This window comes from Mustelus asterias, chromosome 6 (assembly GCF_964213995.1).
Source record: "Mustelus asterias chromosome 6, sMusAst1.hap1.1, whole genome shotgun sequence".
Lineage (NCBI taxonomy): Eukaryota > Metazoa > Chordata > Chondrichthyes > Carcharhiniformes > Triakidae > Mustelus > Mustelus asterias.
This window is the reverse complement of record NC_135806.1, coordinates 130,835,379-130,977,054: the sequence shown is the minus strand read 5'-3', so window position 1 is coordinate 130,977,054 and position 141,676 is coordinate 130,835,379. Positions and strand designations below refer to the sequence as shown.

General features: G+C 44.7%; 3 protein-coding genes across 5 annotated transcripts in view; 1 reads left to right on the top strand and 2 right to left on the bottom strand.

Annotated features, from left to right (window-relative positions):
- sap30l (sap30-like) overlaps nt 1-9,696 on the top strand; it is a 25,168-nt gene extending 15,472 nt beyond the window's left edge. Inside the window, exon 4 of the mRNA XM_078215111.1 lies at nt 8,404-9,696. Coding sequence (XP_078071237.1) covers nt 8,404-8,526 — 123 coding nt within the window. The 3' untranslated portion in view covers nt 8,527-9,696. The remainder of the gene's footprint in view (nt 1-8,403) is intronic.
- Nucleotides 9,697-22,510: 12,814 nt separating this feature from the next.
- Nucleotides 22,511-65,115, bottom strand: LOC144494687 (uncharacterized). The gene is made up of 6 exons (XM_078213888.1): nt 65,005-65,115; nt 60,692-60,745; nt 36,076-36,218; nt 35,365-35,491; nt 34,344-34,588; nt 22,511-23,517 (listed from the first exon to the last, which is right to left on the bottom strand). Exons 1-6 carry the CDS (start codon nt 65,113-65,115, stop codon nt 23,463-23,465), a joined length of 735 nt encoding a protein of 244 aa, XP_078070014.1. The 3' UTR covers nt 22,511-23,462.
- On the bottom strand, nt 44,861-116,119 carry hand2 (heart and neural crest derivatives expressed 2). 3 transcript variants are annotated; one of them, XR_013498237.1, is made up of 3 exons: nt 115,463-116,119; nt 114,055-114,410; nt 44,861-44,986 (listed from the first exon to the last, which is right to left on the bottom strand). XR_013498237.1 is itself a non-coding variant. In XM_078215469.1 (2 exons), exons 1-2 carry the CDS (start codon nt 116,000-116,002, stop codon nt 114,315-114,317), a joined length of 636 nt encoding a protein of 211 aa, XP_078071595.1. In that variant the 5' UTR covers nt 116,003-116,119; the 3' UTR covers nt 113,610-114,314. The 3 variants fall into 3 exon arrangements, 1 of the variants encoding a protein (XP_078071595.1); XR_013498236.1 differs by lacking the exon at nt 44,861-44,986 and adding an exon at nt 91,808-92,110; XM_078215469.1 differs by lacking the exon at nt 44,861-44,986 and having other exon boundaries at nt 113,610-114,410.
- Between the last annotated feature and the right edge of the window lie 25,557 nt (nt 116,120-141,676).

Sequence of the window (141,676 nt, the reverse complement as noted above, 5' to 3'; positions counted from 1 at the left end):
TTTATCAATTCCCGGCTTGTGTCATTGTCTGTGCGGAGTCTGCATGTTTTCCCTGTGTTTGCGTGGGTTTCCTCCCACAGTCTGAAAGACGTACTGGTTAGGTGCATTGACCATGCTAAATTCTCCCTCAGTGTACCCAAACAGGCGTCGGAGTGTGGTGACTAGGGGATTTTCACAGTAACTTCATTGCAGTGTTAATCTAAGCCTACTTGTGACATTAATAAATAAACTTAGACTTTCAGACAAGGTCTCACATAACAGATTGCTATGTAAAGTTAAAGTGCATGGGATTGCGGATAGTATCTTGAGATGTTTTGAAAGCAGATTAGTGGACAGGAATCATAGAATCCCTACAGTGCAGAAGGAGGCCATTTGGCTCATCAAGTCTGCACTGACTCTGCAACAGAGCATCTAACCTAGGCCCACCTACCGCCCTATCCCTGTAACCCCATATTTTCCTTGTTAATTCCCCCTTATCTATACACCTTTGGATGCTAAGGGGAAATTTAGCTTGGCCAATCCACCTACTCCGCACATCTTTGAACTGTGGGAGAAAACCAGAGCGCTTGGAGGAAAACCACTCAGACACGGGGAGAACGTGCAAACTCCACGCAGCCACCCAAAGCCAGAATTGAACCTGGGTCCCTGATGCTGTGAGGCAACAGTGCTAACTGCTGTGCTACCATGGAATTAATGGGTCTTTTTCCAATTGGCAGGCAGTGACTAGTGGGGTACCACAGGGATCTGTGCTCGGACCCCAACTGTTATAAATGATTTGGATGAGGGATATCTCCAAATTTGCAGATGATAAAAGTTGGGTGGGAGGGTGAGCTGTGAGGTTGAGGCAGAGATGCTTCAGCATGATTGGGACAGGCTGAGTGTGTGGGCATCTGCATGGTAGATGCAAGTATAATGTGGATAAATGTGAGGTTATCCACTTTGGTAGCAATAATAGGAAGGCAGATTATTATGTGAATGGGTGTAAATTGAGAGAGGTGGATACTCAGCAAGACCTTAGTGTCCTCACGCATCAGTTCCTGAAAGTAAGCGCATAGGTACAGCAGGCAGCAAAGAAGGCAAATGGTATATTGGCCATCATAGTGAAAGGATTTGAGTATAGGGAAAGGGATGTTTTGCTGAAATTGTATAGGGCCTTGGTGAGGCCACACCTGGAGTATTGTGTGCAGTTTTGATGTCCTTGTCTGAGGAAGGATGTCCTTGCCATAGAGGGAGTACAGCGAAGGTTTACCAGGCTGATTCCTGGGAAGGCAGGACTGTTGTATGAGGAGAGACTAAGTCGGTTAGGATTATATTCACTGGAGTTTACAAGAGTGAGAGGGAATCTCATAGGAACTTATAAAATTCTAACAGGGTTAGACAGGGTAGATTTAGAATGTTCCCAATGGTGGGGGAATCCAGAACTGGGGGTCATAGTTTGAGGGTAAGGAGTAAACCCTTTAGGACTGAGGTGAGGAGAAATTTCTTCACTCAGTGGGTGGTGAATGTGTGGAATTCACTACCACAGTGTAGTTGAGGCCAAAATATTGTGCGATTTCAAGAAGAAATTAGATATAGCTCTTGGGGCTAAAGGGATCGAGGTATTGAATTTGATGATCAGCCATGATCAAAACGAATGATGGAGCAGGCTCGAATGGCCGACTTTTGCTTCTAGTTTCAATGTATGTTTCTTCGTAGACTCTTGACCTCCCCACAACTTAACTTTCCTGCTTATCTTTGCGTCATCAGCAAATTTAGCAATCATTGTTTCATGTGGCACTCTACTTGTCACATCTCGCTAACCTGAAAATGACTTGTTTGCCTCTATTCTCTATCTGCTTAATCAAACGTGGTTTCGCTTTTATATCTGTTGATTCGGCCTGATTGCATTAATATTTTCAAAGTGCCCTGCGATAACCCCTTTAATAGGGAAACTGCTAGGATTTATGACGCATTGAACTACCTGGCCTGCAGTTAGTTACATTTGATATTTTCCAATCTGCAATCCTTTGAGCCAAAGGTGGGATTTGAATGGATTTCACAAGGATGTGGTTTTAAAATCCAGGGTTCTCTCAGACCGGGAGCCAATGTAGGTCGCAAGCACAGTGACTGATAAACAGGACTTGCTGCGGCAGAGTTTGAGGAGTTCAAGTTTACTGAGATTTCAGTGTGAGAGGTCGACCAGGAGGGCATGGGATTAGTCCAGAGGTAATAAGGTCGCGAATGAGAGTTTCAGCAGCAGGTGACATGTAGTAAGTTGGAGACGGATGTGCTGGAGTTGGGTGTTCTTCACAATGAAGGTAGGGAAACTCATCATGGGGTCAGGTAGGACTTTTAAGATTGTGAATGGTCTTTTAAGAAAATAGCTTTTAGCACTCAGCCATTGCATTCCTAAAGTCAGCTACAGGCTTTGATTGTAGTCCAGGTTAACAGATTTATTTGATTTATTATTGTCACATGTATTAACATACAGCGAAAAGTATTGTTTCTTGCGCGCAAGACAGACAAAGCATACCGTTCATAGAGAAGGAATGTAGAGGGTGAAGAATGTAGTGTGAGTCATAGCTAGGGTGAGAAGAAAGATCAACTTAGTGCGAGGTAGGTCCATTCAAAAGTCTGACAGCAGCAGGGAAGAAGCTGTTCTTGAGTCGGTTGGTACGTGACCTCAGACTTTTGTATCTTTTTCCCGACGGAAGAAGGTGGAAGAGAGAATGTCCGGGGTGCGTGGGGTCCTTAATTATGCTGGCTGCTTTGCTGAGGCAGCGGGAAGTGCAGGCAGAGTTAATGCATGGGAGGCTGGTTTGAGTGATGGACTGGATTACATTCACGACCTTTTGTAGTTTCTTGCGGCTTTGGGCAGAGCGATATCTTTTTCCTGTCGGAAGAAGGGAGAACAGAGAATGTCCGTGTTTAAGTGAGGTGGGGTAGGGCACATAACTCCATTTTGATTTAAGGATTGTTTTTTTGATTTGCTTCATTATGGTTCACTAGTGTTCTTTAGGAAAGGAAATCTGCCGTCCTTACCTGGTCTGGCCGACATGTGACTCCAGAGCCACAGCAACGTGGCAGACTCTTTAAATGTGCTCTGAAACTGTCGAGCAAGCCACTCAGTTCACCAAGATCCCAAGGACAATTGGGGATGGGCAATAAATGCTGGTCCAGCCAGCGACGCCCATGTCCCATGGAAAAAATTACTTCAGTTTATATTAAATTTCAAGACACTGTCTCAGCCTGAGTGAAGAGAGAGAGAGTAATGAGCTAACTCTGTATGTCCAATGTAAGCACATTGCAAAGGTTTATTTATATATTAGTCACAAGTAGGCTTACATTAACACTGCAATGAAGTTACTGTGAAAATCCCCTAGTCGTCATACTCCGCCGCCTGTTCGGGTAACACTGAGGGAGAATTTAGCATAGCCAATGCACCTAACCAGCACATCTTTCAGACTGTGGGGGGAAACCGGAGCCCCCGGAGGAAACCCACGCAGACACGGGGAGAACGTGCAAACTCCACACAGACAGTGACCCAAGCCGGGAATCGAACCTGGGTCCCTGGTGCTGTGAGGCAGCAGTGTTAACCACTGTGCCACCTAGGGTGCATTAAACGTGTTGGTAACCCTTTTTGAACTGGCCACCTGCCCTGTATGTGTGGTTTGTGCCACCTGACCATTTGACACCCAAGTATCTCAATCTTACATTCAGAAAGAGGTGGAAATGTTTATTTTTAAAAAAGTTTTTCCTCAATGCTAATAAATCACTTTACAGAAAACTCCTGAAAAATTTGGCTTGAGGTTGCGGCATTTTTGTTGATAAAACACTTCTTCCGCCAGTATACAAACTGGTGCTTGTAAACTCACCTGGCAGCGATATGAGAGAAACTGCCCCTTTGACCTGTTTACCAGTGTCTGCACCAAAATCTTTATTATTTTCCATCAAATCACCAGGGGTAATACTTTTCCTCTATTCAAATGCCTCTTTTTTTAAGATTACGTTCTGCCTGAACATTTTATTGGGCACTTTGCTATTTCAAATTTAATTATTGCAAATGTTAAGAGGGCAAAGAATTAGTGGGAACCTGTGGAGCAACTTTTTTTTACACAGAGGGTGGTACGTATATGGAATGAACTGCCAGAGGAAGTGGTTGGGGCAGGGACATTGACAACATTTTAAAAGGTACTTGGACACATATATGGATAGGAAAGGTTTAGAGAGATATGAGCCAAATGCAGGCAAATGGGTTAGCTTAGATGGGCATTTTGGATGGCATGGGCTAGTTTGGGTCAAACGACCTGATTCTGTGCCGCAGATTCTCTGATTCTATGTTGTCTTGGGCAGTTGAAGTACAATTTTAAAGTCAAGTTTATTTATTAGTCACAAATAGGCTTACATTCACACTGCAATGAAGTAATATAGTGAATAATATTCAAGCTAATTTGTCACTATCAGAACTTAGTCAGTACTTAGCCTGATTCAGAAGGCTGTGGGCTCAAGTCCCATTCCAAAGACTTGGACACAAAAATCTAGGCTGACACTTTGCTAGAACCGAGGTAGCTCAGTTGACTGGACAGCTGATTAGTGATGCAGAGCGATGCCAACAGCATGGGTTCAATTCCCGTACCAGCTGATGTTATTCTGACCCTCGCCTGAGCTGTGGTAATCGTCAGGTTAAACCGCCACCAGTCAGCTCTCCTCAAAAGGGGAGAGAAGCCTCTGGTCATCTGCCTTTACTCAGGCAGTGCAGCACTGTTTAAGGTTCCATTTTCCAGATGAGATGATAAACTGAGGCCCCTTGAGGTGGATGTGCAAGGTCCCACAACAATTTTATTTTCAAGAAGAGCAGGAGAGTTATTTCCCCAGTGCCCTGGCTAATAATTATCCCTCCACCAGCTTCACTGATCACGATCACCTTTTTGATTGTGGTACCTTGGTGTTTTCCTGCGTTGCCAGAGTGACCGCACTTCAAAAATATTTAATTGGTTATAAAGGACTTGGGGACATCCTGTGGTTGTAAAAGGCATTATATAAAATGCAAGTCATTCTTTAAAATGCTCCCCTTTTATTCACCCTAAAACTAGAGGGCATAGGTTTAAGGGGAGAGATACAAAAGGGTGCAGAGGGACAATCTTTTCACAGAGGGCGGTGAGTGTGTGGAACAAGCTGCCAGAGGCAGTAGTAGAGGTGGGTACAATTTTGGCTTTTAAAAAGCATTTAGACATTGCATGGCTAAGATGGGTATAGAGGGATATGGGCCAAACGCAAGCAATTGGGAGTAGCTTAGTGATAAAAACGGGGCGGCATGGATAAGTTGGGCCGAAGGGCCTGTTTTCATGCTGTAAATCTTGATGACTCTATGACACCCCCTGCCTCACTTTCTGCCATTTTCTTGTCTGGAATTGACTCGAATGCCAACAGCCCCGGGAGCGTCCAACTTGCGCAATGAGTCTCGGTGGACCCTTTAACTTCTCCTTCAATCCATCTCTGTGTAACTGGGCATTTATTCTCCAATTCTCAATTGCTTTTGGTGCTGAAGCATCTTGAACTGTCGTAAGGTGGTACGTTGCAGCTGACTGACTCCGTCAGGCCCCTGCAGAGTCCAGTTCAGTGTCAGTCACTGGGTGGGACTTGGAGTCACGTGTGGGGCCAGACAAGGTAAGGATAATGGGTTTCTTTTCCGAAAGGATATTAATGAACCGGTTAGATTTTTTTGGAAATGGCACCCAATTTTGTTTTAAGACTGTCATGGTGTGATTAGCTCTTGTTTCCCTGGGTTACTGATCTGTCCAAGGGGAGATGGTGGATAGTAGTAATATCACCGGACCAGTAATCCAGAGGCCCAGAGTTATGGGGAAATGCGTTCAAATCCCAACAAGGCAGTTAGTGGAATTTCAATAGAATCAATCAACTCTGGGCGGCACGGTGGTACAGTGGTTAGCACTGTTGCATCTCAGTGCCAGGGACCTGGGTTCAATTCTGGCGTTGGGTTACTCTGTGTGGAATTTGCACGTTCTCCCTGTGTCTGCGTGGGTTTCCTCCGGGTGCTCCGGTTTCCTTCCACAGTCCAAAGATGTGCAGGTTAGTTGGATTGACCATGCTAAAATCCCCTTTAGTGTGCCAGGATGTGTAAGTTAGGGGGGTTAGCAGGTTAAATATTTGGGGTTGCGGGGATAGGGCCTGGATAAGATGCTCTGTCAGAGAGTGAGTGCAGACTCGATGGGCCTAATGGATTCTAAGTTCAATTAATGGAAAATATGAAATGCAAAACTACTCTGAGTAATGGTGACTATGAAACTATCATTGATTATCATAAAAACCAACTGATTTACTGATATCCCTCGGGGAAGGAAATCTGCCGTCCTTACCTGGTCTGACCTCTATGACTCCAGATCCACAGCAATGTGGTTGACTCTTATCTGCCCCTTGAAATCAGTTCAAAGATAATTAGGGATGAGCAACGAATGTTGGCCTTGCCAGCGATGCACCCATCCACGAAGGAATAGCAAAGCTATGGCTAGAACTATAGCTACTACACTGCTGGCTTCGGGGTTCAGAGGTGCAAATGCTCCCACCCTCATTGGATATCTATACCCATTACTATCCTGGGCCCTGGCTGACAGTTGGGTTTACAGTACGCTGACTATTCCCCCTCCCGAGCATCATGTTGCTGTGTTCTCGTGTCCTCGTGACCATCCTGAGCTTCCTTAACACGCACCAAGGTTCGAATGTGCGGAATCTCGTAGTTTGTGTGGTTCAGCATCGCACAGTTTAGTGAACTTAAGCTTGACAATGCCTGCTTATTTCATAACTTGAGGGATTTAGTTAGCCATGTGAAATTTATACAATTTTGTGGATATAAGGAGTGGGCTAGTTTTATTTTCTACTTCGGTGATGATCCATTGTGGCTCAGGAGTCTCTGTACATTAGCTTGCCCAATTTCTCAGTCCTGTAAATGAGTTGGCCCTTTCTTTGGACTTGTCCCGAAGGTGTGACCTTCTCGTCTGATTATCAGGGAGACTACTTTTGAACGCAACTTTTGACACTCCCCAAGATAAACCAAATAATCTAGACTGATAGCCTCGCCACGACTGTTTGACCGTCTCATCATGCTGCGGGGAGACCTGTCTTGTCTAAAACGCTTCCTCACAGATGTATGATCCAATTTATGTCAATTCCTCAAGACTTCAGTTGTTTTAAAAAGAGGTGCAGATGAGCCATGATATCACTAAATGAGGGAACAAGCTCGAGGGACTAAATGGTCTGCTCCTGTTCCTATGCTCCTGCTGAGGCATGGGTTTTAAACTTTCTTGCTGAGTAAGTTTGATTCCTACTCTTTCAGCGAGGTTCCATGATCTGTTGCTGTGTTATCTGCAGAGAGGTTTGGATAAATGGTGAGATCCCGTACTGCTTTCAGTGCATTTGTTAATGATTTAAAAGGAGTATTAGTTGTTGATGTTGCAGCCTTTATCTCGTGCTGTGGGTCACGGTTAGGTTCATGGGGAGCGTAGGTTTTGCCCATGGAACCAGCGAGGGGTTACGCCCAGGTGAAAAGTGTCTGAAATCAGCACTGCTGGTTAGCACTGCTGCCTCACAGCGCCAGGGACCCGGGTTAGGTGCATTGGCCATGCTAAGTTTTCCCTCTGTGTACCTGAACAGGTGCCAGAGTTTGGTGAGTAGGGGATTTTCACAGTAACTTCATTGCAGTGTGAATGTTAGCCTAGTTGTGACTAATACATTTTTACAATGTGCTTACATTGGGAAATACAGGACTTATTACTCTCTCTCTTCACTCAGGCTAAGACAGTGTCTTCAAATTTAATACAAACCAAAGTAGCTTTTTTTAAATTCATGAGACATGGGCGTCGCTGGCTGGGCCCATCCCCGATTGCCCTCGAGATGGTGGTGAACTCTCAGAATCTTACAGTGCAGAAGGAGACCATTCAGCCCATCGAGTCTGCATTGACCACAATCCCACCCAGGCCCCTATCCTGATAACCTCACATTTATACTAGCAAGTGTCCCTGACACCAAGGGGCAATTTAGCACAGCCAATCCACCTAACCCGTAGACCTTTGGACTGAGATATTCGCACATAATTGAGTGGGCTGATTCTCTTTGAGTATTGTTGCGAATCCCTGGTTTCGGATTTCACAAGGATCACAGAGAGACAGGGTGTTGGGAAGTTAAGAGATATTTAGTCAGCATTTCTGTTTTGAAACCCCCCCCACCAAATGCCCATCCAATTTCCTTTGTAATTGTTTATTGTCTCCACTTCCTCCGCCCTCGGAGGCAGCGAGTTCCAGGTCATTACCATTTGCTGCATCAGAATATTCTTCCGGCAATTTCGGAGGGCACTTAATAATATATAAACTAAACGAAATGTATTCTAATTTTAAAAATTTCTTTTTGCAGACAATCAGTCGTCATTTTAGGACCATTCCAGTGAATGAAAAGGAAACGCTAGCCTATTTTATCTACATGGTGAAAAACGATAAAATCAGACATGATCAGAAAGCTGACAGCAGTATTCACTGAAACAGACATTAACTCTGCTTTCATTGATCACACGGTGACGCAGTGACAAGAGGTCCACTTCTAAAGTCAGTCATACTTAAATCTTTTATTGTTTAAAAGCATCAGCTGAAATTGGCATGCGACTTTTTATTTTGTCTATTTTAAACATGAGATTTCAATTTGCAATTATGATTTTTTTGTTTCCCGGTCTCCAAATTTTAACGTCTAGGACATGTTAGTTAAACAAAGCCACAAACAAAAAGATTCCCTCTGTGTGTATTTTTTTTTGCTCTTGAATGACGTCGCATTCGGAAAGAGAAAATGGCGATTTTGGGGGGGGCAGCGCGGTGGTTAGCACTGCTGCTTCACAGCGCCAGGGACCCAGGTTCGATTCCCAGCTCGGGTCTGTGCGGAGTCTGCACGTTCTCCCCGTGTCTGCGTGGGTTTCCTCCGGGTGCTCCAATTTCCTCCCGCAGTCCAAAGGTTGTGCGGGTTAGGTTGATTGGCCGTGCTAAATTGACCCTAGTGTCAGGGGGGGCTAACTCGGGGCAAATATGTGGGGTTACGGAAATAGGGCCTGGGTGGGATTGTGGTCAGTGCGGACTCGATGGGCTGAATGGCCTCCTTCTGCACTGAAGGGATTTTACAAATACTTTAAAAACACTGCTTTTAGGAGGTGCTACAGGAACTTGAGACCTCTTTCCTATTTTATTTTTTTGTCCCTTCCTATTTGCAGTCATTTGCACATTTTGTGGGATTTTAAAAAAATATCTTGGCTGTCATGGCAAGCAAGAAAACTCGATCCGGGGGGGGGCGGGGGGGGGGGGGAAGAAGACCCGCGACCGGGAATGTTGTAGCGCTTGTTGATCTTTTTATTTGTGCTATAAAACGTTCATCATAGTTGGAAGTGAACCATTGTCCTATCTGCAACAGTGATCGATTTGTAAAGTTTGAACTTTCTTGTGCAGCGGGATTTTCAAGATTGATTACAGTGTTAATTTTTTTCCCTGTGTGCACAGACATACAATGTACTGTACAATGAGACTGTCAGAAACTTTTGTAATATTTACACTTGTCAGCTTCGGTGGGTTGGGGGTCTGGTTGCAGAGGTATCGGTCTGTTACTACTGTACCTTGTGGGCTACTTATGACACAATTGTCAATTTTGCATTAAACAGATGTGCACAAATGACTTGCTTTTTTGTTATTTGGTCAATTCAGAAAGCGGAGTTAATTGTCAAAAAGAAGACCAAGTATTTAGTCATCGTCTGTCTTCCTGTCTCTCTCTCTCTCTCTCTCTCTCTCCCTCCTGCCTCTCTCTCTCTCTCTCTCCCAGTCTCTCTCCCTCCTCCCTCCTGTCTCTCTCTCTCTCCCCTCGCTTCTGCCTCTCTCTCTCCTCCCTCCTGTCTCTCTCTCCTCCCTCCTGTCTCTCTCTCTCCCCTCGCTCCTGTGCCTCTCTCTCTCTCCCCTCACTCCTGCCTCTCTCTCTCTCCCCCCTCGCTCCTGCCTCTCTCTCTCTCTCTCCTCTCTGCTGCCTCTCTCTCCCCTCGCTCCTGCCTCACTCTCTCTCTCTCCCCTCGCTCCTGCCTCTCTCTCTCTCTCTCTGTCTCTCCCCTCGCTCCTGCCTCTCTCTCTCCCCTTGCTCCTCCCTCTCTCCCCTCGCTCCTGCCTCTCTCTCTCGCTCTCTCTCCCCTCGCTCCTCTCTCTCTCTCTCGCGCTCTCTCTCTCCTCCCTCCGGAACCCCCCTCTCTCTCCTCCCTCCGGCCCCCCCCCCCTCTCTCCTCCCTCCGGCCCCCCCCCTCTCTCTCTCTTCCCTCCGCCCCCCCCCCCCCTCTCTCTCCTCCCTCCGGCTCCTCCCTCCGGCCTCCCCCTCTCTCTCCTCCCTCCGCCCCCCCCCCTCTCTCTCCTCCCTCCGCCCCCCCCCTCTCTCTCCTCCCTCTGCCCCCCCCCTCTCTCCTCCCTCCGCCCCCCCCCCCCTCTCTCCTCCCTCCGCCCCCCCCTCTCTCTCCTCCCTCCGGCCCCACCCTCTATCTCCTCCCTCCGGCCCCCCCTTCTCTCTCCTCCCTCCGGCCCCCCCTCTGTCCCATCTCACTGCGTCTCCCCAAAAGCAATAGGCCTGAGGACTGGGAGCAGTTTAACATTCAGCAAAGGAGGTCCAAAGGATTGATTAAGATGGGAAAATAGAGTATGAAAGTAAACTAGTGGGAACATAACTGAGTGTAAACGTTTCTATAGGTATGTGAAGAGAAAAAGATTGACAAAAACGAATGTAGGCCCTCTAGTGTCGAACAGGGGAATTCATAACGGGGAATAAAGAAATGGCTGAGGGATTAAATTTGTACTTTGCTTCAGTCTTCACAAAGGAAGACATGAAGACAGAGAAACATATTTTAGTGAGGAGCTGAAGAAAATCAGCATTAGAAGAGGAATAGTTTTGGGGAAATTGGTGGGATTGAAGGTGGATAAATCTCCAGGTCCTGATCATCTTCATCGCAGAGTATTTAAGGAAGTGGCCCTGGAAATAATAAATCCATTGGTGGTTATTTTCCAAAATTCTTTGGACTCTGGAACAGTCCCTACAGATTGGAGGGTAGCTAATGTAGGCCCACTGTTCAAAAAAGGAGGTAGAGAGAAAACAGGGAACTGTAGACCAGTGACCAGTACTAGGGAAGTTGCTAGAGTTTATTATCAAGGATTTCATAACTCGGCATTTGGAAGGCAGTGGTATAATCGGACAAAGTCAGCATGGATTTACAAAAGGGAAATGATGCTCGACGAATCTACTGGAATTTTTTGAGGATGTAACTCATAGAATTGACAAAGCAGAACCAGTGGATGTGGTTTATTTAGACTTTCAGAAGGCTTTCGACAAGGTCTCACATAACAGACTACTATGTACCGTTAAAGCACATGGGATTGCAGATAATGTCTTGAAATGGATAGAAAGCTGGTCAGCAGATAGGAAGCAAAGAGTTGGCATAAATGTGTCTTTTTCTGATTGGCAGTCAGTGACTAGTGGGGTTCTGCAGGGATCTGTGCTAGGACCCCAACTGTTCACATTATATATTAATGGTTTGGAAGAGGGAACTGAATGTATTATCTCCAAATTTGCAGATGATACACAGAATCCCTACAGTGGAAAAGGAGGCCATTTGGCCAATTGAGATTACACCAACCTTAATCCCACCCAGGATCTATTCCTGTAACCCCACATATTTACTCTGCTAATCCCCTGACACTAAAGGGAAATTTAGCACAGCCAATCAACCTAACCCACACATCTTTGGACTGTGGGAGGAAACTGGAGCACGTGGAGGAACCCCACGCAGACACGGGGAGAATGTGCAAACTCCACACACACACTGACCTGAAGCCAGAATTGAACCCGGGTCCCTGGCGCTGTGAGGCAGCAGTGCTAACCACTGTGACACCGTGCTGCCCCAATACAAAGTTGGCCGGGAGGGTGAGCTGTGAGGAGGATGCAGAGATGCTTCAGCGTGATGTGGACAGATGCTTGGCAGATGCAGCATAATGTGGATGAATGTCAGGTTATCCACTTTGGTAGCAATGATATGAAGACAGATTATTACTTGAATGGGTGTAAATTGAGAGAGGTGGATACTCGAGACCTTGAAGTCCTCGTGCATCAGTTGCTGAAAGTAAGCGCGCAGGTACAGCAGGCAGTAAAGAAGGCAAATGGTGTGTTGGCCTTCATAGCGAGAGGATTTGAGTACAGGGATGTTTTGCTGCACTTGTATAGGACATTGGTGAGGCCACACCTGGAGTATTGTGGGCAGTTTTGGTGTCCTTATCTGAGGAAAGGTGTCTTGCTATAGAGGCAGTAGAGTGAGGGTTTGCCAGGCTGATTCCTGGGACGGCAGGTCTGTCATATGAGGAGAGACTAAGTCGATTAGGATTATATTCGCTGGAGTTTAGAAGAGTGAGAGGGGATCTCATAGAAACTTGTAAAATTCTAACAGGGTTAGACGGTCGATTTAGAAAGAATGTTTCCAATGGTGGGGAATCTAGAACTTGGGGTCATACTTTGAGGATAAGGGGTAAACCTTTTAGAACTGAGATTCTAGTTAAGAGAAAACTGAGGGTTGACCTGATAGATGTCTTTATGTACACTCTGTTAAATTGTTTCATAAGCTCAAAGAACTTGCTTCCTCTTGCCATTAATGTCACAACAAGGGCCAAAGATAACTTATTCACCAATAAATTCAGGAGAAACTTCTGTACCTGCAGCATGGTCAGAATGTGGAACTTGCCACCACAAGAAGTAATTGAAGCAAGTAGCCAGATGCATTTACGACACTGCTGGAATAGCTTAAGGGAGGAAGAAATAGAGGGATACTTTGAGATTAGATGAAGACCTTACTTAATACACAAACCATTTGGTTCAGCATATCCAAGCCAGTGTCTAGGCTCCACACAAGCCATGACCCATCCCTCTTTATTCATTCATCGGCTAGTACTCCAGGCTAAAGCAATACTTAACTCGAGTGTGTGCATTACAGAAATACTCCTGCATTAAATTGTACGATGTAGGGGTGGAGAATTCAGGCTTTGATTTAAAAATAAAAATCCATTCTTCAGGTTAACCAAAACCTAAACTCAGCTGTTATAACAGCTGGGCAAAGGTCCAAGCAGCAATATTTCTTTATTTGGCTTCATGGTTTAACTGGAATGTGAGAATGTAAGAGTACAACTAACTGCACTTGAGCTGTACATCCACTCCACTGCTACCCTGGTCCTCACTGGAGTATTGAGACGTGCAGATTACTCTGCCAAGGAAAGAATCATCAGTCTCCTTAGAGTAGAATCCTCTATCATTGGGATAGGATGCTCTTTATCTGTTCATTTGTAAATTATTTGGGAAAAATAATGTTAGCTGTTTCAACGTTCATCAAGCTCTCAATTTTTAAAACATCTGCCAATGTTGATGTTGTCACAACTTTACCTATTTCCTAATTACTGTGTTTAGGCTGACAGAGAAGAATAATGGACCCAGCACTGAGTACTGGAGAATGCCACTGTTTATATCTTTATGTTTTGATTTACAAGGGAGCAATAAGATCCTTCCGAACAGTAGTGTGGATGTACCTACACCACATGGACTACAGTTATTTGGCCCATTGAGTCTGCACTGACTCTCTGACAGAGCATCTCACCCAGACCCTATCCCCATAACCCCATGTATTTACCCTGCTAATCACCCCTAACCTCCACATCTTTTAAGCATAACCAATCAACCTAACCCGCACATCTTTGGAGTGTGGGAGGAAACCAGAGGAAACCCATGCAGACACGAGGAGAAGCTGCAAACTCCACACACAGTCGACTCACCTCCATCTTTTCAAGAGCAATTAGGGATGGGCAATAAATGCTGGTCTAACCAGCAACACCCGCATCCTGTGAACGAATAAAAAAAGAAATAGGAGAAGTAAGCCATTTGGCCCATTGAGCATGCTCTGTCATTCGAGTAAATCATGGTTAATCTGATTGTGGCTTTTAACTTCACTAACTGCCTGTCCTTCACTTCCTTTCATACAACCATAGGGTGCACCGATTCACGGGCTCCCAAGAGACGTGCCCTTTTTGCACTCTTGTGGAGTCCATCGACCATGTCTATGTTAAATGTTTTAGACCGCACAACCTTTTTAGTTTTCTAAAAAGCCTTTTATTGAATTGGGAGCATGCGATGCCCCCAAGGGCACTGTGGAAGCCTTCCATGCCCGCTGGGCACCACAGGGATTGGGGTGTATTATCGACCCCTTTAACCACATTTTAATTTGATAAAGTTTCCTTTCCTATATGTTTTTTGCTTTGGGTGGTTTCTCTCCTTTTGGGAGCTGCCCCTTCTAATTTGTCCCTGAGTTAATTTGATTTAGTCTATTCAGTTAGCCAAAAGGATTGACTCCCTTTGTCGATCATAAATCTGTGTAATTCACCCTTGAATATATTCAATAGGCCAGCTGAATATTGGCCAAGACACTGGGAGAACTGTCCTACCCTTGTTGAGGTGGAAACTTTCCTGCTTCTTGACTGTGAAAGATAGACTCTACCAAATTTGTTCTGTCAATATAACAAGCATTTATTTACGAATAACTGCATGCAGTATATGGCTGAAACTTGGGGTCAGAGAGCAGTTGATATAGCTGCTGATTCTTCCACAAGTCCACAATTACACAAAGAAACAGTTCAGTATTTATACATAATCATTATCAGTTTGCGTGACCAGAGCATATTCAGGAATTGGATTAGTAATAGAATCATAAGCAATGTCATTAATCATGTCATAACTTGCTGACCTCCGAGAACTCTTTGTCTCATTATTCATATCCTTATCTTGTCCTTTGATGGAATAGAAGAAGGTCGGTGACTCCTTCCTCCCTGACCTTATCTTGTTTTATTTACTCATACAGCCTTATTAACTCTTACAGGGGTCTGGCATTTTGCAATAGCTTGGTCAGCGTTCTTACATTATACCAGAGAGTTGGCCAATTTTCCCAGCATGCTACTGCTTAGTTCGTACAATTCCACACCCTGTCAAATAGTGCCATGGAATCTTTTATGTCTGTCTACCAAATTCCAAAGACCATCTAAGGAGAAATTCCTTTCCATCTCCACATTAAGTGGATCACCCCTTATTTTGAAATTGTGGTCCCCCCCAGTTCTAGATTCCCCCAGAAGAGAAACTATCTTCCCCGCAACTTCCCTGTCAAGCCCGCTCAATATTATGTGCTTCATGAAGGATCACCTTTCATCCTTCTCAACACCAGATGCGGGGCGGGACTTTCCTGCCCCTCTGCGGTGTGTTTCACGGTGGCGGGAGATGGCATGTCGCCAATGGAATCTTATGGTCCCACCATAAGATGCACCCCTCACTACTGGGAAACTGTGGTGGGGGTACACTGTCAGCGAGACTTTAAGATCCTGCTGGCGTAAACAGCAGCAAGATTTCAGAGGTGGTCTCATCAATGCCCTGTACAACTGTAGCAAAGCTTCCCCAGTCTTCCGAGGGAGGTGTTGACCCGTTAGAGAAAATCTCCATTACGAGAGAGGAAGTGTTAGGTTTTTTAGGGAACATTAAAACTGACAAAGCCCCAGGGCCTGATGGCATCTATCCTCGACTGCTCAGGGAGACGAGAGAGGAAATTGCTGGGCCTCTGACGGAAATCTTTGTCGCTTCTTTGGACACGGGTGAGGTCCCTGAGGATTGGAGGATAGCGAATGTGGTCCCGTTGTTTAAGAAGGGTAGCAGGGATAACCCAGGAAATTATAGGCCGGTGAGCTTGACGTCCGTGGTAGGGAAGTTGTTGGAGAGGATTCTTAGAGACAGGATGTATGTGCATTTAGAACGGAACAATCTCATTAGTGACAGACAGCATGGTTTTGTAAGAGGGAGGTCGTGCCTTACAAATTTGGTGGAGTTTTTTGAGGAAGTGACAAAAACGGTTGATGAAGGAAGGGCCGTGGATGTCGTCTATATGGATTTCAGTAAGGCATTTGACAAAGTCCCACATGGCAGGTTGGTTAAGAAGGTTAAGGCTCATGGGATACAAGGAGAAGTGGCTCGATGGGTGGAGAACTGGCTTGGCCATAGGAGACAGAGGGTAGTGGTCGAAGGGTCTTTTTCCGGCTGGAGGTCTGTGACCAGTGGTGTTCCGCAGGGCTCTGTACTGGGACCTCTGCTATTTGTGATATATATAAATGATTTGGAAGAAGGTGTAACTGGTGTAATCAGCAAGTTTGCGGATGACACAAAGATGGCTGGAATTGCGGATAGCGAAGAGCATTGTCGGGCAATACAGCAGGATATAGATAGGCTGGAAAATTGGGCGGAGAGGTGGCAGATGGAATTTAATCCGGATAAATGCGAAGTGATGCATTTTGGAAGAAATAATGTAGGGAGGAGTTATGCAATAAATGGCAGAGTCATCAGGAGTATAGAAACACAGAGGGACCTAGGTGTGCAAGTCCACAAATCCTTGAAGGTGGCAACACAGGTGGAGAAGGTGGTGAAGAAGGCATATGGTATGCTTGCCTTTATAGGACGGGGTATAGAGTATAAAAGCTGGAGTCTGATGATGCAGCTGTATAGAACGCTGGTTAGGCCGCATTTGGAGTACTGCGTCCAGTTCTGGTCGCCGCACTACCAGAAGGACGTGGAGGCATTGGAGAGAGTGCAGAGAAGGTTTACCAGGATGTTGCCTGGTATGGAGGGTCTTAGCTATGAGGAGAGATTGGGTAGACTGGGGTTGTTCTCCTTGGAAAGACGGAGAATGAGGGGAGATCTAATAGAGGTATACAAGATTATGAAGGGTATAGATAGGGTGAACAGTGGGAAGCTTTTTCCCAGGTCGGAGGTGACGATCACGAGGGGTCACGGGCTCAAGCTGAGAGGGGCGAAGTATAACTCAGACATCAGAGGGACGTTTTTTACACAGAGGGTGGTGGGGGCCTGGAATGCGCTGCCAAGTAGGGTGGTGGAGGCAGGCACGCTGACATCGTTTAAGACTTACCTGGATAGTCACATGAGCAGCCTGGGAATGGAGGGATACAAACGATTGGTCTAGTTGGACCAAGGAGCGGCACAGGCTTGGAGGGCCGAAGGCCTGTTTCCTGTGCTGTACTGTTCTTTGTTCTTTGTTCTTTGAAGGGGGGGAGGTTTAACACAGATATCAGAAGGACATATTTCACACAGAGGGTCGTGGGGGCCTGGAATGTGTTGCCGGGCAAGGTGGTGGAGGCGGACACACTGGGAACGTTTAAGACTTATCTAGACAGCTATATGACCGGAGTGGGAATGGAGGGATACAAAAGAGTGGTCTAGTTTGGACCAGGGAGCGGCGCGGGCTAATTGTTCCTTGTTTCTCGTTTCAAGGCTTCATTCTATGATCATCTTGCTGGTGCCAGTACAGAGCGAGACTGCGGATAGTTGGGAACCTGTCTCGGGGGCAGGGAATTCATATGGTGTTCATGGAAGTGGAAATGACTAGGGTTGGGAAGCATTTTCCGATCAGGGCCATTGTGATCTCCTGGACTCGTTTCGATCGCCTCAGGGGGTCGGAGAGGAATTTCCCAGATTTTTTTTTTCCCCATATTGGCCCTGGGGTTTTTCACTCTGGGTTTTCGCCTCTCCCTGGGGATCACATGGTCTGGAATAGGGGGGTGGGGGTGAGTTAATAGGTTGTAATGAACAAAGCATCGTAGCTGTGAGGGACAGCTCGGTGGATAGGATATTGGTATGTAGATAGGCTGGAAAATTGGGCGGGGATCCTGGATTCAGGATTCAATCCTGGACCGGGGAGCGGCGCGGGCTTGGAGGGCCGAAGGGCCTGTTCCTGTGCTGTATTGTTCTTTGTTCTTTGTTCTTTGTTCCCCACATTCCCCTTGTAATAAAGGCCTACATTACTAATTACTTGCTGTAACTGCATGTGAATTTTTAGTGATTCATATATCTGGGCACCCAGATCCCTCAGTATGACAGCATTCTGCAGTCTCTCCATTTCAACAATATTCTGCTTATTAATTCCTCCTGCCAAAGTGGACAATATTTTCCCACATTGTTCTCCCATCTGATGATTTTTTTTTTGCCCATTCTCTTGATCTATATCCCTTTGCAAACTGTATCCTTCTCACAACTTGCTTTGCTAGCTATCTTTGTACCATCAGCAAATTTCACAGAATTCAGAATCCTACAGTGCAGAAGAGGCCCTTCGGCCCATCGAGTCTGCACCGATGAATGAAAGACCCTGACCTGCCCACCTAATCCCATTTGCCAGCACTCGGCCCATGGCCTTGAATGTTATGGTGTGCCAAAAGTACTCATCCAGGTACTTTTTAAAGGACGTGAGGCATCCCGCCTCCAACACCCTCCCCGGCAGCACATTCCAGACCCTCACCACCCTCTGAGTAAAAATGTTTTTCCTCAAATCCCCCCGAAACCTCCCGCCAGTTTGACTGCAATAGTCTGTCCCTTCATCCAAGTAATTCATATTGTTCATAAATAGTTGAGGCTTCAGGACCGATCTCTGTTACACTCCAGTTTTCCAACCTGAAAATGATCAATTTATCCCAGCTCTCTGTTCCATGTCAGTTTGTCAATCCACTATTCATGCTAATATATCAAACCCAACACCTTAAACTATTAAACCTTTTTTGTTCAAACACCTTTCGGAAATCCAAATACACTACATTGAAACATTGAATCATAGAATTCTTACAGTACAGAAGGAGGCCATTCAGCCCATCAAGACTGCTACTGGTTCCCTTTTATCCATCCTGCTGTTACATACTCAAAACTAAATTTGTCAAACATGATTTCCCTTTCGCAGGCCATGTTGACGCGGCCTGATTGTGCTGTGATTTTCTAAATGTATTGCCATTACTTCCTTAAGGTTGGATTCTAGCTTTTTCCCAATGACAGATGTTAGATTAATTGGCTTATAGTTTCCTGTTTCTCGTCTTCTTGAACAGTGATGTTGATTTTCCCATCACTGGGACCTTTCCAGGATCTAAGGAACTTTGGAAGATTACAACCACTACCTCTGCAACCTCTTCCTTTAAGATGCAGACCATCAAGTCGGGACAACTTGTCAGCCTTTATCATAGAATCCCTAAGTGCAGAAGGAGGCCATTCGGCCCATTGAATCTGCACCACCTCTAAGGCAGAGCATCCCATTCTGGCCCTATCCCCATTAGCCCACGTATTTACCCTACTAATCCCCCTAATCTATGCATCTCAGGACACTAAGGGACAATTTAGTATGGTCAATCCACCTAATCTGCACATCTTTGGACTATGGGTGGAAACTGGAGGATCTGAAGGAAACCCATACAGACATGGGGAGAACATGCAAACTCCACACAAACAGTGACCCAAGACCGGAATTGAACTCGGGTCCCTGGCGCTGTGAGGCAGCAATGCTAACCACTGTGCCACCATGCTAGCCCAAATTAGTCCCATTAATTATTTCAGTACTTTTTCTCTGGCAATCATGACTGTTTTAAGCTCCTTTATGCCTCTCAAGTTTCTCTTTGTGTCTTCTGTGAATATAGATACAAAATTTATCTTCAATGTATCTGTCCTTTCTTTATTTCCCATTATTAATTCTTAAGTCTCATCCTCTAAGGGAATAACATTTATTTTACCTCCCTTTTTATATACACATAGGAGCTTTTACTATCTGTTTTTATTTTTCTATCTAGTTTTCTTTCACACCCTAATTTCTCCCTCATTTTTAAAAAAAGTTATCTTTTTCTCATTTCGAAAGTTTTCCCAATCCTTTGGCCTATTACTAATCTTTGCAGCACTGAACCTCTTTTCATTCAATTTGATACCATCCTTCACTTCATTAGTTGGCCACAGATGGTGCATCGTTTGCATAGTGTCTTTCATTCACAGTGGAGTATATATACTATTGTGAATTATGAAATACTTCCTTAAATAGCTGCCACTGCTTCTCTTCCCATTTAACCAATTTTCCTCAGCCAACTCTGACTTTATATCCTTGTAATTGCCATTATTTAAGTTTAAGGGGTGAATGTATGCCTGTATCATGATTGGGAGCAGGGGAGAAAGAGGGAGAGGGGGTCGTGTCAGACAACCATCGGGGCCAGGGAGTGATGGGGGCTACGTACAAGTGGGTCCAGGGGATATGGGGATCAGTCATGTTGTGGGGGGGGTTGTGGGGTGGGGGTGGGGGGGGGGGGTCCAATGTCCGTGGGGGCCAGAGGGAGTCTGTATTTGGCCCAGGAGGGATCCAACAGGGGAGCTGATTTATTTTAGTTTTTTTTCTGCGCATGCGCAGTTTGAGGCTCCGATCGGAGCTGCAGGTTTTTGGGCATGTTAAGCCCTGCCCACTGCCTTCTGTAGCGAAAAACAGACTCGCCCAAAATTTTGCAGACGGAGTGTTTAAGATTGGGCCTAAAAACACGACCAAAAAACGGATCTGGAACTCTCCCGGTTTCATGCCTGCCCGAGACTTAGAAAAAAATCTAATAAAATCCACCCTCTTAGTGCAGGTGCAGTTGCTCTGGGTCACATCGGTGTCCATCAACTCCCACATGCTTCAGCTGCAGCACAGCACCCGTCTTGCCACATATATTAAGTTTCATTTGACTAACTTGTTTTCACGTTTAGAAATTTTACTCAACAATTGCCTGTAATTATGTCAAGTTGTTTAACTATAAATTTAACGCAATACTTACACCACCCCGTTACCAGTTTAAAACTACTGCCCTTGTTTAGAGAGATAAAATCTTTAAAAAAAAAACTCACTAAACAGTCACCTTCTCACCTAATTAAAGCCCTGAACAATCGCTAGCTACTGGAGGTTGAAAAAAAGATATTAAAAGACTTCCTTTTCTGCAATGAGTTCACACCAGGTTAGTGCATGTATCTCATTGCACTCAGGCCTTATGTGATCATAGAACCCCTACAGTGCAGAAGGAGGCCATTTGGCCCATCAAGTCTGCACTGACTCTCTGACAGAGCATCTTACCCAGGCTGACCCCTCCCCAGCCCACCGCCCCATTCCCTTAACCCCATGCATTTACCCTGCAAATCACACTAATTTGCACATCTTTCATACTAAGGGTCAATTTAGCATGGTCAATCGCACATCTTTGGACTGTGGGAGGAAACCGGAGCACCCGGAGGAAACCCCCACACAGACATGGGGAGAACGTGCAAACTCCACACAGACAGTGACCCAAGGCCGGAGCCAAACCCGGGTTCCTGGCGCTGTAAGGCAGCAGTGGTAAGCACTGTGCCACCATGTGCCCTATGGGCACTGTGCGATGGGAACATCCCCTCTAAGCCACTCACCATCCTGACTTGGAAATATATTGCCCGCTCCTTCACTGTCGCTGGCTCAAAATCCTAGAACTCACTCCCTAACCGCACTGTGGGCGTACCTACACTACATGGACTGCAACGGTTCAAGAAGGCAGCTCACCACCATCTTCTCAAGGGCAATTAGGGATGGGCAATAAATGCTGGCCCTTGCCAGGGTTGCCCGCACTCATTGAATCAATAAAAAGAAGCATAACCTGTCTATCGTTGTAGATAGCTGAGTGAAGCATTATGCGCAGTTCTGGGGGGTGGATGATGAAGGCAGGGAGAGGGGGAGTTGGAGGTGATGCAAATTGAACCTGGGGCCACATTCAGATCAGCCACGATCTTATTGAATGGAGGAGCAGCTTCAAGGGGACGAATAGCTCACTGCTGCTCCGCATTCTGATGTTCTTATGATCCTTTCAATCCCAACTCATTTATTAACCATGACTCAACTTCATGTCATTTTAACCAACTTCTTGTGATCATGGAACAGTCCCCTATGTTTCCAGTAGAGGTCACACAACAGCAGTCCAGAGCAGGGAGCCCGGACAAATTCTCCCCGAGAAATGAAGGTTAATTGTATTCCAGTTTCGGCACGGTGGCATAGTGCCAGCAGATTTATCACAGCGCCAAGTACCCAGGTTCGATTCCCGGCTTGGGTCACTGTCTGTGCGGAGTCTGCATGCTCTCCCTATGTCTGCCTGGGTTTCCTCCGGGTGCTCCTGTTTCCTCCCACAGTTGAAAGATGTGCGGGTTAGGTTGATTGGCCATGCTAAATTGCCCCTTAGTGTCAGGGGGATTAGCAGGGTAAATACACGGAGTTGCAGGGATAGGGTGGGATTGTTGTCGGTGAAGGCTCAATGGGCCGAACGGCCTCCTTCTGCACTGTAGGGATTCTATGATCTGATTGCTACTCTACTGCTCTCCAAGATGCTGAAAGCCCTCAATCATCCCCATCCCTGCTCTCCACATTTAGCCACATTTAGCGCAATTTGCTTAAACCCATCCTTACCCCAGAGGGAATGGTCTGGGGAATCATTAAAAGAATTTGCTTCTAATTAGGACTCAGGCAAGTAGTGTACAGACGGAGAAAAAAACTACAATCAGAGTCGGAATGTTCTTGAAATAAAAAAGCTTTTGACCAGCTGAAACTGTTTAAGTATTTTTATTATATCTTGCAAAACAATGACAATATAACAATAAAATTGCTTTGATATATCGTAAGAGAATCTATAAAATGGGGCACTAAATGGTTTTTATATTAAGTTTTAAGATGTCACAAATAATAACAGCACTGATAAGTGTTACTTGAATGTACATTTTGGAACAGGTAAGTTCATAGTTGCTGGGAAGACAAGCTGTGCAGGATCAAGACAGAATTACAGAATTAGTTCGGATAAATATCAGTAATTTATGTGCATTTGAGCTTGTTCTTTTAGCAGCAAGAAATTAAAAGTATGCCTGTTAAAAATGACTGCTGCTAAATAACAATATACGACCATCTTGTGAGAAGGGCAACAGAAGCTGTTGATTCAAAGGCTACATTGAAGCATGTGTACAACTGAGTGTATTTTAGTGCTGACATTATCTAACAGGGTTAGACAGGGTAGATTCAGAAAGAATGTCCCCGATGGTGGGGGAGTTCAGAACTAGGGGTCATAGTTTGAGGAGAAGGGACCTTTTAGGACTGAGGAGAAATTTCTTCACCCAGAATCTGTGGAATTCACGACCACAGAAAGTAGTTGAGGCCAAAATGTTGTCTGATTTCAAGAAGAAATTGGATATAGCTCTTGGGGCTAATGGGATCAAGGGGGAATGGAGGATCAGGATATTGAATTCGATGATCAGCCATGATCAAAATGAATGGCGGAGCAGGCTCAAAGGGCTGAATGGCCTAATCCTGCTTCTAGTTTCTATTCGTTTGGGTCTACAAACATAGAACATTATTTTACAATTGCTCATAGGACATTACAACTCTTGTACAGTGAGTCACAACCTATATAGGTTTCTAAACAAAAGTTAGAAGTGTTCTGTACACAGGGAAGCACTTAATCCTTCATTTGATTCCAGATGGTAAAAGGCTTTCCTGCTGTTGTTAGATTTCCTTCTTATTGAGAATTGCAAGGAATCACAAAAGAAATCTTTGGTCCAAAGAAAATGTCCCTGAAACAGAACAAGATTGGTGGTCAGGTGAAATGCTGTTAAATGTCAACAGTTCCTTTAAGGTGACATGTCAGCTTTGACAAATACTGTCGGCAATAATTGAGTGGCGATGGTTAACAAGTGGCACCAGTTAATGGTTGGTGCTAATCACTGATGATCAATGAATGGAGCTAGTTAATGAGTGGTGTTAGTTAATTTTAACAGACTTCTCCAACTCTGGAAGGCATAGCACCCGACTGCAGTCCTATCTTCATGCTGCATCCACACAAGCACACACAAATGATTCCAGTTGTGGATTTGCTGTATTGCGATTGTGGGGACTGCTTCCTCCCTTGTCTTGCACAGGGACACAACAACTCAATGTTCTACCCAAGGTTAGTGTAATAAGTTCACATAGGCAGAAGTCCCTTCACCAGAATCCCTTTATATACAATTCCAACAGCAGTACACAGAGTGCTATCAGTCAGCAGTCTGCCTTCAGGAGTGCCAGAGGAACTGACACTCCCGGTTATACACAAAGTAGAGTCTCCCTGATTGGCCCATCAATTGGTCTCTTAATCAAGGACCTCTTTTATGGTCCAACCAATTAAACAAAATCAAATTAACTCAGGGACAACTCAAAAGGGGCAGCTCCTTAAAAGGAAGGGAACCGCCCGAAACAAAAGGCCTTTTCCTCGGCGGTGGGAGGTGTGGGTGGAGTTGGTGGATGGGAGGCTGGTTTGTGTGGTGGACTGGGCTTCGTTCACTATCCTTTGTCTGCTCAGCAGTGATGTGGATTATAGAGACTGCACTATAAAGATAGTCAGAAGCTTTTTCCTAGGGTGGAAGAGTCAATTACCATCTATGTTAAAGACTTAGACAAAGAGACAGAGATCTTAAGTTTTTAAACATTCTTTCACAGGATGAGGGCATCACTGGTTAGGCCAGCCCTTGTTGCCCATCTCTAGTTGCCCTTGAGAAGGATGGTGGTGAGCTGCCTTCTTGAACTGCTGCAGTCCATGTGGTGTAGGTACACCCACAGTGCTGTTAGGGAGGGAGTTCCAGGTTTGCTGTCAATACAAAGCTAGGTAGAAATGTAAGTTGTGAGGGGAACACAAAGCAAAACAGACAGGTTAAGTGAAGGGGCAATAAGGTGGCAGATGGAGTGTAATGTGGGCGAACGTGAGGTTATTCACTTAGGTTTGAATGAAAAAGTAGCATTTCTTTCAAAAGACATGAAACTTATAAATTATAATGCTCAAATATTCATGTTAAAAAATACAATTTAACAGAATTCAATGAAACCGGATTAAATTTGTAATCTCTTATTTAATCTCTTTGTAATTGCTTAGCTAAAATCTGTACATATACATGACATGGCTGCAAGCTGTGAGTGACCACACAATGACATGCTCGGCTTCGTATCAATGAGTTATGAGAATGGGTGGCATGGTGGCACAGTGGTTAGCACTGCCGCCTCACAGCGCCAGGGACCCGAGTTCAATTCTGGCCTCGGGTCACTGACTGTGTGGAGTTTGCACATTCTCCCTGTGTCTGCGTGGGTTTCCTCCGGGTGCTCCGGGTTCCTCCCACACTTCAAAGATGTGCGTGTTAGGTTGATTGGCCATTGCTAAATTTCCCCTCAGTGTCAGGTTAAATAGGTAGGGTAATGGGGAAAGGGTCTAGGTGGGATTGCGGTCAGTGCAAACTCGATGGGTCGAATGGACTGTAGGGATTCTATGAGTTAATAAATAGAATTCACTGAACTTTGAATTAATTTCAGGAACTGTTGCTGTGCCAGAGATCTCATAGAGCATTTAATCTAATTGCTGTGAAGTGTGTCGACTTAGGACATTCAGATTTCCATAACTTTCAGGCTTAAGATGAAACTCAAACGTTTGCGTGATTTAACAGGTTCCTTGCCATTTTCTCTATGCATTGGTGAAGGATATAATAGACAGTTAAATGGGTAAGATGGGTATAGAGGGACATGGGCCAAACACGGGCAATTGGAACTAGCTTCGTGGTTAAAAAAAGGGCGGCACGGACAAGTTGGGCCGAATGGCCTGTTTCCGTGCTGCAAACCTTTATGACTCTATAAATACACAGTAGTTATTCATTGCAGGATTGGTTAGGGCGGTAGACTTCACCAACATACTCATTTCCATAAAATTAGTGCTCATCTCTTCCGACACAAATGCAATTCTGTGATTCCTGACCACTGGTCTTCTCCTGGAGAATAGTGAGCCCCTGAGATAGGCTAGCAGTTCATCCAGTGGCTACCGATTTACTGAAATACTTCGAGAGAGAGAGCTGGATCTGATTCTAGCCGGTGCTGAGATCACCTCATACTAAAAGTGGTGCTGCGGAGCATGATGAGGACCAGCGATCTCCTGGACTGGATTTGATTGCTTAAAGTGTTTGGGGAAGAACTTCCCAGATTTCTTATCTAAAATTAGGTGGAATTTTGAATTTTTCTTTGCCTCCCAGGTTTTCAATAGGGATCCAGATAAAGTAATGCACTTGGCATTGTGAATGTGTGTGTGACAGAATGTTTGATGTTGGACCTCTTCAGTCCCTTGTCATTCACTCCACCTCTCTCCTTGCCTATTCGCTGAGGCTAAAAGAGCCTGTTTCTGCCTTTCTGTTGTATTTGACCAAGGTGAACTGCTGACCACATATCCCCACTAAGGCCCCCTATTTCCAACTCCACCCCCGCCCCACTTCAGCTGGTGCTGAAATCCTCCTCCATTCCTTTGTTACCTCCAGACTTAACTATTCCAACACACTCCTGGATGACCCTCTGTCAACTTTAATTTGTTCAAATCTCTGCTGCCCATGTCCTAACCTACACCACGTTCTGTGCGCTTGTCAGGGATGTGTATCGGCTGACAGTCTGCCAATACCTCGATTTTAAAATTCTCATCTTTATTTTCCAAATCTCTCCATGGCCTATCTCTGTAATCTCCTCTGGCCCCACAAACCTCTGAGATCTCCACGTTTCATTCATTTTAGCCTCTTGCACATCCCTGGTTTTACTTACTCCACCCTTCGTGGCCGTGCCTTAAGCTCTTGAGGCTCCATCCTCTCGAATTCCCTCTCTATAACTCTCCTCCTCTCTAGCTCACTTTCCTCCTTTAGGCCACATTTACCTCTTCAGTCAAGCTTTTGCACATCGGCCCTTGAACCTCCTTGTATGATTTGGTGTCAAATTTTGTTTGATAATTCTTTGTGACAGGTTTTGGGTCCCTTAAAGAGTGCTACATGGATAGAAGTTATTGTTGTCCATTGCTGATTTTAACATAATCTATCTGTGTCACTAATTGTCTATCAATTACACAGTTAAAGAAAATAAAAGACTCTTACAATGTCACTCAAAAATGTCTCAAAATGCCTTGAATGCAGGTTGTTGCATACATGTAGCATGTTTGATGTTGAAAATGTCTCGGGGCACTTTACAAAGGGAACAGAAAGAAAGTAATTATAGCTAAACGAGCAGTTGTCTAGACATTGGGGGAAGGAATGAGTAGGCCACTAAAATCTTGGCAGAGAGGATAGATTTGGAGAAGGTTTTTAAAGGTGGAAAGACTTGGAGAGAGAGAGTTTGAGGGTGGTTGGTTGAAGGAATAAAGAAAGGAGAGGATGCATTGAAGGTGAGAATCAGAGAACTGAAGGATGCATGTGTATAGTGCCTGTCAAATCCAAGGCCCAGACTTTGCATGAAGAATAACAATGAGATTATTGGTCTTCACTCTTCTTATGGAGTAGATTGGATAGTGAGTCTGTACGTGTGCATTCAAACACAGAAACCAGGATGTTGTCCGCTTTTAAGAACGGACATAGGAGCAAGAGTAGACCAGATAGCCCATTAAATTTGAGGATTTGAGTTTAGAAATAGGGATGTTTAACTGCAATTGTACAGTGTATTGGTGAGGCCACACCTGGAGTATTGTATGCAGTTTTGGCGTTCTTATCTGAGGGAGTGCAGCGAAGGTTTACCAGGCTGATTCCTGGGATAGCAGGTCTGTCACATGAGGAAAGACTGGCTAGGATTATATTCATTGGAGTTTACAGAGTGAGAGGGGATCTCATAGAAATTTATAAAATTCTAACAGAATTAGACAGGGTAGATTCAGATATCTGGCACAGTCGGGACCATGCTGGAAACCGGCGGGAACAGCAGGTAAATCATTTAAATCTATTTTTAATCTTGGGGGTGTCTGTCGGGGGTGGGGGGGTGTCTGACTCCCATGGGGAGGATCTGCCGGGGGAGGAATCATCACTGCTGGGGTGGGGGGGTTGGGTGGGGGGCGGGGGGGGGGGGGGGTGGGTGGAGGGGTGTTGGAGATCAGGGCACTCCTGGATGGGGGGGATTGGGGGTCGGGGCTAGCCTGGAAATGCTCGTGGGGGCCGAGATCGGGCCATGGGGGAGGATGGCACTGTGGAAGGTCCCTTGCTGGCCAGTAATTGAAGTGGTCAGCAACGTGCAGGCTGACAGTTCAGGGCCAGTGTGTATGCGCAGAGTTCCGGAACTTTCAGACTCTGGCGTGAATAGGCCCCACACCCTGAGCTTATAATGAGTTTCTCGAGTGTGACCTCTGCATTGCACAGAGTGTGGGAGATTGCAGTCTGAACTCCCACTGAAAAAACAATCGTGATTTACACCAGTTTTCCTGCAAATTTAGCACTTAGAGGTTAAGCACTTGGAGATCTTTCTCTACACCCGAGCTATGACTGGAACACTACATTCTGCACTCTCTCCTTTCCTTGTCTATGAACGGTATGTTTTGTCTGTGTAGCGTGCAAGAAACAATACTTTTCACTGTATGTTAATACATGTGACAATAATAAATCAAATCAAATCAAATTGGGAGAATCGCCCCCCCCAAAAGTCTATCTATCTCAGTTTTAATTGTATTCAATGAAGGCACATCCACAATCCTCTGTAGATTCACAACCCTTTGAGTGAAGAAATATCTCAGACGTAAATTATTGGCCCCTTACCCTGAAACTTGACAGATGGAATATAACGTGAAGTCATGCACTTTGGTAGGAAGAATAAAGGAGCTGAATATTATTTAAATGGAGAAAGACTGAAGCACAGGGGGGTTTGTGGTCCTCATGCATGGATCACAAAAAGCTGGCATGAAAGTTCAGCAGGTAACAAGGAAGGCAAATGGAACATTGGCCTTTATTTCAAAGGGAAGGGAGTAGAAAAATGGGGAAGTCTTGCTAAAACTATATAAGGTACTAGTTGGACTGTAGGCAGTTTTGGTCCCTTTATTTAAAGAAAGATATATTGGTGTTGGAGGAAGTCCAGAGGAGGTTCACTCAGTTGATCCCGGAGGGATTTTCTTATGAGGAGAGATTGAGTAGGCTGGGCTTGTAGTCACTGGAGTTTAGAAGAATGAGAGGCGACTTTACTGAGATATATCGGATTATCAGGGGGCTTAACAGGGTCGATGCTGAGCGGCCATTTCCTCTTGTGACTGAACCGAGGATCAGAGGGCATAATCTCACTGTAAGGGGGTCACCCATTTATGAAGGCGATGAGGAGGAATTTCTTCTCTCAGAGGGTAGTGAATCAGTGGAATTCTTTACTGCAGAAGGCTGTAGAGGCTGGGTCGTTGAGTATGTTCAAGGCTGAGCTAGACAGATTTTTAATCAATCAGGGGATCAAGGGTTTATTTATTGTTTATTTATTATTCACAAGTAAGGCATTAACGCTGCAATGAAGTTACTGTGAAATTCCCCCAGTCGCCACACTCCAGCACCTGTTCGGGTCAATGCACCTAACCAGCACGTCTTTCAGACTGTGGGAGGAAACCGGAGCACCCGGAGGAAACCCACGCAGACACGGGGAGAACGTGCAAACTCCACACAGACAGTGACCCAAGCCGGGAATCGAACCTGGGTCCCTGGAGCTGTGAGGCAGCAGTGCTAACCACTGTGCCACCGTGCCGCCCACCATGGAGTTATGGGGATAAGGCAGGAAAGTGGAGTTGAGGATTATTCTGGACGATTCTCCCATCGCGACCTGCAACTTTTCTGGCGGGTCAGGCTGGGAGATGCGCGTCATCAACCTTTTTCTGGGATTTGGACATGTGCCGGGAACATACGCGCATCTCCCAAAGCCGGAGAACAGTCAGAGTCCGGACCACGCTGGAAACTGGCGTTTAAATATGCTTAGCATTTCATTATCGGGAACTTGCCGGTCCCGATTGAATCTCCCATCCCGCCAGGAGTACTTCACTCCGGCGGGGTTTAGAGTAGCTCCCCACATTCGGGGAACTAGTGGGAGACCCCATCGGAATGAAGGGGGGGCAACTGGGGCCTCCCAGGGGGTCAGGCGGTGGGAGGGGTGGTGCCCTCTGGGCATGGGCACCCTGGCAGTGCCAGCCTGTGCCCTCTGGCCCTGCCCAAGGGGCAAAGTGCCCAGGAGGCACACTGGCACTGCCCATCGTGCATCAGGCAGTGACAAGGGGGTGGGACCTACTGTGAGCGGGGCAAACGGTGGGAGTGGGGGGCCCTGCTGCCACTCTGCAGACAGGATCAGTCTGGGATGGAGGGAGGGAGGGCAGCGATTGGGGTGGGCTGGGGAGGGGGGGGGGTTGATCTGCCGGGGTGGGGGGGGGGGGCTGTCTCCCAGAGGCGGTTTAACCCTGAGAGGGGGGTCTGCTGGGGTGAGGGGGTGGGGGGATCGCCACTGCTGGGTGTGGGGGGCTGGACATCGGGACACTCCGGGGCAGGGGGGGGGGGGCGGTCAGGGCTGGCCTGGGAATTGTTGTGGGGGCTACGATCGGGCTGTGGGGGTGGGGAGGGGATGGAGGGCAGCACTGCAGGGGTCCAAGGTTGGCCAGCAATCGAGCTGACCAGCAAACGGGGAGACTGACAGATCGGGGCCACTGCGCACGCGCAGAGTTCCAGAACTGTCAAATTCCGGGTGTGAATAGACTCCGCCCCACTGAGATTCACGATTGGGACCTCTGCAGTGCACAGAGTGGGGAGATTCGAGTGTGAAGTTGAACTGACAAAACAGTCGTGATCTAGAACAGTTTTGCCACCAATTCAGCACTTTTGGGAGAATCGCCCCCATTATTTCAGATCAGTCGTGATCTCATTGAATGGCTGAGCAGACTCGATGGGCTGAGTGGCCTACTTCTGCTTCTACATATTATGATCAGACTGTTTCCCTTGTTCTCAATTCCTCAGCCAGTAGAAACAACCTCTCTCTCTCTCTCTACCCTGTCAAATTCCTTCCGAAGCTTGAATATTTCAAGGAGATTACCTCTCATTCTTCTGAACTCTTGGGAATATAGACTTAATTTACTCAGCCCCTCATCATAAGATAATCTTCTCATTGCAAGCCAGTGGACCTTTGCTGAACTGTCTCCCAGGCGAGTGTATCCTGCCTTAAATATGGCAAAATTGCACATGGTTCTCCAGGTGTGATTTGCTCTCCATCTCCACAACCTTTGGATCCAATGTCCACAGTAGACTTGGCATTGAGATCCATGTAATGGCATAAAGTTGTGGCATTACTCACCAGTTACCCACTAAACATGACAGAAAAGGTTAGGCTGGTGCTTTCAAACGTTCGTGAATTTCTAACGCCATGATAAGTCTCAATTAATGTCAAACAATCTCTTTGGCACTGGAAGTTTACTCTTATAAGAGTGGAATCTCATTCTTTCAGAATTTAATTATTGTTTGAGATTTTTTAAAAATTAAATTATTTTGACTTTGCCTTTCCATCTCTTTCCCTCTATTTTGCTTTCTATACAATTGTACAATGAATTAACTGATATTTCCTGATGTAATCATTCATTCTAAGCAAGACAGGGTGGTTGTTATATTACCAATTCATATTATGTCTGGATTTCTTGAAAAACAAACAAAAATACAATTTTATAATTGTTTTTGTGAGAAATTAAAAAGAAGGAAATAGCACATTCAATGGAAACCCTTGTATGGAATCACAATATTTTTCATACGTATTTTAAATGTTAGATTCTATCTATCTCAGTGACAACTTTAGAGGCTGGACATTACATTGCTTGTCCTGCTGCTCAAGCCACAGATCTCCTGTGCAAGGTGCCATGCTGTAAAGGCTCCCTTGTAACTATTGGCCAGAACTTCCAAGGAATGCCGCAGTTGGACTACAATAGAACCCCAATAGTGCAGAAGGAGGCCATTCAGTCCATCAAGTCTGCAGCAACTCTCCTTAAAAGCATCTTTTAAAAAATTAATTTGTGGGACATGGGCGTCACTGGCTGGGCCAGCATTTATTGCCCATCCCAAGTTGCCCGACGGCAGATAAGAGTCAATCGCATTGCTATGGCTCTAGAATCACATGTAGGCCAGACTGGGTAAGGATGGCAGATTACCTTCCTTAAAGGACATTAGTGAACCAGATGGGTTTTTCCGACAATCAACAATAGTTTCATGGTCATCGGCAGATTCTTAATTCCAGATTTTTAAAAATTGAATTCAAATTCCACCGGCTGCCGTGGAGGGATTCGAACCCGGGTCCCCGAAACATTAGCTGAGTTTCTGGATTAATAGTCGAGTGATAATACCACTAGGCCATCACCTACCTAGACCCACCCCTGTAACCTCTTGTATTTAGCATAGCTAATCCACCTAACCTACACATCTTTGGACACCAAGGGGCAATTTAGCATGGCCAATCCACTTAACCTGCACACCTTTGGAGTGTGGGAGGAAACCCGAGCACCTGGAGGAAGCCCACACAGACACAGAGAGAATGTGCAAACTCCGCACAAACAGCCACCCAAGACCAGAATTGAACCCGGGTCCCTGGCGCTGTGAGGCAGCAGTGCTAACCACTGTGCCACCATGCCACCCCTATTCCACTCCTTTTTACAGATGCTGGAGTCCAGCTGCACATCTTGCATCCAAGCTTCTGACTCAGGCCTCCTCAGAAAAATGCAGTGTAGCGGGTTCCCAAGGCCTTCCATATGGAATAGCAGAGTCAGAGGAAAGGAAGCCTTAAAGCAAGTAGGTTTAAATATCCCAGCCACTTTGAGAAGGGGGGAATAAGACGGAGTGGGGGAAGTAGTGGTGGGGTACTGGGAGGAGGGAGGTGCTGTTTGGGCGTATAGTTGGGGTCGGGTCAGGGATTAGTTGCGGGACTGGGAGGGTGAAGGGGGGGTGGTGACGGGGATATGGGTGTTAGTTGTGGAAGCAGGGGGGTAGTCTTGGAGTTCAGTGGGAGTTTGGGGGTGTCACGAGGTGGTTGGGGGATCAGGAGGGTGGTCAGGTGGGGAGGGGTTGGAGATTAATCATGGGGTTCATCTAGATAGTTGGGCATACTGGGGGAGGAGGGGGGGTGGGTGGGGTTAAGGAGGCAGTCAATACTATAGTTGCCCGGGAGTTAAAAGTGGTTTAAATTCCTAATTTTTTTCCTGGGTAACTATTCTGCGAAGAGAGTCAGAATCATCCAAAGTCTCTCATTTAAATTGGAATTTCAGATGGAACCCAGCATAGGGTTGCATCAGAAGTTTAAACTTCCCAGGCAATTCCTGTCCTTGTGTTGGGACTTCCAACCGGTCCCCCAGACATCATCTGGGGTACCCCCCCCCCCCCCCCCCCCGGGTACCACTCCCCTGGAGCTTGGCAGTTCAGGGCCAGTAATTCACTGCTCAAAGGACCATTAACTGTCTGATTTCAGCTCTAAGTAAGAGGAAGAGCCATTCCTCAGCACTGACCACAAAGTCTGGGCTGGTGACTTTATGTAGATAAACAGAATTGAAACAAATCCCTCAAACAGGAATAACATTAAACTAGGTGACGTCTGTACATTGGCTGGATGTGGTTCGGGGCCACTGCTCATGTGCAGAGGCCTGCTGGTTTCAGCCTCTTGGGTGGGAATAGACCCAGCCCCCTGTAATCTAATGATATTCACGTTGGTGGCTTCTGCATTGCATAGAGTGTGGGAGATTCGAATGTGAACTCCCAGTGAAAAACCCAGCGTGAATTACTCCAGTTTTCCCCCAAATTCAACACTTAGAATTCTTTTGGGAGAATTCCGCCCAGGTGTTTCACACATGTCGGTGTAGACTCGATGGGCCAAAGGGTCTCTTGTGCACTGTATGATTCTGTGATTACATTATTGGCTGGTAAACACTTCAGGTACAGGGGATAATAGGCATTTTTTAATGCAAATTACTTACAAGTAACTCATTGCACGTGAAAGCTCCTCTGAGGGAAGGGCCTGAGGGTGTTTATTTTATTTATTAGTGTCACAAGTAGGTTTACATTAACACTGCAATGAAGTTAATGTGAAAATCCCCTAGTTGCCACACTCCGGCGCCTGTTCGGGTACACTGAAGGAGAGTTTATCATAGCTGATGCACCTAACCAGCACGTCTTTCGGACTGTGGGAGGAAACCGGAGCACCCGGAGGAAACCCATGCAGATACGGGGAGGACGTACAAACTCCACACAGACAGTGACCCAAGCCGGGAATTGAACCCGGGTCCCTGGTGCTGCGAGGCAGCAGTGCTAACCGCTGTGTAACTGTGATGTCCTCTGTGCCACTGGGATGTTGGGTAATAAGCTAAAAGACTCTCCATGTATACATAGAATTGGTGTTGTAGGGAAGAGCGAATTATAAATATTCAGTATCATTATTAAACTAGATTTGGCAGTATTTATCAGCGAATCGCAGTACAGTACAGGGAAAATAAAAGTGTGTACTAGTTTGGTAAGTGACTCATTTACTCCTGGCACTGTTCACAAGTTTAGTGGTTGTGTTAAAGCTGCTCCCCCTGGCGGTGCTGTGAGTTATGCTGCTGGCGGTGTTTGTAACAGGAGCGACTTACTTGGGACAACAAAGCAATTCTTGGAAATTGCAATAGCAGACGACCTCGCAGTCGTCCCCGGCCCAGAAGTGATCCACCAGCCCCTTGTCAATGGGTCGCAAGTGCTCGGTCCCAGCGGGGATGTTGTGGCAGCTTCTTTGACCCTTCAGCAGCTTTTTGTAGCAAGACATACGATTGGCAGGCATGGCTTGGGCAAGAAGCAGAGAGCTCAGAAGCAGAAAAGTAGTGAGCATTCTCATCTTTAACTGTGGAACAGAAGATGGCAAAGATCCTTTATCGACATATTGTATCTCAGAGACACATATAACATAACATCTGTCATATGTAATACATACTACATAATACATTACATATAACACATAACAACTTCGCAACCTCTGGACAAAAAACAGGCTGATTTCAATTTTGTAACTCCTTCTTGTAACCCAAATATTTACTTTAAAAAAGAAAAACAATTTAGGAATAATTTCTGAATGAATTCGACATCCACGTCCACCAACTCAGACGTGAGCTTGGGAACGACACAAGCCATTGAATTCTTTATTAACTGAAAGCCAATCTATTACACACGGATAGTCTTGCAACCCAGGCAGGAGTGTGGGTCGATCACTCTTTCGTCAGTCATTCTCAGCCAGACAGGGTGGTTGCTACGCTACCAATTCATATAGCAATCCAGATTTCTTGAAAAAAAACAAGCAAAAATAACATATATATATACATATATATCTGTAATGACTGCTCTTGTGAGAATTAAAGAGGGGGAAAGCACATTCAATGGCAAGAATATATGCAAACAAGACTGAAAAAAAGCATAATTGAATAACTATAGCCTAACTATAGCCTTTATTTCCAAATTAGCTTTGGATAGTCTTAAATTATGCAGATTTAAAACATAATTGGCTGGAGCAGCGATATATGTTACATTGAAGATTGCTCGCTAAGATACAGTTGCTTCTTTTTTTAATTTGCAGGATTTTGAATATAGATTTGTTTCTATTTATGCGGTTTAAAGACCACTTACCTTTCTGGAGTGGTGTGTGCCTACAGCTGAGCAAGGTAGATGTGGACTCCTATGGACTCTTAGACACTTTACCCTCCCTCCCCTCTCTCTCGGTGTGGGTTGGAAAAAGACACGGCCACAAACGGGGCTTTGTGTTGGGTCTCGGGTAATTGCCAAGGCTTGTAGCCAGCCAGTCAATCACACACACACACACACACTCTCTCTCTCTCTCTCCCTCCCTAGCTATCCAGGGATTTTAACTAGCCAGGATCTGCAGGGGGTGGGGGGTTGGTGGGGGGAGGATTACGTGTGGAGCGAGAAAAGAATCAATCCCTTCACTTTGGAAGGAAACTGCGATTGCACTCAGCAGGAGGGAAGAGATCGGGTCTCAGTCTGTGCATTATCTCCCGCTGCTGCAGGTTGCAGCTCAAGTTCCGAGGGTAGAATTAAGATCCATCCGGCTCAAAGCTCGCCTTTGTCTCCCGGTCATTTACAGACCTGTCTCTCGGCCAGTCCCCTCTATTGAAATGAAAGAAACCATCCACTTGTAAAGGAAACATTTGGAGGACGAGAGAAAGAGGAGCACGGGCTCTAGTGCAGCGAGCCAGTATAGGCCCGCCGGGCCGAATGGCTCTTGCGGTTCTATGATTTAATAATTCTGTCAGAGAGAGAAAAAAGGCTTAATTTTCACAAAAGGAGCGAGTTTCATTGTTGCCCACGTGTTTAAGTTACCTGGCTATTTCACTGTTGATCTTTTCAAGGCATGTGGCTTTGTATCCGGCGTTGCAAGTTATGTTCGATAGTAGCTTTAACCTCATCAGGCGTGAAACATAATTAATTTCTGGAGTGATTGCAGATTTTACTTCTTTCTTCGCCTGAAAGGAAGAAAAAACCTTGTTTCCCTAAACCAGTGGTTCCCAAACTTTTTTCACTGGGCCGAACTTTTGGAATAAAAATTTGCTCACGGCCACACAGAATTTTTTATTGACAAGTCAAAAAACAAAATAAAACAACTCCTAGCAGTGCGTGATTCATAACATAGAACACAACTACTTTATAATATGATCATGGGACATCCAGAAAGTATAAAACAATCACTTTGGAAAAATATCTAATCCAGCTTAGAAGGGCTAAAAGGGGACATGAGAAGACTTTGGCGGATAGGGTTAAAGAGAATCCTAAGGCGTTCTATAGGTATGTCAAGAACAGAAGGTTGGTTAGGGCAAGTTTAGGGCCAGTTATAGATGGCAGAGGGAAGTTATGTGTGGAACCGGAGGAGATTGGTGAAGCATTGAACCAATATTTCTCTTCGGTGTTCACGCAAGGGGACATGAATATAGCTGAGGAGGACACTGGGTTGCAAGGGAGTAGAATAGACAGTATTACAGTTGATAAGGAGGATGTGCAGGATATTCTGGAGGGTCTGAAAATAGATAAATCCCCTGGTCCGGATGGGATTTATCCAAGGATTCTCTGGGAGGCAAGAGAAGTGATTGCAGAGCCTCTGGCTCTGATCTTCAGGTCGTCGTTGGCCTCTGGTATAGTACCAGAAGATTGGAGGTTAGCGAATGTTGTCCCATTGTTTAAGAAGGGGAACAGAGACTTCCCCGGGAATTATAGACCGGTGAGTCTCACTTCTGTTGTCGGCAAGATGTTGGAAAAAATTATAAGGGATAGGATTTATAGTTATTTGGAGAGTAATGAATTGATAGGTGATAGTCAGCATGGTTTTGTGGCAGGTAGGTCGTGCCTTACTAACCTTATTGAGTTTTTTGAGAAAGTGACCAAGGAGGTGGATGGGGGCAAGGCAGTGGACGTGGTATATATGGATTTTAGTAAGGCGTTTGATAAGGTTCACCATGGTAGGCTTCTGCAGAAAATGCAGATGTATGGGATTGGGGGTGATCTAGGAAATTGGATCAGGAATTGGCTAGCGGATAGGAAACAGAGGGTGGTGGTTGATAGTAAATATTCATCATGGAGTGCGGTTACAAGTGGTGTACCTCAGGGATCTGTTTTGGGGCCACTGCTGTTTGTAATATTTATTAATGATCTGGATGAGGGTATAGTTGGGTGGATTAGCAAATTTGCTGATGACACCAAAGTCGGTGGTGTGGTAGACAGTGAGGAAGGGTGTCGTAGTTTGCAGGAAGACTTAGACAGGTTGCAAAGTTGGGCCGAGAGGTGGCGGATGGAGTTTAATGCGGAGAAGTGTGAGGTAATTCACTTTGGTAGGAATAACAGATGTGTTGAGTATAGGGCTAACGGGAGGACTTTGAATAGTGTGGAGGAGCAGAGGGATCTAGGTGTATGTGTGCATAGATCCCTGAAAGTTGGGAATCAAGTAGATAAGGTTGTTAAGAAGGCATATGGTGTCTTGGCGTTTATTGGTAGGGGGATTGAATTTAGGAGTCGTAGCGTTATGTTGCAACTGTACACAACTCTGGTGCGGCCGCACTTGGAGTACTGTGTGCAGTTCTGGTCCCCACATTACAGGAAGGATGTGGAGGCTTTGGAGAGGGTGCAGAGGAGGTTTACCAGGATGTTGCCTGGTATGGAGGGGAGATCCTATGAGGAGAGGCTGAGGGATTTGGGATTGTTTTCGCTGGAAAGGCGGCGGCTAAGAGGGGATCTTATTGAAACATATAAGATGATTAGAGGTTTAGATAGGGTGGATAGTGATAGCCTTTTTCCTCTGATGGAGAAATCCAGCACGAGGGAGCATGGCTTTAAATTGAGGGGGGGTAGTTATAGAACCGATGTCAGGGGTAGGTTCTTTACCCAGAGGGTGGTGAGGGATTGGAATGCCCTGCCAGCATCAGTAGTAAATGCGCCTAGTTTGGGGGCGTTTAAGAGATCCGTAGATAGGTTCATGGACGAAAAGAAATTGGTTTAGGTTGGAGGGTCACAGTTTTTTTTTAACTGGTCGGTGCAACATCGTGGGCCGAAGGGCCTGTTCTGCGCTGTAATGTTCTATGTTCTATGTTCTATGTTTAAATGTTTCTTTGATTGTCCTTGAATCTTCCTGGCACACTTGCCATCCTCTCTTGCCGCACCAGTGTGGCGCGCCACACCCTTTGGGAACCACTGCTCTAAACAATTACTGTAAGAAGTTTAACAACACCAGGTTGAAGTCCAACAGATTTATTTGGTAGCAAAAGCCACACAAGCTTTCGGAGCATTAAACCCCTTCTTCAGGTGAGTGGGAATTCTGTTCACAAACAGGGCATATAAAGACACAAACTCAATTTACAGAATAATGATTGGAATGCGAATACTTACAGCGAATCAAGTCTTTAAGATACAAACAATGTGAGTGGAGAGAGCATCAAGACAGGCTAAAGAGATGTGTATTGTTTCTAGACAGGACAGCCAGTGAGACTCTGCAGGTCCAGGCAAGCTGTGGGGATTACAGATAGTGTGACGTGAACCCAATATCTCAGTTGAGGCCGTCCTCATGTGTGCGGAACTTGGCTATCAGTTTCTGCTCAGCAACTCTGTGCCGTCGTGTGTCGTGAAGGTCGCCTTGGAGAACGCTTACCCGAATATCAGAGGCCGAATGCCCGTGACCGCTGAAGTGCTCCCCAACAGGAAGAGAACAGTCTTGCCTGGTGATTGTCGAGCAGTGTTCATTCATCCGTTGTCGCAGCGTCTGCATGGTTTCCCCAATGTACCATGCCTCGGGACATCCTTTCCTGCAGAGTATCAGGTAGACAACGTTGGCCGAGTTGCAAGAGTATGTACCGTGTACCTGGTGGATTGGTGGTGGATATGTATATACCGTATATGTCACTATACCGCAGGCCCACGGATAACCTCACGATGCTCCACTTCTCCAGCTTCTACCCTAAACATGTTAAAGAAGCCATCCCCTACGGACAAGCCCTCCGTATACACAGGATCTGCTCGGATGAGGAGGATCGCAACAGACACCTCCAGACGTTGAAAGATGCCCTCATAAGAACAGGATATGGCGCTCGACTCATCGATCAACAGTTCCGACGCGCCACAGTGAAAAACCGCACTGACCTCCTCAGAAGACAAACACGGGACATGGCGGACAGAATACCCTTCGTCGTCCAGTACTTCCCTGGAGCGGAGAAGCTACGGCATCTCCTCCGGAGCCTTCAACGTGTCATTGATGAAGACGAACATCTCGCCAAGGCCATCCCCACACCCCCACTTCTTGCCTTCAAACAACCGCACAACCTCAAACAGACCATTGTCCGCAGCAAACTACCCAGCCTTCAGGAGAACAGTGACCACGACACCACACAACCCTGCCACAGCAACCTCCGCAAGACGTGCCGGATCATCGACACGGATGCCATCATCTCACGTGAGAACACCATCCACCAGGTACACGGCACATACTCTTGCAACTCGGCCAACGTTGTCTACCAGATACGCTGCAGGAAAGGATGTCCCGAGGCATGGTACATTGGGGAAATCATGCAGACGCTGCGATAACGGATGAATGAACACCACTCGACAATCACCAGGCAAGACTGTTCTCTTCCGGTTGGGGAGCACTTCAGCGGTCACGGACATTCGGCCTCTGATATTCGGGTAAGTGTTCTCCAAGGCGGCCTTCACAACACACGACGGCGCAGAGTTGCTGAGCAGAAACTGATAGCCAAGTTCCGCACACATGAGGACGGCCTCAACCGGGATATTGGGTTCATGTCACACTATCTGTAATCCTCACAGCTTGCCTGGACCTGCAGAGTCTCACTGGCTGTCCTGTCTGGAGACAATACACATCTCTTTAGCCTGTCTTGATGCTCTCTCCAGTCACATTGTTTGTATCTTAAAGACTTGATTAGCTGTAAGTATTCGCATTCCAACATTATTCTGTAAATTGAGTTTGTGTCTTTATATGCCCTGTTTGTGAACAGAATTCCCACTCACCTGAAGAAGGGGTTTAAGGCTCCGAAAGCTTGTGTGGCTTTTGCTACCAAATAAACCTGTTGGACTTTAACCTGGTGTTATGAAACCTCTTACTGTGTTTACCCCAGTCCAACGCCAGCATCTCCACATCTAAACAATTACTGGCAGGATTGGAGAAAGTAGGTGAACTTTGCACAACTTTGCAAGTGTGGGAAGCACTAAGCCATTGCTGCTGCAAAAGGTATCTAATAGAGAAGGAATAATCATCGTGGTTTTGTCCGGATATATTTTGTGGTTATCGCTGCTGTTCCAGCTGTTTCACGTGTACCCACTACACGGTGACACTACTGGCCAGCGGTGTTTGTTACTGTGGAAACCACTTCCGTGCATGTTTGTCCGGAGCAGAGAACAAAACACCACTTTGGCACGCCAGCACTTTTACACCATCGCCAAGGCGAAATCACATCGCCAAGGCTGAGCTGTTTCCTTTGATGGTGAGGAGGCCCTCTGCTGACCGCTGGAAGATGCACAGGAACCCAGACAACCCATTTTTAAATCGTTTATTTATTAGTGTCGCAAGTAGGCTTATATTAACACTTAAGAACATAAGAACATAAGAAATAGGAGCAGGAGTAGGCCATCCAGCCCCTCGAGCCTGCCCCGCCATTCAATAAGATCATGGCTGATCTGATAGTGGTTTAGTTCCACTTACCCGCCCGCTCCCCATAACCCTCAATTCCATTATTGATCAGAAATCTATCTACCTGTGACTTAAACATATTTAACGAGGTAGCCTCCACTGCTTCAATGGGCAGAGAATTCCAGAGATTCACTACCCTCTGAGAGAAGAAGTTCCTCCTCAACTCTGTTCTAAACTGTCTCCCCCTTATTTTGAGGCTGTGTCCTCTAGTTCTTGTTTCCTTTCTAAGTGGAAAGAATCTCTCTGCCTCTACCCTGTCTAGCCCCTTCATTATCTTATATGTCTCTATAAGATCTCCCCTCAGCCTTCTAAACTCCAACGAGTACAGGCCCAATCTACTCAATCTCTCTTCATAAGCTAACCCCCTCATCTCCGGTATCAACCTGGTGAACCTTCTCTGTACTCCCTCCAAGGCCAATATATCCTTTCGCAAACAAGTTACTGTGAAAATTCCTTAGTCACCACACTCCAGCGCCTGTTTGGGTACACTGAGGGAAAATTTAGCGTGGTCGATGCACCTAACCAGCACGTCTTTCGAACTGTGAGAGGAAACCAGAGCTCCTGCAGGAAACCCACGCAGACACGGGGAGAATGTGCAGATTCTGCGCAGACAGTCGGCACAGTGGTTAGCACTGCTGCCTCACAGCGCCAGGGACCCGGGTTGAATTCCAGCCTCGAGTCACTGTGTGGAGTTTGCACGTTCTTCCCATGTCTGTGTGGGTTTCCTCCGGGTGCTCCGGTTTCCTCCCACAGTCCAAAGATGTGCGGGTTAGGTTGACTGGCCATGCTAAATTGATCCTAGTGTTAGGGAGATTATCAGGATAAATATGTGGGGTTATGGGAATGGGGCCTGGGTGGGATTGTGGTCGGTGCAGACTCGATGGGCTGAATGGCCCCCTTCTGCATTGTAGGGATTCTATGATTCTACAGTCTCCCAAGCCAGGAATCAAATCCGAGTCCCTGGTCTGTGAGGCAGCAATGCTAACCACTGTGCCACCCTTACTGATATTAAAAAAAAGACCTCAGGATATTTCTCCATAGGTGCTGTTCCAGGTGCTGTTCTTTTTGTGAATCAATCTTCTGCCGAGGCTGCTGGCTCCAGCTCTGACAAAGGGTCATCCTGACTCAAAACGTTGGCTGTAGTCTCTCTCCACAGATGCTGTCAGACCTGCTGAGATTTTCCAGCATTTTCTATTTTTGCTGCTGGCTTGTTGGTTTCTTCCATGAATCAAAACTCACTTTCAAACCAGCTCTGTCCTCTCAGACTTTGATTTGATTTGGTTTATTATTGTCACATGTATTAGTATACAAGTGGCGGCACAGTGGTTAGCACTGCTGCCTCACAGCGCCCGGGACCCGGGTTCGATTTCCGCCTTGGGTCACTGTCTGTGTGGAGTTTGCATGCCCTCCCTGTGTCTGTATGAGTTTCCTCTGGGTGCTCCGTTTTCCTCCCACAGTCTGAAAGACGTGCTGGTTAGGTGCATTGACCCGAACGGGTGCCAGAATGTGGCGACGAGAGGAGTTTCACAGTAACTTCGTTGCAGTGTTAATGTAAGCCTTACTCATGACACTAATAAATAAAACTTACTTTAGCTTTAACTTATTGTTTCTTGTGTGCTGTACAGACAAAGCATACCGTTCATAGAGTACATAGGGGAGAAGGAACGGAGAGGGTGCAGAATGTAGTGTTACAGTCATAGCTAGAGTGTAGAGAAAGATCAACTTAGTGCAAGGTCGGTCCATTCAAAACTCTGACAGCAGCAGGAAAGAAGCTGTTCTTGAGTCGGTGACCTCAAACTTTGTGGCCAGAATTTTACCTTGCCCATTTTGTCTTTTGCGTTGACGTACTGGGCTCCTCCAGCACTGAGAATGTGGATATTTGTGAAACTGCCTTAATTGCCCTCCACCATTTACGATTGGATGTGGAAGGATTGCGGATGACTGCTGATATAGTGGTTGTGGGATCACTTAGCTCTGAATGTAGCATGACACTTCCGCTCTTTAGTATGTGTGTAGCCCTCTGTTGTAGCTTCGCCATGTTGATTGTGTGGCGGTTGGCTATGGAACATGGGCTTTCAGCACAACAGCCAAGATGTTGCTAAGACCAATAGTCTTTGCTTTATCTAATGCAGCCAAGCGCATCTTAATGCCATGCAGAGTGAGCCAAATTGGCTGGGTAGTGATATTTATGCTGGCAACCTTGGGAAAAGCCCAGTCAGGATCATTCAGTTGTCATGTTTTGCTGAAGACTCTTGTAAACATTTTAACTTAGTCTCTTGCATACATGTACTAGCCCTACAAACGTAGTCTCATTCCACTCTCAATAATAATGCAGCACCTTGAGTGTGCAAAGGCAGACTTTTGTCTGCTTCCATAGCTAGTAAGTCTTGGAATAGGTCTCTAGTCTCTCATCAGGGGGTTATACCTTGAGGAACGCCACTTCACATCAAGCATGGCTCAGCACGAATCTCTCCCACTCCTACCGCTCTCTCATGTTGGAGTTGATCATTGCCCGACATTTATGTGGCATGAGCATCACTTGTCGCTCACAGGCCCAGCCCTGGATACTGTAATTAACTTGCAATCCAGGTCAGAAACTCCCAAGATGCTTTATGAAGTCAGCCTAGACCGTAAGACCATAAGACCATTCTTTACGATTTACATAGATGATTTGGAGTTGGAGACCAAGTGTAGTGTGTCAAAATTCACAGATGACACTAAGATGGGTGGCAGAGTAAAGTGTGCAGAGGACGCTGAAAGTCTGCAAAGGGATATAGATAGTCCAAGTGAGTGGGCGAGGGTCTGGCAGATGGAGTACAATGTTGGTAAATGTGAGGTCATCATTTTGGTAGGAATAATAGCAAAATGGACTATTACTTAAATGGTAAAAAATTGCAGCATGCTGCTGTGCAGAGGGACCTGGGTGTCCTTGTGCAGAAATCTCAAGGAGCTGGTTTGCAGGTGCAGCAGGTAATTAAGAAGGCAAATAGAATTTTGTCCTTTATTGCTCGAGGGATGGAGTTTAAAAACAGTGAGGTTATGTAGCAGCTGTATAAGGTGCTGGTGAGGCCACACCTGGTCTCCTTACTTGAGAAAGGATATACTGGCACTGGAGGGGGTGCAGAGGAGATTCACTAGGTTGATTCCAGAGTTGAGAGGGTTGGCTTCTGAGGAGAGACTGAGTAGACTGGGGCTATACTCATTGGAATTCAGAAGAATGAGGGGAGATCTTATAGAAACATAAAAGATTATGAAGGGAATAGACAAGATAGAAGCAGGGAAGTTGTTTCCACTCGCGGGTGAAACTAGAACTAGGGGGCATTGCCTCAAAATAAAGGGAAGCAGGTTTAGGACTGAGTTGAGGAGGAACTTCTTCACACAAAGGGTTGTGAGTCTGTGGAATTCCCTGCCCAGTGAAGCAGTTGAGGCTACCTCATTGAATGTTTTTAAGGCAAGGATAGATAAATTTTTGAACAGTAAAGGAATTAAGGGTTATGGTGAGCGGGCGGGTAAGTGGAGCTGAGCAGGCTCGAGGGGCCAGATGGCCTACTCCTGCTCCTAGTTCTTATGTTCTTATAAGTTTTGCACTTTGAATTTTGCCATGGGTAAGCATAAGATTCTCCACCCCAGATATGATTCAAATGATCCTCTAGGAAGCTTTTATCGAACAAAATTGATTTAAGAATACAGTTAACACATAGAAAGAAAATTAGCAATAACTTTTACCAATTACAAAGAAGAAAAAAACCCAATTCTGATATTGAATAAACCTTAACAGCTCAATGTACTGTTCCAACACAATAAACGTCTTACAAACACACACCCCAGTTTCGGTTTAGCATATAGAGTAAGTATGCTCACGTGATGCTGGATCTTGCAGCTTTGCAACACCTGCTGTGAATGAGTCCTTTGGATGGAGAATTGAAACCCTGACTTCCCCATTCTGGAGCTCCCGGCACACCTCGAGGTAGAGATAGAACCACTGCTGGCCTCTAGCTTTTAGCCAGCAAACCACTGACAGCAAAATCTTTCACTCCAGAGAGGCAAGAAAGACTGCTTCCAAATATCCAGCAGAATTTCCAATACCAGGGAGAGAGACAAAAACAATCTTTGCAGTCTGGAGTCCAACAGCTTCTAACTAAAAATTGGCAAGTCATGTCGCAGCTTTATAGAACCTTAATTAAGCCGCACTTGGAATATAGTGTTCAATTCTGGTTGGCACATTACCAGAAGGATGTGGAGGCTTTAGAAAGGGTACAGAAAAGATTTACCAGGATGTTGCCTGGTATGGAGGGCGTTAGCTATGAGGGGAGGTTGGAGAAACTTGGTTTGTTCTCACTGGAATGATGGAGGTTGAGGGGTGACCTGATAGAATTCTACAAGATTATGAGGGGAATGGACAGAGTGGATAGTCAGAAGAGTGGAAGAGTCAATTACTAGGGGGCATAAGTTTAAGGTGCGAGGAGCAAGGTTTAAAGGAAATGTACGAGTCAAGGTTTAAAGGAAATGTACAGAGGGTGGTGGGTGCGTGGAACTTGCTGCCGGTGGAGGTAGTGGAAGTGGATTCAATAGTGACTTTTAAGGGGCATCTTGACAAATACATGAATAGGATGGGAATGGAGGGTCCCTGGTAGGGTAGGGGGTTTTATAGAACCTTAATTAAGCCGCACTTGGAATATAGGCAGGCAGCACGGTCGGTGGAGGCTTGGAGGGCAGAAGGGCCTGTTCCTGTGCTGTAATTTTCTTTGATCTAAAACTCAAACTAACTCTGGATTTCCCAACAAAGAAAAAAAACCATTCCAAAGCATCTGACCTGCCAAACAGTTGTCAATTAACAATTCGGAAAGGTTGTAAACTCCAGGACTTTGCATTAGGCCCAAATTAAAAATAAAAAGAAGCCCATTTATATGCCTTCAACAGACATCATGGCAATGATACCAAAGAAAACAGCAGAGAAACAGGATTGAAATACATTCCTTAAAGGCACAGTAGCGTCACAGAATGGATAATGATTTTTTGAGGACGTACCTAAAACGGCAAAGCAAACAATTAATACAGAAAACCGTGCCTGGATCACAACAGTCATTCAACTTCATTATAATTAATTTTACCTGAAAAACCTTGAGCTGTTAGGGTTCTTCTCTAAATACATATTTCGTTTAGAGTTACATGGTTCAAAAATTGAATAAATATTTCACATTTCATTTCCTGAGTTAACAAATAAATTTATTCCATATTGTAATGTTCAAATAAAACCCTGCATGTTAGGGTCACCCTCTCCCTTCTCCTTTCTGGAACAGCTGTTCTTATTTTTGCCAATAGAAATCACAGTTAATTGAAATATTTAGAAAAATGTTATGCTCTGTTAAAGTGTAACTGTTGCCTGGGAGAATAGAAAGCAACATTCCAGGAATAAGATTTAAAATCTTAAATTTCAAGTTGGCCATGAAGCAATGGCCATGACTAATACACCGGTCATGTCTAATCCCTGTTTCCAATTGATCAACGTTAAGGAATGAGAGGTGGAGTGAAAGGGGCTGTGCGAATGTGCCTTCGTATGCTTCAGCATACATAGAATCATAGAATCCCTACAGTGCAGGAGGAGGCCATTCGGGCTCATCGAGTCTGCACCTACCACAATCCCACCCAGGCCCTATTCCCTTCACCCTCATTCACTCTGCTAATCTCTCTGACACGAGGGGCTATTTACCGTAGCCAATCAACTTAACCCTCACATCTTTGGACTGTGGGAGGAAACCGGAGCACCCGGAGGAAACCCACGCAGACGCGGAGAACTCGCAAACTCCACACAGACAGTTACCCGAGGCTGGAATTGAACCTGGGTCCCTGGCGTTGTGAGGCAGCAGTGCTAACCACTGTGCCACTGTGCCGACCCCAAATAAGACATTCGGAGATGTGAGGACAGATCACCAAAACCTTGGTCAAAGAGGTAGAGCTGAATTCTACAGTGCTTCCCGCCGATGAGATCTTATGATTCTGCTGATGGTGACCCCCCCAAACCACCCCACACCCCCCACTCCCCCATGGTGGGTTGCCTGGTGGCTGTGAGTGCAAGCTAAGCAAAACGCTTAGCTTGCACCGGAGGAACTGGAAGATTCCACTAGCGGCCAACGGTGAGCTGCTGGAAAACACTGCGTGAGGGGGATAGGGGGGAGAGGGATGGGGGAGGGGAATGGGGGAGGAAGGGGGAGAGGATAGATGTGCGGGCTGGGGGAAGGGGATGGGGAAGAGGGGAGGCAGAAAGGAGGAGGGGGCTGGGGGACAGTGTAAGGGAGGGGGGGATCGGGAGGATGGGAGAGGAGGGGGAGGGAATGTGGGAAGAGGGAGTAGGGGAGGGGATGGGGCGGAGCAATGGGAGAGGGTGAATAGGAGAGGGCGTAGATAATCCCACCCGGCATGTTTTAAGGAGTGTGTTAAAGGAGGAAATCAAGATAGAGAGGTTTACAGAAGAGGGGCCTAGTGGCTTACTCCTGCACGGTGGCACAGTGGCTAGCACTGCTGCCTTACAGTGCCAGGGACCCGGGTTCGATTCCCGGCTTGGGTCACTGTTTGTGTGGAGTTTGCACTTTCTCCCCATGTCTGTATGGGTTTCTTCCAGGTGCTCCGGTTTCCTCCCACAGTCCAAAGATGTGCGGATTAGATTGATTGGTCATGCTAAATTATCCATTAGTGTTCAGGGGATTAGCAGGGTAAATATGTGGGATTGTGGGGTGGGACCTGGGTGGGATTGTTGTCGGTGCAGGCTCAATGGGTCGAATGGTCGCCTCCTGTACTGTTGAGGTGCTATGATTCTATGAAATTCCAGAGCTTTGCGGCTGGAAGAGATTAAAGAGAGAGGGAGAAGCGAGGGGTTTGAAAACAAGGGTGAGAATATTAAAGGAGGATTTAGAACCCTCGCTCCCTTAATAATAAGAAAAGAATTGAGAAGTGGAATTGGTCAATAGCCCCTTTGCAATCCTCTGACTGTGAATCGAGTCAATGCTTGTGGCTCATTGAAGCCACAGCGACCAGTGTCAATTCTCCAGATATCTCTCCGTCCAATCCGCTTCCTAATCCCCTTCCTGGCTCACATGATCAGACAGATAGAGTCATAGACGCTTACAGCATGGAAACAGGCCCTTCGGCCCAACTTGTCCATGCCGCCCTTTTTTAAAAAAAAAACCCCAAGCTAATCCCAATTGCCAGCATTTGGCCCATATCCCTCTATACCCATCGGACCCATGTAACTATCTAAATGCTTTTTAAAAGATAAAATTGTACCCGCCTTTACTACTACCTCTGGCAGCTTGTTCCAGACACTCACCACCCTCTGTGTGAAAAAATTGCCCCTCTGGACACTTTTGTATCTCTCCCCTCTCACCTTAAACCTATGCTCTCTAGTTTTAGACTCCCCTACCTTTGGGAAAAGATATTGACTATCTATCTTGTCTATGCCCCTCATTATTTTATAGACCTCTATCAGATCACCCGTCAGCTTTCTACGCTCCAGAGAAAAAAATCCCAGTCCATTCAGCCTCTCCTTATAACTCAAATCCATCAAGTCCCAGTAGCATCCTAGTAAATCTTTTCTGCACTCTTTCCAGTTTAATAATATCCTTTCTATAATAGGGTGACCAGAATTGCACACAGTATTCCACGTGTGGCCTTACCAATGTCTTGTACAACTTCAACAAGATGTCCCAACTCCTGTATTCAATGTTCTGACCGATGAAACCAAGCATTAATAACTTTTCTGGCTGCAGTAGTACTGACAACAGGCACAACCTCCGTGAGCAGACAGATGGATGAATTAGGAGCCAGGTCCCTCGAGCCTGCTCCACCATTCAGGTAGATTGTGGCTGATCTAATTTTAAAGGTAATGGTAGAAAACATCTGGCTTGGTGAGTACTTGTAGTTTGCTGCATCAAAATGGAAGAAAGCACTCAACACCTTCCTCCATTTTGTCAACATGTTAGCAGAATACGTGACGCCACAACCAGTATGTAACCGGATCCTTACTTGGGTCTGATTAAAAACAACCATGGAAGTTTACATAGCACCTTTAGAGTTGTCAAACCACCCATTGAGTTTTTAAGAGTTTATTTATCAGTGTCACAAGTACAGTGTCACACTGTAATGAAGTTACTGTGACAATCCCCTAGTCAGGGTGGTGCAGTGGTTAGCACTGCTGCTCTACAGCGCTAGGGGGCCTGGGTTCGATTCCCGGCTTGGATCACTGTCTGTGCGGAGTCTGCACGTTCTCCCTGTGTCTGCCTCCAGGTGCTCCGGTTTCCTCCCACAGTCTGAAAGACGTGCTGGTTAGGTTCATTGGCCATGCTAAATTCTCTCTCAGTGTAATCGAACAAGTGCCAGAGTGTGACGACTTGGGGATTTTCACAGTAATTTTGTTGCAGTGTTTATGTAAGCCTACTTGTGACTAATAAATAAACTTTAACTTCTAGTCGCCACACTCCGGCACCTGTTTGAAGGATTTAGCACGGCCAATGCACCTAACCAGAACATCTTTCGGACTGTGGGAGGGAACCGGAGCACCCAGAGGAAACCCATGCAGAGACGGGGAGAACGTGCGGACTCCACACAGACAGTGACCCAGGAATCGGATGCAGGTCCCTGGCGCTGTGAGGCAGCAGCGCTAACCACTGTGCCACCGTGCCGCCGCTATGCACTGTATAGGAGCTTTATGAAACAGAATATGACATAGAGTCACCTGAGGAGATATTAGGTCAGAAAGCTTGGTCAGAGAGATGGATGTTAAGGAGTGTCTTAAAGGAGAAGCAAGATGTAGAGAGGCAGAAAGATTTATGAAGAGAATTCCACAGCTTAACGCCGAGACAACTGGAAGCGCCCCTAATCCTTGAAAATTTATGACACAGAACAAGGCCATTTGGCTGATCATGTCCATGCCAGCTAAAGGCAATAAATTAGGCAGCAGGATAATAATGGAGGGATAGAAGCTGGGAATATGTAAGAGGCCAGAATTATTGTACTCAATCATATCCTTCCTAGCTGCATTTCATATTTTTAAATATGAGGAGAGGCAATGGCCTCGTGGTACAATTACTACACTATTAATCCAGAAACTCAACTAATGTTCTGAGAAACCTGGGTTCAAATCCCGCCACGGCAGCTGGTGGAATTTGAATGCAATAAATATCTGGAATTAAGAATCTACCAGGAAACCACTGTCGATTGTCAGAAAAACCCATGTGGTTCGCTAATGTCCTTTAGGGAAGAAAATCTGCCGTCTTTACCTGGTCTGACCTATATGTGACTCCAGAGCCACAGCAATGTGTTTGACTCTTAACTGCCCTCTGAAATGGCCATGCAAGCCACTCAGTCCAAGGGCAACTAGGGATGGGCAATAAATGCTGGCCAGCCAGCGACGCCCATGTCCCATGAATGATTAAAAAAATGTATCCTTTCACAGGATGTGGCCATCGCTGGCTCGGCTGCCTGTCCCTATTTGCCCTAAGAAGGTGGTGGTGTGCCGCCGCCTTGAACTGCTGCAGCCCACCTGGTTCAGGTACACTCACAATGATGTTGGAAAGGGAATTCCGTGATTTTGACCCAGTGACATTGAAGGAATGGTGATATATTTCCAAGGCAGGATGGTGAGTGACTTGGGAGGGGAACTTGCAGGTGGTCGTGCTCTCAGGTATCTGCTGCCCTTGTCCATCTGGATGGTAGCAGCCATCAATTTGGAAGGTGCTATTGGTGGAATCTTGGTGAGTTCCCGCAGTGCATCTTGTAGAGGGTACACACTGCTGTTACTGTGCATTAGTGGTGGAGGAGGTGAATGTTTGAGGTGGTGCATGGGATGCCAATCAGGCGGGGCTGCTTTTGCTTGTCCTGGATGGTGTTGAGCTTCTTGAGTGTTATTGGAGCTGCACCCATCCAGGCAAATGGAGAGTATCCAGTCACACTCCTGACTTGTGCCTTGCAGATGGTGGACAGGCTTTGAGGAGTCAGGAGGTGAGTTATTCTCCACAGAATTTCCAGCCTCTGACATGCTCTTGTAGCCACAGTATTTATATGGCTAGTCCAGTTTCTGATCAATGATAACCTCCAGGATGTTGACAATGGATAACAAAGAACAAAGAACAGTAGTGCACAGGAACAGGCCCTTCTGTCCACCAAATCTGTGTCGACACAGATGTCTCTCTAATCTAATACTTCCTTGCTTCTACGTGGTCCATATCCCTCTATTCCCTTCCTATTTATGTATCTATCCAGATGCCTCTTGAACGTTGTTACAGAATCTGCTTCCACCACCTCCTCCGGCAGCGCATTCCAGACATTTACCACTCTCTGTGTGAAAAACCTGCCCTTACATCTCTTTTAAACATTCCCCCTCTCACTTTCAACCTATGCCCTGAGTAATTGACCCTTCGACCCTGGGAAAAAGACTCTGACTATCCACTCTCTCCAAGCTTGTCATAATCTTGTAAACCTCTATCAGGTTCCCCCCTCATCCTCTGACACTCCAATGAAAACAATCTAAGTTTGTTCAACATTTCTTCACAGTCCATATCCTCCAAACGAGGCAACATCCTGATAAATCTCTTCTGCACCCTTTCCAATGCATTAGCATCCTTCCGGTAGCGTGGCAACCAGAGTTTTACACAATACTCCAAATGCAGCCTATGATAAATCAATGATGTCTGAAATGTCTTTCCTCTGGAGAGGATGGAATATAAGGAATTGAAGGGGTAGAACCATCAGATGACAAAGACCATATTATTAAATGATCGGAGTGAAACCGGCAGCCAAGTAGCACACAGCAAGATCCCACAAGCAGTAACGTGACAAATGACCAGGTAATGCTGTTGGTTGAGAATTGAAGATGAACCAGGGACCCGAGGAGAACTCTCCCAGTCTTCATCTAAATGGTGGCTGTAGTGGGAACTTTTACATCCGAGAGGGCGCCAGGGTGGTACAGTTGCTGCCTCACAGCGCCAGGGATCCGTGTTCGATTCCCGGCTTGGGTTACTGTCTGTGGGGGAGTCTGCACGTTCTCCCCATGTCTGTGTGGGTTGCCTCCAGGTGCTCCGGTTTCCACAGTCCAAAAGACGTGCTAGTTAGGTGCATTGGCCGTGCGAAATTCTCCCTCAGTGTACCCAAACAGGTGCTGGAGTGTGGCGACTGGGGGATTTTCACAGTAACTTCATTGCCTTGATAATGTAAGCCTACTTGTGACAATAAATAATAAATAAATAAATTCAGATGAGAAATGGCAAACAGAACGGCAGATCATCGACACAATGAGGAGAGTAGTGAACGTGTCGAAACATCAGATTAAGCATTGAGATAGAGCGAAAGACAAAATATTGAGTAACATGGAGATGAAACGCTATGGACGGAAGTTTCCCTTCCCGCCTGCCATGGGAATTGTATTGGGCAGGAAGGGAAAATTCCCCCTCATAGAGTTTCACCCCTGCTCTAACGCGACATGGGGGCCTGAGGATTTTAACTATTTGGACGGTTAGAATTTGACACAATCGTGTGTCCAATTTTAACCTGAGCTCTTACATTGGGCTTACCCTGGGCAACACGGTGGCACAGTGGTTAGCACTGCTGCCTCACAGTGCCAGGGACCTGGGTTCAATTCTGGCCTTGGGTCACTGTCTGTGTGGAGTTTTTATGTTCTCCCCATGTCTACATGAGTTTATTTATTAGTCATAAGCAGGTTTACATTCACACTGCAATGAAGTCACTATGACAATCCCCTAGTCGCCTCACTCCGCTGCCTGTTCGGGTACACTGAGGGAGAATTTTAGCATGGCCAATTCACCTAATCTGCCTAATCTGCACATTTTTGGACTGTGAGGGGAAAGTGGAGCACCTGGAGGAAATCCACGCCAACACGGGGAGAATGTGCAAACTCCACACAGACAGTGACCCAAGCCGGGAATCGAACCCAGGTACCTGGAGCTGTGAGAACATAAGAACTAGGAGCAGGAGTAGGCCATCTGGCCCTTCGAGCCTGCTCCGCCATTCAATAAGATCATGGCTGACCTTTTTGTGGACTCAGCTCCACTTACCTCCACTTACCTCCACTTACCTCCACTTAGCTCCACTTAGGAAATAGCTGAGGAACTTAATAAGTACTTTGCGTCAGTCTTCACAGTAGAAGACATGAGTAATATCCCAACAATTCAGGAAAGTCAGGGGGCAGAGTTGAATATGGTTGCCATCACAAAGGAGAAAGTGCTAGAGAAACTAAAAGGTCTGAAAATTGATAAATCTCCGGGCCCAGATGGGCTACATCCTAGAGTTCTAAAGGAGATAGCTGAAGAAATAGTGGAGGCGTTAGTTATGATCTTTCAAAAGTCACTGGAGTCAGGGAAAGTCCCAGAGGATTGGAAAATCGCTGTTGTAACCCCACTGTTCAAGAAGGGAACAAGAAAAAAGATGGAAAATTATAGGCCAATTAGCCTAACCTCAGTTGTTGGCAAAATTCTAGAATCCATCGTTAAGGATGAGATTTCTAAATTCTTGGAAGTGCAGGGTCGGATTAAGACAAGTCAGCATGGATTTAGTAAGGGGAGGTCGTGCCTGACAAACCTGTTAGAGTTCTTTGAAGAGATAACAAATAGGTTAGACCAAGGAGAGCCAATGGATGTTATCTATCTTGACTTCCAAAAGGCCTTTGACAAGGTGCCTCACAGGAGACTGCTGAGTAAAATAAGGGCCCATGGTATTCGAGGCAAGGTACTAACATGGATTGACGATTGGCTGTCAGACAGAAGGCAGAGAGTTGGGATAAAAGGTTCTTTCTCAGAATGGCAACCGGTGACAAGTGGTGTCCCGCAGGGTTCAGTGTTGGGGCCACAGCTGTTCTCTTTATATATTAACGATCTAGATGACGGGACTGGGAGCATTCTGGCCAAGTTTGCCGATGATACAAAGATAGGTGGAGGGGCAGGTAGTATTGAGGAGGTGGGGAGGCTGCAGAAAGATTTAGACAGTTTAGGAGAGTGGTCCAAGAAGTGGCTGATGAAATTCAACGTGGGCAAGTGCGAGGTCGTACACTTTGGAAAAAAGAATAGAGGCATGGACTATTTTCTAAACGGTGACAAAATTCATAATGCTAAAGTGCAAAGGGACTTGGGAGTCCTAGTCCAGGATTCTCTAAAGGTAAACTTGCAGGTTGAGTCCGTAATTAAGAAAGCAAATGTAATGTTGTCATTTATCTCAAGAGGCTTGGAATACAAAAGCAGGGATGTACTTCTGAGGCTTTATAAAGCACTGGTTAGGCCCCATTTGGAGTACTGTGAGCAATTTTGGGCCCCACACCTCAGGAAGGACATACTGGCACTGGAGCGGGTCCAGCGGAGATTCACACGGATGATCCCAGGAATGGTAGGCCTGACATACGATGAACGTCTGAGGATCGTGGGATTATATTCATTGGAGTTTAGGAGGTTGAGGGGAGATCTGATAGAAACTTACAAGATAATGAACGGCTTAGATAGGATGGACGTAGGGAAGTTGTTTCCATTAACAGGGGAGACTAGGACGCGGGGGCACAGCCTTAGAATAAAAGGGAGTCACTTTAGAACAGAGATGAGGAGAAATTTCTTCAGCCAGAGAGTGGTGGGTCTGTGGAATTCATTGCCACAGAGGGCTGTGGAGGCCGAGACGTTGAGCGTCTTCAAGACAGAAATTGATAAATTCTTGATTTCTCGAGGAATTAAGGGCTATGGGGAGAGAGCGGGTAAATGGAGTTGAAATCAACCATGATTGAATGGTGGAGTGGACTCGATGGGCCGAATGGCCTTACTTCCGCTCCTATGTCTTATGGTCTTATGGTCTTACCTACCCGCTCACCATAACTCTTAATTCCTTTACTGTTCAAAGATTTATCTATCCTTGCCTTAAATGGGCTGAAAAATGGCAAATGGAATTTAACGCAGACAAGTGTGAGATATTGCACTTTGGAAGGACAAACCAAAGAAGAACGTACAGGGTAAATGGTAGGACTCTGAAGAGTGCAGTTGAACAGAGGGATCTGGGAATACAGGTACAGAATTCCCTAAAAGTGACGTCACAGGTGGATAGGGTCGTAAAGAGTGCCTTTGGTACATTGGCCTTTATAAATCGGAGTATCGAGTATAAAAGTTGGAGTGTTACATTGGTGAGGCCAAATTTGGAGTATTGTGTACAGTTTTGGTCACCTAGTTACAGGAAGGATGTAAATAAGATTGAAAGAGTGCAGAGAAGGTTCATAAGGATGTTGCTGGGACTTGAGAAGCTGAGTTACAGAGAGAGATTGAATAGGTTGGGACTTTATTCCCTGGAGCGTAGAAGATTGAGGGGAGATTTGATAGAGGTGTATAAGATTTTGATGGGTATAGATAGAGTGAATGCAAGCAGGCTTTTTCCGCTGAGGCTAGGGGAGCAAAAAACCAGAGGGCATGGGTTAAGGGTGAAAGGAGAAAAGTTTAAAGGGAATATTAGGGGGGGCTTCTTCACGCAGAGAGTGGTGGGAGTGTGGAATGAGCTGCCGGATAAAGTGGTAAATGCGGGGTCAGTTTTAACATTTAAGAAAAACTTGGACGGGTTCATGGATGAGAGGGATGTGGAGGGATATGGTCCAAGTGCAGGTCCGTGGGACTAGGCATAAAATGGTTCGGCACAGACAAGAAGGGCCAAAAGGCCTGTTTCTGAGCTGTAATTTTCTATGGTTCTATGGTTCTAAAAACATTCAATGAGGTAGCCTCAACTGCTTCACTGGGCAGGAAATTCCACAGATTCACAACCCTTTGTGTGAAGAAGTTCCTCCTCAACTCAGTCCTAAATCTGCTTCCTCTTTATTTTGAGGCAGTGCCCCCTAGTTCTAATTTCACCCACCAGTGTAAACAACTTCCCTGCTTCTATCTTATCTATTTCCTTCATAACCTTATATGTTTCTAAAAGATCTCCCCTCATTCTTCTGAATTCCAATGAGTATAGCCCCAGTCTACTCAGTCTCGCCTCATAAGCCAACCCTCTCAACTCCGGAATCAACCTCGTGACTCTCCTCTGCACCCCCTCCAGTGCCAGTATATCCTTTCTCAAGTAAGGAGACCAAAACTGTACACAGTACTCCAGGTGTGGCCTCACCAGCACCTTATACAGCTGCAACATAACCTTGCTGTTTTTAAACTCCATCCCTCTAGCAATGAAGGACAAAATTCCATTTGCCTTCTTAATTACCTGCTGCACCTGCAAACCAACTCTTTGAGATTCCTGCACAAGGACACCCAGGTCCCTCTGCACAGCAGCATGCTGTAATTTTTTTCCATTTAAATAATAGTCCATTTTGCTGTTATTCCTACCAAAATGGATGACCTCACATTTACCAACATTGTACTCCATCTGCCAGACTCTCGCCCACTCACTTAGCCTATCTATATCCCTTTACAGATTTTCAGCGTCCTCTGCACACTTTGCTCTGCCACCCATCTTAGTGTCATCTGCGAATTTTGACACACTACACTTGGTCCCCAACTCCAAATCATCTATGTAAATTGTAAACAATTGTGGTCCCAACACTGATCCCTGAGGCACACCACTAGTCACTGATCGCCAACCAGAAAAACACCCATTTACTCCCACTCTTTGCTTTCTGTTAGTTAACCAATCCTCTATCCATGCTAATACATTACCCGTAATACTGTGCACCTTTATCTTTTGTAGCAGTCTTTGGTGTGGCACCTTGTCAAATGCCTTCTGGAAATCCAGATACACCACATCCACAGGTTCCCCATTGTCCACTGCACATGTAATGTTCTCAAAGAATTCCACTAAATTAGTCAAACATGACCTTCCCTTCATGAACCCATGCTGCGACTTACCAATGGGACATCTTATCCAGATGTCTCGCTATTTTTTCCTTGATGATAGATTCAAGCATTTTCCCTACTACAGAAGTTAAGCTAACCGGCCTATAGTTACTTCCCTTTTGTCTACCTCCTTTTTTAAACAGTGGCGTCACATTTGCTGTTTTCCAATCTGCGGGAACCACCCCAGAGTCCAGCAAAGTTTGGTAAATTACCACTAGTGCATTTGCTATTTCTCCCGCCATCTCTTTTAGTACCCTGGGATGCATTCCATCAGGACCAGGAGACTTGTCAACCTTTAGCCCCATTAGCTTGCCCAACGCTACCTCTTGCGTGATAACGATAGTTTCTAGGTTCTCTCCTGCCATAGCCTTCCTGTCATCAATTTTTGGCATGTTATTTGTGTCTTCCACTGTGAAGACCGACACAAAATACCTGTTCAATGCCTCAGCCATTTTCTCATTTCCAGTTATTACATCCCCTTTCTCACCCTCTGAAGGACCAATGTTTACTTTAGCCACTCTTTTTCGTTTTATATATTTGTAGAAACTTTTGCTGTCTGTTTTTGTATTCTGAGCTAGTTTACTCTCATAATCCATCTTACTTTTCTTTATAGCTTTTATCGTGGCTTTCTGCTGACCTTTAAAGATTTCCCAATCCTCTAGGTTCCCACTAATCTTTGCCACTTTGTATGCATTTTCTTTCAATTTGATACCCTCCTTTATTTCCTTAGATATCCATGGCTGATTATCTCTTTTTCTACAGTCCTTCCGTATCACTGGTATATACTTTTGCTGAGCACTGTGAAAGATCGCTTTGAAAGTCCTCCACTGTTCCTCAATTGTCCCACCATAAAGTTTTTGCTCCCAGTCTACCTTAGCCAACTCCTCCCTCATCCCTTTGTAGTCTCCTTTGTTTAAGCACAAGACACTGATATTGGATTTTACCTTCTCACGCTCCATCTATATTTTAAATTAAACCATACTGTGATCGTTTCTTCCGAGAGGAACCCTAACTGTAAGATCATTAATTATTCCCATCTCATTACACAGGACCAGATCTAGGATAGCTTGCTCCCTTGTTAGTTCCATTACATACTGTTCAAGGAAGCTATCGGGGATACATTCTATGAACTCCTCCTCAAGGCTGCCTTGACCGACCTGGTTTGACCAATTGATATGTAGATTAAAATCCCCCATGATAATTGCTGTACCATTTTTACATGCTTCAGTTGTTTCTTTGTTTATTGCCCACCCCACCATGATGTCATTATTTAATGGCCTATAGACTACCCCTATCAGTGACCTTTTCTCCTTACTATTTCTAATTCCCACCCAAATGGATTCAACTTTTTTTTCCATAAAGTCTATATCATCTCTCATTACCGCCCTGATATCATCCTTAAATATTAGAGCTACACCACTTCCCTTACCTTCCTGTCGGTCCCTCCGAACAGTTTGATACCCCTAGATATTCAACTCCCAGTTGTGACCATCCTGCAACCATGTCTCTGTAATGGCCGCCAAATCATACTCGTTCGCAATGATTTGTGTTGTCAACTCATTTACCTTGTTTCGAATGCTACGAGCATTCAGATAAAGTGCCCTTATGCTAGTTTTTGTACCTTCTTTTTGAATTCTAACACTTCCATTAATAACATCTCCTGAGTTCTTCCTTTTAACTTTTTTCCTGATTTTTGATGTAGTTGGAACCTTCCCCCCACATTTTGTCCTTGCTCCCTCCTTCTCGGACTCCTTACATAGATTCCCACCCCACTGGCATATTAGTGCATATTAGTTTAAATCCTGGACCACAATATCTTCACCTTCAACAACCAGTTCTTCATCTAGACACACGGAACAGCCATGGGGACAAAATTCACACCTCAATATGCCAACATCTTCATGCACAGGTTTGAACAAGACTTCTTCACCGCACAGGACCTTCAACCGATGCTATACACTAGATACATCGATGACATTTTCTTCCTTTGGAGTCATGGTGAGCAATCACTGAAACAACTATATGATGACATCAACAAGTTCCATCCCACCATCAGACTCACCATGGACTACTCTCCGGAATCGGTTGCATTCTTGGACACACGCATCTCCATTAAGGACGGTCACCTCAGCACCTCACTGTACTGCAAGCCCACGGATAACCTCATGATGCTCCACTTCTCCAGCTTCCACCCGAAACACGTAAAAGAAGTCATCCCCTACGGACAAGCCCTCCGAATACACAGGACCTGCTCGGATGAGGAGGATCGCAACAGACACCTCCAGACGCTGAAAGATGCCCTCATAAGAACAGGATATGGCGCTCGACTCATCGATCAACAGTTCCGACGCGCCACAGCGAAAAACCGCACCGACCTCCTCAGAAGACAAACACAGGACACGGTGGACAGAGTACCCTTCGTCGTCCAGTACTTCCCCGGAGCGCAGAAGCTACGGCATCTCCTCCGGAGCCTTCAACACGTCATTGATGAAGACGAACATCTCGCCAAGGCCATCCCCACACCCCCACTTCTTGCCTTCAAACAACCACGCAACCTCAAACAGACCATTGTCCGCAGCAAACTCCCCAGCCTTCAGGAGAACAGTGACCACAACACCACACAACCCTGCCACAGCAACCTCTGCAAGATGTGCCGGATCATCGACACGGATGCCATCATCTCACGTGAGAACACCATCTACCAGGTACACGGTACATACTCTTGCAACTCGGCCAACGTTGTCTACCTGATACGCTGCAGGAAAGGATGTCCCGAGGCATGGTACATTGGGGAAACCATGCAGACACTATGACAACGGATGAATGAACACCGCTCGACAATCACCAGGCAAGACTGTTCTCTTCCTGTGGGGGAGCACTTCAGCAGTCACGGGCATTCAGCCTTGGATCTTCAGGTAAGCGTTCTCCAAGGCGGCCTTCACGACACACGACAGCGCAGAGTCGCTGAGCAGAAACTGATAGCCAAGTTCCGCACACATGAGGACGGCCTCAACCGGGATGTTGGATTTATGTCACATTATCAGTAACCCCCACAGCTTTCCCCCTGATCTTGCAGAATCTCACTAGCTGTTCTGTCTGGAGACAATACACATCTCTTTAACCTGTGTTTAATGTTCCCTCCATCCACATTATCTGTACCTTTAAGACCTGGCTGGCTGTAGAGATTTGCATTCTAATTAGTATTCTGTAACTTGATTTCTGTGTCTCTGTGCACTGTTGGAGAACAAATATCCACTCCATCTGACGAAGGGGCAGCGCTCCGAAAGCTTATGGCATTTGCTACCAAATAAACCTGTTGGACTTTAACCTGGTGTTGTGAGACTTCTTACTGATATTAGTTTAAACCCTCCCCAACCGCTCTAGCAAACACTCCCCCTAGGACATCAGTCCCAGTCCTGCCCAGGTGTAACCCATCCAATTTGTACAGGTCCCACCTCCCCCAGAACTGGTCCCAATGCCCCAGGAATCTGAAACCCTCCCCCGACACCATCAGGGGGAGGGGGAGGCAGCAATTCTAACCGCTGTGCCACCCTCCGGGTGCTCTGGTTTCCACAGTCCAAAGATGTGCGGGTTAGGTTGATTGGCCATGCTAAATTGACGCTAGCGTCAGGGGGATTAGCAGGGTAAATATGTGGGGTTATGGGAGTAGGGTCTGGGTGGGATTGTTGTCAGAGCAGACTCGATGGGCCGAATAACCTCCTTCTGCACTGTAGGGCTTCTATGAAAGTAACTATAAATGCTGGAGATCTGGAACTCCAACCAAGGACTCAGAATGGATAGTGTCCGCAATTCATTTTCCCATGATTTTCAAAAATAACAAACATTATCATAATCTCAGTGCTATGAATAACAGCGTTATTCTGTGACATTTACATATCAGGAGGTTTACTGGAGAAATGAAAATCATTTTCACAGAAAGCAAAACAGTCCGCATGATGGAAATCTGAAATAAAAACAGAAAATGTTAGAAATACTCAGTGGACCAGGCAGCATCTGCAGAGAGAGAGAGAGAAAAGAACAGAGTTAACCTTTGAGATCTTCGATCAGGACTGGAAAAGTAACTGATGTGAGAGGTTTTGAGTAAGTGAAGTGGTGGGGGAATGGTTGTGAGGGGGTGTTGTGGGGTGGAGGATGGGAAGAAGGTCAAACGGGAAGGTCTGTGAAAGGATGGAGGACAGGCGAGGTGAAATGGCAAAAATGTGTCCAGGTCTAAGGAGTGGGAATGGGACAAATAAGGAAACAAAAGATGTGACTGGATGAGGTGTGACTGGCAGGATGGCTGCCATCTGAACACATGGAAACTAGAAGCAGGAATAGGCCATTCGGCCCTTCGAGCCTGCTCCGCCATTCATTATGATCATGGCTGAATCATTGGATTCAATATCCTGATCCCCCCTCCCCCCATATCCCTTGATCCCTTTCGCTCCAAGAGCAATATCTAATTTCTTCTTGAAATCAGACAACATTAATTGCTAGTCAAACAACGTTAGCTCGTTAAGTTTAAAGTTTATTTATTAGTGTCGCAAGTTAGACAAAGTGAATGAGAAACCAGAAAAAGAACCAAGCTGGCAAAGAAATACGGAGGAAACTCAGGACAAAGGTTAGGGTCTAAAAGTGTTCATCTCATTTGATTTGATTTGATTTGATTTATTATTGTCACATGTATTAGTATACAGTGAAAAGTATTGTTTCTTGTGCGCTATACAGACAAAGCATACCGTTCATAGAGAGGGAAAGGAGAGGGTGCAGAATGTAGTGTTACAGTCATAGCTAGGGTGTAGAAAAAGATCAACTTAATGCGAGGTAGGTCCATTCAAAAGTCAGCAGGGAAGAAGCTGTTCTTGAGTCGGTTGATACGTGACCTCAGACTTTTGTATCTTTTTCCTGACAGCAGAAAGTTGAAGAGAGAATGTCCGGGGTGCGTGGGGTCCTTAGTTATGCTGGCTGCCTTGCCGAAGCAGCGGGAAGTGTAGACAGAGCGCAAAGTTGAGAGGTGAGGTGCTGTCCCTCAAGCTTGCATTGAGTTATGCTGGAACAAAGAGGCAGGCCAAGGACAGAAAGGTCAGAGTGGAAGCATGATAGAGAATTCAAGTGACAGATGACTTGGAGCTTGAGATCACTTGTGAGGTGTTCTCAAAGCGATCACCCAGTCTGCTCTTGGTCTCCCCTTGGTAGAGGAGGTCACACTGTGAGCAGCAAACACAGCATACTAGATTGAAAGAAGGACAGATAAATTGCTATTTCACCTGGAATGGAGCATTTGGGTTGGTTGGTCTGCTTCCATTTTGTTTAGTGTTCCTCTGCTGTTTTATTCTTTCTTCTCTCGTTTCTTAGTTCCTTTAATCTATGTTTGGATAGAAGTGACATGGTGGCACAATGGTTAGCACTGCTGCCTCACAGCACCAGGGACCCAGGTTCGATTCCCGGCTTGCGTCACTGTCTGTGTGGAGTTTGCATGGTGTCTGTGTGGATTTCCTCCGGGTGCTCCAGTTTCCTCCCACAGTCCAAAGATGTGCAGGTTAGGTGGATTGGCCATGATAAATTGACCCTTAGTGTCAGGGGGACTAGCTGGGGTAAATACATGGAGTTATGGGGATAGGGCCTGGGTGGGATTGTGGTCAGTGCAGACTTGATGGGCCGAATAGCCTCCTTCTGCCCTGTAGGATTCTATGATTCTAAGCTATGCTGCCATTCACACCTCTTCTACCACATCTGCAATTTCTTTACTCATTCCATTACTACTTTTTTGGCATTTGTACAATTAAACCCTCTGCCATTTAATTTCTCCTGCTCGCCCCCACCATTCAAATACCTTGTTTTCCTTCTTCTTTCCCCCCAACAACCACCCGTCCCCCACCCCCAACCCTGCACCTCCCACGATCTTCATTTGCTCAAACATTTCTAACTTTTCCAATGAAAGGTCAGAGACTTGAAATACTGGGCTGCAGTTTCCCTCGGGGGCAGAAAACTGAGGTAAGGATTGTTTCCGGATGCTGAAGCTGCCCCCTACCCAACCCCCTCCCCTGCCCCCCTCCTCCCGCCTTGCTGAGGGGAAAACAGGCACTCATTATGATTTTCATGGGGTTAATTGGCTTGCAGATAGATTTATCATCTAACTAAGGATGGTGGCTCAGCTTTTGAGAGGAGCTCTTGCAGCTTGCTAGGAGCAGCAGATTGTAATGTCAGCTCAGAGAGAGAAAACAGAAGGCCAAATCTACAGGGCGGCCTGTGGACGCTCCTGCACCCAGGCAAGTGGAGAAGGCCTTTAGGCCTGCCTGCATTAATATCCCTCCATCCTTCCCTCCCCCCACCCCACCCACCCAGAGGCCTGCCTCTAGGAGGCCACCACAAAGCATTTAAAATGGCCGCCAGCAGCTGTGGGTGTCAACCTGGAGGCCACCTGGAAGGTCTCAATTGGCCTCCTTTAATTTGCCTTAATGTACCTGACTGGTTAGGAAGTCTTTCTGCAACCGCCCCCCCCCCCCCCCCCCCAACCCTTCCCCCGCCAACCCCACCCACATCACTTCTTTGCGAAAGTGGGCCCGAAGGTAACAGGGTAATCTCTCTGGACCTCAGCTCAGGTCAAATATCCAACCTTTTAACTCTGTTTCTCTCCACTGATGCTTCCTGACTTGCTGAATATTTTCAGCATTTTCTATTTTGAATTCAAATCAATTGATGGGCATTGAGGGAAAAATCTCCACGAGGGTAATGATAGAATCCTGGAACCATGGAATCCCTACAGCGCAGAAGGAGGCCATTCAGTCCATCGAGCCTGCACCAACAACAATCTCACCCAGGCCCTCTTCCCATAACCCCACATATTTACCCTGCTAATCCCCCTGACACTAAGGGGCAATTTAGCATGGCCAATCAACCGAATCAACCTAACCTGCACATCCTGCAGTCCAAAGATGTGCAGGTTAGGTTGATTGGCCAAGCTAAAAAAAATTTACCTGTTAGTGTCCTGAGATGCGTAGGTTAGAGGGATTAGTGGGTAGATATGGGGGTAGGGCCTGGGTGGGATTGTGGTCAGTGCAGACTCGATGGGCCGAATGGCCTCTTTCTGTACTGTAGGGTTTCTATGATTCTATGATCTTTGGAGCGTGAGAGGAAACCAGAGCACCCGGAGGAAACCCACGCAGACATGGGAAGAATGCACAAATTCCACACAGGCAGTGACCCGAGCTGGAATTGAAACCGGGTCCCTGACGCTGTGAGGCAGCAGTGCTAACCTTTGCTATCCTTTCACTAATCTTGTGCCACCGTGCTGCCCGTCTGGAGCTGTAATCATATTGAAGTGTCATCGTAATAAACACTGCATTCTAACTGTAATAGTGTACAGTAGGAAGTCTCACAACACCAGGTTAAAGTCCAACAGGTTCATTTGGTAGCACAAGCTTTCAGAGCGCTGCTCCTTCATCAGGTGAGTGGAGGATTGGGTTCACACACAGGGCATACATAGACAGAGGCTCAATTGCAAGATAATGGTTGGAATGCGAGTCTTTACAGGTAATCAAGTCTTCGCAGGTATAGACAGTGCGAGTGGAGAGAGGGATAATCACAGGTCAAAGAGGTGTGAATTATCTCAAGTCAGGACAGTTAGTTAGTAGGATTTTGCAAACCCAGGCCAAATGGTGGGGGTTCCCACATCATGTCACAGTGTATTACAGGAGGCTGGTATCTGATCCACTGCTACACTTAGATTCGAGAAGAAAATACAAGTTTAGGGGGTGAATTTAACTGCCCCACCGAGCACGGAATCGGAGGGGGCAGAGGGTGGTCCATGGAAAGGTCCGTTGACCTCGGGTGGGATTTTCCGGTTTTGGGGTGAGCACGGCTGGAAAATCCCTTGAAGTTTTAAAAAACATTATTTCATGGGACGTGAGGATTGAAGGCAAGACCAGGATTTATTGCTCAGCCCTAATTGCCACTGAGAAAGTGATGGTGAACTGCTTTCTTGAACTGCTGCAGCCCATCTTGGTGTAGGTGCACCCACAGTGCCGTCCATCAATTCTATTGAGATGTCAGTGAGGATGTCCAGCAGAATGTGTCACATTGCCACAATGGGAGATAGTGGAGTAAGCCCGTTGGTAAAAACAATGTGATGGAGAGGGCCTTCCTTACTCAGCAGCAGCCAAGCTAAGACTTGGTGCTTGTTGAAAGTTCTGGTGATGAGACATTCCGTCAGGTGACTCTGACAGCCTGCTCAGGGAACCATCCGATATGATCCACCATCTCCTTTTCCTGCAGGGCCTCTAGGATATAATGTGCAGACCAGTGCTTGATGAATCTGTGGTCAAAGGTGTTCATCTGCATAAGTTAATTCCACGAGGGTCAGGTGGTACGGCACGGTCCAACTGCCCAGAACGTTCCGCGGTAGCGTGGCCAGACCCATCCTTCGCAAAACACGCCCAGAGTCTAACCCCATCCACACATTGCCCTTGAGGTGACTGTGATGGGGAAGAGACCATTGTCCACCTCCTTGTGCCCCTAAGGACCCAAAGATATGCAGGTTAGGGGGATTAGTGGGGTAAATACATGGGGTTATGTTCAGGAGAGCACCCGAGCACCTCTGAATTTTACTGTCGTTCTCTGTTTAATAATCTTCCTGCCAAAGTGAACAGCTTCACTTATTCTGACATTGTGCTCCAAGAGGTAACTCCTATAACCCCCCCCCTCTGAAATGGCCGCTCAGTTGTATTCAAGAAGGCAGCTAACATGGGCAATTAGCGATGGGCAATAATTGTTGGCCTTGCCACTGATATGAATTAACTTTTAAAAATGCTTCCACAGAGGCCAACATCCGCTTCCTTGAGGACCCTGGATACCTTTTCCCTCCCTTCATCTAGAATGGCAGTCGGAAAAAATCCAGATGTAAATGTGCTTGTGCATCCTTCCTCCATGTTGGGGAATTAGTCAACCAATTAGCCCCTTAAACTAAGGTGACATGTGACCAGATTTATCGGCCCTTATCTCAGAGGTGTGACCAATTGAATTGGATGGTCATTTTTCAGTTCATTTTGAGGGTTAATCAAGAGAGAAGGAAGAAATATATTGATTTATATGTGCCTTTATTTTTGTTATTAAAACTGCTCCCAACTGCCACCTGCTGGCCAATGTTCAGAACTCCATGTAGGCAAAACCTTTTTCCTAATCTGCATATGTACATTGAAGGATACTCATGGGTGCCTTAAGTTTCAGTTTATTTATTAATGTCACAAGTAGGCTTACACTAACACTGTAATTAAGTTATTGTGGAAACCCCCTAGTTGCCCCACCCTGGCACCTGTTCGATTTTTGACTTGATTTGATTTGATTTATTATTGTCACATGTATTAGTATCCAGCGAAAAGTATTGTTTCTTGTGCACTATACAGCCAAAGCACGACGTTCATAGAGAAAGAAAGGAGAAGGTGTAGAATGTAGTGTTACAGTCATAGCTAGGGTGTAGAGAAAGATCAACTTAATGCGAGGTAGGTTCGTTCAAAAGTCTGATGGCAACAGGGAAGAAGTTGCTCTTGACTCAGTTGGTATGTGACCTCAGACTTTTGTATCTTTCTCCCGACGGAAGAAAGTGGAAGAGAAAATGTCCGGGGTGCGTGGGGCCCTTAATTATGCTGGCTGCTTTGCCGAGGCAGCGGGAAATGTAGACAGAGTCAATGGATGGGAGGCTGGTTTGAGTGATGGACTGGGCTTCGTTCAAGGCCCTTTGTAGTTCGTTGTGGTCTTGGGCAGAGCAGGAACCATACCAAGCTGTGACACAACCAGAAAGAATACTTTCTATGCTGTATCTGTAAAGGTTGGTGAGAGTCATAGCTGAAATGAGAAAATAGAGACGTTGGTGGGCTTTCTTAATTATAGCGTCGGCGTGGGGGGACCAGGGCAAGTTGTTGGTGATCTGGACACCTAAATATTTGATGCTCTCGACCATTTCTACTTTGTCCACATTGATGTAGACAGGGGCATGTTCTTCACTATGATTCCTGAAGTCGATGACTATCCCCTTCATTTTGTTGACGTTGAGAAAGAGATTATTGTCATTACATCAGTTCACCAGATTCTCTATCTCTTTCCTGTACTCCCTTTCGTCATTGTTTGAGATCCGACCCACTACGGTGGTGTCATCAGCAAACTTGAAAATCGAGTTGGAGGGGAATTTGGGTACACTGAGGGGGAATTTAGCACGGCCAATGCACCTAACCAGCTTGTTTCTCGGACTGTGGGAGGAAACTGCCTAATTATCTATGAGAAAGGTAATTAAACTACAGTGTCCTAGTGAGCAAGTAGTGACCTGTATAATACATTTGTGATCTGTAACTGGATTGTTGATGCTCAAATGTTCAGGGTCCTGTGGTGAACTTGGCAGAATTGGCCCCATGGTGGAACTTGGTTGGAAATAAGATTCAAGGAGATTACTACATCTGGGAAACCAACCCTAGTGAAAAGAAGTTTGTATTGGCAACTCTTCTCTCACATTCCCTGGCAGATGTGCCCCTGCTTATGAATGTGATTTGCATGGGCAACGTTGGGTACAGCTACTCTGCCTCTGGAGCAGCCTTGGATCCTTTCTGTCATCTTGTTTTCATCTGAACATTGCACAGAATTAGAGGAATCCCCTTTGGAAGATAATATCAAAATTATAATCGCAGGAACTAAAAACCTGACAGTCAAAAATCTGGGAAAATATTTCGAAATATGGATGGGGGGGATTTACATTTTGAAATATTTTCCCAGATTTTTGACCGTCAGGTGTTTAGTTCCTGCGATTATAACTTTGAGATTATCTTCCAAAGGGGATTCCTCTAATTCTGTGCAATGTTCAGATGAAAACAAGATGACAGAAAGGATCCAAGGCTGCTCCAGAGGCAGAGTAGCTGCACCCAACGTTGCCCATGCCAATCACATTCATAAGCAGGGGCACATCTGCCATGGAATGTGAGAGAAGAGTTGCCAATACAAGTTTCTTTTCGCTAGGGTTGGTTTCCCAGATGTAGTAATCTCCTTGAATCTTATTTCCAACCAAGTTCCACCACGGGGACAATTCTTCCAAGTTCACCACAGGACTCTGAACATTTGAGCATCAACAATCCAGTTACAGATCACAAATGTATTATACAGGTCACTACTTGCTCACTAGGACACTGTAGTTTAATTACCTTTCCCATAGATAATTAGGCAGCACAAAGAGGATGCTACATTATTTTCAGTTTGCAAGATTCTCCCAAGTCCATCGTCCCCCCCCCCGTCAACCAGAGATCCATCTGAGCCCGCCCCCCTCCTCCGGTGGACGCCAGCGGAAGGCCAGGAAGGTGCTGCAGGCTCTCGAAGGACTGCAGGTCGGAAGGATGGTGGAGGGAGACCAGCGATCGAAGTAGGTTGGGGGTGTGCTCTGCCAAGGGGGGCCTGCCTCCTAGGGGGGTCTGATCCGGGGGGGGTTCTGCCAGGGGGGGCCTGCCTCCCAGGGGGTCCGATCCAGTGGGGGGGTCGGCCGGGGTGGTTAGCGGGGGGGGCTGCAAAGGATGGTCGAAGAGGATGGTGACTTCACAAGGGCAGAGAGGGCTTCGGAGGTTCCCCTGCAAAATGGAAATCCGCTTCGGATTTTTATTTGGCAGGTCACTAAAAGCGCAGATCCGGAACGGACCAGAAGACGGTAAAGTGGGATTTGGTGGTAGAGTTGGGTGCGCGGTTCATTAAGTCGATTTAAATGCATGCTAATGCATTTCGATCGGCGGGCCGCCCGATTCAGGCATGGACCGGACCTGCGCCCAAATTGGGTGTCGGTAAAGCCACGAGCTGCTCGGATTCGGGTGCAGATCGTGTTAAAGGCCCAACGCCTGACTTTACCATGATTTTGCGCCCGAAAATGGGCGCAAATCTTTGGTAAAATCGGGCCCTGTGCCTTTAAGAAATATATTTATATCATGTTTCTTGTGAGGGGTATTTTTAAAATTCAACTCTGGTTTACCTAGTGCTGATCTGTCTGCAAATTGATGTCTTAACGCTTTCTATTCATATGTATCACAATTGGTGATCCGAGATAATGGGGTGTTTGTTTTAGTCTGAGCAAATGCATTTTTGTTTATTTTTGTTTTTTCCCCTGGGGTTTCAGACTAGGGTTTAATTAGGTTGACTGACAAGAAACAGAGTCATGTAACTGGGCATAGCTGGGTTTAACAAGGAAAAGCAGTTTGGTTTCTGCTTGATCCTGAAAGAAGCAAGAGGTGTTTTTCTCTCTCTCTCTGAAGGCTGCTGCTTGAGTGTCAGGAGTCAGGTGTCTCTCTCTGTATCTCTCTGCAGAAGGGTTGGCTCTAGGACAAGTAAAATCATATAAGCCTGTGTTGTTTTCTAACTGCTTTTGAAGAGGAGTTTAAGTCTATGAAGAATATTGCTTAAATTGGAACTAATAGAGATCGGTTAGCAGTTAAGAATTATATCTTGTCATGTTTAAGTGTTTCAATTGTTAACAGTTGAGCTAATTCATTTGTTATATTCAAACTATTATTAACATGAAGTTTGTTTTGATAAAAGCTCCCTAGTGTGTTAATAGAATCACGCCTGGAATGAAACTCCTTACCGTCACACTAATGCCAAAGAAAAAGATGGGGGCTAATCCAAATTCATAATCTATCTTGGGGTTTCTGATCTGGTCCCTAACAATATAAAGGCACCAATCACTCATAAGGGATTGGGTAAGCAGTTGTGACTTCATTTATTTCAGCTAGGGCATCTGAGAACAGATACATATGAATAGAAAGCTTAAAAACATCAGAGCTGTGCTGCATTCTGCTCACAGGAAAAAGTGAGACTAAGACTGGGGGATTGCATGACACACTTCCCTTCTATTGATGTGCTGATATCCCTTAAAGGCATATTGCAAAACTCTGATTTCACACTTTGACACATTTTCTTTTTTGAAACTCAACCATTCTGTCTCTCCCACTCCCTCTCACTACATTGAACAGTGGGTCTCTCTTCAACACTTCTTTCTCTCAGGTTCGCTCTGTTTCCCAATGAATGTCTACTGCCATTTTAAACTGCTGGTCTTTGACATGTACTCTCTCAGGCTTATTTTCCAAATATTCAACAAAGATTGCTTGGCTAAACCTTAACTTGTCTATTTGAGTCCAGGTTCTCCTGGGCTTGCTGAGGGCTTCCAATTTTTGCTTTCATTCTTAGATTTCCAGCATCTGTGGTATTTTGCTATTTGTAGAAAATTAGTCACCTGGGAAGGAAGAACTCTTGGGTATTTGAACCGCATTTGTTTGCATAATTGCTTTATTGCTGAACTCTTGTGTGATATAGGTGGATTGGCCATGCTAAATTGCCTCTTAGTGTCAGGGGGACTAGCTAGGGTAAATGCAGGGGTTATCGGGATAGGGCCTGGGTGGGATTGTGGTTGGTGCAGACTCGAAGGGCCGAATGGCCTCCTTTGATCTATATGATGCTATGATTCTATGAGTGGCTCAGTTTGTAACACCCTCTGCTTCTGAAGATTGTGGGTCCAAGCCCCACTCCAAGGACTTGAGCACAAAATTGAAACAGACACTCCCAGCGCAGTAAAGAGTGGGCAATCACGCAATGTCAAAGGTGCTGTTTTTTCAGATGAAATGTTAAATCAAAATCCTGTCTGCCCAGTCAGGTGGAAGAAATGGTCGCATGGTGTTAATTTGAAGGGAGGGTTATCGTTGTGTCCTGGCCAAAATCTGGTCATGGTCACATTGTTGTTGGTGGCACCTTGTTGTGTGCAAAATGCTGCTGTGTTTCCTCCATTCACAGTCTAAGAGTAAGGGGTAAGCCATTCAGGACTGAGATGAGAAAGAACTTCTTCACTCAGAGTTGTGAACCTGTGGAATTCTCTACCACAGAAAGCCAATCCCCCTGACAATAAGGGGCAATTTAGCATGACCAATCAACCTAAGCCGCACAGCTTTGGAGTGTGGGAGGAAACTGCAGCACCCAGAGGAAACCCATGCAGACATGGGGAGAATGTGCAAACTCCGCACAAGTAGTCACGCTAGGCAGGAATTGAACCCGCATCCCTGATGCTGTGAGGCAGCAGGGCTAACCGCTATGCCACTGTGCCACCCATGGGTATGCCGACCTTCATAGCAAGAGGGTTTGGGTACAGAGCAGGGATGTCTTGCTGCATTAATACAGGGCTTTGGTGAGGCTACACCTGGAATATTACGTGCAGTTTTGGTCTCCTTATCTGAGGAAGTCTGTTCTTGCTATGGAGTGCAGCGAAGGTTTACCAGACTGATGCCTGGGATGAAGGAACTGATGTATAAGGAGAGAATGAGTCGTTTAGGATTATGTTCATTGGAGTTCAGAAGAATGAGAGGGATCTCATAGAAACCTATAAAATTCTAACAGGAATAGACATGATAGATGCAAAAAGGATATCCCTGCTAGTGGGGGAGTCCAAAACCAGGAGTCATAGTTGAAGGATATGGCATAAACCTTTTAGGATTGAGATGAGGAGATTTATTTGACCCAGAGAGTGGTGAGCCTGTGCAATTCATTACCACAGAAAGCAGTTCTGATCAAAAAATTGTGGGCGGGATTTCCTGACCGCGCTCGCCCCAAAACCGAAAAATCCTACCCAAGGACCTTTCCATGGTCCGCCCCTCGCCCGCTACGATTCCCATGGTGGGCAGGACAGGAAAATTCACCTCCGTATGTTTTCAAGAAGGAGTTCGATATAGCTTTGGGGTGAAGGGGATCAAAGGATATGCGGGGAAGACGGGATCAGGCTCTTGAGTTGGATGTCAGCCATGATCATAATGAATGGCACAGCAGACCTGAAGGGCTGAATGGCTCTTATTTTCTATGTTTCTATGTTAAGGGTTAATTATTGCAATGAATAAATATCAGATCCATCTGAAGGGTAAATGCCGGGAAACATAAATACTGGAGTAGAATGTGCTATTACGCCACACCTGGTAACAGTTATGGCTCTTTAGAGTTTTGCTGCCAATGTTTGCTTGCAAAAACAACAATTTCCAAACTTCAAGTATTAATTTATTGGCTGTGATGTGCTTATCTGATATCTTTCAGCTGACATGTCAATTTAAGGACCATTTTGGAGAACAGGGGAGTTTTGCCAACAGTTATTCCTCAACAAACATCACATCAAACAGATTATCACATTACTGTTTGTAGGACCTTCCTGATTACAAATTCACCGTCCAACCTAACAACAGTGACTACATTTCGAAAATATTTCATTGGTTGTAAAGTACTCCTGAGGGCAACAAAAGGTGCTATATAAATACAAGATCTTTCTTACCTTCTTCATTCTTTTGGACCATCACTTGGACTTCAAAAAATATATAAATATGTAACTTTTTCTTTCATAGTATAGAATTATTTTTCCTTGTATGGCAAAACATTCAGAAGCTGTTTCCGTATAATTTTGGAAAATATATCATTGTAATAATCCACTCTTGTAGCACTGTATGAATCGTAGAAACCCTACAGTGCAGAAGGAGGTCATTTGGCCCATCAAGTCTGCATTGACAATGATCCCACCTGGGCCCTATCCCCATAACCCCATATATTTACCCCACTACTCCTTCTAATTTATGCATCCCTGGACACTGAGGGGCATTTTAGCATGGCCAATCTACTTAACCCGCACATCTTTGGACTGTGGGAGGAAACCGGAACATCCAGAGTAAACCCATGCAGACACAGGGAGAACGTGCAAATTCCACACAGACAGTGACCCAAGCCAGGAATTGAACCCAGGTCCCTGGAGCTGTGAGGCGGCAGTGCTAACCATTGTGCCACCATGCTGCCCTTTGATCTTGAGCATTAAAGTTGACACGTTGGCCACCCAGCTTCTGCTGAATGAAATGTTTCATGCTGTTTTACTCATCATGGAACAACAGAAATTGAGTGGTTGTATTTCTGTGGGGGTGGGATTCCCCAATCTGTCATTTCAACTTTAACAAGTTGTATTTATATAGTGCCTTTAACGTGATGAAGACGTTTTCACAGTAGTATTAGAAAACAGCTTTGATAATGAGCTACATAAGGAGATGTGAGGACAGATGCAAGCTGTGAGGAGGACACAAAGTGGCTCCAAAAAGATACAGATAGGTGAAGTGAAAGGGCAACAAGGATGGAGTATAACATGGGGAAATGTGAAGTTATTCACTATGGTTGTAAGAATAGAAAAGGTGGAAACCTGTAAATGTTGATGTGCAGAGGGTGTTGGGTGCGCTTGTACATGGGATATAGGAAGTTAGCTTGCAGGTTCAGCAAGCTAAGAAGACAAATTACATTTTGGCCTTTGTTTCATGGAGGTTAGAATACAAGAAGAAAGAAGTATTGCTGGAGTTGTACAGATGATTGGTGAGACTACAACCTGGAGTACTGTGTGGAGCTTTGATCTCCATAGTTAAGGGAGGATAGTCTTGCATTGTAGTGGTACAATGAAGATTCACGAGATAGATCCCTGGGATGAGGCTGTTGTCCTATGATGAAGAAATTGTAAATTGGGTCTATGGTCTCTTGAGTTTAGAAAGAGAGGTGACCACATTGAAACATACAAGACTGGCTGAAGAATCTAAGACATGGGGGCACAGTCTCAGGATAAGGGGCCACCTATTTGGGGCTGAGATTAGGAGGAATTTCTTTACTTAAAGGCTGGTGAACCTTTTGAATTCTTTTCCCCAGAGGGCTGTGGATGCTCCATGGTTGAATATGTTTAAGGCGGGGATAGACAGACTTTTCTTAGGGAATCAAGGGATATGGGGGTTGGGGTGTGGGAGGAGGTTGGGGGGGAGGGGGGGGGGAAGTGGAGTTGAAGTCTAGAATCAACCATAATTTTATTGTTGGAGCCTGCTTGAGAGGCCATTTGGTCTACTCCTGCTCCTGTTTATTATGTTTATATACAGCTTGGGCAGAGAGGTAAGTTTTAAGGAGCAACTCTAAGAAGAGTTTAAGTTTTAAGTCTTAAGTTTATTTATTAGTGTCACAAGTAGGCTTACTTTAACACTGCAATGAAGTTACTGTGAAAGTCCCCCAGTTGTCACACTAGGGTTAGCAGTGCTACCCACTGTGCCTCTGTGCTGCCCTGAAGAAAAGTAGAGAGCAGGAGATGTTTAGGGAGGGAATTCCTGAGACCATAAGGTCAGAAGATATAGAAGCCGAATTAGGCCATTTGGCCCATTGAATGCACTGCAATGAAATTACTGTGAACTTATCAGCCATTGAATCATGGCTGATAAATTTCTTTGGTTTGATTTAATTTAATTTATTATTGTCATGTGTATTAGTATACAGTGAAAAGTATTGTTTCTTGCGCGCTATACAGACAAAGCATACCATACATAGGGAAGGAAAGGAGTGCAGATTGTAATGTTACAGTCATAGCTAGGGTGCAGAGAAAGATCAATTTAATATGTGATAGGACCTTTCAAAAGTCTGACAGCAGCAGAGAAGAAGCTGTTCTTGAGTCGGTTGGTAGGTGATCTCAGATTTCTGTATCTTTTTCCCGACAGAAGAAGGTGGAAGAGAGAATGTCCGGGGTGCATGGAATCCTTGATTAAGCTGGCTGCTTTGCTGAGGCAGCGGGAAGCGTAGACAGAGTCAATGGGGTTTCTCAACCGCATTCTCCCACCTTTTCCCTGTTAACTTTGATCCCCTTATCTATCTATCTCTGTCTTAAATATACTCAATGACCTGGTCTCCATAGCCTCCTGTGGCAGTGAATTCCATAGAGTCGCCAACCTTCTGACCTTGACACCTTGGAAGAACAAGCCCCACAAAGAACACATTAAACAGCTCTTTCCAGCGATTCCACCCATATTCCCACCAAACTCTGGTGGGAGATCTAAATTGTTGCTGCAGAAATTCTACAAATGCTACAGATTCAGATCAGGGGCGGGACTTTACGGTCTTGCTCGAGCGAGACCAGAAAGTCCCGCCCAAGTTCAACGGACATTTCCATTGCCGCCCCTCGCCCGCTCCAATTTCATGGCAGATGGGAGGTAGAATTCCAGGGCAGATCTCACAAGTTGAAATAACAGATGTGTTTCTGTTGGTCGTTTTTGAGTCGGTTAGTATCTGATCTCAGACAAAAGTCTGAGGTCACGTACCAACCAACTCAAGAACAGCTTCTTCTCTGCTGCCATCAGACTTTTGAATGGACCTACCTCGCATTAAGTTGATCTTTCTCTACACCCTAGCTATGACTGTAACATTACATTCTGCACTCTCTCCTTTCCTTCCCTATGTACGGGTATGTGTTTCTGTTGGGACACATATCTTTCACAGTTTGCTAAGATCTAATTTAAAAGCATTTTAATGGACTGTTCCAGTCACGGCAGTTTCAGAATATTCCTTATGTGCAGGCCTCACATTTCTTATCAACTGGAAGCTATAGCCTTCTGTTCTTGTCTGCACTGCAGAGCTATATGCACTTGTGAGATACACATAATCCTAGACAGTTAGCTATTTCCCTTGTCTGAACTTGGTAATAGCGCCTTCATTAGTCAGAATACTGAAAGATTAAGAAAACAATTATATTCAATGATCAGGTCCCCAGCCTAATTTGACCAAATTGATGCAACTTCTGGCTTCTTTATCCGAATTTACATCAAGCCTTATTCACCCATCAATCCTGTACTCACTGACCCCTTCTCTGCTTTTGGGTCCAGTAATACCTCAGTTTTAACATTTTTATTCTCAGATTTGAATCCCTCCGTGAGTTTGCCTCTCCCAACAACTGTAACTTTGACCAGATCTACAAATACTTTGTGCTCCTTCAATGCTGACCTTCGGTGAAAGTGTTTTCTTCTGCTTTGGCCCTCAGCTCTGGAATTCCCTCCCTTAATCTCTCTACCACTCTCTCACTTTCTTTATGATTTAGTTTTGATTTGATTTGATTTGATTTATTATTGTCGCATGTATTTACAGTGAGAAGTATTGTTTCTTGCATGCTATAAAGACAAAGCATACCGTTCAAAGAGAAGGAAACGAGAGAGTGCAGAATGTAGGGTGTAGAGAAAGATCAACTTAATGCAAGGTAAGTCTATTCAAAAGTCTGACAGCAGCCGGGAAGAAGCTGTTCTTGAGTCGGTTGGTACGTGACCTCAGACTTTTGTATCATTTTCCCAACTGAAGAAGGAGGAAGAGAGAATGTCTGGGGTGTGTGGGGTCCTTAATTAGGCTGGCTGCTTTGCCGAGGCAGCGTTAAGTGTAGACAGAGTCAATGGATGGGAGGCTGGTTTGCGTGATGGATTGGGCGACATTCAATTCCTTTTGTAGTTTCTTGCGATCTTGGGCAGAGCAGGAGCCATACCAAGCTGTGATACAACCAGAAAGAATGCTTTCTATGGTGCATCTGTAAAAGCATTAAGACACTCCTTAAAATCTACCTCTTTGACCAAGCATTTGGTCACCTGCCCTGATACCTCCTTAAGTGATTCATCACAAATTTTGTTTCAGGTGGTTTCTCTGAAGTCCCTCAGGATGTTTTACTGCATGACTTGCTCTGTATTTTTTTATTTGTTCACAGGATGTGGGCATTGCTGATTGGCCAGCATTTATTGCCCATCCATAATTGCCCCTGAGAAGGAAGTGGTGAGCCACCTTCTTGAATCACTGCAATCCACTGGACACCCTGGCACTGGCCACTGGGCACTGAGCAGTGCCAAAGGGTGGGCCTGAGGGGGCATGGCCTCCTAGGGGAAGGGCAAGACCAAGGGCGGCCAGTTGGTGGTGGAAGGAACCTGCTGCCACTCTGCATTAGAGATCAGTGGGGAAGAGAGGGATATGATTGGGGCTGGTTGGGGTGAGGGGACGGAGTCGGGTCAGCAATGATTGGGGGGCCAGGCTAGTAATTGGGGGGGGGTCGTGCGGGCCATCGGGGGGGCATAGGGCTGGCGATCGGGGGAAGTGAGGGGGGCTTGCTGCCGCTCTGCATTGCGATCAGGGGGAGGGGGGATTGGTTCAGGTGGAGGGGGGTGCGTGTCGTGGGGCCAATCGATCTGGGCGTGTGGGGGGTGTCACAGGAATCGATTGGTCTGGTGGGGGAGGGTTGCGATAAACTGCAGGTCCCCGTAGCAGCTGTGTTTAAGCCATGGAGGCTGGCTGAGAGCAGCAGAGGTTGAGTGACTGGCTTCACTGCTCTCACACCAGAGGGATCTGCGCATGTGCAAGTGTGGCCTCTGCTGCTCTCAGCCAGTGTTCAGGCGATTTGGTGCCACCCCCTCCCCCTATAGGTGAAAACAATTTTAAAAGATTTTTTTGGTCTAAATGCATAAGTTAGCAGATTTGGACTTGGCCAAAAACGAATTACATTTATCCTTGACTTAGAATATTTTCGTAAAATCACCTGCTTTGAATATTTTTAAGGTAGAGGTCGATAGATTCTTGATCAGCCAGGGGATGATAGATTACAAACTTGAGGTTACTATCAGATTGGCCATGATCTTATTAAATGCCCAGATCCTTTTTTTGCATGTTCATATGAATAAATTTCAGAAGATCACAACAAGATAGATTACAGGGAAAAAAGGTTGCTGATTGGTTGCTAAGTCATCTCTAATTGGCTGGATTGCATGGAGAAAGCAATAGGCTCTTCATGCTTTGGGTAATGAAACAAAAAGGCACAAGGCTTGGACATATTCCTTTAGTTTGCAGATGATTTTCTCTTGCTTCTAGCAACAAGTTACAAGTTTGACCACAAAGCTCACAGCCCATAAATAGGCGAAATAATTCAAAAGACCCTAATTGAGGTTAGCTGTTCATGGGTAAAATAAGTTGGTTTCTCTTCGAACATTAACTGTTTTTTATTTTCCTTCACTTAAGGCTATTTATTTTCAGTGTTACTATAAGAATAAACCTCAAATGCAAATAATCGGGAATAAAAGGCAACGTTCTTGAGAAACAGGACATAATTTTGATGAGAAGTCACATCTGTAACTGCAACACTAGGTGCGGAATCTTCCTGTCCCGTCCACCGCAGGAATCGTAGCGGGCGAGACACGGACCATGCAAAGGTCTGTTAACCTTGGGCGAGATTTTCTGGTTTTGGGGCATGCCTGGCTGGAAAATCCCACCCTACATTCTGCACCTTATCCTTTCCTTCTCCCCTGTGTACTCTATGAATGGTATGGTTTGTCTGTATAGCGCAAGAAACAATACTTTTCACTCTATCTCAATGCATGTGACAATAATAAATCAAATCAAATCAAAAGCAGGTTCAGGTGAGGAAGTGCAACTTAAGGGCAGGGTTGCTGATCTGAGTGTGTCTCCACTGTTCTGAAGCTGGAAGATCTGAGAATTGCATCTCCGAAGCAGTCAAACATCTTGGATGCATGGTGAAAATCTTCAGCGCGGTACTCAACACATTTTAAAGATGGCTTAGCCTGTCTTTCCTCCGTGTCATCCATCATGGAGCAGTGTTACCTGTGGAGAGGTTGAAGACACTCCAAACCTTCTCTCTAAATATTTAAATTTCACCTGGAGAGCGAGTTCTCTTGGACAACTGGAAGAAGTCTCTTATTACATGGCTTGAATAAAACATCTTGAATCACCACGTGAAACAGTAACATATTAATAATAATGCGCTTACAATTTAATATCCGCACATTAATGGGAAAGTCAGAGTTATTAGGAATTCACTATTGGCTATTTGACTATGTGGCTACATCAATTTTGAAAACTTTCTATGAGCGTTAATAAAAATAATAAAAATTTTAATAAAACTGAAAATTAATTATTAACAAGTCCGAGTAATAAAAACAAAATTTTACTTAAACTCTACCAAGCAATACATCATTTTTTTAAGACATGGAATATTTAAAACACACTCTTCCTCATAACTTAAATTATGTAAAAATTGTACTTCCAGATTGAAATATTTGCCAAACATTTGATTAAGTAGCAGCATCAATATTTTGGGAGGAATTTGGAAGTTATGTCAAAAGTTTGACATAAAGAATGCCGTAGGGACAATTTAATTGGAGCATTTTTTCAATTTTTAAAAATTCATTTAACAGGATGTGGGTGTCGCTGACTGGCCCAACATATATTACCCAGCCCTAACCGCCTTCCATTTCAGGGCGGCATGGTGGCACAGTGGTTAGCACTGCTGCCTCACAGCACCAGGGACCCGGGTTCGATTCCCAGCTTGGGTGACTGTCTGTGTGGAGTTCGCACGTTCTACCCCCTGTCTGTGTGGGTTTCCTCTGGGCGATCCGGTTTTCTTCCACAGTCCAGTCCAAAAAATGTGTGGGTTAGGTTGACTGGCCATGCTAAATTGCTCCTTAGTGTCAGGAGGATTAGTAGGATAAATATGTGGGGTTACGGGGATAGGGCCTGGGTGGGATTGTTGTCAGTGTGGGAGGCCGAATGGCCTCCTTCTGCACTGTAGGGATTCTATGATTCAGAGGGCATTTGAGAGTCAACCAGATTGCTATAGATTTGGAGTCACATGTAGGCTGGACAGGGTAAGGACAGCAAATATCCTTTCCTGAAGGACATTAGTGAACCAGATGGGTTGTTATGACAATCGATAATAGTTTCATTGCTAAACTTTTAGTTCCAGATTTTTATTGAGTTCAAGTTTCACCATCTGCCGTGGTGGGATTTGAACCTGGGTCCCCAGATCTTGCTCCGGGTTTCTGGATTACAAGTCCAGTGACAATACCACTACACCACTGCCTATCCTTTAATAATTTTCATAGTAGGCTTTTTTTGTTCTATTCACTGTCTTATAATTATATACCCCCATTAAAAATGTCTGTCTGCAGATCAAAGGGCTGATTAGTCAGGGGTGGGGCAGTCCCAGTTCCACTTTCCTCGTGTTTTTAAACAGACCATCCAGGACCCCCTGAAACAGGACAAGATCAAGCAACGCATGTCGACCCAATGCCGTGACTTCCACCTCACTCCCAGGCAGTGCACTCCTTGAAAAGGAAGTCCTGTTAATCCTTCTGACAATGGGAACAGTTTCTCCCCATCAACTCTAATCCACGGGGTGGCACGGTGGCACAGTGGTTAGCATTGCTGCCTCACGGCGCCAGGCACCCGGGTTCAATTCCGGCCCCGGGTCACTGTCTGTGTGGAATTTGCACGTTCTCCCCGTGCCTGCGTGGGTTTCCTCCGGGTGCTCCGGTTTCTTCCCACAGTCCAAAGATGTGCGGGTTAGGTTGATTGGCCATGCTAAATTGACCCTCGTGTCAGGGGGATTAGCAGGGTAAATATGTGGGGTTACGGGAATAGGGTGGGATTGTGGTCAGTGCCGACTCGATGGGTCAGATGGTCTCCTTCTGCACTGCAGGGATTCTATGATACCTCATCACTTTGAACCTCTCTATCAGATCTTCTTTTAATCCTCTCTTCTCTGAGGAGAACAGTCCAGCATGTCCAATTCAACAGCGATACTGAATGTTGGGTGTGGGACATCAGGTACCCGCTTATCTCTGAATACGATGTCTGTGTACACTGTAGGAAAACAAATCTGTTAACATTCAGGCCCCCTGCCAACAAGGATAAGAGGCCCAAGAACATTGAATACAAAAGTGACAAAAAGCTCATTAACAGTAATCACAAAAAAAGACAGATGGCATAATGCAGTAGTCATGTTATTCGACTAATAATCTAAGAGATCTCATTTCACCTGGCATTTTGGAGAAAGTGAAATCACTTCTCAAAATCAGGAATAGACTGATGTCAGTAAAAGTGATGATAAAGATGCCAACTTGTATTCTCTATAGAGAAGTAAACTGTACCCAGTCTGCACTACATTAACCTGGTACATGCTGAGAGGATGCTGCCAGAATCTAAAATTGGTGGCATGGTTTAAAAATAAAGTACCCTCCATTTAAGACAGAGATTAAGAGGGATTTCATCTCCCAGAGAGTGGTTAGTCTTTGGAATTCTCTTCCACAGAGAGTAGTGAAGTCTGGGTCATTGAAGGTGGTTGGAGAGATTTTTGATTGACAAGGGGGTCAAGAGTTATCGGGGACCAGGCAGGAAATTGGAATTAAGGCCACAATCACATCAGCCATCATCTAGTTGAATTTGTGCAGCAGGCTTGGTGGGCCGAATGGCCTACACCTGCTCCGGTATCTAATAATGTTATGAGTACTCATGGCTGCCCTGTGAAGTAAGTAAGTGAAAGTAAGCAAAGTCGCCATAGTCCCAATGACCATAGGTTGTTCTCCCCTTTAAAGGTGATTTTAACCTGAGGATCGCCACACCTCATAAGAACATAAGAACATAAGAAATAGGAGCAGGAGTAGGCCATCTAGCCCCTCGAGCCTGCCCCGCCATTCAATAAGATCATGGCTGATCTGACGTGGATCAGTTCCACTTACCCGCCTGATCCCGATAACCCCTAATTCCCTTACCGATCAGGAATCCATCTATCCGTGATTTAAACATATTCAATGAGATAGCCTCCACCAACCTCAGGCCAGGGACAAGGTTGAGAAGTTGGAGCCTTCATGAATCACCTCAGCCAGTTCAGGGATTGAAACTGTGCTGCTGGCCTCGCTCTGCATTATGAACCAGCTGTCCAATCGACTGAGCTAAAGGGGATCATGAAGAATGAAGAGTTTTAAAGATCTAGAAGTGACGTTAGTTGAGTTCCAGCTCTTCTATTGTATTTTATGCAAGGATTTAGTCCTGATTTTTGTCTCCATGACGCAAATACTCAATTGTATGGCTGGTTTCCTTCACATTATAGTTCAGGATCAATGGGCGGCATGGTGGCACAGTGGTTAGCACTGCTGCCTCACAGCGCTAGGGACCCAGGTTCAATTCTGGCCTCGGGTGACTATCTGTGTGGAGTTTACACATTCTCCCCGTGTCTGTGTGGGTTTCCTCCGGATGCTCTGGTTTCCTCCCAAAGATGTACAGGTTAGGTGGATTGGCCATGCTAAATTGCCCCTTAGTATCAGGGGGACTAGCTAGGGTAAGTAGGTGGGATTATGGAGATAGGGCCTGGGTGGGATTGTGGTCGATGCAGATTTGATGGGCTGAATGTCGGTCTTATGAGGAAAGGTTGAGGGAGCTGGGGCTGTTCTCTCTGGAGCGGAGGAGATTGAGGGGAGACTTAATAGAGGTTTATAAAATGATGAAGGGGATAGATCGAGTGAACGTTCAAAGACTATTTCCTCGGGTGGATGGAGCTATTACGAGGGGGCATAACTATAGGGTTCATGGTGGGAGATATAGGAAGGATATCAGAGGTAGGTTCTTCACGCAGAGAGTGGTTGGGGTGTGGAATGGACTGCCTGCAGTGATAGTGGAGTCAGACACTTTAGGAACATTTAAGCGGTTATTGGATAGGCACATGGAGCACACCAGGATGGTAGGGAGTGGGATAGCTTGATCTTGGTTTCAGATGAAGGTCGGCACAACATCGTGGGCCGAAGGGCCTGTTCTGTGCTGTACTGTTCTATGTTCTATGTTCTATGTATGTTCTATGAATGGCCTCCTTCTGCACTGTAGGGATTCTATGATTCTAAGGCTATCAGGGTGACCATCCTGATCCCCTCCATGGTGACTTGCTTAAGGGCGTGTTTCTCTCTGATAGATTGCAGGGACTGGGGTAGAGCAAATTAAGACCCCACCCAAACCATGTTTGGTGTGACTCAACCCCGAGAGAAACAGTCATGAACCTCACAATTTGGCAACAAGAATTTTTTTAAAAATTCATTTGTGTGACATGGGCATCGCTGGCTGGCCAGCCGTTATTGCCTATCCCTGGGTGCCCGAGGGCAGTTGAGAGTCAACCACATTGCTGTAGCTCTGAAGTCATAGGTAGGATGGACCAGGTAAGGGCAGACCCAACCAGATGGGTTTCATGGTCATCAGTAGATTCTTAATTGCAGATATTTATTCTTCAACATTACTGTGATTAAAGGGTCGGGGTTCATTCCAAAGCAAACAGACGTGAGTTTCTTAACTTCTCTGATATATGTGCTGCAATCCTAGAACAATGATTATAATCTCTAGCAATTTGTCCCTCATTAGAAACACAGTTATTTATAGATAGTGCATGATTGGTATTTGCAGCAATTATATTGTTCGCTGTCTTAATACTCACAAAACATATCTGGTAATTATATAGTTTACGATTCAATGTCAGGAAATTTCACACGTCTTGCCAAATAATACAAAACTGAGTTGTTATGTTTAGAGTATTGTGAGCAGTTTGGGGCGCGTATCTAAGGAAGGATGTGCTGGCCTTGGAAAGGGTCCAGAGGAGGTTCACAAGAATGATCCCTGGAATGAAGAGCTTGTCATATGAGGAACAGTTGAGGACTCTGGGTCTGTACTCGTTGGACTTTAGAAGGATGAGGGGGGATCTTATTGAAACTTACAGGATACTGCGAGGCTTGGGTAGAGTGGACGTAGAGAGGATATTTCCACTAGTAGGAAAAACTAGAAACAGAGGGCACAACCTTAGACTAAAGGGACGATCCTTTAAAACAGAGATGAGGAGGAATTTCTTCAGCCAGAGAGTGGTGAATCTGTGGAACCTTTGCCACAGAAGGCTGTGGAGGCCAGGTCATTGAGTGTCTTTAAGACAGAGATAGATAGGTTCTTGATTAATGAGGGGATCAGGGGTTCTGGGGAAAAGGCAGGAAAATGGGGATGAGAAAAATATCAGTCATGATTGAATGGCGGAGCAGACTCGATGGGCCGAGTGGCCTAATTCTGCTCCTATGTCTTACGGTCTTATGGTCTAACTCAGTAACGTTGATGGCAAGTGTCAATTTTCTAAACATCAGGTCAGATTCATACAAGGCTCAGTAATAGCAATAGACTTCCGCTTATAGACTCCCAAATTATACATGGACAATCTATGCACTCGAGTGCAAATGAATAAGAACTTATTGATTTGAGATGTTTAAAATTATTCAAGTATTTGTTCTGTTCGATAGAGAGGAACTATTTCCTCACTCACTCACGCTCATCCTCACTCACTCACCATCACACTCACCCTCATCCTCACTCACTCACACATTCATCATCACACACACACTCATCCTCACTCACTCACACACTCATCATACACACACTCATTCTCACTCACACACTCATTCTCACTCACTCACACACTCATCATCACTCTCACACACACATCCTCACTCACTCACACACTCATCCTCACTCACTCACACACTCATCCTCTCACACACACACTCATCATCACACACACACTCATCCTCACTCACTCACACTCATTTTCACAAACTCTCATTTTCACTCATACTCATCTTCACACACTCATTCTCACTCACACACTCATCTTCACACACTCTCATTCTCACTCACACACTCATCTTCACACACTCTCATTCTCACTCACACACTCATCTTCACACACTCATTCTCACTCACACACTCATCTTCACACACTCTCATTCTCACTCACATACCCATTCTCATTCACACTCATTCTCGTTCACATTCATTCTCACACGCTCATTCTCAATCACATAAATTCTCACTCAAATATATCCTCACTCGCACACTCATTCTCACTCACACACTGATCCTTACTCATACACACGCACTCATTCTCACTCACACTTGTTCTCACTCACCCTTACACACATTCATCCTCACTTGTGCACACTCATTGCCACTCACTCACATTCACTCTCACTCATTCACACTCATTCTCACTCACTCACACTCATTCTCCCTCACACATTCATTCTCACATGCACTCATCTCCACACACAAACACGCTCATTCTCACTCAGACACACTCACTGTCACTCACACACTCATCCTCACTCGCTAATACTCATCCTCACACACATTCATTCTCACTCACCTACTCATCCTAACTCACCCACTCATCCTCACACACTCATCCTCACTCACTTATCTTCACTCACTTACACACTCAACCTCACTCTCACACAAATTATCACTCACACGTTTATCTTCATGGGCACACACTCTCTCACTCATTCGCACTCAACCTCACTCATCCATGCTCATCATCCTCACTCACACTCATTCTCATTGTCTCACACACTAATTCTCACTCACATACTTGTCATGCACACACACACTCATCCTCATTCACACACATTCTCGCTCGCGCACTCATCCTCACTCACACACACACTCATTCCCACTCACACACAGACTCAATTTTACTCACACACACTCATTCTCATTCATTCACAGGTTCATTCTCAGATAAACATTCAATCTCACTCAGACGCAAGAGAAATTCTCTTTATTTCCCCACTGGATTTATTAGTAACTATCTTGAATTTATGACCTCTAATTTTGGATTCTCCCACAAATGGAAACATTCTCTTCACAGTAACTCTGTCAATTTAATTTTAAAGACCTCAATCTTCATTAAGCGTTCTATCTCCTAATGTAAAAGTTCCAATCAGCTCAACCTTTCCTTATATTTCTAATCAGTTCTTGAAGCATTCTTTTTGTGTATTCTCTGTTGCTTCTTTGTTTTACGGTGTGGTGACCAGAAAGACACATAGAACTCCAAGGGCAACCTTTAACTTTTCTTGCATAGAGATGGCATAATAATGTTTCAGAACTATTCCAGTTCTAAACTCTTTCGCATCCCATGGTTCCCTTTGCCTGTTTATTGTTAGCCAATGCCATCAGCTCATCTCAGGCCCAAAGCTCTGGAATTCCATCCGCTGCACCTCTTCACCTCTATCTCCTTTAAGATGCTCTTTAAAAGCTAGCTTTTTGTCAAAATGCTTGGTCATGTTCCTAAAATATTTCTCTTGCCTTTTAAATTTCTGCCTTTTACTGCTTCCTGTCCTAAAATACCCAGATTAAATACAGATTGTTATTGATTAGGCAAGCTCTCTAGTGGAAGTGAGTGTGTTGCAATCAATGTTTGGCAGAGATACACATTCTGCTTTATTATCAATAGTTCCAGTCTCTCTGGTCCAGGGCATGTCAAATATTTATGGTAATGAACACTGTGCAGTGATATTAGCAGGCAGTGGCATGTGTGCACACATTAAAGTTTAAAGTTTTAAAGTTTATTTATTAGTGTCACAAGTAGACTTACATTAACACTGCCATGAAGTTACTGTGAAAATTCCCTAGTTGCCACATTCCGGCGCATGTTCGGAGGGAGACCTGACCAGCACGTCTTTTGGACTGTGGGAGGAAACTGGAACACTCGAAGGAAAAAAACACAGACAGGGGAAGAACGTGCAAACTCCACACAGACAGTGACCCAAGCCAGGAATCAAATCTGGGTCCCCGGTGCTGAGAGGCAGCAGTGCTAACCACTGTGCACCATATCACCCCCATGTGTATGTATCTACAGGTCCATGTATATGGATTCACGTGTATGTGTCTGTAGGCGTTTGTGTATGTACACATGTGTATTTATCAATAGGTATTTCTATGCATTTCTATGCATGTACATGTGTATGGTCTATGGGTGTTCTTGTGTGATATGTTTGTATGTATCTTCAAGTGTTTATGTGTATAAATGTGTATGTATCTATAGGTATACATGTATATGTGACTGTGGGTCTTTGTGTATGCACACATGTATTTCTGTGTGTATTCTGTCGGTGTATGTGTCTGTAGATGTTTCGTGTATGTATACATTTGTATGTGTCTTCAAGTGTTTGTGTGCATACATGTGTATGTATCTGTAAAGTATTTCTGTGTGTATACACGTATATGTGTCTGTAAGTGTTTGTGTGTATATACATGAATTCCTGTGTATGTATGCATGTGAGTCAGAATGAGCTTTACCGATGATACCCTTCCTATTGCTCTACAGTCTGGCCCAATGAACAGTAGCCCATTGTGTGAACTGGCTGAGAACATCCACTACCCAAGCGCCAATAGTCCAGGCAGGAAATGAATGCTTTCAGAGGGAGAAGAGAGGGAGAGAAGAGAAGGGCTTACAAAAAAAAGCCAGAAAAATAAAGCTTTACACCCAGATTGTGCATCCTCCAACAGGTGAAGATACAGGTGACCAGAGACCACTGCTTCACATACTTAACAACTTAATCTGCCCAAATGACTGTGGGCTTTAGTTTCTCTCAGATTCGCCTTTTGGGTCTCTGCTTGTCCACAGAATCAGTATCTAGAGTTGCCAACCCTCCAGGATTGGCCTAGGGTCCCCAGGAATCCAAGGTCAGTCTCCAGGACACTGCAGTGTGCGACCCTGAAGAAAAATCATCGGGTCGTTAAAACATACTGATATTGTTGTCACTTTCTTGGAACATTTTTCTTTACCAGATATATTGAAAATTGGCAGGGGGTGGGGGGAGAGACAGGATGGTGGAAAGAATTGTTTGGCTTACTGTCAGGCATCATCCAATTGGTTACGAGCCTTTTTGCTTTCCAATTGGCCGAGTAAAACAGTGCGCCACAAGGCTGGATGTGTGAGCTGAATAGAGGCTAAAGCATGGGGGCAACTCATGTGATAAAACCTCCAGGAATACACAGGGCTGCATGGTGGCACAGTGGTTAGCACAGCTGCCTCCATGCTCCAGGGACCCGGGTTTTGGCTTTGGGTCACTGTCTGTGTGGAGTTCTGTGTGGGTTTCCTCCGGGTGCTGCGGTTTCCTCCCACAGTCCAAAGGTGTGCTGGAGAGGTGGATTGGCCATGCTAAATTGTCCCTTAGTGTCTCAAGATGTGGAAGTTAGATGGATTAGCTAAGGTAAACGTGTGGGGTTACAGGGATAGGGTGGGGGTAAGGGCCTGGATAAGATGCTCTGTCAGAGAGAGTCGGTGCAGACTAGATGGGCCAAAGGGCCTCCTTCTGCACTATAAGGATTCGATGGGTAGGATTTTCCAGTCTCGGGTCCAATCCTCACCCGTTCTGATACCGTGGCGGGCGGGGCAGTAGAATTCCAGTGTATGTCTATGTTCTATGTCAACATTTAATTACTGTTGGCAACCAGATCAGTAACAAAGTGTGCAACCTAAATGCCAACAGTACACGGGAATGCACCCCGCCCCCCACCCCCCAACCAGCCCCTGAACTTGGTGAAGGATCATGCCAAAACACCAGGTTTTGAGCGTATCTCAGGTTTAAAATTCCCTCATTCTTTTTTTTACGCTGGTTCTGCCCGATTGTGCTGGGATACCGACGCTAAGCTAACGGAAACTCTTACCATTTTAAAATTTGGCCTGTGCCATTATTGTTCCCGTGGGCTGCATCTGCCTTGACCATCTGTGTTGGAGGGTGGGTGGGGGTGGAAAAGGAGACAACATTGAGAAATGAGGGGGCACTCAATGGTTAGTTAGCACTGCTGCCTCACAGCGCCAGGGATCCAGGTTCAATTCCGGACTAGGGTCACTGTCTGTGTGGAGTTTGCACATTCTCCCCATGTCTGCATGAGTTTCCTCCGGATGCTCCAGTTTCCTCCCACAGTCCAAAGATGTGCGGGTTAGGTTGATTGGCTATGTTAAATTGCCCCTTAGTATCTGGAGGATTAGCAAGGTAAATACGTATGGTTGTAGTGTAGGGCCTGGGTGGGATTGTTGTCGGTGCAAGTTTCGATGGGCTTAATGGCCTCCTTCTGCACTGTCGGGATTCTATAATTTCATATGATTTCTGTGATACCGTTTCTCAGTCTGTGCTGCGGTGCTCATGGTGCATTTTAAGCTGTGTCAAGTTTCACGATCGAAGCGGAAAATGAAAGGAAATAAATTCCGAACCAGTTTGGTTTGGGTTTCAAAGTCTTGGAAGATCAGCCCTTCCCGAGATCAACTGTGACTCTTCATCAATTCTTCACGGTCCACTGAGCTTTAAACTTTGTTTAAAGAGTCTGTATTCCATTTCCCAGGCGAGAGGAGAAGTGGAAATATTGATTTCAAAAATTTGACAAAGTGCAAAGTATAAAAACGAGTTGCAGATTCACTTTCTTGAGTTCTCAACTGCTGCTGCGGGGAGTTTTACTCTTGGACTAGTGCAACTGAAGTCTCGCAAAGCCTGGGGGCTGCAGCAGAGTGTGGCGACAGGATCCTGACCACATCTAAAATGAGGAGCTGGGAGAATTTAGTGAGCGACCAACGCCCAGATTTCCTGATTTCCCATTGGGAGATACCGTGGAGAAATGGTGCAAATGATGCAAAAACCCCGCGACGGGAGATTGGACGTGTTGGCCGCTGCACCTACCGATCTCCCAGGAAATGTGTGGGAGAGAACACTGGGTCTCAATGATAATTGAGGAATAGAACATGAAACGCCGGCGTCGACCTGTTGCTGTGCTTTGTGTTATCAAGAACGTGTTGGATCTTCCTGACTACGCGGTAGGAAACTGGACAGCTTTTGTTTTATAAACCATTTCATCTTAGGAAGGGATGGTATTTGCCACTATTTATTTCTGCTGTTTTTCTAAAAAAACAACTTATTTCGTGCCCCCAACACCACACCCCCCACACCCCCGCCCTCCCAGACACGGACTGAAGGAAGTGGGGGAACCACCTCTCAGCTGTTAAAAGTGAAGCCTTTCAAATGGGACAGAAGGGTCAGTGAATAATAACCCTCCCCACAACATGAAGCTTAACTCAATCACCCGGAGATGTCCACCATTGAGATGTTACCAATTGCAAAAAAAAAACGCAGATTGGCAATTCTGTTCAATTCCATTCAACGGCTGATCGGGATATTGCATAACTCCCTTCAAATGTTTCAAGGTACCGTGCGTACAGGGAACAGCATGGAGCGGGTTTTCCAAATTAATAAACAGCAGACCAACATTTCAACAGGAATTGCACTTCTGGAAGACTTCACTGCCCTGGAACGTACTGGAATCGCTGGAGACAGGTACATAAATACAAATTATCCTCTCTTTAAATTGTATTTTAAAAAAACAATCAAGATTAAAGTGGACCATTCCTGTTAACGGTGAATCCAGGAAACTGCCAACCTATAAGGGTTCTCGAAATCTTACCAGAACGGAAATCTCCGTTGGCCTCGGGAGGGATTTTACGATCTCGCCGGAGCGAGGCCGTAAAATCCCGTGTGCCTGCGAACGAAATCAGAAGATGTTCAACTTCCCTCCTTGGGTATTCAGAAGTTCCGATGGGAGATATTTTGTAGAAACAGGTAGGAACCCCGTATCAAAAGACGCTCAGCGTTTTTCTATTTTATTTTAATTTTAGCCCCCCCCCCGCTACTTCATTAATCGAGGGATTGAGTTTAGGAGTCGGGAGATAATGCTGCAGCTTTATAGGACCCTGGTTAGACCCCACTTGGAGTACTGCGCGCAGTTCTGGTCACCTCATTACAGGAAAGATGTTGAAGCCATTGAAAGGGTGCAGAGGAGATTTACAAGGATGTTGCCTGGATTGGGGGGCATGCCTTATGAGGATAGGTTGAGGGAGCTTGGTCTCTTCTCCCTGGAGAGACGAAGGATGAGAGGTGACCTGATAGAGGTTTACAAGATGTTGAGGGGTCTGGATAGGGTGGACTCTCAGAGGCTATTTCCAAGGGCTGAAATGGTTGCTACGAGAGGACACAGGTTTAAGGTGCTGGGGGGTAGGTACAGGGGGGATGTCAGGGGTAAGTTTTTCACTCAGAGGGTGGTGGGTGAGTGGAATCGGCTGACGTCGGTGGTGGTGGAGGCAAACTCGTTGGGGTCTTTTAAGAGACTTCTGGATGAGTACATGGGATTTAATGGGATTGAGGGCTATAGATAGGCCTAGAGGTGGGGATGTGATCGGCGCAACTTGTGGGCCGAAGGGCCTGTTTGTGCTGTGGCTTTCTATGTTCTATGTTCTATGTTCTTACCAGAGATACAATGGATCCCAGCGCTAGTTAACTCTCGAACACCTTCAATCCACCTAAAAATTCGCTGCCTTCTGGACAAGAGCGAGTGCCACGAAGGTGGTGGTGGTGGGGCGGGGGGGGGGGGGGGGAATGGTTTATTTATGCAATTGCACTTTCAATTCATAGACACATCCTACAACGGGTTCAGAGGCAGAAAGAAAGCAGTTCCTGTTAAGAGCGAATGAATGGTCTTCTGCATGTCGTTTGGCGTTTCTGGATGAACGTGAAATTATTCCTTTGATTCGTTTTTTTAAAAAAAAAAGCAACATGCAAACACTATGATCCAGCCGAGCCTCATGGGTGGAAATATAATGCATGGAGCCAATTTCACACAGGACTGCAACTCAAGTGGTTTCGACATTTGCCCATTTCTGCACACATCCCCCTCTATTAGGTATTTAAAAAAAAATATTTGAGTATAGGCTCGGAGAGTTAACATTCAGAGAGGGACATTAATGAGTGAGTATGGAAGATGGGAGCGATCTAGGGGGATTTTCACAGTAACTTCATTGCAGTGCTAATGTAAGCCCACTAATAAATAAACGTCAAACTTTATAAAACAAATAGCATTTATCCACAAGGTATGTATGTCATTGTTGTTGAATAGCTAAGATGGAGCTGTAACCATGCTGCATCTTGTTCAGAACGGCAAGGGGAAGGACATAGGGATACAGAAACGCGATGAAGCAAAGATGAAGATACGGAATGATATCCCCGCCTGTGCACAGTGTGTAAATCACACACTTACTACACTTGTCCTTTCTGCTCGTAAACATTAGACATGTTCATATAAATTCACTCGACCGGCGTGCGAATGGCATTCAAGGAGAGGACAAATGGTTAATGCTTCAATATTAATGCATTCTCTTCTGATGAAATTTTAAACGCGGGCACATTCGCCCCGCCAGTTTATGAATGTTGCTGCAACAGAGCTCCAGCCCTCGGAATTTTTTATTTGAAATATTATTTATTACAAGAGTTCCACAGTCTGACAATGAAGGCGGGACCGTGATTCTAGCAGAACCCCCTCCCCCATTGTTTTGACCCACGCAGATAAATGTACATTTGGGACTGATATGAAGGATGTTATATCATGACTCCACTCGCCAGCCACTCAATCCTTCATGTTCAGTCATGGGGGGCGGTTAAGTCAACCGTAAACAGACCCCCCCCCCCCCAGTAAACATTAAACACTCCACCCTCTCTTTTTTTAAAACTTTATTCCGTGTTCATGCAGATTCTCAGGCAGTTGACCTCATTTATGCTGCGAGTTGTATTTAGCACAGCCTTGGGTAATGATGAAGGCGCCGGCTGTCCTATAGATGGCGGTGTAATGACAGGCCTCAATCAGGGTTGAATTGTAACAAACCTCTCTCCCTTAATCGCCACTCGAGTCTTTGCTCAGCTTTCCCGCTCTGTTCATTCACCTAATTCATTGACTTTTAAAAAACATCTTCACTCTGTTCTTTTTTAGCAAGCCCAACCGACAACACGTTGCTCCCACAAATCCCAACCAGCTAAAAGTAAAAAGTAAAAATAAAGTTTAGTTATCAGTCACAAGTAAGGCTTACATTAACACTGCAATGAAATTACTGTGAAAATCCACCAGTGGCCACACTCCAGCAACTGTTCGGGTCCCACATGTCTTAATTTTTAACTCCACCACATTTTCACCTCGCAGTCTGCATTTGCAATGTAGTGGTAGATTTTATCATAGAATCCCTACAGTACAGAAGGTGGCCATTCAGTCCATCGAGTCTGTACCGACCACAATCCCACCCAGGCCCTATTCCCGTAATCCCACACATTTACCCTGCTAATCTCCCACGACACTCGGGTCAATTTAGCATGGTCAATCAACCTAACCGGCACATCTTTGGACTATGAGAGGAAACCGGAGTACCTGGAGGAAACCCACGTAGACATGGGCAGAAAGTGCAAACTCCAAACTGACAGTGACCGAGGCCGGAATTGAACCTGGACCCCTGGTGCTGTGACGCAGCAGTGCTTAAACACTGTACCGCCGTGCCGCCCTGGCTCGCCATAATACTATTTTTTAATAGCTTGCTGTTCACCTTTCTGTTACTGTTGAAAAGGTTTCCCTGGGTCACTTAATTCAATTGGCCACATCTGGTATATTTAAAAATATATATTTAAAAAATATATATTTCTATGGCGTCTTCCACAATTACTGGGTGTCCCGAAGTGTATTACAGACAAGAAAGTATTTTTGCAGTGTAGCCTCTATTGCAGTGTACCAAACACAAGCAGCCAATTTGCACACAGCAAGTTTCCACAAACAGGATTGTGATAATGACCAGACAATCTGTTTCTGTGATGTTATTTGAGGGATGACTATTGGGCAGGACACTGGGGAGTGAGAACACTTCCTCACACAGTGCCACAGGGCTTCTTACACCCACTCAACAGGGGCATTGGCATGTGGCCTTAATCATTTTTTTTAAGTTTTAAAAGTTTATTTATTAGTATCAAAAGTAGGCTTACATTAACACTGCAATGAAGTTACTGTGAAAATCCCCTAGTCGCCACACTCTGGCACTTGTTTGGATTCACTGAGGGAGAATTTAGCATGGCCAATGTTCCTAACCAGCATGTCTTTTGGACTGTGGGAGGAAACTGGAGCACCCGGAGGAAACCCATGCAGACATGGGGAGAACATGCAGACTCTGCACAGTGACCCAAGCTGGGAATCGAACCCAGGTCCCTGGGGCTGCGAGGCAGCAGTCCTAACTACTGCATCACCAATTGGCAGGGCCTCCAACATTGCAGCACTCCCACAGAACGGCAGTGGAGCTTCATCTTCATATAACCTTCCAAATCAAGAAAGTGAGTGTTCTACCAATCGAGCCAGGCCTGACACTTTCAGACACAAATAAGCTTGGATCAGGAAAATGAATGGCAAAAAATAGGTAGATAACTGGCAATCAAAAGACCCACCTTGTGCATTGGGAAATGGGTTTCAATTCCACCAGTGCAGTTGTACTTATACCAGTTTGCTGATGCATTTGTTCAGATGACAAGCTGCATGAACTCCTGTGTATGTACAGCCCAGTCGACTGCACAAAGTGCATTAGATCCAGAAACAAATCCCAATGGTGGGGGCGTCCAGAACTAGGGGTCATAGTTTGAGGATAAAGAGTAAACCTTTTAGACTGAGGTGAGGAGAAATTTCCGTCACCCAGGGAGTGGTGAATGTGTGAAATTCACTACCACAGAATAGAGTTGAGACCAAAACGTTGTGTGACTTCAAGAAGAAATTGGGCATATCTCTTGGGGCTAAAGGAATCAATGGATTTGAGGGGGAAGAAGGGATCAGGATATTGAACTTGATGGTCAGCCATGATCATAATGAATGGAGGCTCGAAGGGCCCAATGGCCTACTCCTGTTTCTAGTTTCTATGCTTCTTTCAGCCCTGGGTGTCCCACACTTATCCATGCATTTAATAGGAGTTTTCCCAGAAGCTATGCAGGTGGTGCTCAACATAACACAGCTGGACAGAGTCTTCCAACCGAGTGACTGCTGTCTTTTGGTGACAGAGTGAATGCCGGTTGGCGTAGATGCTGTCAGCAGGCTTGCCGGCTGGATGGGCTGAGTGGCCTCCCGTGGGGGTGGGGGGGGGGGGGGGTGGGGTGGGGGGGGGGGGGGGGTAAGTCTAAGTTTCTAGTAAACCAAATTGCTCAAAGGCCAGAGCCCAGAGAAAACACAAGGACACTTTAATGATGCCCGAACCGTTTTCCAATCATGTCTGCAAAGCAGGCAATGGGTTTGGAAGGAATCCATTGTGGTGAAGATATCCCTGAGAGCCTGGGATAAGCCTCAGGTCTACGGGCGGCACGGTGGCACAGTGGTTAGGACTGCTGCTTCACAGCTCCAGGGACCCGGGTTCAATTCCCGGCTTGGGTCACTGCCTGTGTGGAGTTTGCACATTCTCCCCGTGTCTGCGTGGGTTTCCTCCGGGGTGCTCCGGTTTCCTCCCACACTCCAAAGATGTGTGGGTTAGGTTGATTGGCCATGCTAAAAATTGCCCCTTAGTGTCCTGAGATGTGTAGGTTAGAGGGATGTGTAGGGATCTGGGGGTAGGGCCTGGGTGGGATTGTGGTCGGTGCAGACTCGATGGGCCGAATGGCCTCTTTCTGTGCTGTAGGGTTTCTATAAACATGCATGTACCACCCGCCCCCTCCACACACACACACATCCTCCCTTAACATTTTCAAAGTGGAATTGAGTTTGTTTATTTAGTTATTTATTAGTCACAAGTAAAGCTTACATTAACACTGCAATGAAGTTACCGTGAAATCCGATAAAACTTAACCTGTCGTACAAGAAAGAACCTTCTCAAGTTAGATGGATTTACAGCTATCTCTGTGATGGGGTTTGCACCTTGCTTTGATGTCTATATATGTATTTATGAACGGCTCGCCTCCAGTGTAAGAAGGTGCAGTTTCCCAGCCACGGATGTGCCGCTGTCAAGATACTGCCTAATGTTTCTGCTTGTGGAAAGGAAAACTGTTTACATCTTACAGGAATTTACGGTCTCCGAGCAGAGACAGTGAATGGCGCCCGTGCTTTGCTAATGAACGCTTGGAATTCCTGGCCAGGCCAGAGCTTGGAAATCCTGCCCCGTTTTTGTTTTTGATCCAAATGTTTCGGGAGTGTGTGTGTGTGGGGGGGGGGGGGGGGGGGGAGGAGTCAAATTAACTTGGGAAATCAATATTTTAATTCCATTTGCATTATAGCATAACGGATATAAGATTGCCTTACCGCTTTGAAAGATCTCCACACAGCGTTGACTCAAAGGGGGGGGGGGGGGGGGGGAGGCGGGGGGGAGCTAAGAGGAAGATTGTGTGATTTCAAAAAGAAATTAGACATAGCTCTTGGGGCAAAAGGGATCAAGGGGGGAAGGAGGGATCAGGATATTAATGATCATCCATGATCAAAATAAATGGTGTAACAGGCTAGAAGGGCCGAATGGCCTACTCCTGCTTCTAGTTTCTGTGTTTCTAAGAGAGAGCAATGAGAGTGGGACTGATGGGGAAAAATGGAATTTGCTTATTCATTGCCGGTTAGACCATCTCTACGAGTTTACTGCTGCTGTCGCAGTGTTAATGAGATTCTGTGTTACCGTAAAATCTTCAGTCTATAGCTGCCTAAAGGTGAACTGGGTGCAGCTACCTTATGCACTGATGAATGCTTACGCAGACAGGCATTTAAATAGAGACTATACCCGTGTGGAAATCACACAATCCCGCTCCAGCTAACGAGGCACACTTGGTCATTTTAATGTGTACATTTAGTGCGCGCACTGATAGCAATATGTGTGACTTTCGAGGGTAGATGGAAGGGAAATGGTAGCATCCACGGCCAGTCCCTTTTCAAACTTAAATATGACCCGTCATTACAGAATCTGACAGCACATGGAGTTTGTGCCAGCCCTTTGAAAGTATCCAATTTGTCGGCACGGATGCGAGGGGCCGAATGGTCTCCTGCATCTAAGTTTCCAGATAAGCCGAATAGCTCCAAAGCCAGTGCCAAGACCCAAACACAATGACACTTCAACAATAACTCGCGCTTTCCCCATTAAGTCTAGCAATCGCCTCCTTCTGCAGTATTTATCCAATTTCCCTTTTGAAAGTTCCTATTCAATCTGCCTCCGGATGTCCTTTCGGGCCATACTTTTGGTGGGCATTTAAATTTGCTAGATGTCATGGGGTATCCCACTGTTTTTTGATTTGATTTGATTTGATTTATCATTGTCGCATGTATTAGTATACAGTATATAGTATTGTTTCTTGCGCGCTCTACAGACAAAACATACCGTTCATAGAGAAGGAAATGAGAGAGTGCAGAATGTAGTGTTACAGTCATAGCTAGGGTGCAGAGAAAGAGTATAGCTAAAGGCGGACTGGGTACTAGTCTGCAAGGTTGCCCATGATAGAAGCACTCATAATCCATTTTGATGGGGATAACTCAATGTCTGGGGTGTGGTACGTTTGCAACTTGCTGAGCTTATGTTCCCTTCTTTAACCTTTTAGTTTCAACGCGAGAAGTGAGCACTCGGGAACAGGATTTTTTGGGAATTATTTGGGAATTAGCACTGAATTCCATTGAGGCAAAGGAGTTTGAATAATAAATAACATGTACTAACTTCTTAAATAAGGATTTGCATACAGTTATCTCAGACACAACGGTGGAACGATATTGTTAGAACAGATGTGGAGCTCAGGGAAACTTAAAACTGAAAAGGATAAATATTAATAATGCCGAAAGATGCCAGAAGTTGTGTTACTGGGGTTGCAGGTATTTTCATCCCATCGCTATTGTCTTTACCACAATGATCTTCCATTAAAAAAAATGTATAAAACCCAAACACCAAATCTTTTTCCTTTTAGCCTGGAATGTGTTCTCCACAATGTCTGTCTTTCAAGCGGTCGCTTGCCGATGTTTATTTCATTGCAGGGCTTGGCTATCTTGTTTGATCACTGCTTTGGAAAATGCGAGTGGGGGACATTGCTTTGGAGTTTTGTTTTGTGTGAGATCGCCGCGTTTATTTGAGAGCGCGACTCAAAATAGAGAGAGAAAACCAATCACTTCAACCGAGCAACCCTCTGACTGATCCAGATCTGGGGAGGGGGAGCCTGCCTCGCATTGTGTATATGCGATTGGTGAATATCGCTATGACTTAGAGTTAATTCCTCAGGAGAAAGTCTGGGATTTGTAAGGGTCACGCTCTTGCTGTGTTTGCATTCGTAGCAGGCGTATTTGTAATGGCCAGAGCCGCGGTGATTATATGGTGCCATTAACAAGTATTATGTAAAAGGTGTATTATTATATCGGTAGGTTAGTTCCCAATCTGAACGGTCAGAGTTGGCTATCGGGATTCGGTCATTTCTGATCCTTACTGTAATCTCATGTCAACAGTGCAGTGTGATTTACAGTATGACCGCATTTATTTACTTCGTGGAAGTTGCTTGTATATTAAATCTCCTTGTACGCCTTCTCAGTTCATCAGCCACTTCCCCCCCAAGCCCCCGCCCCCATTTCCCTGCAAGAGACGGGACCTCATCAACGGCATGTTTCTGATGCCGCTGTACACCCAGCCAAGCTGATAAACGCCCACTTCACGTTCACTCCAGCACTCAGAGTGCCTGCTGCAAACACACCGCTTCAAGGCAAAATCCCTGCTCTCGGGGTAACTGTGCCCCGTTTACCGTCCGCTTATCGCCCGTAACCAACAACGGGGTATCCCTCTCTCTCAAACCACCCCCCCCCCCCCCGCCCTTCCTCCACGTTTCGCCGCAGCCAGGGGTTAGCTGGCTAGCCTTGGGCCAAACGGTTTTTGTTTTAGCATTTGCGTTTTGCGTTCAGATTGAATTCGGGAATGAACGAACGCTAAGCTTTGAACTGAACGACTTGTATCTGCAGTCTCCAGTCACCCCGATTCGCTATGACCCTAACGAAAGCATCATATCCAGTGCTGCACACATCTGGATGCAACTCTGTGCCTTTAACTAAAGTCTCAATCTATTCAATCCGACCTAGTTTGTACTTGGAAGATTCAGAATGAAATGTATTCTACACTTTTTGTTTATTTGGTTTCAATGGATAGACCATTTTCCGGCCATTGAATATTATTTTCACCATAGTCGCAGTATATAATTCACTGTGTTGCCGCGGGGTGGCTTTTACATCATCCAGTTTAAACCGATCCAAATCGCGATTAACATGAAGTCCCAGCCCCGTGTTAAAGACAGGAAGGGTTTTTTTTAGAACCCAATTTGAATTAGGTCCCCTTTTTGAATGAATTGCTGGTTACAAGTTGTCAGGGAGTATTGCTATTATCATATCTGTCTCAAATATGTGACAGTGAATGCAGTGATTGTTGCGTGGGGCGCCAAACTTGGTGATTTGAACCATTTCTTAAAACATCTGCTGCGAAGGTGCTGTTTCATATTTCCGCAGTCGGATGGGCACACTGGAGGACACCAACGAGGTGATATCAGCACGGAGCACTCCCGACTAAATGTTATCGCCCTCCAACCTTAACCTCGCTTAACCCTCCCAGTATCGCCTGCAGACTTTGCACCGTTCCCTCCTAAAATCTTAATCCTCGCACAATCTCCCTAACATGCACCTCACTAACCCGGAGCGACGCGGAGCACTCACAGGGTGCACACACCAACGAGGCGGTGGCACAGCCGCACTTTCTTTGCTAATGTGTCAATCTGCGAACTACAATTACCTCGAGAGATACTGCTCAAGACTTTCACATTACATTCGGCCTGTCCGTTCCCTTGCTTGAAATATTTCGAAGCCGTTCTTTATATATCAGAACAAACTCTGTCTGCAGGTGGATAACATCATTCCCAGCAGCTGTACTCATTCCGATTTAACCATGCACTTGGTAACTGAAGTTACATTAATTGATGTCTTTATGTCCCCATCTCTGTACAGACCCCAGTCTGGCAATTTGTATGCACCAGTGTCTGAATCTGTGCAACTCTATATTTACATGTGGGTAGCATTCATTATGCATTTTTTAAATTCATCCAAACAAAACAAAATTAACAATAAAACCTATACGGAGTGTATAGTTTTATCGAGGCCCGTCGGGTTATCAGATCAGCCACGATGGTCTTATTGAATGCGGAGATGCCGGCGTTGGACTGGGGTAAACACAGTAAGAAGTTTAACAACACCAGGTTAAAGTCCAACAGGTTTATTTGGTAGCAAAAGCCACACAAGCTTTCGAGGCTCTGAGCCCCTTCTTCAGGTCCTGAAGAAGGGGCTCAGAGCCTCGAAAGCTTGTGTGGCTTTTGCTACCAAATAAACCTGTTGGACTTTAACCTGGTGTTGTTAAACTTCTTATTGAATGCAGCAGCAGGCTCGAAGGGCCCAATGGTCTACTCCTGCTCCCAAATCGTCTGTTCATATCTACTTTGCAAGCATCTGACAACTGGGAGTATTTAATCTTGGATTAAGAGTCGGTCGAAATGCCTTGCATGGATTACATTTTGATTTGATTTATTATTGTCACGTGTATTGGTATACAGTGAAAAGTATTGTTTCATGCGCGCTACACAGACAAAACATAATGGAGAAAGAGAGGGTGCAGAATGTAGTGTCACAGTCATAGCCAGGGTGTAGAGAAAGATTAGCTTAATATGTGATAGGTCCATTCAAAATTCTGATGGCAGCAGGGAAGAAGCTGTTCTTGAGTCGATTGGTACCTGTCCCCAGACTTTTGTATCTTTTTCCCGACGGAAGAAGGTGGAAGGGAGTATGTCCGGGATGGGTGGGGTTCTTAATTATGCTGGCTGCCTTTCTGAGGCAGCGGGAAGTGTAGACGGAGTCTACGAATGTTATTAGACGAGGTACATGTGTATAAGCAGCTGTGCGGGGAGTCCACCGTATGTGTCTGTCTGTTAGTGTCTCTATCCATTTATATGCATAATTCTCATGCTTAGACTCCGTTGCCGTCTGCCAGAAGCACATTGATATGTAAAGGTCTGTACAGAGATACTGCACCGTGTAAACTCACAATCCCCATTTGGGTAACCACATTTACTGGACATCAGGTTGACGTCAGTTATTATCAAGACTTACTTAACAAATGTATCACTCAAGACTTTTTGACGCTGGAGGTGAATTCGTACAGCCCTGGTAAAGACAATAAGAAAATAGAAGGGATATTTCCAGCGATATTTGCCTGTGCCGGAAGTATCAGCATGGATTAGGAAATTTGTATCGTTTAGCAATTGTTGCGGCTTCAACTTGAAGTGGTTAGCCTTTAAGCTGTTTTCTACATCCAACTTTTAACCGTTTGTGTTCCAACATTGCTCTGACTTGATATTTTCCAGTAGGATTTGACCGGGTTGGTGTCCATTTAATATAAAAAATGTGAAATGACCACTCTCACGGCGACGTTTGCCCACTAGATGACTCTAGTTCCTGTTGAAGGCATGACAACTTTTCCTAATACGCAGGGAGCCGGGTGAGCTACTTAATTCCAACATTGCTTTGAATTGGATCTATTTATTTTCCTGAACAGACTATTGATGATAATCTGGAATTGAAATCTTCCGAAAGCCCATACCGCCTGAAATAACAACAAAGAGTTTCTGCTAAATGCGTCGGGGCAGTCCTTACTGAAAATGAATTGTTACATAATTACTGGCAAAGGTTATGCTGTGCTGCTAAATTATCAAAGAGCAGTGGTCGTTGGATTGTTAAAAAATATATGTACCCTGTTTAATATTTTCTTTAATCCTTACTTCAGGAAGATGCAGTGTGTGTTTTTCTTTACAACGAGGATGAAACTTGAAGCATACATGCAGAATACATCAGACTGGCGGCACTCAGGACTTTCTCAATATGGTTCTCCTTCTAGATGTGATTAGCTTGTGTGCGCAGAGTGCTTTTGTTTGTTTCACTTTTTTTTAGTCCTTGTGTCACTTAGGGGATTTTCACTGCAACTTCATTGCAGTGTTAATGTAAGCCTACTTGTGACTAATAAATAAACTTTTTTTATATTCTTGCACTGGCTTAGAATTTTCCTCCCCCCCCCCCTCCCCCCCCCCCCCCCCCCCCCACGAAGGCATCAGTGATGATAGATCCTCTATAATCAACAACTGATTAATTTTAAGGGCCAATTTCTCCCATTGGACAAAATGGTGGTGTTTGGGGTGGGTGGGTGGGTGGGGGGGGGGGGGGGGGAGGGGAGAGGACGGTGCGTGTGTGACTGTGTGTGTGTTGGGGGGGGGGGTTGGGGTTGGAAGAAACACTTCTCATTAACGGGACTGCAATGTATAAGCAAAGCAGCATATTACAGCTGCTGAAAATCTGAAGTCAGAACAGGATTTGAAAATGTTACAGCCTTTTCCCAGCCTTTTCGCCACCACCTTCCACCGCCCCCCGCCCCCCCCCCCCCCCCCCCCCACACACCTATTGCAATGCGGTTTCAAGTGTATTAAACTCCACTTGCTCGGGGTTACCCGCTCGACTTTCAATAAAAGACCGTTGCCTTTAATTCTGATTAATTTCCCCATCTGTCTAACCTGCATGAGGAATAAGCTGTCTGGTGTTTGATAATTATCATAGTCGATTGAAACCACCGCGATGTCGAGCAAATAAAGATGAAGTATTCAATATATCATTAGGCATGCTAACAATTATTGGTGTCTAGAGTTTTTCCGAATGGAATGATAGAAAATGGACTTAAACGACCGAGGGGTCATTGGGTGTCAGTCCAGAACGTTTAGTAAAACCAACAGAACTATTAGGGGACTAATAGAATTGACCATCCAAATGAGGCCCAAATATTGACCCCTTTAAAATGCACTGACAACCATCGAGGTAAGCCCCGTAAACCATAGGGAATGTCCCATCGAAGCCACAAACAAATGCCCGGTCCCTAAATTGCAGCCCACATCGCCTTGCCCACACCAAAAGAAAATTGCAGTGACCATTATCATTGTTAAGACTTTACAACGGATAGAAGTTTAAAGTTGATTTATTAGAGTCACAAATAGGCTTACATTAACACTGCAATGAAGTTACTGTGAAAATCCCAAACCCGCAGCCAGCACCTAAAGCATCCGCACAGAAAGGCAAGAAAAATATTATTGATGAGCGAGAGAGAAAGAAAAAAATCACCAACCCATCAGTTAAGTCACCCACCCCCGCCGGTGGAACCAATCCTCTATCCCACCCAATTGTTTCAACTGGAAATATCCACGTCTTCCGTTTCTTTCAGATTCTTCGCTACGACCTCACTGGATTTAACAATTTAGCCGCAGACCCCATCGGAATATCTAGGAAAACAGGCATGGGAGTTCTGGACCGAAGTTCATTTAAAGCGGGTTTGTAGATAACATAGGATAAAACCCAGTCAATGCACACTGTAAGCTAAATAGTGCAGAGCGTTGCAACCGAGCAAAATACGCAAACATGTGGACCCTGAAATATGAAGGGGGGGGGGGGGATTAAAGCCCTTACGTTTACCCAAAATTTTACATCTGCAAGCTATTTATGTAATTGTCCTTTTCTGCATTTAAATACTTTCGAGTATTAATTATTTCGCATAATACACTTCTCTAACGCCCACCTTTAAACATTCATGACATATTATGCAGCAATAATAAGGTACTTCATACTATGATCCTGTGACCAATGTTAGCGTGGAATGGAATGGACAAAATCTGCCCTCACATGACGGAAGCAATTCTTTTGCCAAACGGCGAAGCTTACACCCTAGCTATCACTGTAGCACTGCATTCTGCATCCCCTCCTTTCCTTCTCTAGATACGGTATGCTTTGTCTGTATTGGGCAAGGAACAATAATTTTCACTGTATATTAATGCATGTGACAATAATAAATCAAATCAAAGAATGCCACACACTTTCCAGTCCTTCAAGCTACACTTGCAACCAACAAAAAACGAAATCTTACTGGATGAATCCCCTCTAAAACGTTGGTGACGCTGTTTTTTTAAAAAACGGAGCTCCTATATATTTTCTCTCGTCATGAAATATGCTTCTGCGTTTCCTTCTTTTCAATGGGTTTCAAGTGGCGTTCGATGCGCCGCTTCACTTTTCTTGTCAAAATGTTTACCATTTAATTATTGCCGCAGACAAAAAAAAGAGAAAATCCACAAACCCTGAATCTGGGCTCCGTGAGCTGAAAGCAGACACACTCTGCAGAATCACTGGCCCTGACACCCAGGCCTCGACCACTTGGGAGGTCTTATATGTTCCGCAAAACTGAAAGGGTCTTTATGCCTATATACAATATAGACACGCACACATATATACTACAGGTCTGGTCCCTTATCGTGCGCTTGGAGAGACTATATGGGCGAAATAGATATTCTAAAGAAATGTTTAATGGTTTACGCTGAAATTACTATCTGTGGAAAGGAGACATGAAATCTCCATTATGTTTTAGAGAGGGATTTTCCGCGTGTTCAATTTATTTCGAGACCCATTCGGAAAGTGAAATCTTGTTTCGATGTATCTACTTCCCACCGTTAACAGTCATACCCGTCTCTGCACTGAGAAAAATCAGTGTGCGGATCATTCGTCTCGCGCAAGAAATCAAATTAAACTTCCAGCCAGCAAGAGGAGAGAGATGTGCATCTTACCAATTGTAAGAGCATCTCTTTTCCCCACACATTGATACAAATCATGTTTTCAAGTTTAAAAATATTTCCATGTACGATGTTTCAGATTCCAAACAAGTACTCGGCCAAATTGGGAAGATATTCTTTCCTCGCCCCTACAGTGATTATTATTTTTTTTCATGGATATTCATTAATAAGCGTGACCAGGCCTACTTAAATTGACTCCTGTCTTGTAGGGCAGTTTCCTATAACATCGACTCTTAGTCTTTGCTTTAGTGGGGCAGAGACAGAGAAAAACGAGAAATTAACAAGTGCACGACCTCTATTTCACACAAGTGAAAAGTGTTGAATCTTGGGACAACTCGTCCTCTGAGACGATTCCTATTTCGATTATTCCAGTTGCAATGATTTTACCTCCAGCCTCAACTAGACCATCTTTTCCATTCGCCGAAAGGCAATTTTTATAGATGAATTTATATTTTTCTCGAATTAATCTGCAAATGCATCTATTGGCTTTGCATACACACATACGCACACATATGCAAAAGCACAAACACATATGGCCTACATGTGGCCCATACGTTGCACACACACACACACACACACAAAGCATGTTGCACACAAATGTACATATATACAAATATTAGCTAAACTTCCTGAAAAGTTCTGTGTCATAGGAAAGGGGTTGATTTTAAGGAATTCCATTGTTTGACAATGGTTCTGATCTGAGGAGATTTCAAGATTAATATGCGCACACCTAAATACTAGCTCGAAAGTTAGAGCCGTCCCCCAGTCTGGTTCTCGGTCAAGCCGGTAACTCTTTAAGTCCAGGCAGAATCTCAACATGCAGATACCAACCACCCCGCAATGCACAGTCACACACATATGTGTATGTGTGTGTGTATAGACACGCACTGTGTTACTTTGTCAACTTACCAGTGGAATAGAAACATAATAATACTCGTTAGGTCAAATTAATCAGAGCCGCACTTCGGAAACGTGAAAGGAAGAATCGGGTTGGTTTTAGTGATCACTTGGCAGCAGAATATCAGGAAAGAAACGTTAAAGTTAAAGTTTATTTATTAGTCACAAGCAAGGCTTATATTAACACTGCAGTGAAGTTACTGTGAAATTCCCCGTTCACAGACTCCGGAATATACCTCCGAGCCCGGCACGGTGACATGGAGTGTGTGGATATAACATTCTACCTCTGATGGGTTTCAGACTGACCTGCCCTGCCGCGATGGGGATGGATGGGAGAAGGGCCCGCGGTAGACGTACAGGACAGTGCGGAAACCCAATCTCACATACAGTAGCGCCCAGGCCTCAGCCCCATCTGGGATCTGTCACACTGACAGCGCCATAGGTCAGAGAGAGAGAGAGGGAGGGAGGGCGAGGGAGAGACTCTCCAAAAACGCAACACAGCATCCCCCGAAATATCAGACTGCACACCCATTGCTACACAGCGTCCCACACCACCCTTCCCGCTGCTTCACCTTCAACGACCCGTTAACAAGGGGACAAATCTTCGGCTATTCCCATTCGGAACAGATTAGCATTCGCCTGAACCTCTGACTCAGTTTTAATTTTCATAATTCGAACACAACTCTCCAGAAAACAAGCTTTGTGTGGAATTTTTATACTAAAATGCAACCGAAATATGGGCAATGTACCAAATATACGTGCTAATCCAAATAGTAACCAAATGTTATTGTGAAGTGTGCACTGCCCAAATTTGAGTTTTTAAAATTCTTAATAGGGTTAACTCCTACCAAAAGCTCTCTGCCCAGGTATAAAAAGTCCATTGTTAACTCATCAAATGTGCATTGAGTTGATGTGTCAATGTATACATGCATGCACTATATACATGAGTATCCATGCTATACTTGTATATATATGCACGGTATATATATATATATGCCGTATATATGATATGATATACACATATTATGTAGACACAGGGGCTTTCTAATTAATAAGGGGACAAAAAATCTTCCTATTAATTTTCTCTTAGAAATATCTCTATACACACACTCAATTTTCATTTTTAACTCATTAGATGTCTATAGAATTGGCGTCTCAAGTGGATGCATATGTCTCAACAATGAAAATAAAAACATCGACACCATTCAGCGACGTATTAAATGTGTTCAGAATAGCAATGACTTCAAATCGCTCTATCAGAACACCCTTTCAGACACGCTGTTCGCATGTACACTCCACTCCATATATTGTGCAGACCCACTCCGGGCGCATTCCTGGCAATGTCCTGATATATGGAAGTCGTTATCTGACCCCAGGTTTGCACCTCGCATACTTAGTGCCGGCACAGTCAATGTTGTTTATATCTCAGGCCGGTTATGCCGAGCAATTGTTTCATTAGCGACCCCCTACCTCCCCCCCACAACATCAGCGTGGACAAACAAGAAATCCATCTGTAAATTTGGATAATGCATTGTCAGGATTTCGTTCGCTCTGTTACAGTTCATTTCCTTAACTGCTTTGACCAAATTGCACAGAATTTAAAGAGACTAAATCGGTTAGGATTATATCCACTGGAGTTTAGAAGAGTGAGAGGGGATCTCAGAGGAACTTACCAGATTCCAACAGGGGTAGATTCAGAAAGAATGTTCCCAGTGGTGGGGGAGTCCAGAACGAGGGGTCATAGTTTGAGGATAAGGGGGGAATCTTTTAGAACCGAGGTGAGGAGAAATTTCTTCACCCAGAGGGTCGTGAATGTGTGGAATTCACTATCACAGAAAGTAGTTGAGGACAAAACATTGTGTGATTTCAAGAAGAAATTAGATATAGCTCTAGGGGCTAAAGGGATAAAGGGATATGGGAGGGTAGGGGAGGGGGGGATCAGGATATTTAATGATCAGTCATGATCAAAATGAACGGCGGAGCAGTCTCGAAGGGCCGAATGGCCTACTCCTGCTTCTAGTTTCTATGCTTTATTCCGCAAGGATGCAATTAACAATGAATGTCGAAATACGTATAACTAATGCCGATTTTTACATTACTTTGGACTATCTGCTAATTATCAATATTTTTAATATTGATAATTAGTAGATGTTCCAAAGTAATATAACATTTCAATATTTTACCTAGGAGGTGAAGACTAGATGGTCGCTAATGTTATTCACCATATTCTGATAATACTCGTCTGCAGAGGATCACTTTCTATGAAATTATTAACGAACCCCTGCCTCAATGCAGGAAACTCACTCTAAAACATCCTGTTATCCAATTGGTTTCTCAACGTAATATGTAGTTTTAAAACCTTTATGTCGCAAAAGAAGTCAGCGACCATGTCTGGATTTTTAAACCTTTAAGGAGGTTATTCTGAATAATCGGTCAGACTAAGAGATAGTTCAGCAATCTATCAATAAAGAACATTCCAGTTACGAATCCATTCATTAAAAAAAACTACAAGAACTTCATTACGGCCTCTCTCTTTTTTAAATTAGAATGCAAATTGCTGGAGGCTCCAGGAATCTATTTCAGGGAGAGTACCTCATTCGTCACAATTAACCAGCCCCTTTTGCTCATAATTTTAGGAAGCCAATTCAGAATGGAAAGGAGGCCAAGAGGCCAGCGACTTATATCCAGCACTGGAACCTGGGCATCTTTTAACAAAGGGATCTCCAAATACAGACCGCTACTTCTTCCATAAAGAGTGGGGAGGGTGTTCCCCCTCATTTGGAGTGTGTGTGTTTAAACTTCTTTCTAAATAAAAAAAAAAACAACTGCTTTGGAGGTACATTGCAACTACGGCTGTTAGAGCGCTGTGACAACTAAATCACAAGTCACTCATTCTACAATGGGTCGAATCGGCTTGCTTTATTTTCAGTGGAGTGGTGGTTTTACGCTTATTGAAGGCTCGAACAGACTATCCCTGAAACCGAGGTCACCTCCGAGAGGCACCGAATGAAATGTGCCGTTTACGTCCCATTAATGCCTCCTATAATAAAACCGTTCGTGCTTCTCAGGCCCACCCCGGAGAGCAAAACGCTCCAGGAAACCTATGAATCAACTCTCAACTACCCTGGACTTCAGGCAGTTATTGTTTGCTCACTCTAGGACAGTTCCACAAAGAAAAGAAATGCTGATTATAACCCCAAATTCGTGATCTCTACGCTATATGTAACACATTTTTATGCATATATATATATATAAATAATCCTCACATTATAAATAGGCACCGTATATATTTGCTACATCACACAATACGCCCCACAAACACGCATACCACACACATAAAATCACACACAATCCATATGTCCAAATAATATATAGTATATACACAGTTCCCCCACACACACATTGTACACACAGACATACTCACTCACATGTTCTTTCTCGCACATAAAACTCTTCCCAGTTGCATTTAAAGATGGTTTAGAAGAGATATTAGCCAGCTCCTAGTTGCCGCAGTCATACAAATATAACCCCCACCAGCCACCCCCGAATGGCACATTCGTACATCTCGGTAACTCACACACACACACACACACACTTTCTCGCATCCGCATTCCATATTTTGAAATCTAATGCCTCCAACTGGAAGGAGTTGGGATGATTACACCCAATTCGAGAACAGGATGGCTCCTGGCCGTCTGATCTGACGTCAACCTGTCTATAGGCGAGTTCGGAAAGATAGAACATGCAACCGAGGGGGAGGCCGGAGCTCAGTAATCACTCCCAGATGTCTGTGATACTAGAAATAAGAACTTTTATGGTGTCGCAAGATCAAACTTTAAGCCAACAATATAAAATACGATGAACAAAGTCCCCCCACCCCCCCTCCTCCCCACAAAAGAAAATGCCTCCAGAAATAAATTATACTGCCTTCCGTAAGGCTTAATAGAAAAGTTGGGAGGGTCAGTGATATCAAGTAATGCTTGAATGTTGACCAGGGCTTTAACATCTTTTGCAATCTTAGTTTATGGAGTGAGACTGAAGAATGATTGGAGGTAGATACATTTCGAGCACGCAAGATTTTTAACACAACTTCCCTATCGGGTTGAACCGGTTCGGGGGTTAAGCAGAGAGGGGTGGCTCCTTCAGTTTTAACTTTCCGAGTGTAGAGGCGGCGCGACCTCTTAAATCGCAATCGCATTTTTGCCACGCTCTGCGTGGAGACCACGAGAAAGAGCCACCTGTCTGTAAGGTCAACTTTATTTCTTTGCCTCCTCCACTGGCATCAGCCCAAAGGTCGTTCCAAGGTCAAGGATTATCTGAAGCTCCAATCGGAGGGGAATGGCCCATGGGTCTATCTTTGACGCCGTCTTGACACTGATAACAAATTATCAGCAATTATCTGGTTACTGGAGACATTGGGATCTGCTAATATCATGTAAAAGCTAATCAGTCGCTCTGCCTTCAGGGATGTGCATGTCGGGGGCGGGGAGGAGGGAGTCTGTGGATGTCCCAGAGAGAAAACAACAACATAGAGACAGGAGGCAGAAAGAATAGGAGGACATTGATGCTGGAATTGGCTATAAGATGATGCATCCTTATAGGGTGCGAGTTGCTTTCACATTTAAAATTCATCAGCTATTTCAGCGGACTGGGCTAATTCGAGAAAGATTATGAGGGGAAAGAAGCATTTCGTACAAATACTTATCACAAAGTGCTGTATTATTACCAAAAGGCGTATTCATATTCACTGATAAGTGTGATTATTTGTGAATATATTACCATATAGCCAATCGCGCCGGCTATCTATGCAAACTTCCAATGTATAAATATCAATTATAGAGTATAATTATTATTTTTAAATTCTAGACATCTGGAAGGTGGTATCTGCCTTTATATTTTTAGTTAGCAGGATACTTTATCAGTCTGAGATAAGTACGGTTGTTTATATGCTATAACTCAGGCGGTCTTGTTTATAAATGTGTATATTTTACAGAAGGGACCCTGTCACACTGCGGTGCCCGGCCAGATTCAGCTGCCTTTTCATACTGGGGAACAGTTATTGTTTACAGGATGGATATTTCAGTACCCACCCGCACACCACCCCCCCCCCCCCCACCACCCCCCGGCGTGAATAGCACCTATTTAAAAAATAATAAAAAATTAAACTGTGTTTCAAAACGGAGATTATGGCCCGGCCGATGGTGATTTAAAACACCCAGTTGATCACATAAGAAAATCCATTCATTTGCCGCGGTGCATATTGCGGCCAATCTGCATTTGGTCGAACAAGCGATCACAATTTGCGGTGGGAATCTCCTTAGCTGCACAATCATATGTACCCCGTTCCTATTTTACAGCAATGCAGGTCGCCCTCCTTTACTGTCCCAGTCTGCTGTGGATAGAAAGATTGATTCGGGTAGGGTCACTCCGATTGTGTGGGGCCTTTCTCTGACTGGTATGTGTTAGGAAGCTGTGCCAACATGTAACTAGACCATTGCACCTTTCAAGTGGACCTTTCTTCAATGCGGGCTGCTCGCATTGCATTCAACGAATGAGCCCCTTTGAGGGCTAATTTACAGAAAATTGGAAGGCAGCGATAACACGGAAAACTCCCAGAAGCGGGACGTGGGTCCCCAAATCTAACAGAAACTGCGGAGCCTGCATGTTACAGAATATTAAATACTTATAGACAAAGTGCTCTATTTATTATCATAGGGTGTGCTCATACTCACTGCTAACTGTGATTAATTGTGAATATATTACCATATAGCCAATCACGCCGATTATCTATGCAAACTTTCTATGTATAAATGTCAATTATAATTATTTTTTTTAAGTTCTAGACATTTGGAAGGTGACATCTGCCTTTATATTTGTAGCTAGCGGATACTTTATCAGTCTGAGATAAGTACGGTTGTTTATATGCTATAACTCAGGCGGTTTTGTTTATAAATTGTATTTTTTAGAGACGGGACCCTGCGATACCCGGCCAGATTCAGTTGCCCTTAATACAGGGGAGCAGTTATTGTTTACAGTATGGCTAATCGCCAACGCAGTCATTAATAATAACTGGAATGGGAACAGCCCCTGCTTAATATTAAGATGCGGCCTTCAATAATAAGAATCGGCGTCAAATTCTTCGATTATAAAGCCCTGGGAAGGTGCAAGTGTTGATCGAGGAAGGACAATTTTGAAACTTTTAGAGTCCATCGGTCAAATCAAACAGCGAACTCTGTTGCCAATGGTGCTTGCATGGAATAATTTGACATGTAACCTGTGACTATTTACAGCCGCACTCTAGTTTTGTCAGCTGAGGTGTAAATGGGGACACGGAGAAGGCTGAATTCGAATGAGGGGAGGTTGCTGCACTCAATGGAAGTGGCAAAGACAATATAAAAAATACAATCTGAATCTGGACTGGACAACCCCGTTAGTCATTTGGTCAATGGACCCTTGGAAAATAATTTCCCAGGGTGAAAATGGGTGCGTCTGTGTGGGGGGGGGGGGGGGGGGGGAGGGGTGGGGGCTGCAAGGAGCCTGGTAATAATATTGTTATCGGCGAAGAGCAGACCCCACATGTTGCAGCGGATCCATTCCCCGATACTCCATCACTGCACCATTTAGCATTTTAACGTCAAATCGGACATTTGCTTCGGCTCCGGCTTGTCTAGGACTCAAATGCTTTTGGCCCCGCACAGGACTATTTTAAACAAGGCGGCCTTTCCATTAAACAAAGAGTTAAGCAATTATTATCACAGATATTCCCGCTCTCGCTAAACAGGACTCTATTAATCAGTTCATCCACCTAGCTTTCTACCTCTCAGCCAGGCTTCCCCTCGCTTTTGAAGAATCTATTTGTACCTTTGCTAAAATATAGTAGCTACGCGGGCCAGCAGGAAGTGACTACTGTTTATTTGCTCTGAGGTTTAATCATTATGTGTCTGGCTAGTGGCACCCAGGAACACCAGTCCTGTTTAAAAGAGGGATCCGTCAAATAAACATGTGGCGTACAGTGTAAGCCGTCATCTCCGCCTCTTTGTACAGTACCTGGTATGGCATGGTGCAATCCTCTAACAAAATGGGCACCTTATTGATGAATTGCACAATGGGAATGATAATTTCTCCAATGGGGAAAATAGGAGATGGGGTTTATAATGTATTGTATAGATTTCAAAACGGCAGAAGAGTAACTAAGCATCGATCACAAGTGCAATCGCTCCTGTGTTCGCTCTAGCCCACTCCGCCATCACTCTAGGGGATTTTAAATTCCTCGTATGTGAAATGTTGATGGCGAGAATGCGGCACCTTGTTCATAACCAAAGCTGCATTTCACAGGCAACCATCAAGAACTGGGTCACTGGAATAGCCCATGGTGGGCTTGCCACGGCCGAGGATAGATTCAACCGAGGTGGTCGAACATTTTGTAAAGCGAGCGGCTAAGGGGATGACTTAAAAGGCCATTTGCAGGGAGTGGAAAGGTGCATTAAATTTGCCTGTAGCCGGCGTGGGGACAGACTGCAACCATCGCCCGGACTGGCAACAAATGCACTTTAATGTAAACACAACAAACATAAAATATGACCCTGTAGGGCACATCACTTCTCCCTATCCAACAGCAGTTTTGTTAACCCCGCAACCTTTGCCTTTGTAGCTTACTTGCAAACAGGGTGTAAAATCTGTCTTATCTTTTATGGGCAGTTGCAGATATAACCGACTCGAAACGGGCGTCGAGTGCAAAAAAGTAGAAAGTGAAAGAGGTTGGCGGGGGGGGGGGGGGGGCGGCGGCGGTGGTGGGGGACAGTCATGCACCCACGGCGGACAAGCACCGAGACATTCCGCCTCACTACATAGGGAACTGAGCACACTGAAACTCACTGAACAGTAAAGGACATCTGAATTGGCCAATCGCACTAAACATTGTTTTTTTACTGTTTGAATTGTCTTAAGACCTGCAATCGCCAACCACGTAAACATTCAGACTTCCCTTCTCCAAACTCTAACATGTTAATACTGAACACACACACACAAACATACACAGTTCCAGTCTAGCCTGTCAGAAGTCAAAGGCGACTCTACATAGCTTAAAGACAATTGTCTCCTTTAAGGAAATTACTTTAACAGCGAGCGTGGAGAGAGGGAGAACAAAAATCCTTCTCAAGTCTTCGAGTGTAAATGGAAGGAAGGCTATGCAGGCAAACTAAATGTACTCGACCGAACAATGTTAAGCATTTCGCATTCCCCACTCCCTCATAAAAGTGAAAATACTTTTCTTTAAAAAACAGAGGCTTCACGTTTTGGTAGGGCTCAATCTTCAAATGCAATCTGACTAGGCTGATTTGTCCATTTGTTCCTCATTTGATCAGTTTCAATGATCCAATTTTCTATTTGTCCCAGAGCTTTATCAACATTAATTTATTTCGAAAAAACAAAATGGGCTCAAATCCTGTAGGGACTAGGCCCATTAATTTGAAAACAAATCATGACTTCTTTTTTGAGGGGGGTGGGGGCGATGTACCTTAAAAATCCAACAGGGATCAGTTCACGTTACTCAGACAAGAGCGCTAACTCAGCGCCGAGGAATGTTTGGAAAACCTTTACAAATCTTGTTGTAATTAATGTATTGGATGTCTGCCATTTGCGATTTTAAAAATACCCCGAAAGAAATTGTAATTCGAGCGAAGTTTGAGCAAAAAAAAATATTTTTAAATCTTGCAACTCGAAGCCACACGACACTCGCTTGCGAAAAGCAACATATTTACAGATAATTATCGGGTTTAATTTTATTTTGTTAATACGACAGGGAGGGTAATACCACAGCCAATTGCTTTTTCATTTTTCTCTCTCTTTAATTATTCATTAGATTGTACTAAACATAACCCGAGTTTAATCTATTCACGTTTGCAGACCCGAGTCGAAATGATGCAAATATGTATATCTATGGCTTTTTTTGTTAAAAAAAGTGTTTTTTTTATTGACAATAATTACAACGTTTACAGCTCGAATATTAATCTCCACTTTTTTTGGACGGAAGTGCACAAGTCAAACAATGATTGGGAAATTATCGAATGAAATATTGCATGACCACAACACGACGACATAATACTATATACTGCACACTTAACATGACCAACCGCACTGTGGTTACACCTTATGCTTCGCTCCAATATAACGTTAGGGGGGGGAGGGGGGGGGGGGGCTTGAATATTTATATCCAACCAAACAAAAAGATGTACAAGGTATTTCCAAAGGTACACTTCACATACATAATTCTTTATCAAGATTTGAGTGTGTGTGTTTGTGTGTGTGTGTGTGTGTGTGCGTGCGTGCTATAATTTTTAACACTTAAAAATGAAGAAAGAAACATTCACATCTACTATGAAACAATACAACCCCTTACCCACTTGTCTTCCAAAAGTGAAATGCATGTTCCTCCAACAATCCGTTCACTCTCTTTCTCTGGGCTGGGGTAAATTGCACTTAAATAAAGTTGATTCTGAACAATGCAGAGCTTCTGTCGACGTACGAAAGCTGGTGTGACAGTACTTGGAGGGGGGGGGGGGGGGGAGAATTGGGGGGGATGGGATGGAGGGGTGGGTGGGGGAAAAACAAATTGGGAAGTCTCTTCCGCCCCCATCTTCTGAGTTCAGGTCCAAACTTTCACTGTTTGAGCTCCAGAGCCCAGACGTGCTGTGGCCAGCCAGTCCTCCCTTTAGTTTTCTTGTCGCTCGTCACTGTATTCTTCAGAACCTCATTCTGTCAAATCCCAGCAAAGTGAAAACGGGACACGGTTAATTATGACGCGACTGTTGTAGATTTTATGTAAAAAATATGTGCACCCATTCATAATACAAACGACCCCCACCCCCCCACTTTGCCAGCGTTACTCGCTCACAAAATATACACTAGCACACACACACGCTAAAAAGGTGGGAACATTTAAAAAATATATTTATGCCTTAAAAGTTTTTTTTTGCAACAGAGTCTCCGGATTCAGCTCATAGTTCCCTCGTTGAAAATCTACAATGGGATCTAAGCGCCTGGATTGAGCCTTATGCACGTTTTTTTTCTCCAGATAATATGTGGGGGTTTTCTTGGAGTAAACACTTCCACATTTAGCCTATGACCTTGGTAGTTTTACATTTGTAATACGCTTCGCTCAACAACAACAACAACAAAAAATATCCTACCACGGTGTGTTTGCTGTTAGTGAAAAGGGGGGAATTAGTTCAGACTTGAAATCAGTTGCGGATTGAGTTGAACTGGGACAGGCAGTACTCTGGGCGAACGTTCAAAACACAGACCGTTACTTTGCATGGTGTTTTCTACTTTCCCATGGGAGGGACAGATTTGATATATATATACCCCACAAAATACGATTGGAATTCTAGAAATGACTTCAGGTTAGGGATAGGCAATTGGCTGCCAGTCCTTTACACAAAAGCAGAATGGAAAGTTCAGGGTCCATTCTTTGCAGAAATCCCAGAACGAAATCAGACAGGGTCGAAATTCCTGCAATTGTTTCCTCATTGTCAAAAAAAAAGTCGTTTGCACACACACACACACAAAAATCCCAAATTCCTACAGAATAAAAAAATCACTCCATCTACCATTAACCCGAGCGCGCCTTTTTTTTTTGCAATTGACTGAATGAAACGAATGGTGTTCCATGGAATCTTTTCAGTTGGAGTTAGAGGGAAAATTAAACAGAGAGCCACAGTTGCAATTGGTGATGTTGCCTTATAGGGATGGGGGGAGGGAAGCATTTTCTAAATAATAAACTACAAGTGCAATTTGAATTTGCTTACCAGCTCCCGCTTCCTTTTCTCCTCTTTAACATCCACCTTCTTGATTTCAGCTTTGAAGGCCTCCGTCTCCCCATTCTGGTCATCTTTGGCCAGGAGGTCCATGAGGTAGGCAATGTAGCTGGTGGCCAGGCGCAGGGTCTTGATCTTGGAGAGCTTGGTGTCGGCGGGGACGTTGGGGATGCACTCGCGGAGTTCGGCGAAGGCGCTGTTGATGCTTTGAGTCCTGCGCCTCTCCTTGCGGTTGGCCGTGCCCCGGCGCTTGGTCGGGCGGCCCGCCGCCACCGCCACGGCAGCCGCCGCCGAGGAGACCCCCCCGTACGACGTGTGGTCGAGCCCGGCGCCGCCGTTGGCGTACTCGGGGCTGTAGGACGGCGCCATTGTGTAGTCGGGGGGAGACATCTCGGCGTGGCTGATGAGCCAGCCGTGGAAGTAAGGGCTCTCTTCGTGACAGCGGCTGGCGGCGGCAGCGGCGGCCGCAGCGGCGAAAGGATAACCATCGTGTACCACTGTGTGATGAGGGAATCCTCCAACTAAACTCATCTTCCGATTATAAAGCGTCCCTTCTCCCCCTCTCTCTCCCTCTCTCCACAATGTATTGAAGAATTAACAGAGAGAGAGTAGCAAAGTGTGCAATAACTTGCAAATATCTCTTTTAGATTTTTTACCCTTTCCCCCCTCCTCCTCCTCTCTTTTATTTTTGGATATTTGCTGCCCAAACACACAAGTGAAGAATGTTTTAAGCTTTTCTTTTTTTTTAAATATCGCGGTGCTTTACTTACAGCCAACTTCCTCCATTGTGCAGTTTCTCCCCGGACAGTTTCCCCTTTGCATTAAACTAAATGTCACTTTGGAAACCAAAAAAAAAGTCTTCTTTGAAGGTCAAAAAAATGTGCTAGGCTCCCCCGTTGCAAGGAGCATCAAGATACACAACACCGCAGAGAGAATGAGTGAGGAGGGGGGGGGGGGAGAGATAATCTTCTTCAGATGAATTTGGAGAGGGTTCAACACTTGGTCTCTGTCTCTCTCTCTCTCACACACACACAAACACGCAGAAGACAAAAAAAATTAAGCCCAACAGAATTATTAGCAGTGGTGCTCCAATATTTTCTTGATCCAGTCACTCCGAGGTTCAGCAACAACAGGATTTTCCAATCTCCATGTAAAGCTGCATCTTTAGTCAGCTTGGGTTAATATATGGCGTCAGAGCGCCTAGCGGCCAATGGGCCAGCAACAGGGGAGGGTCCCCCCATCCTCATCATGAAAACTTGCAATTTTTTTTCATGTTTACCTTTCTAATTGTCCAGGCCCACTTTTTTTGGATTGGCTTTTTTCTTTGCAATTTCTCCTGCATCATGAATTTAACAACGTGTAAAAAAAAAGAGGATCTCGTAAACAGGTATTGTCCGGATAAGCCTTGAAATATTTTTTTCTGGGACGGTGGTTTAAAGATAAACCAACTACATCTCTATATTGAAGACACCAATATTGCTGATTCAAAAAAAACCCCAAACCTGTAAATGCGTGCTTGGTAGGCTGTGGAGTAAACAGTTTGATTATCCGCCCCATTCCCTCCTTTCCTCAAATTTATTTAAAAAAAGATAATAAAATGCAATCGGCTGACCCTGCATTGGAAGTAACTGTTCCCGAACTGTTCCTCTTATATTCGTGGCTTAAGAAGTAAGTAGGTGCATCATGCATTGGCAACTATAGGGTGTCTAATGTATTACTGGGGGAAAAGGTTGATTTCAAATCAGAAAGAACTAGATACATATATTTCCCCCTCATAACCATTATTTCTTTTCACAGAAGCAGAGTTGGGCCAAAAAGCGAACATGGGATGAATAGACTTTGACATTGAAATGGATCTGATTATGAATAGAAAATCCATGCCGTGGAATAGAAACACTACTCCAACTGAGGATAATGTCTTTTGATTTTCCTCGATAGAGTCCCAATCTGGCCAAATCAAGAACAGCCTCACTGGCATGGCGAGGGAGACATAATTGTGCAAAGAGATGGCCAAGAGGTTATGGCGAGATCGAGTGTCTCCTAATTTGATAGCTGATTTCTGTAATGCAAGTTAGATGTATGGACACAGGCGAATACTCCACTTGCTCAGCAAGACTCAGAATGTCTTCCAGTTCGGAAAAGGGAGAAGGAGCTAATTTCGTACTGGTCATTCTTTTCTCTAACAATTCGAGGGAAAGGAAAAATAAAAGTAACAGGATATCGAATCTTCCACTGAGATTGGTTCTGGCAATCCGTGTATGGGGGTCTGTTTAAATCTTGTCCTTTTAACATATCTGGCATGGCCTCTGCAGGGAATCTTATCGAAGAACATTGATTTATTATATTCATATTTGAGTGTCAAAATATTGTACCGACCATGAAGTAAAAAGCTTGTTATAATCTTAATCTCAATTATCACTAAAACCCAGATCGCAGCCGTTTTTCCTTTATTATTTTGGTTTATTTTCCGGAGCCAATCCAGCTCACAAAACCCCTCCACAGATAGTTGAACAAATTGAGGGTATCCTTGTTCCTAAAGCGTTATCTTGGAAAATTGCTTTCTTAGCATATGCAGTGTTGGAGACACCAATTCCGCTTGTTACAGACTGAAGTTTGCTTCCCACCGCACTTTCTGCATTTGCCTCCATGAGGAGACTTATCAAGCAGTTTAATAATCTGTAAAGATTTGCACAAACCCTCCTTGTTGTTCCACGCCTGATTTTTGCTACACAAAGTAGCAAACAAAAAGTGAGTGAATGATGTAAAAATGCACTGAAATAAAAGGGGAATGAACTGAAAGCGCTATTTTCATCTCTGCGCAGTGTGTGTGTGTGTGTGTTGGGGGACATCTATTTACACGATTAAAAACAATTAAACAATTAAAATAAAACAAAAAAAGTGTATGACTAAACAAGGATTTGGAAGAAAAAACACAATTTGCCGATTACAACAGACCTGATGATTATACAAGATCAGCTGAAACCTTTGTATTTGAAATAAGCACAAGATCCGTTTTCTGTGGCAAGGACACTGCTCCGAATTAGATATTTCTTCGTTGCATCATGCAAGAGTGTTCCAGACTGAACTGCGCCAGCAGAACGCAAGAGAGAGAACAATTATTCTGTACAGAAAATCGTGCCAGCAGCGTTACCCAGTGACCTGCTAAGCACATAGGGCGATGTTTCTTTTGTATAATCACAAAGAAATGGGCCAAATCGTTCCTGCAAATCTCATCTTTAATAGAAAATGCACCAAATATACTTTGGACTGAACAAACTGCCTTTGAAAAAAACCCATTTCATTTCAGCTGAGATTTTAAAAAAAGAACCCAGTTGAAAAAGCATTCTATTGAACATCAATATCGCAGTTGCTGCGTGTAATTATTACTATATCCTTCTATTGAGCAACCCGAGAAGAGAATGATACATTCTCCCAGCGCGTACAATTTGCAAGAATTCCTAACATTTGTCGCACAGAGTTCACCAACGGAATAATTCAAATTAAACATGGGACGGGGACAAGGAAGGGCCAATAGAGAAATAAATGAAAATAATTGGAACGACTGTGGATGCATCCACCCTGGCTGAATGTCGTTACGGGATTGCACCCATTTGCAACGAAAAGACACAGCTCTGGTTTAAACCGGGGGGCAACTTCTAAAACGTGGCAGCCAGGATCGCTTCATTTTAATTTATCAAAAATGAAAGCATGTAACTGTCAAAAGAGAATTCAGATTTCCCCATTCTGATTACATTTTCCCCAGAATGGGTCAGGATGGAATAATTACAAATAGGAGGATATTACATAAGAGAAATTCTGCATGTGTCAACAGCCCCCCCCCCCCTTCACTTTATTACCAAGATAACCCCAATTCAATATATCAGTATAAAACAAAGAAATGAACATACATTATACTCGATGGTGAGAACGATAAGATACCGCAAAAAAGCTCCGGACCCTATTTAAAAAGAAAACACTGTTCGGTAGGATATCTATACACTGAGATTTTACAATGACCATTATAATTACTTGTAGATCTGATGTCCTATCTCGCTCGAGATTATTTTATATACCCTACCATCTATCTAAAATTATATCTATATATGTCTACCATTTATAATCTCTGTCCATCAATCTATCTATCTAAAATCTATCTGTCTAAAGTCTATCTATCTATCTATCTATCTATCTATCTATCTATCTATCTATCTATCTATCTATCTATCTATCTATCTATCTATCTATCTATCTATCTATCTATCTATCTAAAATCTATCTCATCTATCTATCTATCTATCTAAAATCTATCTCATCTATCATTCTAAACTTAATTAATCTATATCTATCTAAAATTCTAACATTTATCTATCTATCTATCTGAAATCTATCTTTTTACTATATATCTATAATCTATCTAAAATCAATCAATCTATTTATATATATATCTGAAATCTATCTAATCTATCTATAAAATATCTATCCAAAATCTATCTATCTATCTATCTATCTATCTATCTATCTATCTATCTATCTATCTATCTATCTATCTATCTATCTATCTATCTATCTATCTATCTATCTATCTATCTATCTATCTACCTATCTATCTATCTATCTATCTATCTATCTATCTATCTATCTATCTATCTATCTATCTATCTATCTATCTATCTATCTGTGTGTATATGTCTATACGCGCACACATATGTAGGCTATTTAACAGAGTTAAGTACATCCTCCCTAATTGTTACTTAGGTAACGTGATAATGGAAACTTGGGACCACTGGGTCAATGTCACAAATAGAATAGAATTCAGTGTCTTTCAAAATTAAAGCGAAATTTAAAAAAACGTGATTCTGTTTTAGAAATTGGGGCGAGAGATTACAGTTCAGCTGAGGAATTTGGCCATTTGTTTCACATTTGTTTTTCTGGAACAATACTGACCAGATTTCTGAACGGAGATATGGGTCAACTCCACGCCCACATGCACAGAAGTCGAGGTGCGGAATGCAGCCCAGGAGAGATTTATGCACCAAAAATCTGCCTTAACGAGTGAATTTTGCCTAGGTAGAGAGAAACGCGCTTCTGGTGCTGTGAATTTATTTCGTGCCCCCATCACTTTTTTGGCACAATGAAGTTCGAGTAAAGATAAGGAGTTTGCCCTGTGTCTTAAACGCGCGCACACAGAAACGCTTCGGGTTTGATATGAACAAAGGTGAGACGAGGTGACATGTCTCCCAAAACCCCACCAACATGCACACTAAAATTAACGGTCCCTTTGAGAAAAGCAGGTATGTGCCAGTCTGTGAATGATTCAGATGCGTTGCCGCCTCTTCTCGTAGGGTGGCGCAGTTCAATGCCAGGGGCTCCGATGCAAAATGCAAACAGGGCAATTTTAATTGCAGACTGTGGCCCTACCATAATGTTGCACCAACCCCCCCCCCCCCCCAACGACCATTTACCTCCTCCACTTCCCTTTCTTCCCAACAGCGCGACAATATTTCAAAGTTAAAACTCTGCTTAATAACTCTGCGTGGAAAATTGGTTAATTCATACTTGGGGCTGTTTAATGTTCACTGCTGCATGAACGACCTTCTCTCTTTGTGTAAGGGAGCTGACGTGAGTTGCTTGCAGTTACATCCCTGAGAATTAAGAAAAAAGGGGGATTTTATTTTTTACCGAGTTAGCCGTCCCCACTGACTAGGTCTGCAGAAGTGTAGCGAAAAGTGAGAATCTTGTACACGCACTGGCAGCTGCTGCTTCGCTTTTAATGTATATTCTGAACACAAGGATACACCGAAAGGAAGAACCATTTAAAATTTGTGTTACCCACCCCGTGTCAGGCCGTCTTTTCAAACGCATTGCCCGTTTTCCCTTGCTTAACAAGAACCGTTAACATTCTCAGAAAAAGGGGTTGCGAATCTTAGCATATCTGCACCTACAATTGTTTGGTTTGGCAGCTTGGTAATATCCAGCGAAGCTATATTTATATAATTCGGTTGCCTTGTAGCCAACCTGATTTTTTACGGCATGTGTTGCTTTGCAGACAGTTCAGCACGACTGGTCAAGGAGTCCACTGAATATGTGAATGGAAGTCAAATGTGAAAGTTAATAATACCATACTGTTATACTTTATTTGTGCCAAGATCGAAATCCTTATATTTTCAAGTGGGTTATACGAACCAACCTAATTCCATACATATATATATATATACACACACACATAATGCCGTTGTAACCACATCCCTGTCTAAATCGTGCTTTTTTCCAACGAGTAAATTGGTAAATACACAAACACACAGTTGAACCAAAATGTTTAACAAACTGTGCGCGGACAGCCCAAACCTCTGTCAAAAATTGCACTAGCTCTTCCAGTCTATTAGGCAGGTAGTTACAGCCGGAAAACCCAAACAAATAAACTGTTAACTTTCTTGTATGATGTATATATCTGGGCGATTCGTTCAATCAAACTCAGATTACATTGCAGCAATCCACACATCACCCCCCAACACAGCAAACAAGAAAATATCGTTGGGGAATATCATTTCAGCTGACCAATTTGCTTGGCAAAAAATATATTGATGGATAAGACCGCCAAATCATCTCTACACTAATCCATTGCTGCAACGGGCAAACGTATAGGGGATTTTCACAGTAACTTCATTATAGTGTGGATGTAAGCCTACGCGTGACTAATAAATAAAATTAAACTTATCTAGACTTGACAGTTAATATACCTTATACCTTGACCGCCGATCATCGAGTGCTTGAAGTTTTCCTGTTTAAATTTGCAATGATTGGTTTCAATAAATAATGTTTGCAATTTTTAAAAAATAAGTCATTTTGAAATATGAACAAACTGTGGACCACTGATCCTCATTTTGCAAACCCCGTTTTCAATATCAAGCGGTCTATGTACAATTTTGATTTTACAGTATTAAGCCTTCTTCCTTGTTACCCCCTCCCCACCCCCTGCCGCCATTGTAGTAACCATGAATGAAATCCCCCCCCCCCCCCCCGCCCCCCCCGACCCTACCCCTCGCAGTCTCCGGACAGGCTGAGGCTCCAGGTAATTACATGTAATCAGCTCCAAGGGTCACTTGGACATTCTCTTATTACACTCTCTTTTAGCTTCCTCTGATCTGCTTTCAAACTTTATTTTGCACAAACAAATAGAGAAAGGCAAGATATGGCGAGAGAGTTTTGGGAAAAAAATGTGAATATTTGCTATTTTTAACATTAACTCCAAACGCCGATCTCAAGACAAGAACGCAGGGGGTGAAAAATAAACATGCTTTATTCTTCACCCAAATACGAAAAGAGCCTTAACGTTTAAATGTGACAGAGACGCACAATCCCTGGATAATTTAGAAACTTGCACTGAAATGTGCCAAAGCAAAAAATAAATCACCAAATCAAGGGACGAAAGGTTTTTTTTTGGACCAACAACTTTTATTCACGTTTGCATTTATTGTGCATGCAAATCACAACCGACGGCTCATATGCACGATGCCGTAAATAAGAAGGGAGTCAAATATTGAATTGCAACCGACGTTACTTTTGGATCTATCGCTGTTTTGCAATTTCGCTCAGGCTTTGGTAACCCCCCACCACCTTGGATATCTTTTAAAAAAGCTGATCTCTGAGTTACCTTGCTGTGAAATTGACCTCAAGTCTTTTTATAGGCTGGTCTAAGGCTTCCTTTTGATCAAACTTCTTATAATGCCTCAGTAGAATTTCTAGTGTAGGTTAAAGTTTTTTTTTAATGTGCTATTAACACAACAGTGGCACACGAGAAAGAAATTTTCGCATTGACAATTAGCCCTCAAGTCTGGAGGCTGGAGGAGATTAGTGGTGGTGGAAGCGGTCAAAACAGATCTCCGAAAAAAGACCATTGGAAAGCAGATTTACATATTTATAAATGTACATGTTTATAAATGTACATATTTATAATTTATATATCTATATACTTATTTAATGTTTTCGATATATAAGCATCGAACATTTTTTCAACGTTTTTCTAACCATAGGCTCAATGATATGTATTGATCGGAGCCAAAAAATACTTGAAGCTTTTTATATCATAGTTGCAGTAATAACTGCATTGTTTAAATAATAAAATGGCTACAACTCTTTTATTCATTGTATAATTATACAGATGCACATCCAAAAGCTATTTCTTATTGCACCTTTGATGGAAAAGATTTGAAATACGTTTAATGATAGGCCTAATGCATTAATAACGGGATTTAAATACATTGGGTTCAAAAGACGGAGAATGTAATGTAAAGGCGACCCGACCGAGGGATGAATGGTTCATGTGCAAATGTATCACTGCAGTCTATGAAAGTCATCAGGAATCGCAGACGCTAAATGGAAATGATTAACTTGTAACTTCTGTTTCCAGGCTTTGCAGGATCAGCGCCGTTGTCAAGGAGCTTTTGGCAAATGCTCCATGTGTTGTCCTTCATTTTGGTAGGTGCACCAGAAAATAAGAACGCAAGCCAAAGAAAAAGCACTCACATCGGTGATGTTCGGGGAAACAGCAAGGCGAAGCTGTTTGCATGGAATCGGAAATATTCATTCGTGAAGGAAGAGTTAAAAAGGAGACTTTGCTATTTTAAAGTGTCCCCCCCCACAACCAATTCAACGTCAGTGGAAAGTTGTGGCGCAGAGTGGAATTTTAATGACTATTACCATATACTCATTGGGCAGACAGACTACTTTATGCATAAACTTAAACAGCGCAGTCCTGCAAACTGGTCCGACTGAGTCTGCTTCTGCTGCTTATCATGTACTGGGATTGAAGTGTTTTGACATGTCCATTGTAAAAGGCGGGTTACCGCGGGAGAGCGGTATTCCCACGATAATCCGGCATGCGGGTCTGCGTCTCTCCCCCCTCCCCCCCCTTCACCTCTCCTCGTTGCCCGAGTTTTATTAACGAGACCATCCTCAAGCAAGCCTTTAAACTATTACTGTACTGCCCGCCACCTCGTTCCGTGCCCCCGGCAGGAATTAAACCCGAAATGTCATCTTTGAAACCGACTGTACAATACATTACAGCCATTAAAACCATGTAACAGATTCCAGCGGCCGTGAAGGTGTTATTACAGTTCTAGAAACGACGTTCATATCTATTTTTCAGTTCTATATTTTTGCAATGAGGTTACATTCGGTATTTGCCAGGGTTCCACATTCGTTTACGATTCGATAGTGACGTTCAATGAATAATTCATTGCAATTGATTTTGAATTCACAAATTCTAAAATACTAAGCAACAGCCCCTTTCATAATTTGCAATTTATCCATTCATCTAATCTGTTGGTTTAGGAGACGGTGAATAGGAGAATTCTGCTCGGAACGATACAGTAAGAATTAATTGTGATTATTATTACTTAAGTTCGTTTTGCGTTACTCTCACTTCTGTGTACGCGACTAAGATACCGAGCAGAATATGGACTTGGTGTCAAACAAAATCCTGGAAATGAAACAAAACATTCCGTAGAGAAAGGAGCCGAGTTAGCGTTAGGGTATACTACTGGTTTCAATTGACTTTCAAACATCCTATTTTGAGACGAGGTGCACGTCGACTTTCCCCTGTACAGTCGCACTCTCTATAATAAAATGAAGCATGAATTGAAATATTCATACTCCACTGTTGCTATTGAGTGGAATGGTTCCACCAAGAGGACTTTATTTGCATATTTCTAAAAAGAGAGACCTGCTGCTGAAGCTTTTCTCCTTGCACTCATCAGGACAAGTGCAGGAATGCCAAATTTCAAAGGTTAACAACAATTTATAAATTGTGACGGTTTGAAATTTGGCATTCTTGTGTTTGTCCCAGTGCGTGAAATATAAAAAGCTTTGGAAGCATGTCACTCTTTTCAGTAATATTCAAGTTCTGTGCTATCTATTGACTTATTTTGCAGGAAAATTTATAGCATTTTGTTATCCATAGGTTTGATTGATTTGCCAGCTGCTGAGACTTTATTCAGATCCTTTTGCAATGCTAAATTTCCTGGGCATGATTTAGGCAAGGGTCAGTTACAGACCTGGATAGCATAGTGGTGGCAATTTCAATAGTCTGCATAGTTTCTACCTTCCCCCCCCAAAAGAAAATGGTGCCAAGGCTAGTCCAACATGACAATCATGTAATACGGGGGTGGCCACCCTGTAGCCATTGGGGTGAGCATTCCCATTGCGTGACAGTCTTCCTTTGTGGCTCCAGCTAGCTTCACCCTGTGTTTGTTTTTGACAGGTTGGTCCTATTGAATTTCCTGGCCTTGGACGTTTGAGAAATAAAAATGCTCCCTATGGTTTATTTCCCATTGATGAATAAAAGCAAATGGCAACACCAAAGATGGTTACTGCACCAACTGCTTGAGATATGCACACATTAATCACATAGAGCATACAACCCAGCAACACTATGTCATCACACCCTATCGACATATCCCCCCTTTCTCCATTCTGTATTCATCTAGTTTTCTCTTAAAGTCATTTATGCCAATCAACTCAACTACTCTGTGTGGTAGCAAGTCTACATTCTCACCACTTTCTTGGTAAAAGAAAACCTGAATTTTTTACTGGATTTCTTAGTGATGATCTTAAATTGATGACCCTAGTTTTGAATTCCCACAAATGGATATAACTTCTCGACGTTTACCCTTTCAACCCCTTCATAACTTTAAAGACCTGTGACCCCTCTTTTCTTGAACAAAGAACTCTTGGCTGTTCAGCCCTGCTAGTTTTAACTTGCAGTTCTGGCATCATCCTTGTGGGAACATTCACTTAAAGTGACAGAGAGAAAGACTTGCATTTATATAGCACCTTTTTGATTTGATTTGATTTATTATTGTCACATGTATTAGTATACAGTGAAAAGCATTATTTCTTATGCACTATATGGACAAAGCATACTGTTCATAAAGAAGGAAAGGAGAGAGTGCAGAATGTAGTGTTACAGTCATAGCTAGGAAATATCAACTTAATGTGAGGTAGGTCCATTCAAAACTCTGATGGCAGCAGGGAAGAAGCTGTTTTGAGTCGGTTGTTATGTGACCTCGGACTTTTGTGTCTTTTTCCCGACGGAAGAAGGTGGAAGAGAGTATGTCCAGGGTGCGTGGGGTCCTTAATTTTGCCAGCTGCTTTTCCGAGGCAGCGGGAAGTGTAGACAGAGTCAATGGATGGGAGGCTGGTTTGCATGATGGACTGGGCTATGTTCACAACCTTCATAACCTCAGAACTTCCCAAATGGCTTTGCAAGGTTTGCAGTGTAGATATAGTGTAATGTAGGAAAGTTGTGGTGAGACTATTTAAACTGTTGCAGTGCATAAGATCAACGTGCTCCCCCAATGCTGTTCAATGGTTTCAGGATGTTAATTGTGCTACAATACAAAAAATATCCAAATAGGATACTTTCATTTGTAATCATATATCTGGAAATGACTTTCTGATATGATTGGATTAAAGTTTAATGCCATTATAATAGTGATTGCGACATAAAACAAGGCCATTTGGCCCATCAAGTCTATGTTGGCTTTCTGTAAGAATTCCAATCAGTCATATTCACTGTTCTTTTCCCACAGCTTTGCAAGATCATTTCTCTCAAATGCCCGTCCAACTCCTTTTGAAATCATCAATCGTTTTTGCTTCCAGCACCCTTGTAGATCATTACCACCCACTTTAGATTTCCACCTGTATCCCTCACCAAAAACCTGAAGTCTGGACCCTTTGGGCTTTGATTTGCAACAGGTAGGAAGTGATTTTCTTTGTCTACCATATCTAAATCTCATAATCTTGTCTCGCCAGAACAGATCTCACCTCAGTCTCCTCTGCACCAACATTATAAGAACAAAAGAACTAGGAGCAGAAGGAGGCCATTTGGCTCCATTCAGTAAGGTCAGGGTGCGATGCGGCTGTGATCTCAGGTTCACTTTCCTGCCTGCCATCCATAACCTTTGGCTCGCTTGCAGATTGAAAATCTATCTAACTCAGCCTTGAACATATTCAGTGACCCAGCTTTGACTCCTCTTTGGGGTAGAACAAGGAGAGCCACTCTAGATCCTCCAACCTAACCTTGTCGCTCAGCTCCCTCATCAATGGAGCCATTCTGGAAAATGCAAGCTCTCAATGACCTTTACATCCTTCTGAATCTTTGGCAAACAGTACTCTAGTTATTACCTAGTCAGAGCTCTATAAAGGCATTAGCATAATTTCCTTGATTTGATTTGATTTGATTTATTATCATCACGTGTCGGTGCAGACCTGATGGGTCGAATGGCCTCCTTTTGCACTGTAGGGATCCTATTATCCGACGTGCATTGGTATACAGTGGAAAATACTGTTTCTTGCATGCTATATAGACAAAGCATACCCTTCATAGAGTACACAGGGGAGAAGGAAAGTAAAGGGAGCAGAATGTAGTGTTACAGTCATAGCTAGGGTGTAAAATGGGGTTTATCTAGGATTTGAACCCAAAAACTCTTGCACTCTAAATGAGAATCATACCCCTATACCAACAGCCAATGCATTTGCTCTCAAGACTCTGACCTAAATTTTCCAGTCCTGTCTGCTGCAGGAATTGTTATGGGCAGAGTCATAGAGTCATAGAGATTTACAGCATGGAAACAGGCCCTTCGGCCCAACTTGTCCATGCCACCCTTTTCATTTAAACCCCTAATTGCCTGCATTTGGCCCATATCCCTCTATACCCATCTTACCAATGTAACTGTCTAAATGCTTTTTAAAAGACAAAATTGTACCCGCCTCTACTACTACCTCTGGCAGCTTATTCCAGACACTCACCACCCTCTGTGTGAAAAAATTGCCCCTCTGGATATTTTTGTATCTCTCCCCTCTCATCTTAACTTATGGCCTCTAGTTTTAGACTCCCTTACCTTTGGGCAGGGCAGATAATTTGACAGATCAGCGAAAGGTCCATTGACCACGGGTGGGAATTCCTGGCCGTGGAGTGGGCAGGACTGGAAAACCCCACCCTCTATTTCATAGAACCCATAGAATCCCTACATTGTAGAAGGAGGCCATTCAGCCCATCAATGCACTGACTATAATCCCACCAAGGCCCTATTCCCCTGACATTAGGGTCAATTTAGCATGGCCAGTCAACCTAACCACCACATCCTTGGACTGTGGGAGGAAACTGGAGCACCCAGAGGAAACCCATGCAGACACAGGTAGAATGTGCAAACTCCACACAGACAGCGACCAGAGGCTGGAATTGAACCCGGACCCCTGGCGCTGTGAGGCAGCAATGCTAACCACTGTGCCACCGTGCTGCCCCCATTTGTGAAACCAAAATCCCACATGCTTTGCTCAGTATACCCTTCCACCTTCAGAGACCAATCTCATGAACCTCCAGATCCTTCTGTCTTTGCACACTCTTCAGAAGTGTACCATACACTATATGTTGCCTTTCCCACTGTCCTTCGGCCAAGTCACAATATGCCTCTCAAATTTCATCTGCCACTTCATAGAATCATAGAAACCCTACAGTACAGAGGGAGGCCATTCGGCCCTCCAAGCCTGCACCGACAACAAACTTGTCTGCCTATTCTGTTAACCAAATCTGTCCTGTTGCAGTCAAATGGTATCATCCATACTCTTTGTTATGCCTCCAAGTTTGGCATCACCAGCAAGTTTTAAAATTTTGCTTTATATACCAGTCTTCAAGCCATTTTGATATATCAAAAAAGCAGTGGTGTGTGCACACAGACTCTCGGGGAAGTCTATTGTCTCCCATCCTTTCGTCTGAAAAACAACCATTGACCACAACTCACTGCTTTTTGTCCTTCAGCCAATTTCTTTTATTCAAGCTGACATTGATTATCTTATTCCAAGAGCCTTAATTTTGTTCACCATCCTTTTATGTGGTGTTTCGTCAAATGCTTTCTTAAATCCATATGGACAACATCCACTACATTCCTTTCCTCAACATTCTCTGTCACTTCATCAAAAAATTCAATGTCGTTCTTCTGCTTACATTATTAACACAGGTTATTTATGTTAAGTGCTCTAGAGACTCCACTAAATTAATGATCAGAGGACTGTCATATAAATGCATTAAGAGTTTGGCTGTTGCTATCTTGAACCGTAACTTCTAGACTAGGGGAATCGGAAAGGAGCCACATGCTTTAGGAAGTGTTATCAGTAGCACAGATGAAATTATTAAAAGGCTGATCTTCCTGCAATGCCTTGCCAATGGTGAATGGCTTCTGCTGACGATATAATTTGGGCAAGCAGACAGGTATGTCAGATATGTTTCAGGGGTTCGTAAAGTTACCTCTGAACTCCCAGATTGTCTGTTCAAGCAACCACACCCCACTCCCAACCCACCCTAGAGATTTGAGTAAGAAGTGATGAAGGAGCAGCGCTCCAAATGCTCATGATTCCAAATAAACCTGTTGGACTTTAACTTGATGTTGTGAGACTTCTTACTGTGCCCACCCCATCCAACGCTGGCATCTCCACATCCTAGAGATTTGAATACGTCACCTCGGCTGGTACTTCGAATGCAGTACTGAGAGAATAAGACCAGAAGACCATAAGACATAGGAGCAGAATTAGGCCACTCGGTCCATCGAGTCTTCTCCGGCATTCAATCATGGCTGATATTTTTCTCATCCCCATTCTCCTGCCTTTTCCCCATAACCCCTGATCTTCTTATTAATCAAGAACCTATTTATCTCTGTCTTAAAGACACTCAATGACCTGGCCTCTACAGCCTCTGCGGCAAAGAGTTCCACAGATTCACCACTCCCTGGCTGAAGAAATTCCTCCTCATCTATGTTTTAAAGGATCGTCCCTTTTGCCTGAGGTTGTGCCCTCTGGTTCTAGTTTTTTCTACTAATGGAAACATCCTCTCCATGTCCACTCTATCCATGCCTCACAGTATCCTGTAAGTTTCAATAAGATCCCTTCCTCATCTTTCTAAACTCCAACAAGTACAGACCCAGAGTTCTCAACCGTTCCTCATATGACAAGCTCTTGATTCCAGGGAACATTCTTTTGAACCTCCTCTGGACCCTTTCCAAGGCCAGCACATTCTTCCTTAGATACAGGGCCCAAAGCTGCTCACAAGACTCCAAATGGGTCTGATCAGAGCCATATACATCCTCAGAAGTACATCCCTGCTCTTGTATTCTAGCCCTCTCAACATGAATGCTAACATTGCATTTGCCTTCCTAACTGCTGACTGAACCTGCACTTTAACCTTAAGAGAATCGTGAACAAGGACTCCCAAGTCCCTTTGTGCTTCTGATTTCCTAAGCATTTCCCTAATTAGAAAATAGTCTATGCCTCCATTCCTCCTTCCAAAGTGCATAACTTCACACTTTTCCACATTGTATTCCATCTGCCACTTCTTTACCCACTCTCCTTATTTGTCCAAGTCCTTCTGCAGCCCCCCTGCTTCCTCAGTACTACCTGTGCCTCTATCCTCTACATTCCCCAGAATGTTCTGCTGATGGAGGTGCAATCATTTCAGTTAAACCAATGCCCCATCTACCCTCCCAGGTGGATATAAAAGACCACATGGCTTTAGTTTGGCAAAAAGTGATGTAGAGTCTTGGCCAATAATTATCCCTCAGCAATATCACTAGCGATAGATGATTTGTCATTTTCTGTTTGAGGGATCTTGCTGAGCAATAAAGAAAATGGTTGCCACTTTTCCAGCAGGGTTTGCACTTCTGAAAGCATTTCATTGGCTATAAAATGTTTTGGGGTGTTCTGAGATCATCAAAGAGGCACACAGTGAAGTTTCTTTCTTTCTTGTAGCTTCTTATTCCCAGTCACAGCTTGACATCTATTGATGACACAGGCAATATTCCATTTTATTCCATTAATGTTACATCAGCTGTATAATTTTGCTGCAAACTCCCGGATGATATGGGATTCCACAGAAGTGGCTGTTTCCAACTGGTTTCACTTCACGATGGCTGCAGTATAATTCTTGCCCAGGTTGGAAGAACATGTTAGAAGGTCCAAGGTAGGATCATAGGATGACTAGGGGACATAGCCTGGGATTTGCTTAAACTATGAGCGCATAGTAATTACCGCTAACATTAATAGCCTGTTCTAAAAGATGTTAAGGCATGGAGTGCTTTGTGGCTCATCTTACGGTGATTTTAAAAAATTAATTCATGGGATGTGAATGTCGTTGGCTGGGTCAGCATTTGTTGTCCATCCCTAATTGCCTTTGAACTGAGTGTCTCGCTCGGCCAATTCAGAGGACATTTAAGAGTCAACCACATTGCTGCGGCTCTGGAGTCACATGTAGAGCAGACCAGGTAAGGACGGCAGATTTCCTTCCCTGAAAGACATTAGTGAACAGATGGGTTTTTCCGACAATCGACAATGGTTTCATGGGCATCATTAGATTTTTAACTCCAGATTTTTACTGAATTCAAATTTCATCATCTGTCCTGATGAGAATAATTAAATTAATTCAGTTAAGTTCCAGAAGCCGCTGTGATGGCAGATGAATTCAAGTGAGCGTGAGTTTATTGCCCATCCCTCATTGCCTTTGAAGGGGCAGTTGAGAGTCAACCACATTGCTGTGGCTTTGGAGTCACATGTCGGCCAGACCAGGTAAGGACGGCAGATTTCCTTCCCTAAAGGACATTAGTGAACCAGGTGGATTTTTATGACAATTGGCAATGGTTTCATGGTTATTGTTTGGACTTTTAATTCCAGAGTTTTATTAAATTTGCTGCGATTTTCCCATCACGACCTACAACGTTTCTGGCAAATCGTGGTGGGAGGTGCACGTCGCTGGCTTTGTACTGGGATTTGTGCATGTGCCGGGAACGCTTACGCATCTCCCAGAGCTGGCGAACAGTCGCCTGTCAGACCACTCTGGAAACCAGCTGGAAGGCAGGTAAGTAATTTGAATCTTTTTAAAATGTATTTTAAATATGTTCATCAGTTCATTATCGGGAACTTTCAGGTTCCGATTGAATCTCCCATCCTGCCAGGAACACTTCATTCTGGTGGGGTTTACACTAGTTCCCCACATTTGGGGAACTAGCGGGAGACCCCGCCAGAATGAAGGGGGGCAATCAGGGGTCCCCAGGGGGTCGGGCAGCGATGGTGGGTGGTGCCCCCTGGGCATGGGTATCCTGGCAGTGCCAGCCTGTGCCCCCTGACACTGCCCAAGGGGCAAAGCGCCCATGCCCAGGGGGCAACTTGGCACTGCCCATCGGGCATCAGGCAGTGCCAAGAGAGCAAAGCCTATGGTGGGCAGGATCTAGGGGTGATCAGTGGGGGTGAGGGGCCCCACTGCCACTCTCCAGACAGGATTAGTCTGGGATGGAGGGAGGGCAGCGATTGGGGTGGGATGGGGGGTGGTCTGCCGAGGGGGGGGGGGCCTGCCTCTTGGGGGGGTCTGACCCCAGGGGGAGGGGTCAGCGGGGGGATGGTGTGCTGGGGTGAGGGGGGTGGGGGGATCACAACTGATGGGGGGAGCTGGGCTGTGCACTGGGGCACTCAGGGGTCGGGGGGGGGGTCAGGGCTGGCCTGGGAATTGTTGTGGGGGCCGTGATTGTGCCGTGAGGGGGGCTGGAGGGGCTGCACTGTGAGGGTCCCGCACTGGCCAGCAAACCGGGAGTCTGACAGATCGGGACCACTGCACATGCACAGAGTTCCAGAACTGTCAAACTCTGGTGCGAACAGGCCCTGCCCCCTTGGGTTTTTAATGATTTTCACATCTGGAACCTCTGCAGTGCACAGAGTGCGGAGATTCGGGTGAGAAGCTGAACTGGCAAAACAGTCGGGATTTAGAACAGTTTTCCCGCCAATTCAGCGCTTGTGGGAGAATCGCAGCCCAAATTTCACCATCTGCAGTAGCATTACTCTGGGTCTCTGGATTATTGGTCCAGTGTCAATACCACTACACCATCACCTCCCCCTGGTCAATGGCAGGCTCCCTTTGTCGCCACGGAGGTGGAGTGTGAAAAATCACGCCCTATAAAGTCAGCTGACCAAACCAGAGCAACATTTTAAGATGTAAAAACCAAAAGTGAGGAAAAAGTGGACATGTCTGGCAGTATCCGTGGAGACAGAAACAGAATAAGCACCCGGAATTTTCCATCCGTTCACGCCCCTCTGCTGCTGCCAGTGAAGACGGAGAATTTGGCGCTCAGCCAAATCTCCATTCACTGCAGCAGGACGGGGGAATCCCAGCTGCAAGTGAGGTCGGAGAATCCAGCCCAATGTTTTGAGCCCAATCTGACTCTTCTTTGGAACTGATTCCGAAGTAAAAGTTTCCGAAGGAGTCATATTGGACTCGAAATGTTAACTCTGTTTGTCTCTCCGCAGATGTTGAGCGTTTCCACCACTTTTGGATTTATTTCAGAATTGTAGTAGCCACAGTATTTTGCTTTCATTTTAGGTTTCAGGCAGTGTCTTTAAAGGAGGAAAGTGAGGTAGAGATGCAGAGATGTATATGAAGGGAATTCATGTACGTTGTATATGAATTGTAGACTGGGCAGCTAAATAAATGGCTGTGATGGAACAATTAGAATTAAAAATGTACAAGAAATCAGAATTAGAGGAGCGCAGATATCTTTGAGAGTTGTGGGGTTGGAGGAGTTCACAGACATTGGGATGGGAAAAACCATTGAGAGCTTTGAAAACAAGTATCTGAATTTTAAAAATTATGATGTTGCTTGACTGGGTGCCAATAGAGGAGGAGGCGATGGCCTAGCGGTATTATCACTAGACTATTAATCCAGAAACTCAGCTAATGCCCTGGGGACCCGGGTTCGAATACTGCCATGGCAAATGGTGGAATTTGAATTCAATAAAAAATATCTGGAAATAAAAATCTACTGATGACCATGAAACCATTGTCAATTGTCATAGAAACCGTCTGGTTCACTCATGTCCTTTAGGGCAGGGAATTTGCTGTCCTTACCTGGTCTGGCCTACATGTGACTCCAGAGCCACAGCAATGTGGGCGACTCTCAACTGCTGTTGGGATATTAGGGATGGGCATTAAATGCTGGCCAGCCAGTGACACCCATGTCCCATGAATCAATTAAAAAAAGGTCAGTAGGCACAGGGATGAGAGATGAATGGAACTTGCTATGTGTTAAGACATGAACAGCAGAAGTTTGGATGACCTCAAGTTATGTGACTGTAGAACCTGGAAGATCAGGCTGGAGATGTCGTAATAATGAAGTCTAACGGTAACAAAGACACGGGATGAGGGTTCAGGAGCAGATGAGATGAGACAGGAGTGAAATCAAGTGATATCATTGGTATGCAAATAGGCGGTAAGAAAAAGCTGTCTGTGTGGTTTTAAAACAGAGCTTTTTTCTGATCGGAGAAAGGTGAGATTCCAGGTAATATCTGGTTGTTTGAAAAAAAAACATTAAGTCAACGATCTCCAGAGTAAAAAGGGGAGTACTGGGAAGACAGTAAAATAATACATACTGAGTTATCTCGAGTCCCTAGTGCCTGCAAGAGAAATGGTTGGTCAATTAGAATCTATGGGGTTTTTCAATGAAGAAAATGAATCATGGAGTTTCCTTTGTAGTTTTCAGTACTTTGTACAAGAGAATTAAATTGCAAATGAGTTGCTCATTCTGGCGCTACAAGAGGAAGAAAAAACTTCAATTTTCTCCGAAGCTTGGTTCTTCCAGTGAAGCCAGGAACCAAAACTTGACAAAGATCCCTAAAGAGCATTACTCTCTAAAGCCACTGGTCATTGTGGAACGGTTCAAGTTGCACTGAGGGAATCAAGTGGACGGTGAAAGTATTGCGCAGTTTGTGGCGTCCTTAAAAGGGCTGACATTGTGAGTTTGGTGAGTCATTGGAAGATACTCTTTGAGATAGTCTAGTTTGTGGTCTCCAAAAGAGGCTATCCAAAGAAGATTGCTACTGAATTTGCTTTGACTTTAAAGACAAGAGTAAAAATCAGTGTTGACGGAATTGACTGCTAAAGAGGCTTCACAATTTGGTGCAGGAATGATGATGATCCATAAGCTTGGAGCTGTCCATTTGAGTCAAAACAGCAACAAACATGTCACAGATGTGCCAAAATGGGCCATTCAGTGAGTGAATGCTGGAGCAAGGATAGTCAATGCAAGAATTGTGGCAAAATGTCACATTGCAAAAGTTTGTTGGGCAAGACCAACTTCCCCTGAGAAGAATATTTAGAAGGAACAAAAATAAAAAATGATGGAAAATCTCAGCAGGACTGACAGCATCTGTGGGGTGAGAATAGAGCCAATAGATGACCTTTCGTTAGAGCTGAGAGCAAAGAAAATCAGCAGAGATTTATACTATCAGAGTGGAGGAGGGCTGTACAAAGGGAATGTAAATGAGGTTACAGAAGACTGAGAAGGTGCTAAAAGTGTCCATGAAGTGATCAGAATGCGTGAATGGCAGAACAAAGGGACTGCCTGGGGATTATGGTAGTAGTCTTAGAGTTGGGGGGAGGGGCGGGGCGAGCGAGGGCAAGAAGGAGAGCTGGAATGGAGAAGTGCAAAATGGAAGTAAGAAAGAGGGATGATAAAATGGATGAATGCGATGAAAGAAAATGAAATAAAATAAATGGAAATGGGGTGAAGGTGGAGGAGAGAGTTCACGCTCCGAAGTTGTTGAACTTAATGTTCAGTCCAGAAGGCTGTAAAGTGCCCAATTGGAAGATGAGGAACTGTTTCCCCAGTTTGCAGTGGGATCCCTGGAACATTGCAAAAGACCAAGGACGGATATGTGAACAGGAGAGCAGGGTGGTGTGCTGAAGTGGCAAGCGATAGAAAGGTCTGGTTCCTGCTTGCGGACGGACTGAACATGTTCAGCAAAGCAGTCACGCAGTCTACGTTTGGTCTCTCCGATGTAGAGTAAACCGCATTGGGAGCAGCAAATGCAATAGACCAGATTGAAGGACGGGCATGTGAAGCGCTGCTTCACCTGAAAGTCGCATGGGATCAGAGGTGAGCTGGCAAGGTGGATACAGAACTGGCTCGGTCAAAGAAGACAGAGGGTAGCAGTGGAAGAGTGCATTTCTGAATGGAGGGCTGTGACAAGTGGTGTTCCTCAGGGATCAGTCCTTTGCTGTTTGTAATATAAATAAATGATTTGGAGGAAAATGTAACTGGATTGATTAGTAAGTTTGTGGACGACACAAAGGTTGGTGGATTTGCGGATAGCGATGAGGACCATCAGAGGAGACAGCAGGATATAGATCAGTTGGAGACTTGGGTGTAGAAATGGCAGATGGAGTTTAATCCAGACAAATGTGAGTTAATGCATTTTGGAAGGTCTAATACAGATAGGAAATATACAGTAAATGTCAGAACCCTTAGAGTGTTGATAGGCAAAGGGATCTGGGTGTACAGATACACAGGTCACTGAAAGTGGCAATGCAGGTGGAGAAGGTAGTCAAGAAGGCATACGGCATGCTTACCTTCATGGGCCGGGACATTGAGTTTAAAAATTGGCAAGTCATGTTGCAGCTTTATAGAACCTTAGTTAGGCTGGAGTATAGTGTTCAATTCTTGTCGCCACACTACCAGAAGGATGTGGAGGCTTTGGAGAGGTTTACAGAAAAGATTTACCAGGATGTTGCCTGGTATGGAGGGCATTAGCTATGAGGAGAGGTTGGAGAAACTTGGTTTGTTCTCACTGGAACGACGGAGGTTGAGGGGCGATAGAAGTCTCCAAGATTAGGAGAGGCATGGACAGAGTGGATAGTCAGAAGCTTTTTCCCAGGGTGGAAGAGTCAATTACTCAGGGGCACAGGTTTAAGGTGCAAGGGGCAAGGTTTAAAGGAGATAGGTGGGAGGGGAGGTCCTTAATACAATTACTGTTACTAAGGAGGTGGTGCTTGGTAGACTAATAGGACTGAAGGTAGACAAGTCCCCGGGCCCGGATGGAATGCATCCCAGGGTACTGAAAGAAATGGCTGAGGTAATAGCAGATGCGTTAGTAGTAATTTATCAAAATTCGCTGGACTCTGGGCTAGTGCCGGCTGACTGGAAAACAGCTACTGTTACGCCGTTGTTTAAAAAAGGAAGTAGACAAAAGGCGGGTAACTACAGGCCGGTTAGCTTAACGTCTGTAGTTGGGAAGATGCTAGAGTCCATTATTAAAGAGGAAATAACAGAGCACCTGAATAAGAATGGTTCGATCAAGCAGACGCAGCATGGATTCATGAAGGGAAAGTCGTGTTTGATGAATCTACTGGACTTTTATGAAGATGTCACTAGTGCGGTTGACAGAGGGGAACCGGTGGATGTGGTGTTTTTAGATTTCCAGAAGGCGTTCGATAAGGTGCCTCACAAAAGGTTGCTGCAGAAGATTGGGGTACACGGAGTTAGGGGTAAGGTGTTGGCGTGGATTGGGGATTGGCTATCTAACAGGAAGCAGAGAGTTGGGATAAATGGGTGCTTTTCTGGTTGGCAGTTGGTGACCAGTGGCGTGCCGCAGGGATCGGTGCTGGGGCCTCAATTGTTTACTATTTACATAGATGATCTGGAGGAGGGGACTGAATGTAGGGTATTCAAGTTTGCTGATGACACGAAGGTGAGTGGGAAAGCGAATTGCGTGGAGGACGCGGAAAGTCTGCAGAGAGATTTGGATAGGCTGAGCGAGTGGGCGAGGATCTGGCAGATGGAATATAACGTTAGCAAATGTGAGGTTATCCACTTTGGAAGAAATAATAGTAAATTGGAATATTATTTAAATGGAGAAAAATTACATCGTGCGACTGTGCAGAGGGACCTGGGGGTCCTTGTGCACGAATCGCAAAAACTCAGTCTGCAGGTGCAGCAGGTGATCAAGAAGGCGAATGGAATATTGGCCTTTATCGCGAGGGGGATAGAATATAAAAGCAGGGAGGTCTTGTTGCAACAGTACAGGGCACTGGTGAGGCCACAACTGGAGTACTGTGTGCAGTTTTGGTCCCCTATTTGCGAAAGGATATATTGGCCTTGGAGGGAGTGCAGAGAAGGTTCACCAGGTTGATACCGGAGATGAGGGGTGTGGCTTATGAGGAGAGATTGAACAGATTGGGTCTGTACTCGTTGGAGTTTAGAAGGATGAGGGGTGATCTTATAGAGACATATAAGATAATGAAGGGGCTGGATAGGGTAGAGGTGGAGAGATTCTTTCCACTTAGAAGGGAAACCAGAACTAGAGGGCACAGCCTCAAAATAAGGGGGGGCTGGTTCAGAACAGAGTTGAGGGGGAACTTCTTCTCTCAGAGGGTAGTGAATCTCTGGAATTCTCTGCCCATTGAAGTGGTGGAGGCTTCCTCATTGAATATGTTTAAATCACGGGTCGATAGTTTTCTGATCGATAAGGGAATTAGGGGATATGGGGAGCAGGCGGGTAAGTGGAACTGATTCGCTTCAGATCAGCCATGATCTTGTTGAATGGCGGGGCAGGCTCGAAGGGCCAGATGGCCTACTCCTGCTCCTATTTCTTATGTTCTTATGTTCATATATACGAGGCAGATTTTTTACACAGTGAGTAGTGGGTACCTGGAACCCGTTGCCGGGGGAGGTAGTGAAAGCGGATATGGTAGTGACTTTTAAGTGGCATCTTGACAAATACCTGAATAGGATGGGATTAGAGGGATATGGTCCCGTGAAGGGTAGGGAGTTTTAGTTAAGTCGGGCAGCATGGTTGGTGCAGGCTTGGAGGGCCGAAGGGCCTGTTCCTGTGCTGTAAATTTCTTTGTTCTTTGTTCTTTGTTCTTTGGGTGTTTAGGACCTGGAACGGTGATCAGCGAGGAGGTAAAGGGGCAGGTGTTGCACCTTCTATGATTGCATGGGAAGGTGCTGTGGGCAGGGGGTGAGGTCTTGAATGTGATGGAGAAGTGGCTCTATTCTCTCCCTACAGATGCTGTCAGACCTGCTGAGATTTTCCAAGCATTTTCTGTTTTTGTTTCAGATTCCAGCATCTGCGTATTTTGCTTTTAATCAGAAGAACATAAGAACATAAGAACTGGAGCAAGACTAGGCCACCTGGCCCCCCGAGCCTGCTCCGCCATTCAATAAGGTCATGGCTGATCTTTTTGTGGACTCAGCTCCACTTACCCGCCCGCTCACCATAACCCTTAATTCCTTTACTGTTCAAAAATTTATCTATCCTTGCCTTAAAAACATTCAATGAGGTAGCCTCAACTGCTTCACTGGGCAGGGAATTCCACAGATTCACAACCCTTTGTGTGAAGAAGTTCCTCCACAACTCAGTCTTAAATCTGCTCCCCCTTATTTTGAGGCTATGCCCCCTTGTTCTACTCACCCATCAGTGGAAACAACTTCCCTGCTTCTATCTTATCTATTCCCTTCATAATCTTATATGTTTCTATAAGATCTCCCCTCATTCTTCTGAATTCCAATGAATAGAGCCCCAATTTACTCAGTCTCTCCTCATAAGCCAATCCTCTCAACTCCGGAATCAACCTAGTGAATCTCCTCTGCACCCCCTCCAGTGTCAGTATATCCTTTCTCAAGTAAGGAGACCAAAACTGTACACAGTACTCCAGATGTGGCCTCACCAGCATCTTATACAGCTGCAACATAACCTCGCTGTTTTTAAACTCCATTCCTCTCGCATTGAAGGACAAAATTCCATTTGCCTTCTTAATTACATGCTGCACCTGCAAACCAATTCCTTGTGATTCTTGCACAAGGACACCCAGGTCCCTCTGCACAACAGCAAACTGCAAATTTTTACCACTTAAATAATAGTCCATTTTGCCGACATTCCTACCAAGATGGATGACCTCACATTGACCAACATTGTACTCCATCTGCCAGACCTTCGCCTACTCACTTAGACTATCTATATCACTTTGCAGACTTTCAGCATCCTCTGCACACTTTGCTCTGCCACTCATTTTTGTGTCATCTGTGAATTTTGACACACTACACTTGGTCCCCAAATCATCTATGTAAATCGTAAACAATTGCGGCCCCAACACTGATCCCTGAGGCACACCACTAGTCATTGATCGCCAACCAGAAAAACACCCATTTACCCCCACTCTTTGCTTTCTGTTAGTTAACCAATCCTCTGTCCATGCTAATACATTACCCGTAACACTGTGCACCTTTATCTTTGGTCTTTGGTTCGGCACCTTGTCAAATGCCTTCTGGAAATCCAAATACACCACATCCACACGTTCCCCATTGTCCACTGCACATGTAATGTTCTCAAAGAGTTCTACCAAATTAGTCAAACATGACCTTCCCTTCATGAACCCATGCTGCGCCTAACCAATGGGACAATTTATATCTCGATGTCTCGCTATTTATTCCTGGATGGGTCTAATCAAAATAAAGAAGAGGCATACATGAGGCCCAGGCAGCTAAAAACAGATGGAGCACTGGAGGAATACAGAGAAAGTAGAAAAGAACTCAAACAGGGACTTAGAAGGGCAAAAAGGGTCACAAAATGTCCTTGGCAGACAGGATTAAGGAGAATCCTAAGGCATTTTATACATACGTTAGGAACAAGAGGGTTGTTAGGGAAAAAATCGGACCTCTCAGGGACAAAGGAGGGGAATTATGCTTAGAACCAAAGGAAGTAGGTGAGATCCTAAACGAATACTTTGCATCAGTATTCACAAAGGAGAGGGACATGTTGACTGGTAGTGTCTTAGAGAGATGTGTTGACCCGTTAGAAAAAATCTCAATTACAAGGGAGGAAATGTTCGGTTTTTTAGGAAACATTAAGACAGACAAATCCCCAGGGCCAGATGGCATCTATCCTAGACTCCTCAGGGAGGCGAGAGATGCAATTGCTGGGCCTCTAACAGAAATCTTTGTCTCTTCACTGGACACAGGTGAAGTCCCAGAGGATTGGAGGATAGCAAATGTGGTCCCGTTATTTAAGAATAACCCGGGTAATAATAGGCCGGTGAGCTTGACGTCCGTGGTAGGGAAGTTATTGGAGAAGAGGAAACCCGCACAGACTCGGGGAGAATGTGCAAACACCACACAGACAGTGACCCAAGTCGGGAATTGAACCCAGGTCCCTGGAGCTGTGAGGCAGTAGTGCTAACCACTGTGCCACCATGCCACCCTTGTTTTGCTGAGGAACGGGAAGTGTAGACAGAGTCAATGGATGGGAGGCTGGTTTGCGTGATGGATTGGGCTACATTCACAACCTTTTGTAGTGTCTTGCAGTCTTGGACAGAGCAGGAGCCATACCAAGCTGTGAAACAAC

Excerpts from the sequence above, each read along its gene's own strand:
- LOC144494687 (XM_078213888.1), bottom strand. The coding sequence starts at position 65,115 with ATGAACACCTTTGACCACAGATTCATCAAGCACTGGTCTGCACATTAT. Across the intron at positions 36,219-60,691 it reads AAATGATTTTCATTTCTCCA|GCGAAGAAAGAAGTAAAATC; the intron begins GTAAACCTCCTG and ends TCTTCCTTTCAG. Across the intron at positions 34,589-35,364 it reads GCACACACCACTCCAGAAAG|TTAAAGATGAGAATGCTCAC; the intron begins GTAAGTGGTCTT and ends TCTGTTCCACAG.
- hand2 (XM_078215469.1), bottom strand. The coding sequence starts at position 116,002 with ATGAGTTTAGTTGGAGGATTCCCTCATCACACAGTGGTACACGATGGT. Across the intron at positions 114,411-115,462 it reads AGAAAAGGAAGCGGGAGCTG|AATGAGGTTCTGAAGAATAC; the intron begins GTAAGCAAATTC and ends GGGATTTGACAG.